The 120545-nt window shown below is 40.0% G+C and overlaps 4 protein-coding genes across 13 annotated transcripts; 2 read left to right on the forward strand and 2 right to left on the reverse strand.

Moving 5' to 3' along the window:
• Positions 1-2495: 2495 nt before the first annotated feature.
• LOC141760308 (RNA-binding protein 4.1-like) lies at positions 2496-10475 on the reverse strand. Of its 7 annotated transcripts, none has more exons than XR_012592323.1 (6): positions 10352-10475; positions 7193-7621; positions 6455-7090; positions 4395-4478; positions 4048-4171; positions 2496-3089 (listed from the first exon to the last, which is right to left on the reverse strand). XR_012592323.1 is itself a non-coding variant. In XM_074622981.1 (4 exons), exons 2-3 carry the CDS (start codon positions 7599-7601, stop codon positions 6477-6479), a joined length of 1023 nt encoding a protein of 340 aa, XP_074479082.1. In that variant the 5' UTR covers positions 7602-7621; positions 10352-10474; the 3' UTR covers positions 5447-6155; positions 6455-6476. The 7 variants fall into 7 exon arrangements, 2 of the variants coding, with proteins under 2 accessions (XP_074479082.1, XP_074479081.1); XR_012592322.1 differs by lacking the exon at positions 10352-10475 and adding an exon at positions 9734-10248; XR_012592325.1 differs by lacking the exons at positions 6455-7090; positions 10352-10475 and adding an exon at positions 9734-10265.
• Positions 10476-11396: 921 nt separating this feature from the next.
• fxr2 (FMR1 autosomal homolog 2) lies at positions 11397-30472 on the reverse strand. Its single transcript, XM_074624583.1, has 17 exons — positions 29755-30472; positions 25875-25927; positions 24214-24307; positions 22996-23067; positions 21028-21176; positions 20689-20782; positions 20292-20408; positions 19996-20166; positions 19818-19896; positions 18754-18911; positions 18221-18307; positions 15689-15908; positions 15416-15595; positions 15096-15284; positions 14822-14929; positions 14550-14638; positions 11397-13961 (listed from the first exon to the last, which is right to left on the reverse strand). The coding sequence occupies exons 1-17, from the start codon at positions 29803-29805 to the stop codon at positions 13851-13853; spliced, it is 2022 nt and encodes a 673-aa protein (XP_074480684.1). The 5' UTR covers positions 29806-30472; the 3' UTR covers positions 11397-13850.
• A 4114-nt stretch (positions 30473-34586) lies between these two features.
• On the forward strand, positions 34587-38048 carry haus4 (HAUS augmin-like complex, subunit 4). Its single transcript, XM_074623910.1, has 9 exons — positions 34587-34804; positions 34885-35024; positions 35842-35973; positions 36156-36296; positions 36463-36559; positions 36673-36818; positions 37009-37139; positions 37295-37363; positions 37627-38048. Exons 1-9 carry the CDS (start codon positions 34738-34740, stop codon positions 37811-37813), a joined length of 1110 nt encoding a protein of 369 aa, XP_074480011.1. The 5' UTR covers positions 34587-34737; the 3' UTR covers positions 37814-38048.
• Positions 38049-39834: 1786 nt separating this feature from the next.
• On the forward strand, positions 39835-117136 carry dock11 (dedicator of cytokinesis 11). 4 transcript variants are annotated; one of them, XM_074622783.1, is made up of 54 exons: positions 39835-40176; positions 48154-48270; positions 49966-50055; positions 50786-50868; positions 51949-52015; positions 54992-55087; positions 55442-55576; positions 57405-57588; positions 58450-58529; positions 60224-60307; positions 60590-60730; positions 62799-63086; positions 66529-66651; positions 67498-67580; positions 67780-67902; positions 68080-68156; positions 69011-69195; positions 69299-69364; positions 73428-73520; positions 76004-76127; positions 76312-76424; positions 76600-76683; positions 76884-76973; positions 77754-77875; positions 77966-78035; positions 78124-78249; positions 78493-78564; positions 78997-79143; positions 79284-79367; positions 80541-80652; positions 81076-81114; positions 83315-83496; positions 84828-84941; positions 85800-85875; positions 87274-87371; positions 90358-90478; positions 90768-90834; positions 92346-92393; positions 92614-92759; positions 93979-94094; positions 94773-94910; positions 96791-96973; positions 97374-97487; positions 98856-99071; positions 103000-103057; positions 103867-103973; positions 104339-104461; positions 105649-105762; positions 107852-107998; positions 108279-108489; positions 110048-110238; positions 111024-111124; positions 111274-111412; positions 114805-117136. In XM_074622783.1, the coding sequence occupies exons 1-54, from the start codon at positions 40072-40074 to the stop codon at positions 114892-114894; spliced, it is 6303 nt and encodes a 2100-aa protein (XP_074478884.1). In that variant the 5' UTR covers positions 39835-40071; the 3' UTR covers positions 114895-117136. The 4 variants fall into 4 exon arrangements, with proteins under 4 accessions (XP_074478884.1, XP_074478885.1, XP_074478886.1 ...); XM_074622784.1 differs by having other exon boundaries at positions 87283-87371; XM_074622785.1 differs by lacking the exon at positions 81076-81114.
• The last annotated feature ends 3409 nt before the right edge of the window (positions 117137-120545 follow it).

The following is a 120545-nucleotide window of genomic DNA, read 5'->3' on the forward strand; positions in this document are numbered from 1 at the left end:
TATATATATACTGTAAATGATAGTTTCTCCCCCCCACCGCCTAGAAAAAATAACATATAATAACATATCTACAGAGGGATTGATGGTTCATAATTGAGTAGTAAGATAAAAATAAATATAAAAATAAATAGATAAATAAAAAAATGTAAATAACGTTTTAAAAAAAAATTAAATAAACAAAAAATTAAAAATTCAGCAAACACAAAATGAATAAAATAAAACATTCATACAGATTAGTTCATTTAACATTTCGCATAGGAAAAGATACATATACATGCTTTGAAATATAAACAAATTTGTGGATGTTCAAGTAAGTTATTAACAATACATAATAATTGGTGTATTAAAATATTAACTATATACATTATATAGTATACACTTACAGTATACACACACACCTTTTCAATACATACAAACATAATGGCCCACAAAACCAGCTGCTACAGTAGATTAATGATTAAAGCAAATGGAAAAAAATAAAATAAAATAAATTTGGGCACACTAAATTAGCTACGGTAAACGGTAAGATGTGGAGAGAAAGTAAAAACAAAACTTGTGCACTCGGTGGTGGAAGATGTGTTAAAGTATTCCAAGTATCCAAGTAAAAGTTCTACATTCAAAAGTTCAATTACAAACAAATGCATTATACAAAAAATATACTTAAAGTAGTTATGCATTTGGCCTCTGTGTTATATTATTGTAGAATATATAATGTAGGCTTATTATTACAGGCACTTTCATCTGTACGCAGTATTATATTATATAGCTTTCAAATAAATGTGATTTTCCCTCTGAAATGTAGTGGAATAAAGTATAAAGTCGCATGGAAATACTAAAAGTACAAGTACGTTAACATTGTATTTAAGTAAATGCACCACCACAAAAAACAACGAACACAGATACAAAGGGGAGGAGTGTCAGTGTCGGGAATCCTGTTTGGGTCGAGTCCGGTAACTGGTGCTATTTATTAAGAACAAAGTCCAGCCTGAATGGAAAATCCTTATCTTATATTGAATTTACAAGCATGAAACGAAGCAGAAGAGCGGTGCTATTGTTAACAGCAGACTTCAGGAATGACAGGTGCAAATCTTTAAATGGGATGGTTGTCATGTAGGCGGCAGTTGGACCAGTCCAACAAACCCTATGAAACCACCTCCCTCGAAATGCCACCCACGATTACTCGAAACTCAAGTTCAGCGAGAAGGGAGTGTGTGATGTGTCGACCTTGAACTCAAATAACTTCAGCGAGCAAAAAAAAAAAAAAAACTTCCAAAAAAGGGAAGAGATATGACACTTCTCATTCTTTGGCAGATCTCGGAGGATTTCATCACAATTTCACATCTTGTTTTCTTTCCCCAAGAAGAGCTACTATGCTACCTATCCATCTATGGCTGGTTACTAAGGACGCACCGATCCGACTTTTTCAGTCCCGATAGCGATACCTGGGCTTTGGGTATCGGATCGATACAGAGTATCGATCTGATACCAGAGTTTAATCAATAAGCTGTACGTCTCACTGTGTGGAACTGACTGGGATCATTCTTTTATGTGCAAGGAAACATCAGGCATCACTTAAATACATAGATATACAGTAAATGTATTGAATTGTTATTTATAATTAAAATAAATCGTACGCTACAAACTTGGTAAAAAAAAAATCTAAAAAATTAACAGGAATTATTTACATTAATTACAATTTAAGTGTAAAAGGCTGGCAGCAACAAATTGATCAAACCGTATATAATGTATATAGTATATAAACATTAAATTTAATTGAAAAGATCGACCCCATTGTCACCGATACTTGTTCTTTTGCATACAAAGAAACCTAAAAACCTGATATTAATATAAAATAAGCCAGTATAGACACAGGAAAAACATATTATATAAAAAAAATAAAAAGAATATACATAAGTAAAAAAATTTAAAATAAATAATAAAAAACAATTGTCCAGGATGTATCCTGCTTCTCACCCAACACATGCTGGGATAAGGTCCAGCCCCACTGCAACCACTAAAATAAATATTGAAAGCATATTTTTAAAAGATATCCAATTTCATCAAGCAAAAGGACACTGGCCAATTGTGATAAAAACACTGTGAAAACCTCTGCAGATACATCTGCTGACAAGTCTGCTGACAAGGATAATAGGCATCCACTCCCTTTAATTACTTTTTTTCTATTGGTAAGACTGTTGGTAAGGCAATACTCTTCTGTGAACTGTAAATTTGCATTATATGACAGAATGTATAATTCTTATACCTTGTAGGACCTCTCATGTGGAGAGTTGTGTTTTGCAAGTTGTTAAAAGCACAATAAAAACAGTGTTAAGACTGATTCTGTAGGATATGACAGCTGAATTGAGTTATGTAATATCACTTTGTCTGTCTGTAAATGCCACACCTGTACATCAAGGGAAAGTGTAACCTCATTATTCTATATTTTAAAAAAAAGGCATAGCAAGATTGTTTGAATAAGACGAGCACGACATCAATTCAGACTTTGATAAAAAGAACGTTTATTTACTCAGATTTATCATGTTTAAACTTTTCATACAGATAAAAACACCAATGCAAACAATTTATAAAATACATTTGATCAAAACAGCAGTGATTCTCAAATTGGGGTCTTTGACACGCATCCAGGGGATCCGCAAAATAATTTGCTGTCAATTATAAAATTGTGCTGCATCATTAAAAAAGTGCATATCTACAGATGGGGACCATTTGCACCAATAAAACAACGGTTTTGCGTGACCACCTTACATTGTAGGTGTGAACAGGGCCACAGACATGAATATAAAGATAATAGCAAAACAGTTAGGTAGAGAGGGCTGGTTAGAGGACTGGTTAGAGGACTCCTGTCAGTGGGGCAGATGGGGGTCTTTGTCAAGTTTCAGATGTCTTGAGTCAATAAGAATCAATCCAAAATGTGGCCTCTAGGATTGGTCTGAATTCATTTCCATTATTTCGGTGTCATCTACTGAAGAGAATAAAGATGCAACAGTGCAGGTTTCCCGAGGATTGGATATTCCTTACAGCTCGCCAACCAGTGGACCAAATGTTCACTGACGGACAACATCCACTTCCTGTAAAAAAAATAAAAAAAATAGTACACCTTCACTCAAAAGCTCACAAAACAGACAGGTCTGTTGTGGACTTATAAGGCTGCGTTCACACTGCAAGCATATGTGGCCCAAATCTGATGTTTTTTTGCTCTTGTGTGACACAGATATGATTATTTCATAGTGTGGACACAGAAACAAGATCCTCAGTAGAACTCCGATTTAATTAATCAGCAGTTACAAAAATATGTAGCCGTTAAGGCAGACGAGCTTTATCTTAGAAACCTCAGATTTATATGGAGCCAAAATGTTAAAACACGTTCGCCAAATGAGTTAGTGTCTGTTTATGAGTCGTAAGAAATCATAAACTATCTTTTAGAAGGAGTAGATGTCTACTGGTGAGCTCGGCTCCATTAAATTTAACAATATGTGAACGGAGGTTTTGCACCGACAGTAGGAAACACTTGTCAGTCATTTAAAATATAATTTAAATTATCTATTATATCTAACCTTGTCACGTTCCACAAAGCAGAACTTTGATATAATGAAATCACGTTATAAAAATGCATGGACGTGCTGACTGGCGGTGTTTCAGGATGACCAACAGTAACGTTAAAACATCTTACTTTAGTTTATTTAACTTAGTTCACAGAAGAGCTGTTAAAGTTAAATATCAGCCAAAATCAAAAGCCTTTCTTTAGGAGTCGATTTAGGAGTAACATCTGTGTAACGGCAAACCCAGATCTGTTAAATTGAGCAATATGTTAATGGAGTCTGGCAGTCACCGGACTACGGAAACTCCAGTGTGTATTTTCGGATCAATGGGCCATCGTGACGTTATTAGTTGCATGTGAGGCGTTTCTGTGCAGAATTCCATTCACACTGATGTCATATGGGTTACTTCAAACATGATCTGGGCAAAAAAACAGAGCATTAAGCCCTGCAGTGTGAACGCAGCACTAGTAAACTCATACTGCTTTACCTTTAACTACAGGTTAAGGTCGTGTGATCCCATCTTTTCCCGGCTCGTAATGTTCGGAGACCACAGAGCTACTCCTGTGAATTCACTCCCAAGACCCGTTACAGCTGGCAGAGCAGAAACAGGCCTGTAGACAAAGAAACAGGGTCAGCAATCACACTCATACCTAGGATCATTAATAATTAAAAAAATATGAAAATAAAAATACTTTGTATTAATTTAAAAATATTTGGCAAGATGCAAAACTGGAGGGCATTAAAAAAATATCACGGCTTCCAGATTTTGAAAATACATTGTATTTATTACAGTATTGTATTTGTAAGTGGTGTTTTGCAGTCAACGAAACCTACCTACTTCTTTTTCTCCTGGATGCTGCACATCGTCTGGGGAGAACTTACCATGAGCTGGCATCTCCTGCATAGAAGTCTAACAACCTACAAAGAGCACAGATACTAAGAATACCAAGACTGCATGCAATTTGTGGTATAAAGTCAGAAATCTTGAGTGTCATAATAATAATAATAATAATGGAAAGTGTGACTAATATCTAGTGTGAATTTAATGAAATGAAGAATGCAAATCAAGAACAATTGTCGCAAAATGACAGACATGGGCCGTCGCAAAGCTCAGTTTATTCTCCTTCTAGGAAAACCACTGATTGGCTCGACACACGGTAGGCAATGGACGATGCTTACGGAGGAAAGATGCAGCTCCGCGTGTGCCAGGGACAACGCGCAGCAGCAGGTGGCTGCAGCGTTAAAAACTTTGCAGGATGCCACTTTTTTTAGATCACTCCTGGGTTTGTGGACAGCAACAGATTTCATTAGCGGTATTAACTTTGATGGTCTTGAGCCTCGGTCATACTTTCCGCAAGGACGGTGGTACAGACATGAGCGGACGTGGAAGCGTTTGGATCTTTTATATGTTCCTCCTCGCGACAAACCGACCTTCTCAAAGTTCTCCATTTTCTCCGCTCATCCGCGTAGTAGGAAACATTTGGATGGGCACGGAGAGTCGAAAACGCGTGGAACCCCCCAGAAGGGCCGTGTTTGATGGTGTGACGCCGCAAGTCGAAGTTTGCATTTTTTACATCAGCAATGACTTCGTCACGCCGTCAATGTCGGGGAACAGCTGCTCAAAACATTTTTTTTTTCTTCTCACTTCGCATCACAAGATTTCAACGGAAACTAAAACCTAAAGCCTCGTGTTTTCCAGCATTTTCGCTGGAACTGAACAGGGCTGACAAAACATCACCTACCATGTGTCAAGCGGATAACTCTCAAGGGTGTGAAGAATGAAACTGAAGCGTGTTAGAGAGTTAAACGCCCGGGTATCACCAAGTACATCTGGTCTGGTGAGTAGTGGCTGGCCACGAGGAAGAATTTCACAGTTAAAACGGGAGTTTTTGGTTTGATTCGTTTATTAAAAAGCCTTCAAATGAAAAGCAACTTGTAAAGTAAATAAAATCATACATAATGGTGCTAGAGATTCTATTTTTCGCAAGAAAAGGTAACACAAAGTGTAAAAAGAACAAAACCACACTGGAACTTTTGATTTGTCATGCTAACATGTGTCGCAAATCTTAGAGCTATATACTATACAACCTGCCACACCATGTATTGTAATAAAGCACCTCTACGCTGAGTATTTTATAACTTATTTTGAGTTTGTGATCAACCGCCAACCTTGATCTGAGCACAATAATTTTGTTTACAAAGACTATATACTTTTTCATTTAATTAACTTCCCTTGTTATGAACTGAGGCCATATCCATTTAGAAAGACTGAAGAGCAGAGGGATTCTGGCCGTTAAAACAGTACTGCGTCACACTGAAATACACTGAGCACTTAAGCCAGCATCCTATTCTGCAAAACATTTGAAGGATTTGAACAGTGAAACAAGCAGAGGAACAGAAAAAAAATGCAAAAACAGCTCAGAAGAATACGTGAACTGTGGACATGGAATCATATGTTTTTAAAGTATGGGGCTGTCTGCAATACATGTCTTCCAACAAGTCTCAGGCGAACGCAACGCAATCCGCCAAAGACGAGGGGGGATGTAAAGCGCCACGTACATCAGCAGACGACGACGATCTTGTCATATTCTAAACCTGGGAAGAGAGCACACCACACATGTCAAGGAGCGCGTTTTACTCAGGATTCGCGCAAGACTGATCTTTGATGTTAAAGCAGCAATATTTTAGGATTATATCAGTAGTTGTTGTACATTAATCTCTCGGCTGGACTAGAGCTGCAGGAATTACGGCTGATGGTGATGGTTTAAAACGTACCTCAATTTTACGAATTCAGCTCTCAAATTAATTTCGGTACACATTTATTTAAGGTTTTCTCAGTCATGCTTACTTTTTATCAATGTGATTTACACGAACCATCCACTCTCTGTTCTCACCTTGGATTACACTCGAGTGTGCCTAATAGCCTGCATATCGAGGTGGTGGTGGTGGCGGCGGCGCTCTCTCAGCGTAGGGGTCCCTTGGGCGAGGAGCTGCATACATCGGCGGTGCATACATCGGAGGCCTGGCCTGCGGGGGGACCCGGGACCGCTCATAGGAGTACCCGTTACCAGATGGCGGAGGGGGAGCTCGTCTGATGGGGCTTCGGTCCCTGGATGCATAGGAGGGCGGTGGAGGAGGGGGGAGCTGACGGCGATCGTATGGGTCAGGGGCACCCATTCCGAGACGCTCTCTAACCATCGCCGAGGGAGGCGGCGGAGGAGGGGGGTTGCCGCCACGCCTGTCGTCGTAGCCTGCCGTGGCATAAGGGCGGGCTCTGTATTTCTCATAGTAATCGACCATCCCATAGGCGTCTTGCTCGCCATAGCCACGGTCGGGATAGGGTGCTCGTCTCGGCGGAGGGGGTGGTGGAGGCGGAGGACCGTAAGCGGACATGCGCTCCCTGTAGGGAGGCTCGTGCCGCTCCATTGGGTAGCGAGGAGGATAATAGCCTCCTCTGCCTGGCGGAGGTGGATAGTCCTCCTCCTCCTCTCTGGGTCTCCTTTTTGATATCTGAACATGTATGCGCTTTCCTGAGAGAGAGAAAATCATTGTCCCTCAAATCTAAAAAGGCAGAATAGTATGGACACCCCAAAAACTTCTCATTCGTGGAGTAGAATATCAAATTGACTTACCTTGAAAGTCTGTGTTATCCAGTCCCTTCATGGCATCCATGGCCTCATCAGAATTGTCCATGTGTACAAAGGCAAAGTTCTTGACAATGGCGCACTCCCTGACCGTACCGTACTCTTCAAACAGCTCACGCAGCTCATCGTCGAAGCCCTTTTCTACGTTGGCTATGTGGAGCTTCACGGGGCCCTGGTTCTTCCCTCTGCTGGGCTCCACGTTGATGGGTCTGCCGTCCAGCTTGTAGAGATGGAGCTCACGGATGGCTTTGGTGGCTGACTTGCGGTCGTCCATGTGGACGAACGCGTAGTTTTTGTACTTGGCGCATTCTGTCACGGTGCCATACGGGGTGAACAGAGCCTCGACGTCATCCTTCTCAGAGTTTTGAGACAGGTTCCCAATGAAAATCTTCACCATTGTTGCTCCAGTGTATTTCTCTAAATGGGATAGAGACGAGATGAGACGACACGGGTCACCATGTGACGTTAGTAACAGAAAGTAACCAGTGAGAGTACGGCAAGCCTCAAACGTCATTATGACGAGTCAGAAGGCTTCCCATTGGATATTGGCCCAACAAAGCATCTGAACAGTGCTAGCAGAAGCTTTTGCTAACTTAGATAGTACGGTAGGCTAAATTTGACTTCTAAACTTCCCGGGTCAATAACTCATAAGCGAAACATTGTTAAAAGACAAATGACGGCTCTTTCTAACCGTAGTAAGCCGAATAAAGTCGTAATATTATAAAGTAAAAAAAAGTATGGTTTTATTCTCTTAATATTACGACTTTATTCTCTTAATATTACGACTTTATTTCTCGTTAAGTTATGACTTTTTTATCGTAAAATTATGACTTTATTCTGTAAATCTCACATGTTTTTTCCCTCAATGTTACCCTAATTCTCCGTAGTACATTGGGTCCTCACTGCATTAGACTTATATACTATATACTTAGACTATAAACTGTGTTACCTTCATCACAATGCTCAAATGTTTTGTGGCTCCAGACAGATTTTTTTTGTGCCTAAAACTGCTCTTTTGATAGTAAAGGTTGCTGACCCCTGAGCTATTAGATGATAAAACATCATGCCATAGTTTTTTTTTCTTTTTTTAAATGACATATACCTTTATTATTTTTGGTAGACAAAAAAAATATCCTGCCCACAGGAGTGTCCGCTGGATTAGGAATCTGTGTTACAAATCCCTGTTCAGTTGTACCTTTCGATAACATAATGACTCAAGAGGGGACAGCGTCCATGACAACAGCGTACTCCTTTGGAGTTACAGGTATACCATATTTAATGAGAAATTCTGTATAGCTCAGTAAAAGCCCATTATCATTAAACAACTATGTCACCAAAATAATATTATTTGGGAACCATTTCTCATAAAATAATGTTTTATTCTTATACAATATAAATCTATTGTTCCAAATAAAGTATTTGTGAGGCGAGAAGTTATGCTTATAAATAAGGGATCAAGATAGTAACATCTGTTGATGAAAATTTGACAATTTTAGGGGGATCTTATCAATCTTAAAATAAATTTGAGGCCACGTAATTTGGAGAATATGTAATGGGGTATAAAGTTCCAAATTGATGTGGGGTTATTTATAAATTATTTAATCCAATTGATTTTGAATGTATTGTTAAGGGTGGTTAAGTCCTGATTCATATGTATTCATAATAACAGATTTCTTAACATAGTGAGTTATATTTTTCCAAATGAAGTTGCAGAGCATGCTATTGATTGTCTTAGAGGTCTTATTGACATAAAATCAGAATCAGAATTGTGTTTATTGCCAGGTGTAAGAGATTTACACTAGGAATTTGCTTTGGTTATGTTGGTGCAAGTCAAACAGTATAATAACAAAATAGATAAAAACGTTAGAATAAAATAGAATTAACGCTCTGAAGTTGGTGAGGAAAATCTGGCATGGCCATTTTCAAAAGGGGTCCCTTGACCTCTGACCTCCAAGATATATGAATGAAAATGGGTTCTATGGGTACCCACGAGTCTCCCCTTTACAGACATGCCCACTTTATGATAATCACATGCAGTTTTGGGCATAAACCGTTCCATTTTGCCTTTTGAATGCAGTATAAATGTGTTATTTTTGCCTATTCTAAAATGATGTTTGAATATTTATTTGAATATATATATATATAAATATATATATATATATATATATACATTTTGCCTTTTGAATGCAGTATAAATGTGTTATTTTTGCCTATTCTAAAATGATGTTTGAATATTTATTTGAATATATATATATATATTTATTTGAATATATATATATATATATATATATATATATAATAAAAAAAACATCAGAATCAGAATTGTGTTTATTGCCAGGTGTAAGATATTTACACTAGGAATTTGCTTTGGTTATGTTAGTGCAAGTCAAACAGTATAATAACAAAAGAATAGATACAAACGTTAGAATAAAATAGAATTAAAAAAATTTAAATTTTAAGAATATACAATATACAAAATAAGCTTGTAAAAAAAAATGAAATGTAAAACACAAGTGAGACCTGAAATACCCTCTGCCTTGGTTAGCAAAACACTTCCTTTCATCGGTCCCTCTGTAACCAAAGATTCATCTTGTTCTGAGTTTTATCTATTATTGGGTTAAAGTATAGGTTACATCTGTAATCTTTATTCTAGACAACTGTAATACCTAAACATGCAACATGTTGCCATGGTGAGAGAGCGCGAATGGTGAATACATGACGTCATCATGAGGAAATAGACCGTTGGTAATGGAGACTGAAGGCGAAGGACAAACCAGAGCTAAACAGTAAAAAAACATTACCTTAGTCCTTTTTAACGTTTACATTTAGTCTAAAAACGGTACCGCTTCAAATGGAGTTCACTTAAAACATAAAAAGCTAACGTAAAGTCGAAGAAATTACCGTTTTTTTGGACTTCCTGGTCATGCTAACAGGGGCCATTCAAAATGTTAGCATGCTAAGCTAACACTAGCATGCTAACATTAGCTTCCACGCGTTAGCTATTTTGTGCAATTTCATGTGACTCGCCTAATAAAACCCAGATAAACCCTCTGATATTGTATGCTACTACGTTCGTAAACGTGTAAACCTGTAGATATAATAATAAAAGAAGCAAATAGAGTACAATATGAAGAGGAAACTACTCACAGCTGTCGATCGGCGCCACAAACGAAGTGGGAACTGCTCAGCTAGCTGGGAGTCAATGGGATTACTACTGTCGGGCGGGGCGGGTCTGCGCGCAAGTAGGAATCTTATTGGTGGATAGACGTGTCACTCAAACAAAGCACGGGCTGTGATTGGGTGAGAGTGGAATGACGGAGCATTTTAGGCAGAAGTGGTTTTTCAAGTATGGTTCTTGTTTGTGACGAGTTTCCTGTTAAGTTATTCAAACTTTAATTTATACATTTGTGTTTTTTCTCTTTCGTTTATTTGTTATGTTTGTTTCTGCTCTCACATCATATATGTTTTTTTAATTATATTTATATTTATATATATATATATTTATATATATATATATTTATATTTTTATATATATATTTATATATAAATATATATATTTATTTATATATATATATAAATATATATATTTATATTTATATATATATATTTATTTATATATATATATATATATATATATTCAAATAAATATTCAAACATAATTTTAGAATAGGCGAAAATAACACATTTATACTGCATTCAAAACACAAAATGGAACGGTTTATGCCCAAAACTGCATGTGATTATCATAAAGTGGGCATGTCTGTAAAGGGGAGACTCGTGGGTACCCATAGAACCCATTTTCATTCACATATCTTGAGGTCAGAGGTCAAGGGACTCCTTTTGAAAATGGCCATGCCAGATTTTCCTCACCAACTTCAGAGCGTTATTTAGCCTCCTTCCCAAAAAGCTAGTATGAAATGGTTGGTACTGATGGATTGCTTAGGTTTTTATAGTTTCATATGATTTTGGTTCCTTCTAGCTCTAAAACTGAACCTGTTACAGCCTCTGAAAGACAGTAACGTCGGTCAGGCTCGCAGGTCTCAGAAGGTTAAAATAGCTTGAGACAAATTTAACACTAGTGACTAGTTAAATGACTCCAGTATAATATTTATTAGCGAGTCCCTTAATTTTATTAATTTCTGCGTCAGAGTACGGGCCTATATTAAAAAGAACGAACCGTTCAGAAGAGATGTATACCAAACAATGAAAAGTCCTTTATTGCCATCAGAACATGAGTGAGAAAACCAGAGACAAAATCTGACAGAGTAAGGAGTCGACTGTACAACCAGCATCCACACACACACACACACACACACCAACACACACACACTCACACAGAGCAGCCAGCAGTCTTTCAACAGGACGGTAGGGGGGGTACAGATACATGAGGATATACAGTACTCACACAATGAGGTATAAAGGTAAACACAAACCTCCACTCGCACTCATGCAAACTGAACCAAAGTACAAATACTCAAGTGCTCGTTCATCCTTTAATAAAAACACAACATACAGGTGAGCAGAAATGTATGACAGCAGCATCTGGGTCAGCTCAACCACACTCCCATTCATCTGTCTCTCAAAACCTTTGGTCATGTGGACGCTTGCTTGTCATGCACAATGTTGCCCTTTGTAATTTAATACTTTTGTGAGACTCTGAAAACTTGTGAGCGAAGGAATGGGTCCCTTCCTGGCTCGTATCCACCGATAGAAACTTGGGCAGATGAGCGAGGGTGAGGAGGTGGGGGGGGGTTAAATGTTTCTGAAGTCACAAATAGTTTCCCTCTCTGTTCCAGGCAGAGTTTCTACGTTAGTTGGACATTCAATGTGTACATTAGCAGCAATTCTAGTGAATGAAACAATGGCTTTGTAAGTCAGATTAATAACACCCTTTCCTCATGCACGGGACAGGCACCACCTACTACTCGTTAACTAAACGCCATGCAAGTTAGAAAAATAGAACTCACAAGACAGAGAAATCAAAGTTCGTCTCCAGAGAAGAGGTTGATTTCACTTCAATTTTTTATTTCATATTTTCTAAAGATGTGGAAATAGCAACAAAAAAAACGTGAGAGCGGTAACCAAGACAACAGTAACAACATGAGCAGAGAGCCACTGAGGGTTTTTTCGAGTCCCTCTCGTACTCCATTTGCCGACCCAAACCGCCAGGTACAAGACAGACACCTCGCTTTATTTTGTTTCCTCTACTTCGCGCCATGCGGGGCGACCTTACGCGCACCTGGTGTGTATGTTGTATGTATCCTGTGGGGGGCTGTGTGTCATGTGGCTCTCATGTCATTTGAAGCTGTCCCAATCCCCACAGTCTGCAGTGTCCAGGGCCCTCCCCCACTTAGCAGCACCTGTCCCAGAAAGGTGGTCGCCCATCGTGTGCATCCGGAAGCTGTGCGCTGCAGTGGTTTATCAAGACACTAGTGTGACTGGAAGCTAGCACCGCCGCCCCCTCCGACACAGAGAAAGAGGCACGGTATAGTTCTCTTTAAGTCTAAATCTATAGTTCAAGTCTGCTGTCTGTCTGGTCTCAGCCTGTCCTGTTTACCAGGCCACCCTGGACCCTCAAAAGACCTCTAATAGGTAAGAGGAAGACCCCCCTCAGGCCTGTTGATAAATAGAGACGCCTCACCGTGCGACCCGCCCAGGGCTGCGTTACGTTACCTCACCCCTCCCAGTTTAGTTTTGTGGTTGCCAAATATCTCAACTGTGCACACACAAACACACACGTGTACGTACACGCACGCACTGACCCCCTACGCTGTCCATTCGACTCGGAATGAGGACTAGCGCCTTGAATTTTGTGTTTGGCACCGGACTTGTTTTCCCTCGCGTTGGCCAGCCACTCCCTCCGTTTCTGTGTTCACTCATTTTGCTCATCACTCCCTCACAGGTCTGTTCTCTTCTTGGAACCCCTCAAAAAAACCTGGAAGAACGCCTCTTCCTCTTTTCTTCCTCTTGGGAAACAAAAACAAACTTAATGGAAAAAACTTTTTTTTATTCTTTTTTTTTTCTTTTTTCAAATTCAAGGCACAATGTCTATCAATATTCCAATCTGTCTGTCTGTCTGTCTGTCTGTCTCCACTCCCGGGTTCAGTGTGCGAACATCGCGTCACATAAGCTATTGGACTGTCTGCTTGTACGCCACTCCCTACAGCTTACATCTCTCTAGTCGGTACTTTTACGCTGTTAAGAGACGCGTCTGTTTGGTTGAGAGAGCGACCGCCGAGTCCAAACCAGTGATAAACAATGAACAAAATTAACATAACAAAAAAAAAAGACACAAATAAAGACAACCGTTTCAAAAACAAACAAAAAAAGTCTCGTCCTGTTTCTCGTATTTCAGTATTTTTAAAAATCAAGTCATTTCCACCAGCTCTTTTTTGGCAAGCTAGTTGTTTTTTTTTAAATAAGCACTAAGTACTGATAGATAGGATAGCATACACCGTTAACGTGTGTTTTTAAGTAGATGCGTTTGTCGTTTTTTTGTACTTTTTCACTCTCATAGTATGAATTCAGGTATTTTGTCAGGTACTTTTCACTCATCTGTTTAAGGTTTAAGTTAATGCAAGCAGGGACAGAGTTTGCCATGGAGTCTTGCTCTAGACTTGGGTTCGCGAGGGGCACGGCCGTCTCTTTACGACACCCCGTTGACCAAGGTCAGGGTCTCGCTGGCCGAGGTCATGCCTTTGCTGGGGGAACCCTTGGAGGGTGCTCGCTCATCCTTCGTGGCGCTGGTCCCGTTCTCCTGCGGGGACAAAAGGGTGGGAAAAGGTGAGAATGGACCAACAATGTGATTTATATCAATACAACTAAGGATGAGATCAATGGGCCTCATTCACCAACCGTTTTTAAATTAGAAATTTCTTCTTAAATCCCACTTCAATCTATTCACACTCAAGAGCACACTTCCACACATTTGAGTGCCAACATGTGCCATTCTACAGTTGTATAACATAGGATTCAAATTACAATAATATTTTTATAATTTTTAATAATTATTTTCATTATTTTACAAAGCATTATGGTTTTCACCACTGAATATGTAATAGCATCTCATGTATCTTTTTTGTGTTATTTTATATCCACTACTGACGCTATTAAATATTATAGCTCATCGTCATTCACTTCAAAACTATCGTAAAAATGTTTTTTTTACGTTTGGAATAGGGCTGTCAAAGCTAATGCCTAGTGTTTTAAAGCTAGACTGAAGATAGTGGTATCATATGAAACTAGAAAAAACCTAAGGAATCCATTGGTACTAAACATGTCACACTAGCTTGTTGTGAAGGAGGCTAAATAACGCTCTGAACTTATGCTATATTTTGGCGAGTACCTTGGGTTCGGGGCCAGCGTGGTTTTCCTTCTGGGGCAGGTTCTGTCTGCTCTGGGACTCAGCACGGGATATGTAGTCAGCAACAGTCACTGGAAACATTAAATCTGTCAGCTACAACTCTTGCTGAGAGCTACATTGTACATACAGTACATATATAGATTAAAAAATACCCTGGTCCAATAGAGAGCAGCTTCAAAGCAAATGATCAATGACGATTATATCCTGTTCGTTCTGTAGAGTAAACTGTTAACTAGTAAAACATGGTGACTCACCACTTTCAGCTGGCTGTCTGTCACGGCTGGCTGAACCTCCCTCTGGGCGGTTGCCACGGTTACGACGGCGGCGGCTTCGGTTGCGGCGCTGGGGTCGTGCTTCTTCATCTGACAGTCGAATGAGAAAAAATCTGGGTTACTATCGCAGTTCAGAATTTCTGCTTCTGTTTATTTGACACTGTGCTGGTGGCCGGTGCATTCCTACTAAACATTTCTGTTTTCACTAAATTATTATGCAACAGAGATGAGAACACAACACTAAAGTTCTCCTCACCCAGTCCGTTCTCACTGTGGCCGGCCTGGCTGTCCGACTCTCCAGCAGCGTCCATCACGCTGGGCTCCTGGTCGTTGCGGCGGCGTCGGGAGCGTCTGCGGCGGTCTCCGCCATCATTGATGTCGGCGTCGGCCAGCTCTCCCTCACCCTCCAGCAGGGAGTATGGGTTACTGTCTGGGTCCCTCAGCACTGGACATGCCACAGAAAATTAATATTGAGACTTTAATTGTAAGATCATATTAAATCTCCTTCCTCAGTGGACTAAAGGTTGAAAGGGACGGCCCTTGTTTGTTGGTAACCTGAACGTGGGCTTTAACTACCTGAGCTGATGGAGTTGGAGGGCTTGGACCCCGGTCCTCCACGGCCTCGTCCTGAGTTAGTGCCTCGGCCCCTGCCACCCCGTCGGGAGCCTCTCTCATCGCCGCCTAAGCCACGGGGCCGCTGCTCTCGCTCGCCTACTTCCTCCGACTCAGAAGCATTGGACTGTTCAGAGTTTGTGCCTGGATCAAGCAGAGACAAGTAAAAGCAAACATAAGCGTAAGACTTTTTAAATGACAAAAGTGTCTTCTATTCACTTTCAAACTCGTTCTCACCATATCCAGAGTACTGGCTGTTGGAGGCTCTGCGTCCTCGGCCGCGGCCTCCATACGTGCGAGAGGTGTGGAGTGAGTTGCTGCTCTCGTCTGTCGTGTAGCCTTTCTCCCGTTCAACACCAGGGCCTCCAGTTCGACTGGGAGGTGCGCGGTACCCGACCCCGATCTGACGGAGCTGCTCGTCAATCTGGAGACGCTCTAGGCGCAGCTGCTCCACCTCCTACAGGACAGGGACCATGAGACAGTTGTAGGGCACATGGTTTAGTGAAATGTTTCTACAAAACTATTCTACTGTACACCTTGACATCCGCCTGTTATCAAACACAAATGGTTGGGAAATAATGGTTGTAGAAGAATATATGTAAAAACTAAGTAAACTAAAAAGTACCTACCGCCTTAAAAAATAGTCATCAAAGTGAGTCATTAATGGCACCAAACTATGGAGGATATATTGCATCTTCCCCAATATTAAGCAACTTAGAATGACATGGTGACCAACAGGGATTACCAGGTTTAACTACAAAGGATGCATGCTGCTATTTAAATCAGGTGATTATTAAAATATAATTTATTTTCCTTTATTATGATTTATTATTATTATTTTAATGAATAATTTCTTTTATTTACTTATTTACTTATTATTATATTTTTTTCCCTCATTTAAAAATACTGGTATAAGATCTATATATGATGCTTACGATATGGCATGTTCTTTGTCCTGTTTTAGTTATACTATATGAATAAATAAAAAGTAATACAAAAAATAAATAAAAGTTAAAAAATAATAATGTGTTTGGACAAAATCAATCAATCAAACAAGGATGAAAAAAACATGATTTTAGATTATCATGGTTGCCAGAATTATTATTAAATCTACAAAAAGTCTACTGCAGAATTACAGTGATTTCTACTCGCAGCAATAACAGATTTTGTTGCTGACTTTTAATGTGGTTGACTGTGATCGCCTGCATCTTTGTTCTGCCTATAAAATACCACACACACAACTGGGATCAAGCCATGGTCTTAAAAACATCTGCTGTGGGCCTGGGCTGGTGGTGTGCTTCTTATTGAGTGTTTCACTCGACCACTGTGTGGCAGTAATGCGTAAAAGTTCAGTGTTCCAACCAGATAAGACTGAGGGCACATTCAACTCCCCAAAATCCTGAAACATTTGACACAAATTCCCCCCTCACTTTTTAATCTCTCTGGACAGAGACAAAATGAATACCACATTGTGTAGCTGAAAGCGCTTCTGTGTGTTTGCTGGCTCAGATGTTCTCAGCCCCTATGATTCACAAAACCCCAAATTGATTAGACGGATTAGCCCATTTGGTTGCTACAATTTGTCTCAGGAAACCTAAAAATGGGAAAAGCTATCAAGAGAAACTAATAATGATGAATTGGGCTGTGTATTGGCAAGAATCTGGCGATACGATACATATCATGACACAGGGGTAAGGATTCAATATACTGTGATACTGTAAGCAAGACGATGTATTGCGATTTCTAAAATAGAATTTTAGGAACACTGTCATAGTAAAAAGACACTAGAAATATTAGAATAGGCAAAAATAAGACATTTATAATATTGATTATCATAAAGTGGGCATGTCTGTAAAGGGGAGACTCGTGGGTACCCATAGAACCCATTTTCATTCACATATCTTGATGTCAGAGGTCAAGGGACCCCTTTGAAAATGCCATGACATTTTCCCTTGCCAAAATTAAGCGTACATTTGGGGCTTTATTTAGCAATATGACGTGGTTCATATCAATGGATTCCTCAGGTATTTTAGTTTCATATGATACCAGTACCTTCACTCTAGTTTTAAAATAGCAGCCGAGTCAGTCGGATTTTAAGAGGATAATTAAAAACCAATAGTGTTTTGGAGAAGCATTGGCGTCTAATGGCAGCAGTGCAATGACAGCAGTTTCTATGGGGGTTTAGTGGTGGTTGATTCGGAGGAGGAGTGGGGTCTCACTTCACAGTGTGACAGCTGCCTCCACCAACGACAGCTGAACCTCAAAGGGGGGGGCGTGAAGGAAGTGAGGCCGGGCAGGAGGGGGGGGTTGTCTGGTGTTATTTTTGGAAGCTGAGGGTCCAGATAGTTGGTAATCTAAACTCATGTGTACCCTTCACCCCATCCCAGAGAGGGGCTATTTATAAAAGCACATGAGGTAAGTACAAAACGAGGAGCGCTCAGCAGCTTTCCTCATGTGGAGCTCGACAGGAGGGGAAACAGGTGAGTGGCCAATATGAAAGGACCCTGCACATACGCCCACATCTTCCAACAAGCACCCTGTCCTAACTCTACATGTCATAGAAAGGACATGTGCTTCTAAGAAATAGGATTCCTCGACTAGACTAAGCGTCCAGATACTCTGAGCAGAAACACATTTATGGAAATCAAAGTCTGCAATGTACAGAAAATAGCAATGCTGTAAACATACAGGTCTTAAGTTTTCTGAGTGACAGGAACAGAGAAAAGGCTAGTGCTGCCATCTACTGGTGAACATGGAGGATTAACTGACCTGGAGGTAGGACACATGGTACTCCAACAGAGCCTGAGCATTGCTGATGTTCTCTTTAGTTCCCACAAACACGAAGGGAACCAAGCCCTGATAAAACACAGAAGAAGAGTTGAGTGTCTTTTTAAAAAAAAAAAAAAAAGATAATCATCACATTAAATACCATTATAGGGGAGATAAATAACATTTTAAGTGGTGAAATCATACAAACCATTTCTGGAACGATTAGTATACTCATAAATCACATGAAGCAACAGAAACATATCAATCCATCAGAGACAACAGACAGCTCCGTGCCCACACACAGCCAACATAACTGACATATGCTGTGAAGTGGGCTGTGTGCATTGAAAGCAATGAAAACATAAGTGCCAGTGACAAAACAAGAGAGACAAAGCAGCAGAATGGAACAGTGTCAAAGCAGACAGCACATGGGACTTCTACACTCTGCTGCAGTTAATAAGCTTTGCTTTTTGGAGAGCAAAGGGGGGTAGGGTTATAGGGGGACTGGGAGGCAAGCCGCACGGCCCATTCACCTCTTTGCCGCTGGCAGTGTCGTCCCTGCTTGCCGCCTGCCTGGCTCCCTCCTCCCGGGGAAGCTTTTTGTCGTTGTCTCCCTCAATCCTGACACGGACCACGCCCGACTTGTCCACAATCTCCTGAATGACTTTGCCGTTCTTGCCGATGACTTTGCCTGCGCAACAGAGAAAGAAGGAAAGGGGTTTAAAAAGAATGTAGTAAATAAGAGTGTATAAGTGTAGTGATGAGGAGTATGCAACGTGGGTATAGTAGGGCTGTCAATCAATACAAATATTTAAATCACAATTAATCGCATGATTGTCCATAGTTAATCGCACATTTTTTATCTGTTCAAAATGCACCTTAAAAGGGAGATTTGTCAAGTATTTAATCCTCTTATCAACATGGGAGTGGACAAATATTCTGCTTTATGCAAATATATGTATATAATTATTATTGGAAATCAATTAACACAAAACAATGACAGATATTGTCCAGAAACCCTCACAGGTACTGCAATTAGCATAACAAATATGCTCAAATAATAACATGGCAAACTGCAGCCCAACAGGCAACAACAGCTGTCAGTGTGTCAGTGTGCTGACTTGACTATGACTTGCCCCAAACTGCATGTGATTATCATAAAGTGGGCATGTCTGTAAAGGGGAGACTCGTGGGTACCCATAGAACCCATTTTCATTCACATATCTTGAGGTCAGAGGTCAAGGGACCCCTTTGAAAATGGCCATGACAGTTATTCCTCACCAGTTTGGAGCGGTATTTAGCCTCCTTCACGACAAGCTAGTATGACATGGTTGGTACCAATGGATTCATTAGGTTTTCTAGTTTCATATGATGCCAGTAGCCTGCTACAATCTCCGAAAAATCGAATAGGGGCCGGCCCCGACGGCGGCCCGTCAGATTTTTAAGAGATTAATTAAAAATCGCAATTTTGCGTTAATGCGTTAAAGAAATTAGTGGCGTTAAAACCAATTTTTCGCTAATGCGTTTTTATTGCGTCAACTTTGACAGCCCTAGAAGTGGGACAAAATGAGCTCCCTCAGGAATGTAGCTCACTCACCTACGAGGTTCCTGGGTACCTGAAAGTAGTCTTCTTTGAATTCTAGAAATTCTCTAGCCTTCTTTACCGCCTCTGGGGTCTGTAACACAACACAAACATTAGACACTACATTATATCTATTCATATATTGGGACAAGAACTGACATGCAATGGCCCACAAGCACATTCAGCAGCGTACCTCTCCGTAGATTCTGAATGTGCAGCTTTCCTCCTCCAACTCGATAGCTGTGACACCAGCCACCTTCCTTGCCTGCTGGATGTTGGCACCGTGGGAGCCGATGGCTAGGCCCATCAGGTCCTCCCTGACCTTCACCTCCTCCTGGTATGCTGACGCTAACTGCTTACTTGTCTGGGAGGAGAGACACACAGGTGGTTTGTGTGAAAATGTGTAAACTAAGCTAAAATGTTGGGCTAGGGCTTCCAATTTTTTTTTTTTTCAAACGAAGTGTGCATGTGTAAAAAGAGTGTGTTTACCTCCAAATGTTTGGTGGCTTCTTCGTTGCGGGACATTAGCATGAGCTTGGTACGGATGCTGCGGAAATGCATGTCGCTCAGAAGAGTTGCACGCTTTACTGTGGTTTCATTCGTAGTCTGAAGATTACAAAAAAAGGGATAAAGTTACAATTTATTAATCAGTGTTTGTGTCTTTAATAAGCACTGAGAAAGTTGTCAAAAATGACAACAAGAGAGGCAGGAAGAGGAAGCAAGATATGTGGCATAACAGTAAGAATACCCATAAAAAGATAAGATGTTTTTATGTGAGAGTTACTCCAGCGCCTTTGTATTATTTACTCCTATATGGGTGTGCAACAAGGCCATTCACTTGTTCATGAAGTGAGACACAGCTGAAGTGTGTATTCCGAGTACTGACCAGCACACTGAGCTCGTGCGTTTGAGGACTGTAGCAGATGCAGTTGGCTCCGATAGCTTTCCTGAACTCTTTGTGAATGATTTCATTTTCACAGCTGTCGATAAGAAAACAATCCACAGGAGAGTCAGCCTTGTTATTCATTTGGCAGCAGCATATCATGAACAGCACTGCTCACCGAGACAACTTAATGTGATGTAAAAACTTAACATTCAAAGAATCTCAATTCATCATTTACTTTTTTTTTTTTTTACTGCAATTTCTCACTTGGTGCAATGCTGAAGTTAATTCAAATCAATCAGTCTTCAGGATGTAAATTTCACAGTTTAAAAAGACACTCACATGTCCCGCAGGTCTTCTGGGACGGGGATGAGGACCTTGTGGAAGGAGTTTCGAGAGGAAGGGCTGTTGGGGTTGAGGGGCCTGATGCGGTCTGCTGTGACAATCTCGTTGTATGTGGCGTCGCACGCTGCGTATTCGATCACATAGAACTGAAAACAGAGAACACAAAAGAGAAAGATTTTTAATAATGGAGCCAGAAATGTAAAAATACTGAATCAGCTCTCAAATAAAACAAAATCATTGATGTCCGCTCTCAAAAATACATTAATTCTATTGCTCCTTTCATCTTTTTAATGAAGCTTCGCCTTTCCCAGTTTCTTGTTTTTGAGAAAACATAAGAAGAAACAAAGAAGTGCGATGCAGAGAAAAGATGTAGAGAAAGGAAAAAGCGGAACCCAGAGAGCGAGTGAGGCAGCGACATGAACATTGCACACTCCATGCTCAAAAGGACAGAATTAAAGCCATCAGTCAATGCTAGACATTCCTGCAGGCTCTTATCAGACCACTCCAAATAACAGCGTTACACCAGCAGCAGCTCCCCCAGGCACAGTAGCTCTACAACGCTGTCCTTTCCATATCCCACTGACCCACTATTCAACCTGCGGCTCGTGCTGGGGGTGACATAAGAGCCGCTTCTGGTTCTTGGTTATTAGAAACTTAAAAAAAAAAAAAAAAAACGTCAAAATAAGAGCTTGGAGCAAATCCATTTTGTCACAAGAAGTCGGTGTGAAGTAAAAGCACAGGGTGTATGGGAAATATAATTTGAAGGTACAGTGTCAAACCGCATCAGGACATACTGGCTCTTTGAGCTCATTACCCAGCAGTTACTACAGGCCTGTATTCACTCTACATACAGCAGTACTCAGGACTCAATAACAGTTACTGGCAATAGGACAAAACACTGATGGCAAAGTGAAAGATAATAGCTGCTTAGCCTCTATTACTAATGATTAAATACTGAGATATAGAGGAGGCTAAGTCTAGCTAGATCTTATCACTGACGATATTATTTTTTTTTTTTCTTCTACTAAACAGCTCCAGGAATTTTTTAAGCCCCAGGAACAAAAACTCAGGAACGAACAGTTCCTCTAGCGCCTTAGTGTTTCCACCGCAGTCAAGTTTCACTGTGAAGATTAGGCGGATTAAAAAAAACAACTGCTCTGCTGTGGTTTAAGACAAGACAACAAAACAGCATCACGATGTGTGACTACAGTATTAATGGAGACATGCAGCGGTGGAAAAAGGATTTGAATACAACATGAAGACAAATTACATGTCTCCAAAGTAGAGAGGATATGCTCAGTTTTTTTTTCTCTTCTGCTTTAGTGACATTTGTAAATATAGTTTCAGTTTTTTGGCTGGACCCGCAGAGTGCTAGCACTACAAATGCAAAAGATTGGTCGGCCAAGTGTTGGAGTTTCCTCATTGGCCGTCGCTCTTTCAAAATGAAAGGGCGGGGACAGTCCTTTATGCAAATGAGCCCGTCCAACTTGGACCAAGCTGTCAAACTATGCGATCTAGTTCTAAAATGAAACCAGTTTCAGCAGTGGCAAAGCCTGTTTCTTGCTTAAAATGTTTTCAGAAGTAGATTTTGGTGGATTGTTTAGACGGAATAGCAGAAAGTTTACGAGCAGGCCGCCGTGTTGTTTTACTGTTTGAAACAGCGAGCAGAAAACCAGGGACTAATCAGGGACAGTCAACGCTAGGGAGCGTCACCGCTTGAACGGCCAGTTGAGTGGAGCAGCGTGTCACCTAGTGTCCTCGCCAGACCTGGTGGACATGTACTGCTGGATTTAACATTATAGACATGACCACTGACTATTTTTGTAACAATTTAGCCTCAAATTCACAGACTGACGGTACACGCTCCAGCCATGTACTCGGTTTTGACCGAGTCTTGTTTTCCATCATTTACCCCTTTTAATTATCTTTATAAGATATGGTTCCTTGGTTCTTGGGACATCTTACCTCGCCCTTCATCATTCTGACCCGGGCCAGCCACCAGCCACATGGCTCCTGTTCGTTGGCCCTAGAGTAAACCTGCAAGGAGATACATAGTGAATGAGACAAACAAAAAATACAACTATTACACCCATTAACTGTGCTTCAAACTGTTTGTAGCAGAAAGCAACATAGTGAACGAGGCCATGGCTGCAAAAGCAGACCGGATGCATACTGTACAACCAACTAGTGTTGTGTGCTGTGGAGAAAATGCTAAATATGTGAGGTAAACTTGTTGGATATTGTAAAGACAATATGAGATGTTGTAAATCAAAGACTCAAGTGCGTTTATGGTTACAATTTTTGACTGATTGTACAAAATGCAAGTAATACATTCTTTAGCTTTCACACCAGATGATAACATTTATATGTTCAATATAGGGATGCACCGATACCGGGTCAGATATCTGGCCGATACTGACTCAAATAGCTGGATCGGATATCGGTGACAATGGGGCCGATCTATTAAATTAGATTTTATATTTACAGTGTATACATTATATAATGGAATTTTAATTCCTGTTTAAGTTTGAACTAATTTGTTGTTGCATTAAAAAGGTTTAGACTCGAATTGTAATTCCTGTTCATTTTGAAGTTTTTTTACTAGGATTCTGGTGTACGATTTATTATTTTAACAATAAAGAACAATAAAATAAATATATATATATCTATGTATTTATTGGTTACATTTTGTTTTACAAAGTTAGAAAAGCAATGTTTAAGTCAAGCCTGATGTGGCCTTATACATAATAGAATGATCCCAGTCACTTCCACACAGTGAGGCATACAGAGTATTAATTAAACACCGATATCGGATCGGTAGTCAGTATCGGACGATACCCGAAGCCCAGGTATCGCTATCGGGATTGAAAAAGTCCGATCAGCGTATCCTTAGTTCAGTATGCATACAATCATAATTTATCATACTCTAATCTGCTGCCCCAAAAGCACCAAAAATATACAAATCCAGATTTAAACAGATTTTAAGCAGACATGTGCCAGAAGATGTTTTACAGTCAGACAAATACGTGAAGGGACATAATAATAGATTTGATTGTTCATAATTTAGCCATATGGATGTCCTGGAAATGTCAGTCAAAAGTCAATAGTGCAAAGGTTGCATGAGGTTAGTGAAAACTCAGGTGGATGAGCTGAGTCAGAGAGACGCAAAGTGGCAGGCCTTACCTCCACCTCCTCTCCTTCACCAATATCCTTGTTGTATTCGGCTGGAGAAGGCAACCGCACGTCGCTGAAGGGCAACTGTCTCTCTGGCTGCCAGCTGTGGCAAGACGACACAGAGACAAAACAAAATCAGCTGTCAGCTTATGAACAAACCACAGGTAACAAAATGGAATACTGTTACATGCTGTAGCTCAAGCAGTCTAGCTCAAGCTCTTTTTGCCCTCATGTCATATTGGGAATGACATCACTCACCGCGGTGCAACACATTAACAGACATAATAAAAACTAAAATAGGGTTGTTCCGTTTAATGAGTGAGTTGAATGACTATGTTCATTGTATGATGTCCTTTTTACATTGCACAAGAGTGCCTTAAAGTTCAGTAAATGATCGGCCCATGTAGTATTGATATTATGGCTGTCGATAATAGCATATTTCGCAAATTTGTTTTAACGCCACTTCTTTAACACGTGAATGTAACTTGTGATTTTTAGGTTGTAGCGAGCTTTAAAGCTAGAGTGAAGATACTGGCATCATATGAAGCTAGAAAACCTAAAGAATCCATTGGTACTAACCAGGTCATACTAGTTAAATAACGCTCCAAACTTACATTACATTTTGGAGAGGAAACACTGGCATGGCCATTTTCAAAAGGGGTCCCTTGACCTCTGACCTCAAGATATGTGAATGAAAATGGGTTCTATGGGTACCCACGAGTCTCCCCTTTACAGACAAGCCCACTTTATGATAAACACATGCAGTTTGGGGCAAGTCATAGTCAAGTCAGCACACTGACACACTGACAGCTGTTGTTGCCCGAGCATATATTTTTATGCTAAATGCTCCTGTGAGGGTTTCTAGACAGTATTTGTCATCGTTTTGTGTTGTTAATTGATTTTCTAATAATAAATATATACATACATTTGCATAAAGCAAGCATGTTTGCCCACTCCCATGCTGATAAGAGTATTAAATACTTGACAAATCTCCCTTTAAGGTACATTTTGGACAGATACAAAATATTGATTATCGCAAGTAACTATGGACCATCGTGCTATTAAATATTTTAATCGATTGACAGCACTAATTGATATCTTAAAAAACTCAAATCTCAAATGAATCTCAAATATAAAAATAATTTTCATTAAGAGCCTTATTACTATCGTTTAAGACCAAAAAAGGCATTCACTATCTCATGTAACCAGCTATTCCAACAACTCCATGTGCTCAGAGAAAGTAAAAGGAGAAGGGGGGTTAGGCACCATCCCAAAAACGACACAAGCCACCATACTGCCACCCCCTCCCACACTGCATACCGTGGGCCACTATTTTTAGGGGCACCCTGTTCAACTCTGAGATAAAGAGGGACCAGGGGGATGGGTGGATAGTGGAAAGAGACAGTAGGTGGGGCTAGGAGTGCATGCTATCAGGACGGCAAGGGCAGGGGGGGATCAGAGCAGGAGGTAAAAAAACTGTTAGAGACGTGTATGGACAGCTGCATGCCGAGCACAGGTGCTGAAGAGGACAGTTTTGAGCGCGTGGGTAAAGCACCAGCCACGAGTAGTCGTCGTAACTCTCAATTACTACAGTTCAAGCTCCATTTCCCCCAATGTACGGACTATTTATAATAATGTAGACATACAGGAGAGGTTAAGAGGAAACTTACTTGTTTTCAAAAACAATTGTGAGCGAGTCTTCGTGGACATCTTTGATGTAACCCTAAAAGAAAAGCAGAGAGACAGAATTTTTATTCCCATGATCGCACAAGCCAGACAGCATTGAGATGAGGGGTGGGGCTGTGAGCGTTTTGATTCTGCATGTAAACAGCAACTGTGACTGTTGCTGAAAAAGAGCATCTAGGGCTTTTTGGAAGCCGAGACATCAGAACACTGACACAATTCTCTGGCTGTGAATTCAGTGCTGGATAAAGTGACGACGAACACTGACTTCTCCTGACAGCACAGACAGCATGGACATTTCTCCCACACGCTCACACACACACACACAAACATAATTAAAATGCTTTCTCTTTGGGTGTAAGTTGGAATACTATAGTTTTACAAGGGCACATGTATGCACATGCCTATATGGACATATCATGCGACAGCCCAGAGGCAACTACTACGAGAAAGATCGCTTAAACATGTTACATGTCCATCATGGCCGTCCACAAATCTGTCATAGCATGCCATAAACTTTGACCCACAGCCCCCCCACCGCCAAGTAATGACGAGACGGGAGGAAAGTGGTGGGTGTGGCATGTCTCTCAGTGTGACACTACCGTATATGGGACAGAGAGGTCAGGCAGACTCTTGAAAGCATGCTTGGGGGAGTGGATTCACCTGCTGGGAAGGTGCTGCCTTTGCATTGCAAGAGCTAGCTAGGGTTTCAGCGCGCTCTCGTTTACACCTTTGTAGCAGTCCGCTCTGACTATTAATCCCCACTTATTGCTGTTCTGAGATGGTCCTACTTTATGGTCAAAACATGCCTCTGTATCTACATGAACGGCTAGCATCTGCCTCTCATTATGCAGGATCCCAGTGGCGCTAGAACTGGCTAGCTTCTTGAGCAGCTAATGGCAACAGTAGCGAAAAAGTGCACATCCTCCAATTTCCACAGGTCACATTAGGAGGCAGCTGCATGTGCATGTTATGTCAGGTTGAGTATTGCTTCCACTAAGTACTACCAGGTCAAAGGGCAGGCAAGCCCCCTTTCTTAACACGACATAACTGGTGGAGAGGTGGGGGCAGAGAGGGGTCCCAGGCAGCTTCGTAATGACGCCCCTTCATCACCAGGCCTGCAGCCACATGCAGGTCCATGTGGTGAGCAAGACCTGTCCGACGGAGGAGGCAGGTTTGCAAAATTCCTCTCTCACGAAAAAAGGATTAGATGGGATATTTGTATCTTTTCCACACAAGACACCATTTAGATATACTAATTTGATTGGTCTTCTTATGATAAAATATAAATAAACGTGCAAAAACTGAGCTCTGTATTGATGCAAGATATCCAGCCAAAAAATAAATAAAACTAATGTGGAAAATTACTCCCAAATAACATAATAAAACAACTGTTTTGAATCCTTAATTAGGCTTTTATCAGCTTGCCTGGTATGTGATTGCTGCTACTATACACAAGACAAAGTGCCAGTTTGCTGACAAGAGCTGCATTGCCATGGCAGGTTCATAAATATGATCCTGATTCATAGTTAGAAAGAAGAACTGACTCACTCTGACACCAACGTGAATGAAGTGCAAAATCATTTCACCCCATGTGTCAATCACAACAGGGAAAATAAAGCAGTAAAGATTTTTTGCCCCTCTCTCCCTCTCCCATCGAGGACAACATATCTACTGGAATGGGACATTTTGAATGTCACAAAACACAGTTAAGTGTCCATCTCATCCGCAAAATGAGAGCACGGTGAGATAATGGACGTAATAGAGGAGTGGGAAGTGTTCATTCACGCCAGAGCCAAACTGTCACCCTGTAAAACAGAACGACAGGTGAAGGCACCATGAGGAGAGTATATATAGGCTCATCTCTTAAACCACCATGTGCTCGCTTGACCATCTGAACACCCAAAGGCAGAAGAAGAGCACATGGAGAAATAAACGTGTTTCAACTGAGAGGAATAAAAAAAATAGGGAGTGACTTACATGTTTTTTTACCTAAAATTCAATGAAATCCCAAGACCCAAATCGGTGTGACTGTCTAATAAAAACGTGTATGTAAGCTGTCTTTAAATAAATTAATGTATAGAATTCAATTTGAAGTCGTTTGAGTTGCCATCTGATGTTTTAAAAACAAGCTGTGACACAGCAGCAACAAAGAAGTCATGCGTATGGATGTGAAACTAACTACACTTTCTTCAGAAAGATGAGGCAGAATTGAAACAGAAACCGGGGACTCTAGTTCTTCCTTGTCAGAGAGCAATACACATGAGGTTCAATAGTGTAGGGTATAAAACAAATATGTGAGCTTTGAATGCATCTCATCATACTTGTATAAGCAGGAACTGCACAACAGCTGTCCGAGTTGTTTTTTAAATGCTTGCATCCCACATTTAAAGACAAAGCAATGTGCTATGAGAAGTACTGTATGGCATGTCAAAAGTATGGGAAGCTGGTGTCCAATACTGTGGCTTGTATTTATATTGACATGTATTAAAAAACGACCAAAATATAGAGGCCATACATGGGTGATGACAAGTGTGCCTAGCTTAACAGCTGTCTGAGTTGGGTTTTAAATGCTTGCATCCCACATTTAAAGACAGAAGCAATATGCTATTAAAAGTGCTGTATGGCATGTCAAACTGTATGGGAAGCTGGTGTCCAATACTACGGTTTGTATTTATATTAACATGCATTAAAAAGGAGAAAAATATAGAGGCCATACATGGTGATGACAAGTGTGCCTGTGTAGTTTAAGGTATAAAACAAAATATGTGAGCTTTTAATGCATCTCATCATACTTGTAAGCAGGAATTGCACATAACAGCTGTCTGAGTTGGGTTTTAGATGCTTGCATCCCACATTTAAAGACTATGAGAAGCTGGTGTCCAATACTATGCCCTTTATTTATATTGACATGTATTAAAAAACGACTAAATATAGGCCATGCATGGTGATGATGCCAAGCTTAACAGCTGACTCTAGTTCTTCCTTGTCAGAGAGCAATACACATTAAGTGTAGCTTAAGGTATAAAAAACAAAATATGTGAGCTTTTAATGCATCTCATCATACTAGCTGTCTGAGTTGGGTTTTAAATGCTTGCATCCCACATTTAAAGACAAAGCAATGAGAAGTATGGCATGTCAAAAGTATGAGAAGCTGGTGTCCAATACTATGGCTTGTATGTATATTGACATGTATTAAAAAACGACAAAATATAGGCCATACATGGTAATGACAAGTGTGCAATACACATGAGGTTCAATAGTGTAAAGCTGGGACGTTACGGCATAAAACAAGATATGTGAGCTTTTGATGCATCTCCTCCTACTTGTATTATGTCTGAGTTGGGTTTTAAATGCGTGCATCTCACATTTAAAGACAAAAGCAATATGCTATGAGAAGTACAATAGTATGGGAAGCTGGTTCCAATACTAAAGCTTGTATTTATATTGACATGCATTAAAAAAGGAGCAAAATATAGAGGCCATACATGGGTGATGACAAGTGTGCCTGTGTAGCTTAAGGTGTAAAACACAATATGTGAGCTTTTAATGCACATTTAAAGACTATGAGAAGTACTGTATGGCATGTCAAATGTATGGGAAGCTGGGATCCAATATTGTGGCTTGTATTTATATTTAAATGTATTAAAAACGACCAAAACATAGGCCATACATGGTGATGATGCCTAGCTTAACACAGCTAGCTGGAGCTAAGCTACCCACCCTTACAATGGCCAACCCTTAATGGAAACCATCCCCGTTTGTCAGAACTGGACCTAAGCTGGATAGCTAGCTAGGGGCTGAGCTCAGGAGAACTTTAAACTGTGTAGAAATAAAGAAACTACGACTTAAAAAACAGGTTTTTACCTTGTAGAAGGCCCCATTGGAGCCTCGTACTTCCACGGCCAGCCCGTCCATACTCGTCGTCGTCGGTGGTGGTGGTAGCTCCGCACCACTACAGCTGAGCTTGTTTTCTGTTGTTGTAGCCGCCGTTCCGACTCCGACTCCGACTCCGACGCCGACTCCTCCCGGCGGCGGAGAGTCCGGTAACGTTAGCACCCCCAGTTTCCCCGGCAACGGCCCGGGCTCCGGCCCTTCGCCGCCGCCGCTATCCGGCCGCTTGTGGATGTCCAGTGTGTCGGGTGGTTGGAGGAAGAGGGCAGGAGGTGAATGGGGAGATGGGGTGGCAACTAACCTAAACGCAGACGCTGTCTCCAGCAAGCTAGCTGGTTCTGGAGCTCTTCTGTCGGGTGTTTTTTGTCTGATTAACGGCTAAGCTGGATGGATGAATTAGCTTTTGGGAGGCTAGTTGCTAAGCTATCAACACCTTGATCCAACCGTCACCGTCAGTCTGCGTTGTGTTTTGTTGGTGTGTCGCAGTCAAATAATTACACAGAAAGTCGTCACTTGGGGGGGTCGTTTCTTCAGTTTGTGTCGTTTCTTTTCCCCCACAAAAAAAAAAGCTTTTTAGATTTTCTTTTAGAGATGCACTGCACTGCCGCCCGGCGCGACGACTCCTACTCCCCAAACTACACCGTCCTCCACAAACACACACACGCCGATAGAGTGAATCAAGAGTGGGACTGAATGACCTCGAACACCCCACCCCTTCCATGACTAAAGTCCCGCCCACTTGGAAATCCAGCATTCTGATTGGTTAAAGACCTCAGCAATCAACTTTAGTGTTCACTGATTGGTTCATCAAAAAAGGGCTGGTCGGTAAATCTGACCAATCAAATCTAAGGAGCTGCATCCTAACACATTCCATTGGTGGTCCTCCCTGTCAATTATAATTTTATTTAAATTGACTGGCTCCCATATCTAATTTTGCCCACTCATTGATGAGTGAGGACCACCAGCCATTGTGTAAACAGCATTTCAGTGAAGTTCCTATACAATATTATATTAGGGTGTTGTCTGTGTTTTATTTTTTAATTTTTAAATTATTTTATTTTATTTTATTTATTATTTTTTATTTTTTTTCTTCCTTTAACTACTTCTGTTCTTTGTATTTGCTTGTCTCCATTTTTGTTTGCCCTTAGTTCCTAGTATTGTCTGTTTTTAGTGATATATATCAGAAAGGAGGCATGATACAGCATTACAGTGAAGTTACTATACAATATTATATTAGGGTGTTGTCTGTGTTTTATTTATTTCATTTTATTTTTATTTAATTAATTTTTTTCCTTTAACTACTTATGTTCTTTGTATTTGCTTGCCTCCATTTTTTGTTTGCCCTTAGTTCCTAGTATTCTCTGTTTTTGTTGATATATATCAAAAATGAGGCATGATACACAGCCCACAGAAGTCTGTATCACTGACATGCACATGCTTCCTAATAAAAATATTTGAAACTATACAATATTATAGATCAAGCAAGAGTTACAGTCGTGGGTTCAAATCCCACCAGAGCTGTTTGTTTTGATCCAATACAGGAAATGTTCCTGCCTAAAGCAATAACCCTCTACAACACCTCACTCTAACTCTAAGCTTTATAGTTTCTGTCACAACCATACTCCATTCTGCTGTAATGTTCTTGCACATGTTGAATTTTGCACATCTACATTTGCACATTTACTACCTCAATTATTATGGGTTGTTTTTTATTAAAGAACAAAACATTGTAACTTGCACACTTTTCTAATGTATATAGTATGTTATTGCACACTTGCTAATGTATATAGTGGGTTATTCTATATTTATAATTTAGATTTGTTGTATGCTAGTTGTTGTAGTCAGGTATATTTATAATGTATTCCAATATTCTTTGTATTTTGTATTCTATGGATATATTTATTTAGTGTGACATGCACATTTTATGTACTGTTCCTGTGCATTGCTTGGATAACCTGCTGCTGTAACACAATCATTTCCCAGTTTGGGATCAATAAAGTACATCTATCTATCTATCTATCTATCTATCTATCTATCTATCTATCTATCTATCTATCTATCTATCTATCTATCTATCTATCTATCATTACATGCCCAAAACACCTATATCCATACTGGAAAAGGGAAAACCCTCACACCGAGTTTTTATGCTTATTGGCACATCCTATCATCTTATCATCTTATCATCTTATCATCTTATCATCTTATCATCTTATCATCTTATCATCTTATCTAGACCCACAAAATTGTGACCGGTCACACCTTATTGAAGCAGAATAATGAGTAAATGAGTATAGAACTGTGTGGGCAAAGTTAGGTAAGGGTGGTTCCAAAGCACCAGGAATGCAGTACCAATGAGACCAGACATGGGCAAGGCCGGCTGCAAAGAAACAGCTGTGAGAAGCAGACAGGAGAGGTCAGAGGTCATGGGGGAAAGCCCCACTGTACAGGAATACTCACAGCTGTGGAACCCCAGATTCAATACGGCTATAGGACAGAATGTGACGCCCCTGCTCAATTAATTGTTTTATATCTAACCAGGCTTATAGACAGTCTTGAGCTGTTAAAATTGTGAATAACAAATAATTTAGAATAAAAAAGGTTCAGGAATAGATATTATTGACAATAGCAGGAAGGTGACTGTCTTTGGACGCAGCAGCCCCCAAAAAAACAACAAGGTGTGTCATGTAATCTCTACTAATCAACTTTCAAGCACTGATAATAAGAAGTCATTATATTCATTATTTTAATTGTGAGCCCTAGTCATCCCCCTCACTAGTCATTCCCCTATTCATTTTCTTTGCCACTGCAGCAAGGGCGGAGAAAAGTGAAACAAATCTGGTACGTCAAAACCAAAAAGAGAGGAATATTCTAACTTTATTGAGCTTTTATTTAAGCAAAACAAGACTTCTGCTTGAAATATTGCCTCTGCCTGGAAGTTCAACAAGTTCTAGTAAATAAAGCAAGTTATTTTACTGCCAACACCAAGAGCAACAACTGGCCATCCTGTTGCCAGTTGATAGTCAGAGCCAGCATCAAAACATGATTAGAGACACCTTATCCATGCAGCAAATACTCATAAAAGACTGAAGAAGTGGGATGTAAGGAGCATGTTTCTTTTTCCCTTTTATCACAAAGTCCAGCCCACATTATTGATGTTCCTAAACATCTACATCCAGTTTGTTTTTAGGAAATACATTTGACTTATTTTGGATCAGTAATAAGCTACACATCATGGCCCAGATGTGGTTGTATAGGGTAGTTTGGGTTAATTATCATTTATTATCATTAATGTCAATGAAGATTATATATACCTTTATTATTGACAATAGCAGGAAGGTGACTGTCTTTGGACACAGCAGCCCCCCCCCAAAAAAAACAAGTTGCGTCATGTAATCTCTTCTAATCAACTTTCAAACACTGATAATAAGAAGTCATTATAATAATTATTTTAATTGTGAGTCCATCCCCCTTCCTCACTAACCAACTGCTAGTCAAGCTCTTGACTTTGAATTGATTTTCTTTGCCACTGCAGCAAGGGCAGAGAAAAGTGGAACAAATCTGGCACGTCAAAACCAAAAAGAAAGGAACTTTATTGACCTTTATTAAAGCAAAACAAGACTTCTGCTTGCAATATCGCCTCTGCCTCGGAGAATCTGACATACAGGTCTTAACCATACATTATATAGAATAGGCAAGCACCCAACTGGGAAAAACACAGATATTGTAATCAACCAGAAACTGTCGAACATGTACTGATACACTGCAGGAATTACAGTATCCAGAGGAATCACCTTTTACAGTCACTAAGGAAGGCAAAACACCAGGACTTTTCATTGTCAGGTCTATTGGGGAATGCGGCAGATAACATATACTGTGAAATTATTCAGTTTTTAAAGGGACTATTTGTAACTTTCAGAAATGCTTCTTAACAGCGACACCTGTGGCCGTGAAATCAACGAAAGTCAGCGTCGGGCTCGCGCTTGCTCGCTCTCAATATACCTGAACGAGCATCGCTCAAAACAGTGAGGCGACACACGTCAGCTAAAACCACAATATCACTCTATATTTCAGCTGCTTGGCAGTAATGTTAGCTGACCAGACGAAGGTCTCTCCATGAACATGATTTAGATCTGATCCTAGTGTTGGCTTTTCCTGCCTAAGTGCAGGCTGAGGCAGCGGGGCTCTGCAGCGTGTCTCCTCTGCTCTCTCCGCCCGCAGCCGGAGAGAGCAGAGGAGACACCGGCACCCGGTCGGTAACGAGAAGACAACGTAAATCTCTGTAGAGCTCTGTCACTTCACAAGACACGGAAAACCTCTGTTGGTCTGGAGGAGCTGCAGCAGTTATTTCTGCACAAACGTCCCCTGTGCATTCACTAGATATTCTCAGAGCTAAACTAACTCTTCTGCAGTGTGGAGTGAGCGCGCGTTCACGTCTAGAGGTGGAGCGAGCTGAGCTGTCTGAGTGAAGGAGAGCAGGCAGAGGAGGAGGGTACAGCGGCTACACGCGAACGCGCATATGCGAGCACGCATGTGTGACGACCCGCTACATTTATGCGCGTACAAAGTTACAAACAGTCCCTTTAAGAGAAACTGATTTAGTTAAACGAATCTAGAGTTTTCCTCATTATTATTATTATTATTATTATTAATAATAATAATTTTATTTATTTATGTATTTATTTATTTTTATTTTGTTTCTGCACAATCTCCTGTTCCACACTCACGTCCAGATGGTGGCAGTAATGCACCTCTATGATGGTTTGCCAAAAGCCAATAAACGCCAAAGAAGAAGAAGTGAGCAAATAGGAACGCTTTCTTCAAGCGCGCGCAGCTTGATTCCGGAAGTACGCATTTCATTTTCATGTTGCTGTTCGAGTTAGAGAGAAAAGTCTAAAGAAATCAACAACAACTGATCAGTTTCTCGGTTAATAAGGAAGATAATTCAGCTGAAACATGTCCACTGGCTCTGAGATCACTCATGTATCCTCTCTTGGGAAGGGAGACAGTTTACATCAACAGGGTAAGAACATAAATACACTAACTAGTTAGTTAGAGCTGTAACTGTTGTGAATCTCCTGACAGTGTTTACTGTGTTTACAGTTCTCGCCTCCTTCCCTCTGTGTGACCTGACGGAGGAGGATCTGACCCAGAACCCTCAGTTCTGTAAGCTCCTGGCCACCCTGACACAACATGTGGACCCAAATGGACTCACTGTCCCACTGAAGACAGAGCTGGAAAAGGTATCATCAGGCACTGGGACAAAACCTTCAGCAATGTTACCTTCCACGTTTGCTAACATACAAGCTCCTTGCTTTGCAAAGATGCACTATTACATGATGCAGCTAAACTTAAAGGTCCCATATTATAAAAAAGTGAGATTTTCATGCTTTTTTATTATAAAGCAGGCTTAAGTGCTATATGAATACTGTGAAAGTTTCAAAACACTCAATCCACACAGCCCGTATTCAGAAACTCTGCATTTGAAACAAGCTGTCATGATTTCTGCCCATTCGTGATGTCACGAATATACAATATTTAGACCCTTGACACAATTTTAGACGTAAACATTCTAAATGTGTCCCAGTTTATTCCTGGTTGCAGTGTATGTGAATGTCATCAGCTGACAGGAAGTACACATGGACACAAGCTGTTGCCTAGCAACGTAATTCTGTTGCATTCCGTCAAAATGCGCTAAAACGGAGCGTTTCAGACAGAGGGTAAATACAAGCATATTCAGGCTGAACGTATGAGGAAAATAAAGTTTTTTTTTTAACATTACAGCATGTTAACATGTTCTAGTAGAAACACAAAATACAAGTATGAACCTGAAAATGAGCATGATATGGGACCTTTAAGTTAGACCAAACAGCTATGTATTTGCCACTTTATGAAGAGAAGTTATTCTTATTCATATATATTTAATAACACAGTAAGAGGTCTATAACTTAATGACCTCTACTGGTAACCAGTAAGAATTGCAATCGCAGAGATGGAACCGGGTCTGAGTTTGTTAGGTTTTGTGTATCTGTGAGCGCTTACAGAGATGCTTTATTCCAGGCTGAGCAGAAGCTGCAGAGCCAGAGGCGTCTCTGGCTTCGCTCCGAGGGCCTCCACAAAGGGCTGCAGGAGATGATCCAGGACCACTGTATCAGGAAGCACCATGCCACTGTACCCCCTGACCAAAACATGGTACGTTTCACATGCTTATTTGCCCAGTCCAGGGCAACTCACTTTGCACATTGCATCTCCAAATTGCACCTAAAGTTCTCAGTTTGAAACATTAAAATTTTAGTACTTGTAAAGCTGCATATTTGTGTTTACAAAAGTGACAAAAGATCACTCACTGTTTGTATGTGTGTGTGTGTGTGTAGTTTTATGACACGATGGAGAAGTGTCTGCTGGTGGCTCAGTGCATCAGACAGCTGGATCCCAGTAGCAATACCAACCAGGACCAGCCCTCTGTTCTGGGTCTGGACCCCCAACAGATGATGGAGCTCATGCCAGCAGAGAAGGTGAGTCATACAAATACAGAATAGATGAAATGATGGATAGATGGATGACATACTGTGGTACCAAAGCAGACATTTTTTTCGGAAAAGAAAGTTGACTGTCAGTAGAGAGATACTTCAGTTACAGATGTAGCTTGTTTACCAACTATGCTGCATTTATCTTCACCAGAATGTTCAAAGAATGAAACAGGGTCTTCCCAGAGAGCTGGAGAAACATCTGAAGAAAAAGTGTTTGAGCCTCCTCTCTTACTATCAGCCTGAATGGGGTACAGTATCTAGACACTTGCTTATCTGTTCCTACCAGTAAATATTCTCATTCGCTTTGACTACCTTATTGTTCTGCATTGACATGAGGATGTTGTTCTGTAATCTCCCCTAGAGAATGAGAGTGAGGGTCTGAAGAACATCAAGTTGTCTCATCTGTCAACCCAGCTGGACAAAGAGAAGAAAGGAGCAGAGAGTCTGAAGGAGACTTGCCGGGGAAACATAGTTCTCCTGCAAAGACGGACTCAACTTTACCTCTCTGTAAGTGCTCTTTCAAGTGCATGTAGTTAACTGAAACAAGCTAATACATTTCCTCCGTTTTTGGAAGATTATCACATATATATGTGTGTGTTTTTTTGCACGTTTTGCAGGTTCACTCACTGGAAATTGTTTAAAAAATAAAATATATTTTGCGTTAAGTTTCTTTTCCTTCTTATTGACTTGTGTCCAGGAACTGATTAAGTGTATTCAGCTTCTCCAGTCTCTCATCTTGGACCACAGGCTGAGGATCCAGACAGAATTGGACCGGAAGAAGTTGGACTACTTTGAGGGAAAATGTGAAATAGTCTTACAGAAGATCAAGTAAGGAGTTTTCAGCTAAATGTGTCAGGGCTGTTTTGGCACAAACATTCTGATCTGCCCATCCCTACTCGGAGAATAAACACCAATTCTGTGATCATCAGTACGACATTCATTTAATTTTTTTTAACATATGTTTTTCTCTTCTTCCTTCAAAGGACTGAGATGGTGGAAATTCAGCTGGACACGTACACAGTGGACTCAATATCTGCTCATAGAAAAATAAGGCAAGAGGCTTTTTGTGCATGTCTTTCTTACCTTTATCATGCGATTCCTATGTTATTATTCATGTCCCCCCACTGCACTTCACTCTCAAAGGCAACACAGTGATAGTAGTTGAGGGAATGCATACTATTTCTCTAAGCTCATTGAATTTGAACTGTAACGTCCGGATATCAAGTCTTCAGAAAAGTTATTACAGAAACTACATTCTGGCTGATGCTTCTCTAAAAACCCTAACAATCTTTTTGTTGTTGTGTCTAAATTTCAGAGAGAAGCTGGAGTCTGAGCTGAAGACATGTCAGGTGGAGAAGCAGTCCGTTGAGTCAAACCTGGCCTCCTTTGAGATCTTGGGCAAAGAGTTTGAGGCCTTGGCTGAGGAGTACTGCAACCTACGGCAGGAGATAGAAATTAATAAGTGGGCTCTGAAGGAGATCACTCAGTGCAACGACAAGTGAAGATCACATCAGTCAGACATTCCCTTTTCATTTTCACTCTCTGGCTTTTGGAAGCTTGACACAGACATTGTTTGGACTTTTGGCCTACAGGAACTATGTAGCATGTACAGTAGTGAGTGGGCTAACTGAAGGGTCCGCCAAATTTTTTAAATGATTAATTCACAATTCTAATATTTTTTTTTTCCAGGGAAAGCAATACTTTTATTCGGCACCTTTCTAAAAGCTCTGTGGATGTTTTTTTAGTTTTTTTAAATATTCATCTAATCACTATATCCATACTGATAATTCAAAGTACCATTGCCCCAAAATTGGCTTCCTAATTGGCAGCAGCATCTGTTCAGTGACTCGATCTAACTTCAGCTGAAATAAAAGTATAGAGGTATATTTTTGTAAAAGTTTGATTCACATTTAACACCTTGCCTCAGGTATCAATACACACTAAGATGTGCCAAAAGTTGTGTGAGCATTCCTGCAGTATGTATATTGTGATATAAACCTGGGAATAAACTAAAATAATGCATTTCAGGAGGGATTCTGGATAGGATTAATGTCCTATATTCATATAACATGATTCTCTGAGCTGACATCTGTTTGTGCATGTGTGTATTTCGGGCCTGTGTGTAATGTGTGTGTAAAAATAACAGAGTAAAAAAATTGAATTTCCCCTCTGGGGATCAATAAAGTATCATTCTTCGCCTTCTTCTTCTTCAGTTGTGTAGTGGGAATAATCTGTATACATGTAAGCAGCATCCTTTCAGATATGATGGGAGTCATGCAAGAGCATAACACTCCTACCCTATCCTTTTTTCAGTGTGCCTTGGCACACACTTTATAGCCTAAATTGAGTAGGTAATGATGCTGCTAATATGTTGTCCTTTATAAAACACAATGCTATATAAATAATCCATATAGAAGGTGAATATAACCATCAGTCGTGTCGTGTCCATGTCGCCCCCAGTGTTCTGTCTACTTCTGTGGGAGTTTCATTGTTTTCATTAAATACACTTCTGTGAGGATTTTTTTTCTTGTAAAACCCTCACATTAAACCCGCTGTCTTGTAGAAGTTTTGTTGAGAGAAATGCTCAGTTTACTGCCATTTGTGCTGCAGTTTGCCATTTAAGCCTCCAGATGGCAGTATACTTTCATTTAGTCATAGGTCTTGCTTTTCTAGTCTTTTACGTCATACAACAGCATACAGCTTTAAAATATATATATATATATGTATATATATATATATATATATATATATATATATATATATATATATATATATATATATATTACTGTTCACAGAATGAAACAACTGAGACACAGTAAAATGTGTTTGTTATTTAGAATAGTTTGTTATTTGTTATTTAGACAGAAATCTGTCTTTGGTTGGCATGTGCAAAAGCTACAATTAAAAGGGTACATTAAACAACATATTACATCCAGACAGGACACATTAAAACACATTCACATAAAAACACAATACACCAATAGAAGCTACATTTAAAAGGAGCACCAGGAACCAGGATTAAATCAAGGTTAAATAAAAAAATAAGAAAATAAAAATATTTACAGGTATATATATGGTATATGGTATATGTATATATATACCATATATATATATATATACTATATATATATATATATATACCATATATATATATATATATATATAGGACTGACTTCACATGACACAACAGTTGAGAAGGGACTCTAATAAGTTTCTTAATTTTTAAATTTTTTTGTCACTGGCATATTGTTTTTAACTTTATCACAGCTGGCAGAAAGTTGTCAAATGTCCCCATACGTTTTATTTTTTTACTTAATCATAATCATAATAATTCTGTGTGCATTATAATGTTCATTATGTTAATAATATTGAATCATAATAATTCAATATTATTTATGGAATATTGTTTAATATTTCTATATTGTTATTAAAGATAGTGTGTGATGTTGTCAGGTTAACGCCCACTCAACACTCATCATAGACGATCTTTGGGTATAACTTCTGACTCTGGCTGAGGAGAAACCGGAAGTGAGTAGGAGTGAAGCATCTCTCTGTGTTCCCTCCTCTCTGCTCTCCTCCCATCATCATCATCATCAGCAACAGCAGCCTCACCTCGCTACTGAACCGCTGGCGGCTTCACCTCCAACACAACACACAACCTACACATCTGGAATAGCTGTCACACAACAACGGTGCTGCTGCTGCGGGCATGCTCTCATTCATACCGGGATAGTGGATTATTGAACCAGGTTTCTGCAGGATGTCTGAGGTGCGCAAATTCACAAAGAGGTTGAGCAAACCCGGGACGGCTGCGGAAGTCAGGCAGAGCGTGTCTGAGGCTGTGAAGAGCTCCGTGGACCTGGTGGTGAGCAGCTTTTAATGTTGTCTGGGGACCGGTGGCGGTCATTTTAGATAACTAACCCTCTTCCATCTGCTCTCCCTAGGGGGAATAAAGATTTTTAACATTTTTACATCCTCTCACTCTTCTCAATCTTTTATTGCCCCTTTATTATAACCTTTATTATAACACCAATCTTTATTATAGCTATAATGTGAAGCTCTGGCATGCCTCTGACTGGATCCACTGAAACAATTTTTTACTGGTGTAAAAAGACATTATGGTCATTATGGAGCATTATTATAACCCACCAATTTTAACTCCCCACGTTGTTCATTTTGGTTTATTCTCACTCTTTATTCCCTCACTATCAACCTTCTACCATTAACCTATATAGCTATGACATGAAGCTCTGGCATGCCTCTGACTGAATGCACTGAAACAATTTTTTACTGGTGTAAAAAGACACAGGTCATTATGGAGCAATTATACTCCCATATGTTGGTTTGGCTTTTCTGAAAATGCCTAAAATGCATTTACACAATAGTGTGACATTGCCTTCAGAAGACACATGGTTTCTCAGTCATGTGCGGCTCCTTTTGTGTGCTGGCAGGATGAGGAGTAGTGCCAGTTGGACAGCTGCAGCATGGCTTCCCCTGTCCTTGCCTTGGAGCAGTGTGTGTATCTGTGAGTGTGTGTGTGTGTTTGAGGCTCTTTATTCCTGCTGGAAATGGCCACATTGTGCAAAAGATGCATGCCTCATAATTGATGTATATTTCTAAAAATGGGGAAAGTGCTTTTGCATATTCTGCACCCTCAGCCTGGAATTTGCTCCAAAATGACCTAAAAATCTCAAATGAAGGCTTTAGAAGAAGACTCTATGGCATGCCGATGTTTTTAGCCCCCTTGTTGTACAGCTGACTCCCAGAAAAGTTCCTTTTTGTCCCCCCATTTGTCTTTGGATAGTTCTCTTTCAATGCAAATTTGAGTGCTTTTAGTGTTTGTGAATTGTATTTTGTCTCTATTTGTGTCTGCAACTTTGTGTTCTTGCTGCTGACCGTCTTGGCCAGGTCTCCCTTGGGAAAGAGGTTCTTAAGCTCAATGGGACTAACCTGGTTAAATAAAATAACATTTCTTAATGGCTCTTTTTTTCTCCTTTTGAGTCAATAGCAGTGCTGGTGGCTTGGAACGTATACTGCAATAATGAGGGATTGTAGGCGCAGTGGTTAGAGATGAATAGCAGTGAGGATCCTGCTGATGCAGCATTTGCATGTGTTTGCACCCCATATGTGTGTGGGAATTTATTTTCATGTTTGTTTGGAAACTTCCAGTGATGTCAGTGCAGATTGATGCTCGCCTGCTGATAACTTGGTTGGTTTGTTATAACTGAAACCATCTCTCCACTTTTGTCATTATGGTACAACAGCAAACCTCAACCCAGTCCTACTCATGCTGTTTTCAAATGCAAAATCTAAGTGACTGAAACTCCCACCTATCACCACATTTCAGGGCTCTGTGATTGAGTCTGTGTCTTAAGACGGAGTATTAGGGCCACATTGAGGGAAAAAAAAATTAAATCTGAGATTTTGAGAATAACGTCATAAGTTTACGAGAAAAAAGTCTTAATATTGTGAGAATAAAATCATAAATTTATGAGAAAAAACTCGTAATATTATGAGAATAAAGTCATAAGTTTAATAGAAAAAACTCGTAATATTATGAGAATAAAGTCATAAGTTTAATAGAAAAAAGTCGTAATATTGTGAGAATAAAGTCATAAATTTACGAGAAAAAAAGTCCTAATATTATGAGATAAAAATCATTAATTTACTAGAAAAAAGGCGTCATATGATGAGAATAAAGTCATAAGTTTAAGAGAAACAAAATCGTAATATTATGAGAATAAAGTCATAAGTTTACGAGAAAAAAAGTCGTAGTATTGTGAGAATAAAGTCACAAATAACCAAATACTTCATCTTTTGGCACATCAGCACCACATTATCAGAAGTATCGGGACCTTAAAAAGATTGTGCAAGAAACTGCGTTTATTCCAAAGAAAGAAACACACAGACCTGATGGGGAAACTGCTTATTTTGTGGAGGAGGAAATAACTCCTTTTCTCGTAAAGTTATGACTTTATTCTAAATAAAAATAAAAATAAACAAAACATGTTTGGCTGAGTAGAGAGTGGAGCTGGATGAGAGATAAACTCTTGTTCCTTTGGGATTACAGGCTTCAGTCTTATGATGATCATCTTTGAGGAGAGTGTGACGCAAAGAGGTTACCAGCGTAATAATCATGTGATAAGGTTTTGATTTCCACAACAGAAGTGTGTCTTGTTTAGCCACGTGTGATATGTGTGTTTTTGAGAGTAGCAGGTTTTGGCTGCTCATTTCATGGAATAGATCGTTGGCTTGGTAACTGAGAACAAGCGTTGTTTTGTGGAGGATACATGGGGATTCCCTCAGGCATGCTGTGAGCAGGCTTCCTTTGTGACTGTGTTCATTCTGAACATCTCTATCGACTGAGTCCTATTCTCCAAGTTAGATTTCCCAGAGAGCAAACCGGTTTTAGCTGCATGTTTACAAGCAGGAAGTCAAATACAACTTTGATTTGTTTTTTTACATTCTGCGTTCTTCCTGGAGTTCATAAGTCCTGTTGAAAACTTGTTATCAAGTCCATATCTGTGTCTGGATTTAGTGGTCTTTTACATACAAAATGTTTGGCAACCAGTAGGATGTGTATTGGCAAGAATCTGGCGATACGATACGTATCACGATACATGGGCTACGATTCAATATATTGCGATATATTGCGGCACTGTAAGAGAGGCGATATATTGCGACACTGTAAGAGAGGCGATATATTGCGATAAAAAAAAAAAAAGTACTTTTAGGAAAACTGTGTCATAGTATAAAGAACACGCCACCATATGCATAAAATCGGAGTAAAATGTCAGAACAGTGGGATCTGTATTTATATTTATCACAGTCGCTGTAACATCCAACATCGTAGCACTACTTTGAGATGGCTCATACACTGAGAGGGAGCATATATCTTTGCAAATGAAATAAACTATTGACTGAGTTAATCTTTATATTTAAACTATTAATTAAAAATCGATAGTGTTTTTGAGAATCGATACAGTATCACAAAACGTAATATCGCAATATTTGCTTACACCCCTACAGTAATTGTCAGCCTGATAATTGCAATTTCAATTCCAATAGATTACTTAAAACTAAAAAGTGAAACCCTTGATAGATGATAATGAAAAATGAAAACTGTTATTAGTTGTCGCCCTATAAGTGGTTCCCAGGCTTGGAGGGTGGGCACCTTTAGCAGGACGCAGAGTAGACCCATTGCATTTCTCCCCAGACTATCAAACACAGGTGTAACTAATACCATCTCGTCTTGATGGCCAGCGTTGCATTGCAGTAATTGCTGGAACAGAGCCATCGTTAATGTCATTAGTTCCACATGGGCTGTTTCTTCTCTGACAAGTTCAAATACCTGCTGTGAAATCTTTTGGCTTCCTATTGAAGTGGGGGGGAAATGACCAAAAAAAAAAGTTCAGGAGCCACTCTAGAGGGATTCACTGTTGCCATATAGGGAGGAGTAGAGGACACAGACACATCGTCCTCCATGTGATTGTATACACCCAACTATGCAGTCTGGCATGTCTATAGTCAGTAGAAATGTCCCCCTCTGTGGATTAAATAATGTCAAAGTATTCCACTGAGTCTGGTTGACATTATGTCTCCGATATGTGAGCCTCACTGCCACATCTCTATATGCAGTAAACATATAGCTCTATATTTGGTATGGATTCTGTTGGTTTTAAATAAACTGAAAGATTAAATGCTATATATAAGTCCCTTTTGTTTTAGGCTAACAGAAATCCATTATAATGATGTAAAAAACTGGACAGCAACACACTTATAGTCAATCAGTAACTACATAATATGAATGTGAAGTTAAAGCAGGGAAATCCCACTGTATTCTCATGTAAGAGATGTGTTAGATAACTGAAACCTAAACTCCAAATATTGTGCTTTGAGTTTGGCCAACTACATACCCAATATGTGTACTATTGTTAAACACACTTTTGTGTGAATAAACAGTACTATTTATCTTTTCGGACACACTGAGCTGTAATTTACGTCGTCACTTCCTGAGAGCCTCTTTTCCGGCTGGAGATGTGTAACCACGGTAACCTATACCAACCTCATGTGACCCAAACGACAATTTGTGAGAATCATAAAGTCTGGACTAATTAAAAATATATATAACGCTTAGCAAAGTGAAATCTTTACTTACAGTTAAATTGAAGCGTTATTGATGTTACAGAGCTGTCCGTCAACGTCTGTTATGAACGTTGTCATCACTTCTGCATTGCACTGTGGGATATTTACGCCGCCTTAGTGTCCAGCATTGCATACTTTAATTTTTCACTGGAAACAGTATGCATTTCGCGTACTATTGGTTTCATACTAAGGTTTCAGACATGCTAAAAAACTTCACATATTGTTTTAGCGTACTATATAGCATGTTAGTCTGGAATTTCGTGTTTAAATCCTGCATCTGTCTGTACTTTAAATCTGAATGTAACAAGAATCTGTATTCATATATTCATACGTTTTTTTTGGGAATAGACAGGGACAGTACTATGAGGATAAAAGAGTCTCTTTTCTTCCCTCCAATGAGCCGCTGTGTGTCTCATATATACAGTACACACAGATTGGAGCACTTAGTGGGGTCAGCTGTGGGACAGAGGAGCTGCTTCATACTGTATGGGACTTTCATGTCAGCGTGTGTGTGCGCTCATCTATTGTGTTTAAGTGTAAAGCTAATTCCCTCAGCCAACGTGATAAAATCCACCTGGTCATGTTGGAGCGCCTTACAGTACATCTGCTGGACTGTAATGGGACGCAGACATCTGGAAATGCATCCTTGCCAACAACACCATCATCATCATGATGATCATAGTCCCCTGGAGGCTCACTGGGAGTTGTACTTTGGTGTTTGAGTGTTCCCCGGCTTGGTTGGTAGCTCAGAGGAGAAAGTGCTTGCGTTACACAGTTACGCCCAAACGTTAGGCCACGTCCTTTCGTGTTTTAGCATCTCTCTGTTACTCAATCAGTGAGGCTGTGGCTTCATAGCTGCCTGCTTGTGATTCTTCAGCTTCTTCTTCTTCTTGCTTCCTCTCTTTCTCTCTCTCTCTGTAACATGATCAGAGTTGCAGTCGAGCCACCGCGCGCTGCCTCTGACTTATAGCGCTGCGGTTCAGCTTGTTGCACATGACAGGAAGCAGGGCTGCTGCTTCGGGTGCAGGGGCGGCACAGTCGTGTGTAATGCTTTCAACAGACTCGTGGGTTTTGTGTTTTACTGCTGCTTCAGGTTGCTGCTTGTCCTTGTGGAAAAAAAGATAACAGTGATGCTACAGAGAAATCTGCAAACACTAAATAGTACTGGGAAGTTTTTATTTAGATTAGTGGTTCAAAAAGAAGAAGCTAATCGCAGGTTTCGTGTGGACAACCGAGAAAGTCGGGGTCTGGTGGAAAAATCTGCAGAGAACACGTACTCGTTGTAACCAGCTTATTTCACGGGCCAAATTATTGGTTAGAGAACACTGAAAGGGAGAACTTTCTTTCCTTCATTGGCTCGTGCACAGATACCAGGGTATTAAACCTCACTCAACTCGTACTGTATAGCCAAACAGTGTTCAAAACCACGGAGCTTTATTTTCAAATTCTAGTGGAGATCCAACATTTCCAAAGATACCAAATATGTCAGGCTTAATTCTGTGGAAAGTTTTGGGTTGGAATATTTGACTCAGTGTGTAAACATCATATAGCTTCATTGAGGAGCTGGAACAAGCTGATATACAACGTGTAATAGTGCCAGACGGTGTGGAATTCAATTGTTTTTCCAGCTTTAAAAGCTCCTTAAAGTCTCTGAAACAAACCCAGACAAACTCAGAAAGTTGTGTGTTCATGTAGGTCCCTGTTGCTCGTAGTGAGAGGGAAAATATGTCGTCAAGGCCTTTTAAGCTGCAGTCGGTAACAAAGATGATAAAAAGTTATTTTTATGGAACGGTCACCATTTCCTTATGGAACCTGCCAAAATGAAAATGAGGGGGAGCAACTTCAGGCCCACTCATTTGCATAATAAGGCAGAAATGCATAAACAATTTAAAATGAAATATGTAAAGAAAATTCATAAATAAATAAGTTTAGGTAAATAAATAAGAGGTGAGATGCAAAGGGAAAATCGTGCAAAGATAAATAAATATATACATAAATAAATACATACATTTAAAAATAAATATAAAATAAATAAAAAACATGCAAAAATCAATCATAAATAAGAAATAATAGCAAAAATAAATCAATACATTTAAAATGTAATAAAAATAAATACATAAATAAATAAATAGGAAAATTAAACAGAAGAGTAAATAAATAAGGGGATGAATTCAAAGATAAATAAATAAATACATACATACATTTAAAAATAAATATAAAATAAATAAAAATGTGCAAAAATTAATTAATGAATAAGAAATAATAGCAAAAATAAATAGATACATTTAAAATGTAATAGAAATAAATACATAAATAAATAAAAAGGGAAATTGAACAGAAGAGTAAATAAATAAGGGAATTTATACAAAGATAAATAAATATATGCATAAATACAGAAATAAATAAATACATTTAAAAATAAATAAAAAACATGCAAAAATAAATAAATGAATAAGAAATAATAGTAAAAAATAAATAAATACATTTAAAATGTAATAAAAATAAATACATAAATAAATAAAGCGGAAAATTAAACAGAAGAGTAAATAAACAAGGGAAATAATACAAAGATAAATAAATAAAGGAGGGCTGCATATCTCAAAAAGACCTCAACCTATGTGAGAGTTCAGAATGACTGGATAACTGCACACAAACATGCCCAGTAAGGGCAGTTGATGGGAGGGGAGACCGACAAGCAGAGGGAAAAAAGCAGCAGCTAAGCAACTGCATAATAACTTTATTACTGTCTCGCTCACTCTGCCCACTCCAACAGTGGTACAGCAGCAAAACAAATCTCTGCGTCTCAGCTGCAGGGCTCTTAAATGGAAATATGACAAGGTGGAAAATGACTCAATCATACTCCCCCAGCTGTAGCGCATTGTCAGGCTTTTTAAAGTCCTCCTCCCCACTGTGCTTGTTCACTAAAGCAGCGCGTCAGCTGCCATGCACGTTTCGCCCACAGCCTCTGGGGCAGTGTGGCTCAGCGATGTGGCACAGGAGCTGATCAAATCCATACAGTCTGATTTCCTTCGCTCAGCCAAGGCTTATTGGCTAAGCTATTCATCACAACAACCCTCACTGCTTAGCTTGAGCTTATGGCACTTTCTTGGAATTAATTCTGAATCTTTCCAACTGGTTTATTTTACTTGTGATCACATCTTGACCTAGATGTGGAAGGCTGGGTTTGAAGCCTGTAGGCCTCTTTATTAAGACATAATTCAGGAGAGGCTGATTTCATATCTTCCACTTCTCTATGAAACTCAAAACAGGAAGTTATGATGTTTAGCTAGAACTGACATGTGGCATTGGGCATGTGATATACTTCTTTAGTTTCATTATTACACATGCCTCTGTTGACAGCTCAAATATCATAATTTGTCCACTGCTGCTCACCTCTTTTGCCCCTTTTGTCTATGTATTTGTTGTCTTTCCTCCACCCCACAACTCTCTGAGCAACTGTTTCCCTGCACCGTGACAGCCCTCTGAACCGTGTGGTTGTTTCTCTGATCTCTCGTGGCTCTGGTTGTGCGTGGGTGGTGGTGGTGAAAAGTTCCTGGGGGTGAGCCCTTGTTAACTGCTCTCAAGTAGCAAGGGCATGTGGAGCTCGCCGGAGCTGCAGTAAAAGACAAACCTATCTGAAAATGAGATCAAAAAGTGTATTTGACGTTGCATGTGTTTGTGTTCTGTCCTCTCTCAGGAGCAGCCAAAGATTATTGAACCACTGGACTATGAAGCTGTGGTGTTTCAGAGAAAGGCTCAGATCCACAGCGACCCCCACCGAGACCTGCTGCTCTGCCCCGTCGACGATGTCTCGGTGAGTTTCCCTGCTCATCTTCCTCCCCAGGATGAAATCATAACCCTTATACTCAATACGCCTGTGCGGACATCTCCACAGCAAAGCGCCAAATCAGCAGATTTTTTTCTCTCTAAACGGGAACAAAGAGCTGTAAAATATCACTTCCTAAAGAAAGGTTTCCCATCATGAATCACTGTTCATCCTCAACGCACCTGGCTCAATTATTTACGGGTCTAGCACAATCCAGCCAGGTGCCTCTGTCTGCTCTGCATTTATTGGTGCTGCTTCGAACATGTGGTTTTGTTTACAGGCACATCTCGATCCAGGTCTAGTTTTTTGGTCGTGTCTAGAAGGGAGCCAGCAAATTGCGAAAACTGATCTGCAAAAACTTGCAAAAACTCTCGCTAGACTCGCTGCCCGACAACCTATCCTAACCTTAACTGTTCGAGATCAATGCCTAACCTTAATCATCTTGCGAGAGTTTCCCCAGTTTGCTGGCTCCCTCCTAGCCACTACCTAGTTTTTTTTGGCTGGACCGCAGGGCTATAAACGCAGAAGTCTGTCCCTGAGGGATGAAGTTACACGATTGGTCGGCCGAGTGCTAGAGTTTCCACATTGACCGTTGCTCTTTCAAAATGAAAAGGCGGGATAGTTTTTTGTTAATGTTTTCAGTAGGGCCGTCCCGGATACCATTTTTTGGGCTTCGAAGCTTTGGTGAGGAATATTCGAAGGTATTCAAAGCTTGGGGACAGTGCCGCTACCACACTACTGTACACATACGCACCTCTACACATAACAAAGAGCAATATCTGTCTGAAAATGACTAATAATAATCAATGTTGAATATGAATAATGAATAATGTTGTGGGAATATTCCTTATTTAATGGGTCTGTATTTGTATAAAGTTGAAAAATCTCAACTTTATACAAAATGAGTGTCCAACTCATGAAACTTGGACCAAGCTGTCAAACTAGGCGATCTAGTTCTAAAATGAAACCAGATTCAATAGTGGCATAGCCTATTTATCGCTTAAAATGTTTTCAGAGGTAGATTTCGGTGGATTGTTTAGACGGAATAACACAAAGTTTACGAGCAGGTTGCCATGTTGTTTCATGTTTGAAACGGCGAGCAGAAAACCAGGAACCAATCAGGTGCATTCCACGATCGGGTATGTCACCGCTTGAACGACCAGTTGAGTGGAGCAGCGCGTCCCCTATAGTGTCCTCGCCGGACCGGGTGGACATGTACCGCTGGATTTAACATTATAGACATGACCACTGACTATTTGTGTAAGAATTTAGCCACAAATTCACAGACTGGCCGTACACGGGGTCCAGACATATATTCGGTTTTGATCGAGTCTTATTTCTTGTAAAACTGTCCGAGTCAAACGGGAACAAAGAGCTGTAAAACATTGCTTCCTAAAGAAAGCTTTCCCATCATGAATCACTGTTCATCCCCAACGCAGCCAGGTACTGCTGCTCTGCATTTATTAGTGCTGCTTCAAAGTAACATGTGGTTTTGTCTAGAGGCACGTCTCGCTCCCTGTCTGTTGACACTCATCTGTTTCGTTTTATCTGTGCCTTCTGTTTTCTCTCATTCACTTTCTCTTTTTCTCTCGTCGTTTGTGGCTTCCTGTTGTGTTACTATTTGATTGGAAAGAACCTGTCATTACAACGTCGTTTGTTTTTGCTATGTGTGTGTGCACGCAGGAGTCCCAGATCTCCCGGCAGAGGAGGACCGTCGTTCCCTCGGTGCCTCAGAACGCCGAGCGGGAGGCCAGGAGTCTGTTTGCCAAAGAGGTACTATAACCCAGCAGCAGTCCCATGTGGAGGATGAGTCCACACTTGGTCTCAAACAGCAGCATTTGTAACAGTTTCTAAAAATAAAAAAGAGGGTGGTATTCACAGTTGACGTTAAATCTTCTCAGTAATATAACATTAAATGTGATGGATTCTTAACAAACATATAAAAGATGATTTCTTGATGACATTAAGCCTAAAGTAGTCACTCAAAGCTCATAAAGAAACACAGGCCAGCAGTAAACACACGCTGCACTGATGATATATTGTATTAGCAATGAAAAGCAGACTCTTCTGGCATGATGTGTGTAGATATATACTCCGCTGCTCTGCCAGGCTCTAAATCTGTGTTCCTCGGCCAGCTCTCATGACTATGATATAAGCATGGAAACAACTGTCATAGGGATTGTTAAAACAGATCCAGGCTAACTCAGCGTCTACTGAACAAAGATCCTTTTCAGCTGACTTGATTGAGAATTCCTGCTTGAAAAGTACAATGAAAAATCATGTTGAGGAATAATAAGTAGAAGTCACGGCAGAGGTGAAGAGTTCCTCTGCTAGTTTGCAGATTTATTTTGAGTTCATAATAAATGCTACGGAGCTGGAATCGTCCTCCTCCGTGAGTCACAGTTGGAGGAAAGAAACTGTGTGTGCTCGGTTAGGTCACTTTGCTGCTATGGCATGTATCTGCTGTCCCTAATCCAGCTCTCCGTGTTGATCTTTCTGGCAGTGCATCAAGATGTACAACACCGACTGGCACGTCATCAACTACAAATACGAGGCTTACTCTGGTGACTTCCGCATGCTGCCAAGGTAAGGAAGATGTGTGGAAAACAACATCGGAGTTCTTTACTGCCAAATATATAACATGTAAAAGAGATTTAGGCTCAACGTGGGTCTGCTGGATGACGACATGCAACAAGTTACTGTTTCTGTATATTAATGTAGCGCTGGTGCTTCAGCAGAGTAGAGGAAATACTGCATACAAATAGAAATAACTGAGCCAGATTTTCCTCTTCAGCAGTGATTCTCAAAGTGGGGTCTGTGGCACTCTGTCAGAGGTCCGTGAAATGATCTGCCAAAAATTATAAAATTGTGCTGTATCATTAAAAAGTGCCGATGGGGACAATTTAAAGCAATAAAACAAGCCTATTGTTTCCATTACTTCCACCCATGTTAGAACCCAATAGAAACTCTGATATGACTGTGACACACAGCAATAAGTTCGTTATTTATGAGTTGAAACACTTGCTGAAAGTCAGCTTTAGACTGGTAATATTCTTCAAATTTGGCACAAACGTCCACTTTGACTCGAGGATGAACTGATTAGATTTTGGTGATCAAAGGTCACTGTGACCTCACGTCAATCCCACTCTTGTGAAAGCGATATCTCAATAAATGCCTGGAGGGAATTTTATTACATCTGGCAGAAACGTCCACTTGGACTTGAGGATGAATTGATTGGTAGTCAAAGGTCACTGTGACCTCACAAAACCCGTTTTTACCCGCCATAACTCATGAATTCATATGTTAATTATGACAATTTCACACAAATGTCTAATAAGATAAAATGATGAAGTGATGACACAGGCGGAGGCATATAACCGTGAGGCGGTAACCTGCACTCAAACCATAAGTTGTTATAAAAGAGACATACAAAATGTACAAAAATATACTAAAAATAGCTATGATGCAATAATAGACAAGGTGGCACAACATTTGCTGACCAACACAGGACAAACAGAGCAAAGCAGACAGCGCAAGCAGCGCTTGGTTGCATGCTGTACACAGACGTAGAGAGATAGCAGACCTCACCACAGGGGACGTACAGTAGGGAGGGGGGGGTGCTGATTTATCGAAGCCTGCTGACGCTCACTCGCTTTCTTTTCAAAGCAAAGGCCTGAAGACAGACAAGCTGCCAGCTCACACGTTTGAGATCGACGAAGACGCCAAAGACGAGGTGAGTAGACGGGGGTCTGAGCGCCGTTAGATCACAGACATTGATCGCTGCAGCGGCGAGGATGAGTGGTCTGCTATTGACTCACTGGGCAGATTGCACCAATGCATATACGTGCACAGCTTTTAGTGATGCGCAATAAACCCTGCTCGGAAATTAAAATGACCCCCTTTAATCGTTTTGAATGATGGAGATGAGACACAAATTTGGCTGCTGAGAATATGAGCAGCGTTCACATGCACTGAGCTGGTAATTGTGCTGGAAGACTCTCTGTGACTTATGGTCTGTCAGTCCTTCAGTCCGCCCGGCAGTGTGACCCCTCAGAGACTGAGCACAGGGCAGTGAAACCAGTAGCATATATACGTCCTATAAATAGCCCTCATCGATCCTCCTCCTCCTGCCCGGCCTCGGGCCGGATGTGGATGAACTTAGACGGAGAGCGGGTTTAATTGAAGGAAAATAAATGCTGCTGCTGCTGCCAAGGCGGAGAGGGCAGGGAGGAAATGGCTCCATTACTTCTCCAAACGGGCCACGCTACTGTTACATTATCTCTGCATTAGCATGTCTGGCTGTGATGGCTAGGGCTGCACAATTCATTTAGGGATGCACCGATACTGATACCCCATCAGATATCGGGCCAATACTGACTCAAACAGCTGGATCAGGTATCGGTGACAATGGGGCCGATCTATTCAATTCAATTCTATGTTTATATACTTTATACATTATATACTGGAATTTGAATTCCTGTTTATATTTTGACCAACTTGTTGCTGCATTAAAAGGGTTTACACCTGAATTGTAATTTCTGATAATTTTGAAGATTTTACCAAGTTGCTGATGTATGATTTATTATTTTAATAATAAATAAAAATTCTGTTAGTTTTGAAGATTTTTTACCAAGTTAGTGGTGTACGATTTATTATTTGGATAATAAATAAAAATTCGGTTAATTTTAAAGATTTTTTTAACAAAGTTGCTGATGTATGATTTATAATTTTAATAATAAATAAAAATTAAATTTGTATAAATAAAATTAATATATAATAATTAAAATGATCAGATCCTCTAATGTCACAAATCATATAGCAATTGCAATATCAGTCATTTTGACTCGCAATTAGATATTTTTTTCAAAATCATGCAGCCCTAGTGATGGTGGGCTCGTAGCAAGACTATTTAAGAACAAAAAGAGAAAATGCAAACAATCATTATATATATAGAGAGAGAATTGTTTGCTGTTCGATGTCTTTTATATAACATTTTATATCCATCCACAGAGCCATAACAATAAATCAGTAATAAATCAGACAGTAGGCTTTAGATGATGACAATGCTAAGTACACTACCATTGTTGATGTGATGTAGGGTGGGGCGAGGTGTGTATGCATGGTGGTCGGCCACTCAGTTGCTGTATGTCTGTGGAGAAGGATGGACGTGAGCGAGCTGTGGGAGGAGAACAGACAGCCTATTAGATTACAGGACAAAGCTGGAGAGAGAGAGAGAAAGAGGGAGGTGTGACGCTCGGTTGGAGGACAAAATGCCACTTCAGTGTGATTAGGCTCATCTCAATTGCGCACATACACACCTCAACCCTTCTCACTCAATGTCATGATGTGCGTGTGTCACTACCAGGCTGACATTAAGTTAATTAGCTCCCCCTTGTATTGTGCATTCCTCCAAGTGGCTGAGTGCATTTGCTCCAGAGAATGTGTGTGTTTGTATATGAGAGGGACCATTCCCTTGTGATGGATGTTTATGTTAGCTATGCTGCTGATGATGAACTATCCCACGATAGCTATGGGATGGAAAGGCTGCAGTGACGGGACTGAGGCTGAGTTATGATGAACCCTTCTATGGAAAACCGATGAAATTCTCCTGATTAATTGGTTTGGCTGGACAGTGTGTGATTAGAATTAATGGCATTTTCACAACTATGTTAATATACTGCAGCTGTGATCAGTGAAAGACATCTCTTGCAACCAGATACTTGTCAGAAAAGACAAGATGTTGAGATAAGCACAGTGACTATTGTGATGCTTAAAGGGATAGTTTTGATGTTTTAAAGTGGGGTTGTATGAGGTACTTATCCATAGTCAGTGTATTACCTATAGTAGATGGTGGCGCCCCCAGTTAGGAGAAACAGACAGGAGTACCAGCACGGGAGCAAAGCGATGTACTGCTGTGGACGGAGGCAGTAGCAAAACGAATTTTAGCCACCTAAAAAATAATCATTATCAGTTTATATCTACGCTATGTTTAGAGTATTTTCACCGCTTTACCTTGCTATCAGACTGCCCTTTCCGACGGGGAACTGAAGCCGTTATCTATGCTCTCTTCAAAGCCACCAGACTTCATTGACAAAAACAGTAATTTTACCTCAGAGAACACAGGAGTTGCTGGTCTACCACTGCCTCGATCGGTTAGTTTGTTTGTGTTATTGTGTCAGTTTGGTGTTTTAAAGGGTTAGTTCGGATTCACCATAGTCACACAATAACACAAACAAACTTACCAATCGAGGGGGCAGTAGAGCAGCAACTTCTGTGTTCGGCGAGATAAAATTACTGTTTTTATTAATGGAGTCTGGTGGCTTTGAAGCATAGATAACGGCTTAAGTTCCCCGGTTGGAAAGGGCTGAGTGACGGCAAGGTTAAGCGGTGAAAATACTCGTAATATAGCGTACACTCAAACTGATATTGATTTTTTTAGGTGTCTAAAATTTGTATTACTGCTGCCTCCGTCCACAGCAGCACATTGCTTTGCTCCCGTGATGGTACTCCTGTCTGTTTCTCCTAACTGGGGGGCGTATCGACCGTCATTTACTGTAGGTAATACACTGACTATGGATAAGTACCTCATACAACCCCACTTTAAAAAGAAAATCCAAACTATCCCTTCAATATGTTAGAACCATTAACCTGACTTCACCTGCATGATAAAGTCTGTCTATAATTGATTTCCCGTGCTTGTGTCTGTCAGGACACAGCATCGCTGTGCTCCCAGAGGGGAGGCATCATGAAGCAGGGCTGGCTTCAGAAAGCCAACATCAACAGCAGCCTGTCTGTCTCCATGAGGGTGAGTCACCGCCAGACGTGCTGTCTGTTATTCATACAACATAAACAGCAACAAATGAAACAACAAATGAAACAACAACAGCAACACGTAGGGTTCACCACAGTGAGATGCCGGCTCTTCGTTCTCCTTTGTGGCTTATAAACTGTTGAAACTAAACAAATCTCTATCATCTTTTGCATTGTTCTATCCCATCATGTGCTGTACATCTATACTAACGTGTTTAAATCATGTTAGCAACTTAAATGTAGGCAAAAACAGAAGAAGCCACGTTTTCTACTGCATTTCTCTGTTTTAAGTTGTTTACAATCTGCTAGATATTCCTCTGATTTGCTCTCTGCTGCTGTGAATTTGCAGGTGTTCAAAAGGAGGTTCTTCTACTTGTCTCAGCTCCCCGACGGCTCCTACATCCTCAACTCCTACAAGGATGAGAAGAACTGCAAGGATACCAAAGGATCCATCTACCTTGACTCCTGCATAGACGTTGTTCAGGTATACAGGGCTGGGAACAAAAAATCCAAGAAGCATCAAATGCACAGTTGAGAATACGGCAACAGTTGCAGCACTAGCCTTTTTTTTTCAGTTTGACCAACATGTGGGCAGCAGCAAAACGTATTTTATCCACCTAAAAGAAAGGCCCACCTAAAAAATCAATATCAGTTTAAGTGTACGCTATATTTAGAATATTTTCACTGCTTACCTTTTCGTCAGACAGCCCTTTCCAAAAGGGGAACTGATTATCTATGCTCTTTTTAAAGCCACCACACTGCATTGACATTGTTTGTGTTATTGTGTGACTTTGGTGAATCTGAACTAACCCTTTAAAACACCAAAAGCAACACAATCACACAAACAAACTAACCGATCAAGGCAGCGGTAGACCAGCAACTCCTGTGTTCTGCAAGGTAAAATGACTGTTTTTATCAATGGAGTCTGGTGGCTTTGAAGAGAGCATAGATAACGGCTTCAGATCCCCGTCAGAAAGGGCAGTCTGACGGCGAGGTAAAGTGGTGAAAATATTCTAAATATAGCGTGATTTTTTTTAGGTGTCTAAAATCTGTTTAGCTGCTGCCCTCGTCCACAGCAGCACATTGCTTTGCTCCCGTGCTGGTACTCCTGTCTGTTTCTCCAAACTGCGGGCGTGCCGACCGCTATCTACAACCCCACTTCAAAATATCCAAACTATCCCTTCAAGCTTTCAATATACCATGCTGCTTCTTAAGTCAAACTCTTTTTTGGTGTATCTCCCTCTGTGAGTTTTCAGTTTTTGGCAAAAGCTCTCACCCTCGTGAATCTCAGTGTGTTTCCTTGTCTCGCTCCAGAGGCTTTTCGTCGCTTTGATTGGATAAATTTACTGCATTCCATTCACTTGGACAGAAAGTCCCGTTCAAGCAGATTATGAGATGCTGATGCTGTTGGCTCATGGCACAGGCTGGTACCTCATTCAGGTCTGTACTGACCGGACAGGCTACTGGGAAGCTTTCAGCTTGATGAGAACGCATTCAGAAGATGAATGGGAAGAGTGAGGAGACTCATTCTGGCTCGTGGGTTTAATGCGGAAGCTTGTGGTGTATAATGTTGTTTGACAAGTAAAGCATGTTTTGCACCCGAAATACAGCAGTTTTAACGTTACTTTCACAGAAAAATGTCCTAATGTAAGGACAAAACAATCTTTAGTGAGAACATTGTCTGTTTGAATCAATCAGAAGCACTTTGCAAGCATAAAGCTCATTACAGAGGTACTTGCAACAAAATGTTTTGGTCAGAAAAATACAATAAATTGGCTAAATTATATTAAAGAGGACCTATTATGCTTTTGTGCTTTTTCCCTTTCCTTTAGTGTGCTATATAGTTTTTTGTGCATGCAAAGTTACAAAGCCCAAAGTCCACACCAAAGGGAGTTACTGCTCCTGAACTGCCTGAAACTCCTTGATTGAAGTCCCGCCTCTTCTTCCATAACGTGGTGATGTCACCAAGTAACACAGAGCTGTCTATCTGAAACAGAGCGTTTCAGACAGAGGGTGATAAGAGATGCCTGCAGCACAGCCTGTATGAGAAAAGTAAAGCGTTTTTTGAAAATTAAAGCATGTAAACATGATCTAGTAGAAACCCAAATAGAAGTATTTACCTCAAAATGAGCATAATAGGTCCTCTTTAACCTCCAGGGGAAATCCTCTTGCGTTGTCTTTAACTGTAGCACTCGTTTTATTACCAGAATATAGGATGATCTTTTATCCATTGTTAGTGTTTTGTTTGAAGAAGAACAAAAATTCAAAGTACTAAAAAAATACTATAATTCCCCCCCCCCCCCTCTTCCCAGAGCCCTAAGATGCGCCGCAACGGCTTCGAGCTGAAGATGCAAGACCGCTACAGCCACTTCCTGGCTGCAGACAGCGAAGCGGAGATGGAGGAGTGGGTGTTCACGCTGAAACAGGCTCTGCAGAGCACCACCGAGCTCAGCCAGGACAGGAGGAACGGGGCGGAGACACTGGACTGTTCCCTGGGTCAGTTATGCTCGAGACATATACACATGTCCAGATCGTCTTTCAGTTTATTTACAGTCTTATTGAAAGGTTGCTGTATTGCCATGGTCCGTTTAGCTATGATAATAATAATAGCATGTTTGAACAGAACCTCTGAGCCAGGATTAAAGTAATCCCGCTCCCTGGTAGTGGATTGAGTCCAAAACTCCCTTGAAACTAAGAAGTCTGAGCCCTGTGTTATGACTTTTTGATGACTACCATTTTGCAATGGTACATAGGCAATAAATAGGCTTAATAATATACCTATAGTTGCTGCCAGTGGAGAGATAGAAGCTTCCACATCAGCTGTAAATTCTTCTAAAGTTTATTCAGCTCTGCAGGTACCAGTAAATCAAAGCTTTCAGCTGTTCTCTTTAGTTTCACTCCCAAAGTGTGTGTTTCTTTAGGGTGCAGTTTATGGTGAGTTGTTGAACTCGTTGCTCGTCCTGAGCTGTGGAAGAGTGCCAGCAGTTTTATGCAGTTTGCCTACGTCTTGCCAACATCCTTTTTTTCCTTATATAATAATATACTCTCTCTGCAGAGTGTTCTAGTGTAACTCAATAGCTTGGTCAGAGATGCTGATGAGGGACTGGGAGGCCGTCCAGAAAGATGGAGGAGCTTTTAGGGTTCATTCGGTCCATCATCTGTCACCTGGGAGGCAGCAGAATAATGAAAAGCCTCTTTTTAATTTGGCCAGTAAGATATTAGTTGTCCATCTGGGGAACACAAATCAGCCACATAGGAAAACCATTAGGGAAACATTGAGTGATTTGATCTTAGACTGGGTTTCTGTGCATTCTGATGACTCTTATTCATGCAATGTTCACTGTCCTGTTCGATCAGATGACGACACCACCAGCCAAGGTAAAGGTGAGAGCCTGCTGGAGAGCCTGGGGAGGAGCTTACACCCTGAACTCATAAAGGTATGAAGGATGGATGGAGAATTAATGAATTCAGATATGTGATATATGGAAATACAGAAATATTTAAGATATCACATTTCAAGTGTATCATTTTTTTTAGGTCTGTATCAAATATTTTTTTTTTTTTTGCATATCTATTCACTGTATTTAAATCCGTTATTTCTGCACAGTTGCAGATAAAGATTAGGCTACACTAATATTATTAGTATCATACTAGATTCCAGTGGTCGCTGCGTAGGATTGTTTCCGACTTGTGTGAGCCAAACATTTCCAATAACTCCAGAGCGTTGTAAAGTCCAAAAGTCAAGATTTATTGAAAAAGAGACAGATGCAATCATTTCATTTTCATCATCATAACATGTTTCTATGTTTAACAAAATAATCTGCTTCAAACCATATTTGTTGGCGTTTAGCCTTTCAAAAACGCTCATTCAGTTCAGCCCTACATTTTTTTTAATTTGACAAGGTAGTTGTCTACATCCCCTGTAGGCATTTAATTAATGTAATTATTAGGGCTGTCGATTCAAATATTTAATCCCCATTAATTGCATGTTTGTCCATAGTTAATCACGATTAATCGGAAATTGATCACACATTTTTTATCTGTTCAAAATGTACCTTAAAGGGAGATTTGTCAGGTATTCAAAACTCTTATCAACATGGGAGTGGACAAATATGCTGCTTTATGCAAATGTATGTATATATTTATTATTTGAAATCAATTAACAACACAAAACAATGACAGATATTGTCCAGAAGCCCTCTCAGGATTCTTTAGGTTTTCTAGTTTCATATGATGCCAGTATCTTCACTTTAGCTTTAAAACTGAGCCCACTACAACCTAGAAATCACAAGTTGTGTTAATGCGTTAAATAAATGAGTGGCATTAAAACAAATTTGCGTTATTATCGTGTTCAATTTGACAGCCCTAGTAATTATGTTTTATCTGTAAAAAAAAAAAAAAAAGCTGTCTCCTTTAATGGCAGCAAAAGAAGACATATCTCATCTCAAAAATTAGTCTGAGCCTTTGTACCAGATGACATTCATAATGTATTGTTTATAAATGTCTTCATAATGGAGGAGCCGTAGCAGAGCAGCTCTTTTGTTTGACTCTCTTGTGTTTGAGTCGGTTTTCTAAGCCTGAGCACAGCAGTGTTTATTCTACAGAGACGGTGCTCTTTTAATATGTCTATAAACCCAGAGCTACACACAGACAACAAAGCCCTCTGTGCTGCTGTGCTGCTGTTTCACCGCTGTTTGCTCTGGGCCGCTCCAACGCTGCTTTTCCCGTCTCCACGAACTTGAGTTTGTCTGCAGGCGGGTCACAGTGAGAACAGGAAAAACAGAAAGGGGGAGGAGATGGATCAGGGCTTTTACCTTGACCTGAGGGGTTTGATATGTTTGTCTCCATCAGATACCCTTCTTCTCCTTTCGTCTGGGTCTGCTTGGCGTCTTCTCTGTCTTACTCTGTGTCTGTATTTGTGTTGGTTTACTAGCAACAGTCTACTGTGTAGGGCCCATTATTTTGTAAGATATTAGTTTTGTTTTGAAGCCAGTTTCTATTTTTTCAATGGACAAGAATAGCGAAAATTGCCATATAATAATAATAAGAAACCACATGGCCTTATATTTCTACAATGAGCTTACATTAATTTACTGTCACTTCTGTTCTTCCCCTCTCTGTGTGTCTGCAGTACGCCAGGGAGACCGACCAGCTCAATAAGATGAACAGGAATGAAGGCAGACAAAAGCTTTTCTCTCTGGATCCTGAGACACAGGTATACAAGACGCTCCTGTTAACGCTTGGTTATCTTATGATTTATTTATTTCACTATTGATTCAGACCGTTTGATCTCTCCTCCCCTTTCCACCATGTCCACTGTGTCCTCTTCTTTGTTTCACTGCTTGCATCCTCTCTTATCCTCTCTCCTCTCCACTGGATCAATCTTTCTCTCTTCTTGTCGTTTTATCTCCTGTCTTCATGCTTCCCTCCTCCTCCTCCTCCTCCTCCTCCTCCTCCTCCTCCTCCTCCTCCTCCTCCTCTCCTGTCTGATATCCAGAGGCTGGACTTCTCAGGCATCGAGCCGGACGTGAAGCCGTTCGAGGAGCGTTTTGGCCGCCGTATCGTGGTCAGCTGCCACGACCTGACCTTCAGTCTCCAGGGCTGCGTTAGTGAGAAGGGGGACGGCGTCCTCACCAATGTACGTTACCATCTTACTTCCACAGGAAAGATTCATTCTATATTCTGCTTTATATGACTCTACTAATACCTTTACTACTTCCTATGGTCCACCATGTACTACTACTAATGATAAACTCAAATAGATGACCATGATTTATGGAGGACGAAACCTGCCAAAATAAAAAATAATCAAAATTACAAAATAAATATATAAATAAAAAATAAATGCTAAAATATATTAATTAATTAAAAAATAAATAAAGATAAATACATAAGTAAATAAAAGGGAATATTAAACAGAAGAGTAAATATAATTAATACAAAGATAAATAAATAAAGAAGCAATTTATAACAGAAATATCAATTTATGTCACCTTTTCACAATTAGTTAATGGCTACATTTATTATATTTTTTATATATTTAATGACATATTTATTTATTTATTTATTGAGTCATTTTTATTTCTTTATTCATTTCTTTATTTTTGATTTTGGAAGGTTTCGTCCTCCATAATAATACTTTATATTCATACAGTAGAATAAATAATAATAAAAAAAAAAATGTAAATAAATAAAATAAATAAAAGGACACGTTGAAGCCAGACCAAGAAGACCTAACTCCTTAAAAAATGATCTCAAAACTTTAAAAATCCATTGTGAAAATATCTCTCTAGTGATTTTATATGCACTTACTCACTCGTATATTCACAACACACAGACTTCCTTTTAACACAACCTCCACCATCCTCACCCTCTACAGTGCTGCCCCACATAATACACCTTCATAATTCATGTGGGCCTGTCTGGAAGAAATGGAAGTAACCAGGCCAACAGATAACAAAACTAGATATTGTTGTAATGAGGGCTGTCAATCGATTAAATGATTTAATCACGATTAATCACATGAATGTTAATTGCGATTAATCGCAAATTAATCACACATTTTTTTAATCTGTTCAAAATGTACCTTAAAGGGAGATTTGTCAAGTATTTAATACTCTTATCAACATGGGGGTGGGCAAATATGCTAGCTTTATGCAAATGTATGTATATATTTATTATTGGAAATCAATTAACAACACAAAACAATGACAAATATTGTCCAGAAACCCTCACAGGTACTGCATTTAGCATAAAACAGATGCTATCTTTCACATAGCTTGAGGTCAGAGGTCAAGGGACCCCTTTGAAAATGGCCATGCCAGTTTTTCCTCTCCAAAATTTAGCGTGAGTTTGGAGAGTTATTTAACCTCCTTCATGACAAGCTAGTATGACATGGTAGATTATAGATTATATAGATTTTCTAGTTTCATATGATGCCAGTATCTTCACTCTTGCTTTAAAACTGATCCCGCTACAACTTCGTTGCGTTAATGCGTTTAAGAAATTAGTGGCGTTAAAATAAATGTTGACAGCCCTAGTTGTATCAAGCAATTCCACACACTGATGTTGCCTCATTATTTTCCTTTTTTGTTCCTCTAAGCTATAAACTTTGTTGCTCCAGATAAACAGAGTCTGATGAATGGTGGGAATGTCTTCAGTGTGTTAGAGCTTCTGGCAGCATGAGACAGCAGTTTAGAGCGTGTGTGAGCACCACCATTGTCATAGCAGATTGCTGTAGTCATAAAACATTGAGTGTCTTAGCTGGTGCATTAGAGGGGCTGGTAGGAGGATAGAACCGACTCATATTTGTGGTTTGGAAGCAGCACGCTCTCTCCTTCCCTCCCCCCTTCGTCCTTCCCTCCTTTCCATCCACAGTCTCTGATAGTTTTAAAGTTTATTGGATGGAGTTAAGCTTGTCCATCATGCAGGAACCAACCATGCAGGAACCAACCATCCTGGCATATAAATGCATTCAAAATGTGTGGGTGGCACTACTGTAGAGAACTGCCAAACTAGGGATGAACTATTTGTTTTTAGAGATTTTTTTATAATGTTTATATACTATATATTCTTAATATATAAGAATATATATAATATTCTGAATAATGCTAGTGTGAAATATGATGTGCAGTAAATGAATTATACATATTATAAACCCTGGCTGATGTATTTAAGCCCTTAACCGTCTCTGCTGGGTTCCTCAGGTGGAGCCGTTCTTCATCAGCCTCGCTCTCTTTGACGTCTCCAAGAGCTGTAAAATCTCGGCCGACTTCCACGTCGACCTCAACCCGCCCTGCGTCAGGGAGATGCTGACCGACGCCTCGGGCCAGCTCTCTCCTTCGTCGGACTCGGAGGGAGGAGGAGGAGGAGGTGTCAGGGAAGGAGGAGGAGGAGGAGGAGGTGGATTCATGGTGAACGGAGACTCGGCGAAAGGGAACGGCCTGCCGGTTCTTCAGAGGGTGTCGGAGGCTCTGCTGCGCTTCCCCACACAGGTATGAACTTGGCTGTGATTAAACAGCTGTTTTATTGAGGAAATGACTCACTGATGATGAAGAGCCAGTCAGCCTGAATCATTGTTGTATCACTCATACAGATCAAGGTGTGAATAACACAATGTTCCTTCCTCTTTGTGAAACATATTTTGACATCTTTGTCTTCTGAAAAAAAAAGAAAGAAACACAACATCATTGACTTTAAAGGTCCCATATTGTAAAAAGTAAGATTTTCATGTCTTTTATATTATAAAGTAGGTTTAAGTGCTTTCTAAATACTGTTAAACTATAAAAACGCTCAATGTACGGAGAAATACACACAGCCCGTATTCAGAAATTGTGCGTTTGAAACAAGCCGGATTTCTGTCCATTTGTGATGTCACAAATATACAATATATAGCTCATCACACGGTTTTCAACATAAACTTTCTAAATGTGTCCCAGTTTATTTCCTGTTGCAGTGTATGTAAATAACATCAGCTGACAGGAAGTAAACATGGACCCAAACTGTTGCTTAGCAACGCAATTCCGTTGAAATGCACTAAAACGGAGAGCTTCAGACAGAGCATGAATACAGGTATATTCAGGAAGACAGTATGAGGAAAATAAAGTGTTTTGTTAACATAACAGCATGTAAACATGTTCTAGTAGAAACATAAAGTACAAGTATGAACCTGAAAATGAGCACGATATGGGACCTTTAAATGTTCAAATAAGACTGTGGTAAATACATAAATAAATAAAAAATAAATGCAAAAAATAAATAAATAAATTTAAAAATTAACAAAACAAACCAAACAGAAGAGTAAATAAATAAGGGAATTAATACAAAGATTAGCAAATTAAAACAATAATATTATTTTGCAACATTTAATGACATTTATTTATTTATTGCTTGATTTATTTTTTATTTTGGCAGGTTCCGTCCTCCATACAGCTAAAGGTACTTTACAACATAAAAAAATAGACGAAACGGTTACAGTCGAAGACATACAAAAGGGAAAATTAATCTAAAGCAAGCAGTGTAAAAGAATATGATTTTTTACCTCTTTGTCCATCCAAAGACACCAATAAATAGACTACTTGAAACACCAGAACGAACCTCTATGTACTGTAGTTCAAGGGGTTCATATTTACAGAGAAACCTTTCTGTGTGATGTGTCCTCAGAAGACCTTTCACTACCTTAAAGTCTGCTGAAACAGAAACTTTTCACACAGGTTGTGGTTGTATGCTGTGGCTGTATAATGTCGTTACAAAGCTCAGTGAGGTGACAAACGGCTGAACATCTGTAACACTGCTCAGCATTGCCACGCTGACAGCAGCTGACCTGGTTGGGACAAATGATTTGTGACCAGCTGATTGATTCTCCTCTTACGTCTAGAGGACTGACACTGTGATGACGGAGCTCTTCATCTATCAATACCCAATGATAGTATTTCATATTGAATTCTCTCACCGTTGTAGTATTTCCAGATGTTGAATGTGTCTCTGGACAACGCTCGGTCCACGTCCAGTCTTTAAAAACACTGAAAGGATCCAGGAGTCCTCAGTTTAGCTCATTCAGCTAACATTTGCAAGTGATTTCAGAATACCATATGGTTGTCAGTTTTATATCAGTGCTTGGTGATGTAAGCTTTATGTCTCGTCACTTCTCTTTGCTGTATTTTTAGTCGAGAGTTTATTTAGGGAATAATAATGCTGCCCATGTGTGAGAGAGTGTGTTACTGTTGGCTCAGGCAAACTCCTGCAGGTGCTGTGAGATCAGCACACACACCACTTCCTCACCTCTTGGCCCATTAATATGGTTAAGTCACTCAGCGAGACTTGTGTGCCTGTTGTAAATTAGCAGCAGTTAGGTTGTAAAACGCACTCAGATAACTCGCTTTCTATTTCCGTGATAAGAGACATGACCGGGCTATCACGGCAGCGATTTAAAAACAGGAACAACTTAAAGGTTTGAAAGATGAATAAGGGGAGAGTCAAACTAGTAGTAGTAGTAAATTCTTTGTGAAATCCATTTAGCCTATTTTTGTCTTGACTTTGTTTAGTTTAGTCAGTGATTCTTCTAAATTACTGCAACTTCAGAAGGTAATGTTAACACTCATTCGGCGGTTGCCTTGCAACAATATATAAAAAGACTCAGCAAAAAACGCTCTGTCTTCCTAAACCTCTCCTGTTTCCAAACAGTATTCATAATAGAGAATGCAGCTACCAGTAGCGGGCCAGACAGTTCGAAAGCTGCAGACATAAAATAAAAGACTTGTCTAATTTATGGACTTAATGTTTCACTCTGCCAAACGACATCTGTGAAAGTCCTACACCAGCAGAACACACACACACACAAACACATGCATCCAAACAGAGCCGGCTCTACCTCTGTGATTAGCGTGCTGTTATAGCTCGGCAGACCGCAGTTTAATTTAGGTGCATTGGGTGTGGTCCAAGGACAGAGGAGAACCTCCACTCCTTATATCTCTCCGCTGCATCAGCAGCTCTCTGGAGGCCGCAGCCTCTCTGTTCCACTTCATTACATACACTCACAGATCCAATACATTTGCCTAATGTTAAAGGAGTTTCTCCCAGCTACAAACCAGCAGGTGGTGAGCTGTGACACTGCTATTCGAGGAAGTACGATGGCAAAATGCTGAGCTTCCCCCCACGTTGTGCAAAATGTACGGCAACAAATCATAATGTCAAAGATGGGAACCAGAAGCAGCTGTGTGTGGTTGTGTTCAAACTACGAACGAGGGCAGACGGGCGAGGATGGACATGCTTGGAGTGGAACCATGGAGCGTGCACCATGCAAGCCTCTTTGGAAGACGTGTATTATTAATGTGCAGCTTGTGATGTCTACATCTATTTTGATTTAAAGCTGCATTAGTCGCTAAGATGGTGCATCCGCTCCCTCGGTGGTTCCACTTCTGTGTTTTATACTGAAACTTTTATGATTTCCAAAAATGACTTCCTGCTGCTTCTGTCTAGATTTTTTTTTCCGTGGAGGTTAATCATACTAAATATGAGCTCATATATTAATCAGTATATTAATATGAGCTGCACGGTTTTGTCCGAATGTAATTTCTGTCCCCTCGAGATTGTTTGTGTGAAGTGACACTACAGTACAAGCTTTATAGACGGCCCCATCTCACCACACCAGAAATAGATGAGAGCCCCGTGTGGTTTTCCTGTATAACCTCAGCGAACAGCAGCCACTTCCCCTGCACTTGCCTTGTAGAGAAGCAGTGCATTTAAGACTGAAAAGACATTTGCTGATGATGATTGCTTATTTATTTGAGTACCCCAGCAGTTTGGATGAAGTGGTTTCCAGAAGGAGGGCTGTATTGGAAGACGCTCACAGTCTGTTAATACGCATACGACCACACTGTATCATCAAGTCCCTGCTCTAATCAGCCTCCTCACTCCGTGTCTCCCTCTCTCCTCCAGGGCATCTTTTCAGTGACCAACCCTCATGCAGATATCTTCCTGGTGGCCCGCGTAGAGAAGGTGTTACAGAACGGCATCACGCACTGCGCCGAGCCCTACATCAAGACCTCTGACATCACCAAGGTCCACTGACCCCCGTAGCTTTTACCCTCATGTAAAGGGATAGTTCAGGTGTTTTGAAGTGGAGTTGTATGAGGTACTTATCCGTAGTCAGTGTATTACCTACAGTAGATGACAAGCAGCAGGCAGAAGTACCAGCACGGGAGCAAAGCAATGTACTGCTGTGGACGGAGGCAGCAGCAAAACAGATTTTAGACACCTAAAAAAATCAATATCAGTTTAAGTGTACGCTATATTTAGAATATTTTCACTACTTTACCTTGCCGTCAGAGAGCCCTTTCCGATAGGGAACTGAAGCTGTTGTATCCATCTATGCTTTTGCCAATTCCACCAGACTCCATTGAAAAAAACTAATTTTATCGTGCAAAACACAGGAGTTGCTGGTCTACTGCCTCAATTGGTTAGTTTGTCTGCGTTATTATGTGACTTTGGTGAATCCGAACTAATCCTTTAAAACACCAAAGTCACACTATAACACAAACAAACTAACCGATCGAGGCAGCGGTAAGCCAGCAACTCCCGTGTTCTGAGACGTAAAGTTACTGTTTTTTTCTATGGAGTTTGGTAGCTTTGGCGAGAGCAAAGATAACGCAGCAGCAGTGCATTGCTTTGCTCCCGTGCTGGTACTCCTGTCTGTTTCTCCAAACTGGGGGCGTGCCGACCGCCATCTACTGCAGGTAATACACTGACTATGGATAAGCACCTCATACAACCCCTCTTTAAAAACACATGAACTATTCATTTTAAAGACATAAACGTGACGAAAGCAGCAGTAAGCTTTCCAGTTTAACATTCTGTCTTTGCTTTTTCCTTTTCCGTTTTGTTTGTCTTCTCACTATGTCTCCGCAGACCGCTCAGAAAGTGCTCAAAGCTGCCAAGCAGACATGCCAACGCCTGGGCCAGTACAGGATGCCGTTTGCCTGGGCTGCCAAGTAAGACAGGAATAACTCATGAGTCCAAAATATTACACAGTAATGGAATCTATTTGGATTCATCTTTGGAACGGCCTGATACGAATGCATAAAAGATATCATTATGATAAGATAATGCATTGGATTTTAAAACCTTAAAACCATTTATTTACTGTGTATATGTAAAAATGTCACACATCCTCTGATAATGTGTTTTCAGGCAGGTGTTCAAAGACGCCCAGGGCAGCCTGGACATGGATGGGAAGTTCTCTCCTCTCTACCGCCAGGACAGCAGCAAAGTCTCCACTGACGACATCATCAAGCTGCTGGCCGACATCAGGAAGTGAGTCATCATCAGCACTCTTCTGCTATATTAGCTGGTGCTTAGCTACTGTAGATCAAAACACTCATCCCCCTTGCACATTTTATTTCAAATGGCATTGCGTAGGAGAAAGCACTTTGTAAAGGTAGAAAGGTTCTTTATTTAGACTTGATTGCATCTTGTTTTTATCCTCGTCAGACCTGAGAAGAGCAAACTTCCGACCATCCCAGGACAGCTGAATGTCACCATTGAGTGTGTCCCACCTGACTTCTCAAGTATGTTGTCATTTCTAAACACTCCCCTTGTCCTAACATTTGTCTAGTTGAGTGCAGATCTTGAAAACACAGTAACAACTCCACAATGAACAGTAGATACAGTATGAGGGATGCTGCTGCTGATCATATCTGGATTGTGGTATGTCAAAGACAAAAATAGAATGAGCTTCAATGTCTTGATCACCGAGATCACGATGAAAACAATAAGTGAAAAGAGCTAATCTATGGTTCCCTTACCACAAACAAAACATTCCTGTTCCTAGAAGGCAAACAATACAACAGAGAAGTAGAAAGAAATCATTACAAAGGAATGGAGGATAAAGAAAAGGAAACGAAAGGAGGAAGCATTTTGGGTGATTGAGTTTACCCACATGGAGGAAAGAGCATGATGTGGTAGAATTTTAGGAGGTATAATAAAGGATGACCCATGCATCCTGCATTAATCACTGCAGTGGAAGAAAGTACTCAGAAGCCTTGTCAGGAGCTAGTTAACGCTTGTGCCTCACTAGGGACATCATTTTGGCTTTTTAACTTTAACATTTTTGATCATTTTTGCCATGTTAATGCATGTGGAATACATTTTTACAAGGGTTTGTTTTTTTGGAAGTTCAACCTCAGCTCCTATAATAAGTATATAATAAACTTTGTAGCCAAAACACAGACACTCAGACCCTTAAGGACAAAAATGTCCCCATTAAAACCACCACAATAGTTGATCCCACGGTCATTACAGCATAAAAGCATGCATTCTATTATATCTATTATTCTTTCAGTCTAGAGCTTCAATATTGTACAAGACCCAGGAACACAGCGGTGGAGGTTTGGTCACCTGACTCCTGCGCTCTCTCCTCCAGATACGGTGACTTCCTCTTACGTTCCCGTCAAGCCCTTCGAGGACGGCTGTGAGCGGGTGTCGGTGGAGGTCGAGGAGTTTCTCCCCGAGGAGGCCAAGTACAACTACCCCTTCACCACCTACAAGAACCAGCTGTACATCTGCCCCCTGCAGCTCAAATACGACAACCAGAAGAGCTTCACCAAGGTGAGTGTCTGTGGTTTTGCTGCCTATGATTTGACACTGATTATTTGCTTTGCTGTGTACATTGACTGACTGACTGACCGATGTCGTGTTTCCTCCACACCAGGCTAGAAACATCGCAGTCTTCATCCAGTTCAGAGATTCAGATGAAGAAGGTGCAACCTCTTTAAAGGTGAGCTGTATGAACAGTATATATTGTAATAAGTACGGTATATGTTAGTGATAAGTTGGATATGTCAGAAATAATAATAATAATAAATGAATGAGGGAATACATGTATAAAAATATAAATAAATCTAAATATTAAATATGTAAATGAGTCGATGTAGTTAAATAAATAAATAAACATGCCTATGAAATAAATCCTGAAATAAATGAATGAGGCAATACATGTTTAAATATATAAATAAATGTAAATATCAATCTATAAGTTAGTCAGTGTAGCTCAATAAAAAATAAATAAATAAATAGATTTAAAAAAAAACAAAAACAGATTATTTCAGGGGACTTTTACTTTCATATTTATTTAGGTAAATATTTATTTATTTATTTTAAAATGACTTAAATGGCATTCCATAGGTTCTCACAGGATTTTGAGGTATCTCGTTAATTTATTTATTTATTTTTTTCCCCATGAAAACTTTTCTCAGATTTCTGAGATAATAATCTCGTTATTTCACAAAAACAGTGGAATTTTTTTTGTTCTCAAGTGAGTGCATTATGTTTCTATAGGGGTCTGTCAAATGTCAGAGAACTTAACAAAGAACCTGAAAGCTTTTATAACTACAAACCCTTTAAGTGACATCAGTGAATCAACTGTATCACATAATGTAATAATATAATGTGGGCTGCTGAAGTTGTTCTCATACAAAGAAGATAGTAGAATAGATAGATGGATAGATGGATGGGGGGATGAAACAAGCACATATTGTCAACAGACTAGCAGGAGCCCGGTGCAAAGGTCTCAAGTGAGATTTGATCGATAGCAGAGCCCTCCAACATGATAAACCTTTCTTTTTATTGCTCTTCACAAAGTGGAAGTCAGAGAGCAGCTGAGGGGCCAGAAGAGGAGAAAGGAAACGCTTACAGAAGCTGGTTATTATAGCTGGCAGGAGAAGATAATGAATGGTCACTCTTTTTTCTCTCTCCTCTTCCTCGCTATTCCTCCCTGGCCACACATGTCAAATATCTGTGGGTGGAAACAGTCATCAAAGCGCCGCGGATTGTTTTTCTTTTCACTTTTTACAGCGGGAAGGGAGGAAAACAGAAAAATTCTTTTGACTTCAGCCGCCAAAACATTTGCACTTGATGCCCTCGATTAAGTCGGTACAGACGGGGCAGATCAGCATCCAGTCATGCGTGTTATACCTCAGATACTGTACAGTCTGGTTTCTAACAATGAGCAGGAACCAGCAGCCAGCACACCTCTCGGGAGATTTTAATCATCAAAGACACAAATGTGACTGAGAGGAGGAAATGCTTTCGGAGCTCTGGGGAGCAGGAACGTGAAGATGGGATGTCCCAGAGGCTGTGAATTGAAAATACATTCAATATCTGCTGCCTCTGAACTGTTATCATTGTCATAAATAACCGCCTACAGTCACAATCTCAGGGTTGAGTCATTTGTGGGCTTAGGGCCACATTGAGGGGAAAAAAATCTGAGATTTTGAGAATAAAGTCATAATATTATGAGAAAAAAGTCGTAATTTAATGAGAATAAAGTCATAACTTTACGGAAAAATTGTTTTAATATTATGAGAATAAAGTCATAAATTTACGAGAAAAAAAGTAATTTCCTCCCCCACAAAAGAGGCAGTTTCCCCATCAGGTCCGTGTGGTTCTTGCTTTGGAAACAATCTTTTCAAGGACCTGATAATGATGATAATGTGGTGCTGATGTGCCGAAAGATGAAGTATTTGGTTATTTGTGAAACCTAAATTTAAGTATAACTTCACAAGATGCTCCACGTTCCTCATTTTCACACACGCTGCTCTATTTCCCATCTAAAATAACACGTAAAATTACTACTTTATAATAAACTATTATGACTTTATTCTCATAATATTACGACTTTTTTCTCTTAGACTTATGACTTTATTCTCATAATATTACAACTTTTTTCTCGTAAACTTATGACTTTAATCTCATAATATTACAATTTAATTTTCTCATAAATTTATGACTTTAATCTCATAATATTACAACTTAATTTTCTCATAAACTTATGACTTTATTCTCATAATACTACGACTTTTTTCTCGTTAAATTATGACTTTATTCTCGTAATATTACAACTTTTTTCTCGTAAATTTATGACTTTAATCTCATAATATTACAATTTAATTCTCATAAATTTATGACTTTAATCTCATAATATTACAATTTAATTTTCTCATAAACTTATGACTTTATTCTCATAATAGTACAACTTTTTTTCTCGTAAAGTTATGACTTTATTCTCGTAATATTACGACTTTTTTTCTTGAAGTAGTATGACTTCATTCTCATTAAATTATGACTTCATTCTCATAATATTACAATTTTATTCTCAAAATCTCAAATATATTATTTTTCCTCAATGTGGCCCTAATACTCCGTCGTATCTATCAGTGCAGCCAGTAGAAAATGTTTGTTTTCTGCTCCTGTGTGGTACAATACATGTAAGAACAGGACAGCATCTCTGACAGATTAGATGCACGGCTGCACCTTCATCCTGTTTCACGTAATCGGGACTCCCATCCGCCTGCTGTAAGGGCCCCTGTTCCATCGCCTGCAGTCCTACCGCACCTTGTGACCGCAACAACAGATCTTTGCTGAAATCTGTGTAATCCCCCTCCCTCCCTCTTCCACCTCCAGCTTCTTCCCAGACTGAGCTGAGAATTTGAACCCTGTCCTCTCTCTCTCTCTCTTTGAGCCTCTCCCATCCTCCTGCAGAGACTTTCTGATCCCGCCTCCAATCAGTCTCAATTTTAATCAGCTGGCTCCAGATCTCTGTCCGTCCTCTGGCTCAGCACTGCTCATTATTGTTCATTAGAGATGACTACAACTGTTAGCGTCCTAATTACAGCATCAATCCAGCCATCAAAACAGGTCTGAAGTCTCCCCTTTTTGTCACCCCTCGTTAGAAATATCCGGACGCGGTCGAGCGTGACCTCGCTTCACAGGTTTAAATTTGGCACAGAACTTCAGAGCTTTGGTTATGCAACGTCTCTCCCAGAGTTAGAGGGTGCATTCATAAAACAAATCACACATTTACATCTGCTAATGGCTCTAGTTTCCATTTAGAGAGAGAAATTAATGAATCAAACATGTTTTTATCTGTTTAAAATGTACCTTAAAGGGAGATTAGTCGAGTATTTAATACTCTTATCAACATGGGAGCGGGCAAATATGCTGCTTTATGCAAATATATGCATATATTTGTAATTGGAAATCAATTAACAACACAAAACAATGACAAATATTGTCCAGAAACCCTCACAGGTACTGCATTTAGCATAAAAATGTGCTCAAATCATAACATGGCAAACTGCAGCCCAACAGGCAACAACAGCTGTCAGTGTGTCAGTGTGCTGACTTGACTATGACTTGCCCCAAACTGCATGTGATTATCATAAAGTGGGCATGTCTGTAAAGGAGAGACTCGTGGGTACCCATAGAACCCGTTTTCATTCACATATCTGGAGATCAGAGGTCAAGGGACCCCTTTGAAAATGGACATGCCGGTTTTTCCTATCGCAAGTTGTATTAATACGTTGAAGAAATTAGTGGCGTTAAAAACGACTTTGCGTTAACGCGTTATTATCACGTTAACTGTGACAGCCCTAGTATATTTATGCCATCACATGTGGAGTCAAAGTGCTGTAATTGTTCTGTGTTTGTTGGTTTTCTGTCATCATCATCCAGCAGAGGAGGCAGGGCACTGTCGCTTAATTAAGATAAAGTAAACAGGATTGAAAGTGTGTATAGTTTGTCATGATGAGGCCCCTCTTCTTCTCGTCAGAGGCCATGCTTTTGATAATTTCAGGTTCCCCCTCTCTGGTTTCTGTGTTTAATCTAGTCGATGATTAAAAGATGCATACGATGAAGGGCTCGCACACTCGCCCCGTCTCTTCTCCAAATATTGTCAGTAATCACAGATTTCTGAGCATTTAACTCACCGCCGTGGCCCCCGACATGAAAGGGCATCAAAGAGTTTTGATTGTGACTGATTTGTGCTTTGCTTGTCCTTCCAGTGCATCTACGGCAAGCCGGGAGACTCACTGTTCACCAGCAGCACCTACGCAGCCGTGCTGCACCACAATCAGAGCCCGGAGTTCTACGACGAGGTGAGAGGATTTACCTCATCATCCTGACATTTAGAGACATTGAGCAGCAGCTTTAAAGGCATGGGTTGAATACAACTTTTAACAGAAACACTTATTCATCAGGTTATTGATACTGAATTAGATATACAGAGGAAACACTGAAGAAACTCTGATTATTGTTCTTGAACGCCCTAGAACCAGATTTTTGTTCAGAGGCAGTCATCTGTGTTCGGTACTCAAATTCCTCAGCCGGCACTGAGATAATCCCATAAACCAGTCACAGGGCAGAGCTGTGATCTCACACACGACTGCTCAAACAGTCACAGACCCCACCCACTATTTATATGTATAGTAATAATCTATCATGTAGCATGAACACAATTAGAAGAAAGTTGCTAGATTTGAAGAAAAATGGTCGACAGATATATCGTTAAAACCAAAATTACAAACATATATTCAAATCAAACACAATTGTGGCGCTGAATCTTATGTTATAGTAAACTTATCGAGGATTCAGAGGTCTTTAGTTGCACAGATAAGAACAGGAATCCTTCCTCTGGCTCTTGAAGAAACAGGTTGAACAGGTTGTGCGAAGTATGCAAGTTATGAGAAAATTAATCACATTTCCTTCTGTATTGTCCATTCTATGATGAGTTACGAACTTCTATTATAAATGAAACGTCTGTTCAAAATTCCGAAATGTTTCGGTGCTCGGATGATGACAAAATGGAACGACTATTTCATTTTAATGCTTATAAATCGGCTACTTTTGTTTCTCAAGCTTGGAGAAAACTTCATGATGGTTTTATATGTCGAGTGTTATTTGTAATTTATACGGCTACTCTGGTTTCTGCCTTTATCTTGTCTTTATTTTCTAAATAATGTTGTCTTGTAAGCCCAGAAAGAGGTCCGGTCAGGATGTTGGTAACGAGGTAGAGATATCAAACGGATTTGGATCTTAAGAGACCCCCACATACACCCGCATGCACACACAGAGGCACGCTCACTGAGGTTTACCTTCACACGCTTGAGCTTCCTGTCACATCATGGAGAGAAAACACAATCATGTTTATCTTTTTACATGTTTTACCTTGATCTTTTTATCCTCCAAAGCGTCTTTGAATACACTGAAAATGTGTTATAATTATTATTATTAATGCACCATGGATTCTGACATTTTAGGAAATCTTACGTCAGGACACTGACTGACCTCTTACGGAGGTCCCTGACTTTCCCAAGAGAGACATGTGAACTGAATGATTCATACTCGTGTCATACATGTCATAACATTCTTCAGCAGTTTGTCGGTTACTATCTGTATTAGTGGAAACACAGTTAAGTGGTTCAGCGTGTGTCACTTCCTGTGAAAAAATCAGCACGTGCAACACACAGGGAAAATACATTTCCATGCTGTTGCTGCCCTCTGGTGGATAAGGTGAAGGATGTTTTAAAGGGATTCACAAACACTGTATCACGTGTGTACGACAGCGTATTAGGGCCATTGTAGGAAAATGTTTTTATTATGGAGCCGTGGGAAGGGATAGGCTAATATTGTGAGAAAAAACTCAGAATTTCTGAGATTAAAGTGGTAAATGTACGAGAAAAAACCCTCAAATCAGTATGTTGTATTCTTGTGAATAGGCCCAATTCACGGCAATGTCTCTTTAAAGTCTTGATGCTTATGATAATGTGGTGACTCTGGGCTAAAATCACGTGTATTTCCTTATAGCTAAATCTGAATGTAAAGTATAATTTGATTAGGTCATCCACTGCAGACATGATACACGGCAAGCGGCGGCGTCCATGGTGGGATGAGGTTGATCCAACTAAGCAAAGCGAAGCGATGTGGTTCGTTGACAGAAACAACGCACACAATTTTTCAGAGTTTTTTTTCTCTCGTGAATTTGTGACTTTTAACCTCAGAGAATTTCTGAATTTTTTTCTTGTGAATTTATGATTTTATAATCTCAGACAATATTCTAGTTTTTTTTCTTGTAAATTTGTGATATTTTTCCTCATAAATTTACTACTTTAATCTTAGAGAATATTCAAAATTATTTCTCGTAAATTTACCACTTTAGCCCATTTTTTATCTCTAAATATTACCCTCCTCCGGCTCTGCAATTTATTTATTTTTACCTATAATGGCCTTAATAAGCTGTTGTACATGTGTCCCCTGGGTCTAACTGCTAAATATCACTTTAATTTACTATGCTGACGAACATTTTTAATTTCATACCAGTTTGTTTTGGCAAAAAATAAATAAACAAAAAAATTCTGAAAGAGTGTGAAATAATAAGTTTCACTTTTCTAAACCATCAAGGCACTGTATGTGAGTTTGTTATTGTTGCAATAATGGATTTAATATAGTTATGACACAGAGTAGTTACTCTGTGTCATAACTATATTAAATCCATTATTGGTGTCAGTATATTCCTATTCTGATGTCAGTGAGAAGTGATGAAATGATGCTGACATATGAAGCTGTTCCACTGTGTGTACAGGTGAAGATTGAGCTGCCGGTCCACGTTCATGAGAAACACCACATCCTCTTCACCTTTTACCATATCAGCTGTGAGTCCAGCAGCAAAGCCAGCAGCAAGAAGAGAGAGGGGGTGGAGTCACTGGGTGAGTGTGACTGGATTTATATGTGTCCTTGAATGCAACATTATTAAAAAAAGAAGGGAAAACCACAAAGCTGGCTATAGTTTTCACATTGTAAGTGGATTTCAGTTATTTATTTAAATGATAGTATGTTTGGCTGTGTGATGTTATGTTATGTAACCAACACTGCTACTTCCATGTGTTCCAGTGGGTTACTCCTGGATGCCGTTGCTAAAAGACGGGAGGATGCAGTCAGTAGAGCTCCAGCTGCCTGTAGCAGCCACCTTGCCTCCTGGATACCTGTGTCAGGACACCAGGAAGGTACAGTCCTATTCCCAAATAATAAAATACTTTTGTTAGGTATGCTCATTTAAAGTTGTAACTTGAAAGCTAAATGTCTTCACATATGTTTTCTTCATATGTTACGTCTCAATCAAGGTACTTTCCTGAAGATAAAAAATCTTAAATGCTTCATATTTTGTGTGTACTTCAACAGTCCCAACCAGATATCAAGTGGGTGGAAAATGCCAAGACACTGTTCAAAGTGAAGACCCATGTAGCATCAACAATATATGCTCAGGTAAAACACTTTATTTATTCTTTGAATACCCACATACATGTATGTTATGCATTAAAGGGATAGTATGGATTTATTGAAGTGGGGTTGTATGAGGTACTTATCCATTACCGACAGTAGATGGCGGTCAGTACGCCCCCTTAAGGTAGCTGGTATAAAGACAATGTGTGTATGATAGTAATAGTGTTCTGTTTCCTCCACAGGACCTGCATCTACACAAATTCTTCCAGCACTGCCAGCTGATGAGGACGACATCAGAGGGCAGCCCAGCAGAACTCATCAAATACCTGAAGGTGAGAAGAGTGTGAGGTAGCGCACAGTCAGTCGTTTTAGAGGAGGGATCAGTTTACAGGCTCCATAAGATCATGTAGTGGTTGAGCTTTCTTTACTATCTCTCAGTCATCTTTGCATGGCACTAACAGTCTCACCATCTGCCGTAAAGCTTGACGTTTTTGTTGCCATTTTGAGGTTTCACAGAAAGATTTATTATATAATTAATTATGAATCAATGTTTTTGTCTGTGTCCGTCAAAGTTCAGGTTCAGTACAACTAGATACAAATATAAATCTGGGGAATTCATTTGCTCCTGGTGCATGGTGCAGGGTTGCTTTCTTAAAACTGATATTCTGGAGGCTAAATTACATGATTGAAAATATACTACAACTTGCTCATGTATGCGTATATTGCGAGGGCACGCCGGGAAACCACAAGGTGGCAGCGTCAACACAGTAAACAGCAACTGCCTGTCAGTGGCAATTTGAATGGATTGGTGCATATTTGCAATATAAATAAACATGCTGTCACTTTCTAAATCTATTTTATGCTAACAATAAACACTTCTAAGACAGGGAAACTGAGTCATACCTTTCTGACTTCTTTTGTTTTTTCCAGTAGTAGAGACAGTAGTAGAAACGGAGAGATCCATGACAGGATTTCAGCGGTCTTCCCGCGTCTAGCGACCATGGTAGCCAAGTAAAGCACGAGTTTAAAAGTTTTGACATAGTTGCTCACTAAAATCAATGTTTAACTTACTCTACATGACTCCTGTATTTCTATTCCTCCCTCTCCTGTAGTGCCTGCATGCCATGGAGACTCATGTCATCATCAACTTCCTGCCAACGGTGCTGATGCAGCTGTTTGGGGTGCTCACAGCAGCAACCAAAGAAACCCACGAGATCGCTGTCAACTCTCTGCGGTCAGTTCTTCACTCAGTTTGTGCTATTTATTACTACTGATAATAAATTCTCACAGTATATATAACGCTGCCTTGCTTCTGTGCCTTCAGTGTGATCATACATATAGTCTCCAGATGTCACGAGGAGGGCCTGGAGCACTACCTGCGCTCTTTTGTTAAGGTAACCTACCGACACAAACAAACGCTGCTTCGGGGGAGTTATAAAATCAAAAGACGTGCGCAATTGTGTGTTTTTTTCTTCTTCTTAGTACGTGTTTGTGACCAACAACCATGCGTCAGGGAACTCATCAACCACCCACGAGGTGCTGGCCACCGCTGTGACAGCCACCCTCAAGCAAACTGCGGATTTCAACACCAGCAACAAACTGCTCAAGGTGTGCTAATACAGTTCCTTCATCAGTACCAATACTGATCAGCAGGGAGCGTACTTGCCTATAAATGGCTCATCGTGTCCTCAAAACAGAAAGTACTTAATCTAGAGTGACTTGAAAGGATATCCTAAAGCATGTAGCTGCTTGTTCTGAGAGGTTATGTTTCTTTCCTGGAAAGTTCATTAGCATATTGACAAAATACCCATATTAGTCTAACACCAGTCATCTTTTTATCCCTGTCTGTAGTACTCCTGGTTCTTCTTTGAAACCATGGCCAAATCCATGGCCCAGTACCTGCAAGAGGGCAGCCGCATAAAGGTTAGTATAAAGTGATTTCTTCCTCCTTTACACAATTAAGACTAAGCAGCTTTGTGTGTTTTTAACAATGTGAGTCTTGGCTTGTGACACTGCCCCCCTAACACGTCTACATCTTGCACAAGCAAATTTAAACCATGTGATGTTACACCTCACACACGCACACACAAAGAAATAACAGGAGCCTCGTCGTGAGTCATTACGCCCCTGTACATATTCCACATTCTGATGCCATGGGTCTGCGTCTCGTCTGGGTCGCTGTAACCAGCGGTGCCAGATGTTCAGCAGTAAGCAAAGTGAAGGCTGTAGCTGTGTGCTGCTGTTAAGAAGACTGCAATCTGTTTAGAGAAAATGTATACCTCCCAAGTTTACGTACATACTGGTCATCTGTCATCGTAATGTCTCCGACTGTTTGAATATCTACCATGTCATTAGATGCCGCGGGCCCAGCGCTTCCCAGACAGTTTCCACCAGGCGCTCCAGTCGCTGGTATTGTCCATCATGCCGCACATCACCATCCGCCACATGGAGATCTTGGAGGAGGCTCGCTGCATCAACCTGAGCCTGGCCAACTTCATTAAGGTCTGAACCAGCTTAATTTAGCTTTCTAAAAGCTGTTTAATGGGGACTTACTTACTTAGGCGTGTTTTTAAGTGTTAATCTCAGTCTTAAAATGTGTGTTGTTTTGTCTGTTGTCACACCTGCATGCTTTCTCCCCTCAGAGGTGCCTGACCGTCATGAACAGGGGCTTTGCCTTCGGCTTGGTCAACCACTACATGTGTCATTTCGGTCTCAAAGATCCCAAGGTAACTCGCTCTGACTCAACTCACAACAACAACTGCACACTTCAAGGTCCGCTGATCATTTAGCAGTGCCGCTGCAGCGCCGCTTGAATGCAAATAGTGTAGGGGAAACACCGTTGGTAGAATCAGACAACGTTCTGTACAGCTGATCCCAAATCAGCAGCCAGGAACAGCTTTACCAGTTCTCAACAGCCGAGCCCGAGACAAGTGCAAGACTTCAAAAAAAGTGGTCTCGAGTACAACAGCCCTCGCCCAAGGCCACTGAAAAGTTAAAAGCACTCATAAATATTCATAATGCTTTATAATAATAATAATCATAACACCCCATAAAGCTTTTATAAAGTCCCTTATAAGATCAAGTATCATAATACTTCATAATTGCTGGTTACTCAATGAATTTCTGGCAAGGATCATAATGTATTATATTTCCCGTAGTTGTAATACATTATAATCTTTTTGCATTATAATGTGATTGTAAGATACTCTAAGTGGTCATTGTTTGTTTTAAAGGAAAAGTTTGTAATATTTAGGGGGATCTATTGGCAAAAATGGAATATAACATTAATTAAAGTATGTTTTCTTTAGTGTCTAATCACCTTAAAAATGAGAATTGTGTTTTCGTACCTTAAAATAAGACGTTTATGCACCTTTAAGTAAAGTAAAAACAATTATTTTACAAAATTTTGTGTGTTCTTAATAGATTTAATGATATTTTTTACTTTACTTCTTATTCTCAGGTGATTATACACTAAAGAAAACATACTTATTAATATTATATTCAACTTCTACCACTATAATAACCAATAATTGTTACACACTGTTCCTTTAAAATAAACAACGACCACTTATAGTGACTTATAATCACATTATGATGCATTATAACAGTGATTACAGTGGTTAAAGACATGGGCGTCATAGAAACTGTATTTTTTTTGCTGGTAACAAAACAACGTGTTGTGTATTTAATGTGGACATAACGGACAAACGTGCTGTTTCTAGCGCTGTTCTGCTCAGCAGCACATTTGACTAACAAATCAAACCACCGCAGACAGCCTGCCGGCTTTGTTTGAGAAGCCCGGTCAGCTGCGTCGATGATTATATTTGAACAATGAGGAGAGTTACATTTATGCACTGAGGCGGTTGCTAGAAATTTGTGTACTCTTGTTTTTGCCTCAGGTGCTGACCGAAATGAAGTTTGATTTCCTGATGACAATGTGTAACCACGAACACTTCATCCCGCTCAACCTGCCCATGGCTTTCGGGCGCACCAAGATGCAGAGGGTGCAAGGTGAGAGTCAGATACCACATCCTGCCTTCCCACTGAATGCATTATGCTTCCTACCACACATGTAACCACTGACTAGCTCTCACATGACCCCCTCACCGACCTCGTTCTGACCCGCATCCACCCACACCGATCCCCTCTATTAACCTGCCTGATTGTTTGGCCCCATGCATACACACAGGTTTATAATTGAGCAGGTGGCAAGTCGCACCTTTCACTTTGGAATACGCCTGTTTAACAGGTTTATCCGGCACTAGTTGACACATGTTTTACACGATACACAAGTGAAAAGAAAACATCTGTGTGCTGTGGAAATGCTGCATGGATTGTTTACAGTTTCACCCCCGATTTCTTTATTTTTACTCCCCCCCTTCCCTTCCCCTTCCCCTTCTCCTCTCTGTTTTTTGTGTTTTTGCTTGTGGTCAGATTTTATTCCGTATGCGACGGAGCTTTTTGGCCCTGTAGGTAGGTGATGCTCACCGCACCATACCGCACATCAACGCCACCATGTTTGCTGCCGTATGCAAACGACCTGCACCTCCCTTGTTCTGACTTACACTAACACCCGCCATCCTGTCAGCAGCTTCCCCTTTTACCTCATATGACACCCATTCACTCTAACTTACTCACTCACTCACTCACTCACTCAGCACAAAGCTAATAAGCTAATAACGCCTTTCACACGCCTGAGCCTGTGTGTTGTAGACAAGGAGGAGCTTGGCTGTTGTGGAAATCAAGTGACTTGATACTTGTAAACACTAGACATCTTTTCACGAAGCTGCGGTTCTCTCTCTCTCTCTCTTGCTGTTTGTGTCTGTTCTCTCTTTCTCTGCCTCTCTTTCTCTCTCTGTCTATCATCAGAGGAGATAATTGCTGCAGATGGGCGCTCATTTCCCAGGCTACATTTGCCTGTTTTGAAATTAACACAGCATTATTGTGAAACTGTACGTCATTGTTTGTGTTGAAACAGGCAACTTCTCATTTCCAGTGGCACGTCTCTGATTCCTCGTTTTGCTCGTTTCTGAGTATACAGAATGCAAAATTACATTATTTCCTAATGTAGGCATTGAGTAATAAATGATCTTAAAGGGACAGTTCACCCCAAAATCAAAAACACATATTTGTCCTCTTACCTGTAGTGCTATTTATCAATCTAGATAGTTTTGGTGTGAGTTGCTGAGTGTTGGAGATATTGGCAGTAGAGATGTCTGCTTTCTCTCCGATATAATAGTGGTGCTTTGCTTGTGGTGCTCAAAAAATGCAATTGAAAAACTCAACAACAATGTCTTTTACCAGAAGTCATGACCCGATTACTCAAGATTATCCACAGACCCTGAACTATTTTCTTTCTACCAAACTACACCCGCCGACCGTATCACCGCGCAGAAGGATGTACATCTACACTGGATACTGCTAGCTCACCTACTGTAGCACCAGTGCTTGAAGTGGGAAAAAAAGAAGTGCCAGTACTCGTCGTATCGGCCGGTAGCTTAAACAACACATCCAACACCAATACACCTTAAAATGAGATAAAATCGAATAGAATAAAGTAAATAAAAAATAAAAATAAGATAACATAAGTACAGCAGTGAAGTGACATTGTGCCAATGGTAGTGCAAATAGTGCAAGAGCACTGAATATAGTAGTGCATATTATAGTGTATGATACAGTAGTGTAATGTAATAGTATAATAGTAGTATAGCTGTATAATATGATAATACAAGAAGATGTAAGAAATGATATGAGAAGATATAATAATAATAATATATAGGTGTAGTATAGGTTAATAAAACAATAATAATAATAATAATAGTAATACTAATGATGGCAATATATATATATATATATATATATATATATATATATATATATATATATTTATATATTTATAATATGAATGAAAGATAAAGATAAACTTTCATTAATTATATTTTTTCACAAATAAAAAAAGTCATAACGAACAGTTAATTTTACAAAAGTGACGTGAACATTGAACACGAGTAGAGGCGCGCTTCCACCTGCGCGGTGATACGGTTGGCGGGTGTAGTTTGGTAGAAAGAAAATAGTTCATACATGAAACTGCTCACAACAAGGTCTGTAGATTATCTCGAGTAACCGGGTCTTGACTTATGGAAAGAGACATTGCTGTTTTTCAATTGCAATTTTTTTTAGCCCTTTGAGCACCGCAAGCCGAGCGCCATCTGGTTCAGTTATATTAAAGAGAAGGCAGACAACTCTACGGCCGATATCTCCAACACTCGGCAACTCACACCAAAACAATCGGAATAGCACTACAGGTGAGAGGAACATTTTGTATTTTTGATTATGGGGTTGAACTGTCCCTTTAATTCCTCCCTTTATGGTGTGGAAACATTAATGTCTGAATGATTGTGTTACGTGGTTTTGTTGAAACTGTGTTGCATATTGCGATGTTGCACTTTGGATGGTTGAATGCTTGCCACAGTTTGTATTACACGACAACTTACTGAACGATATTGACAAAAACAGGTTTCACAAGACTGCTTATCAGATTTTAGTGTTAGGACATTTCCCACAGTCAGAACCTCAATCTTAGCCAACAGCGTGTCCCAATTAGTCGTATTGTTATCAGCATCAGTCCAGCCCGTACTCGTGTACTGACACTTCTTGTTTTGCCCAACCACAGAGCAGAGTCTGGAGTTCAGCCTGACGGAAGATTACTGCCGTAACCACTTCCTGGTGGGCCTGTTGCTGAGAGAAGTGGCCGAGGCCTTGCAGCAAGGGCCCGAGGTCCGACAGCTGGCCGTGAGCGTTCTCAAGAACCTCCTCATTAAACACGCCATGGATGACCGCTACACAGCATTCAAGGTGAGGGAGGGCGGGGCGCTTGGCGATGATGGGTGGGGGCGGAGGACGAGACAAACGGGGACAATGGAAGAAGGAAGCAGAAGACCAAAGTCATCGTTCGGAATAATTCTATTTGGGGAATACAATAGTAACACAAGCAAATGAATCATAACAATGGACTTGACGTTTTGTGTCTGGTGACGTACACAAAAATCTTAACAAGACTTTTTGTCTATTATTATTTTATTTCCTATTTTCATTTCCTTTTTCTGAAAATTCTTTATTGTTACATCCCACCCTTGGGCATCCCCATTTAGGGCGAACAACACGGACCCAAAGCAACCAGAAAACACATACAGCCGTAACAAATACAAAACATACACCAGGACAAAAGCAGGTTTACTTCCTCTGTCGTCCACAGATGTTTTAAAAATTTAAAGGGACTGTTTGTAAGAATCAGAAATTGCTCGTTAACAGCGACACCTGTGGCCGTTAAGTCAACGAAGGCCAACACTGTTTTTCAAGACGGGCTTCACTAGATATAACTTTGCGGTTTTGGTGCTTCCGTGTAGTTTGTGTTGGAGTCTGAGTCTCAACAGCGTAGTCACACGCGATCGCGCATGGGACACCGACCCACAATGATTTATATATATCTGTGGAAGATATCAGACGTTCAGTTCTCATTTCTAAGTCGTGAGCCAATAGTATAACAACGTTATATATGTATCACACGGTATCTTTGTGTCATCAGTGATCAAGTTCCCTTTTTTATTTTGCACCTTTCTACACGCTCTGTGGGGGTATTATTTTTTAAGAATTATTCGTCTACATAAAAATGTTATCAATATGACCTTTAAGATATCCCTAAAAAAAATTATTTACCATCAAACTTGGTCAGATGTTGACCTGATTAAGTAAAAGTCCAAATGCCACTGAAGTATTGTCTCCTCTCCCTTCAGCGCAACTTATTTAAACCAGAACCTCATTGTTTGCACGCAAAAAAGTTAATGTTTGATGTGACGCAAATCTGACACAGGTCACCCTCCGTGCATACGATGAACTGCCGTTTAACGGTGTGTTCAACCCCCCAACGAGATACCAATGTCTGTTATGCAAATAAGCCAGTGTTTAGAGTGCAAGGATCACTGATAGAGGCTGGGTACAGTTGGGCTTTGAGTATTGTTTTAAGGTCACGCTATTCTAACTGTGTTTAACCTCTAATCTCTCATTACAGGTGTGTGTCATTCTGCCTCTATAACTTCATGTAATGTTACTCATACTTGTGTTTTGACGGATTCGTCAGTGCATTTATTATTAAGAAAAAGCTCATGTAGTCATATTTAATGTTTCAGAACCAGCAGGCCAGGATCTGTTTGCTCTACCTGCCACTCTTTGAGCTGCTCTACCAGAACTTGAAGCAGCTGTCTGCCCAGCCGTACACCTCCAGCCCCGGGCTTGGCCTCAATGTGAGTCCCCCTCAGTATACCCTGGATGTCCACAGTAGGGTTACATACTGCTCTGGTTACTGCTTTCTAATGCAAACTTGCAACAATTTCTTGTTTATTACATTAAGATATAAAGATTCAAGCCTAAATCGGCTCTTCGTCAGGTGAAGTGGACGACGAAACTTTGCACTGTTCGTAATGTAATAAAGAAGTCATTTTAACAGGAGACAGTGTTACAAGTCCTTTTGGGAGGATTCGCAGTTCCAGTTTCTTGGATTCTGCATCTGGAAAACACAGATTTGTGTGTGTTTTCACTCAGACTGTTGAGTTATAATACAAATGGTATCTGTCAGAAGGTGTAATTGTGCAGTCTGTACCTTGCAGTCATACAGCCCTTTTCCGACGGGGAACTATATAACTCCGTTACATCTATACTCTCTTCAAAGCAACCAGACTCCATTGACAAAAACAGTAATTTTACCTCGCAGAAAACGGGAGTTGCTGGTCTATCGCTGCCTCGACCAAAGTCACATAATAACACAAACAAACTAAGCGATCGACGCAGCGGTAGACCAGCAACTCCTTTGTTCTGTGAGGTAAAATTACTGTTTTTGTCAATGGAGTCTGGTGGGTTTGAAGAGAGCATCGATAATGGCTTCAGTTCCCAGTCGGAAAGGGCTGTATGGCGGCAAGGTAAAGTGGGGAAAATATTCTCCATACAGTATAGTGTACACTTAAATGGATATCGATTTTTTTTAATGTGTAAAATCCGTTACACTGACTATGGATAAGTACCTCATACAACCCCACTTCAAAACATCCAAACTATTCCTTTAACAGTAACCCAGACTTCTCTTCTTCCATGTTGTGGTTGTGCAGGGCTCCAGAGATGACCTGATATCAACCGGTTCCACAGACAGCAGGAGAATCAGCACTGCAATTGACAGAGACCATGGTGAGTTCAGAGCAGCACATACAGTATCTGGCTTCCTCCTCTTTACAGATCATCCATTATCACCACCACCACAGAGGCATTATTTATGTTACACACAACTTTAGTCCATTAGCAGCACTCTCTCGCTGTCTGAAAGCAGCAGACATGTGCCACTCAGACTGTTGTTTATTTCATACTTGGGATTTGATCACCACATATATCATAGCACTTACCCGGGTCTGGCTTCTTCCGTGAGGATGGAGACAGTTTGGTTTGCACAGCAACAACACTGACAAAAAGCAGACAGAAATACACATTCACTGCAACTGATGTGCATGTTTTAATCTTTTTGAATTTCAGATGTTCACTACCAGCGTCCCATTGTACTTTAAAATGGTTGTGAAAAGGGTCATTGTCACATGTTTGAAAGAGTTCTGCAGCAATTTAGTATTGTATTTCCATAAAGTAACAAGAGACAGATTAAAGATTACAATATCCTGACCTTTAGTCTCTCGTATGAGTCATTCACACACTTCCCAAAATGCGATTCAATAACTTCTTTTCCCGGGTGACATAATAGAGTTATGCAATGATCTCTTTTTCACAGGCTGCCGCTCTACAAGTGCGAACGCCGCGACATGACGGCTCCCCAAAAGTGAAGCGAAAACATCTCAATCATCGAATGGTGGCTGGCTGTTAGTTTAGGAAGCGCTTGATTTGATACGCAGCTGAGTTTTCTATGAATGGAGCACGCAATTTACATTTCAATATTGCAGTTGATCACGTTCATTAAGTTGCGGGAAGCCAAAATTTTGATCGCGATTGATATTCGATTAATTGTGCAGCCCTAATAGGAGGGTAAATATACAGTACTTACGGGTGGGGGTGAGAATCACCAGAGTTCCCACGATACGATATTATCACGATGCTGAAGTCACGATACAATCTTATTGCGATTTTAAACATTTAATATTGTGATAAGATATATTGCGATTTATTACCTTTTTTCAACTGCAAATTACGCATTTTGTCAACATCTGTTTTATCCAATAAGATCCTGTTTTCCCTCTGTTTGTGTCAGAGTTTTTCATTCACATATCTTGAGGTCAGAGGTCAAGGGACCCTTTTGAAAATGGCCATGCCAGTTTTTTCCTTGCCAAAATTTAGCGTAAGTTTGGAGCGTTATTTAGCCTCTTTCCCGACAAGCTGGTATGACATAGATCGATATTTCACGTCTGTGCATTGATACAATATTGCCACGCAAAATATCAAGATACTGCCTGAGAGAGTGTCAGTATCTCCCCTAAATTTACAAATGTCAATGCCAGTGAGCTTATACGAATTGAGTCGTTGCGTACAGTATACGCAATCGTGCTGCTTTCAGTTGGCATTAACAATACTGCACTGTGTCGGCTGCAGGTCTGCCAGCTCAGCCAGCTCAGAACGGCCACGTTGTGAGGAGAGAGGACTCCCGATACTCTCTGTTCATGGACCCAGGAACACTAGACAGCATTGAGGTAAGAACATTTCACACCATGAACTGTTTTATATCAAAACACGGATGGATTTAAACTTTCCCGGTCTGACCTGACCTACTGGATGACTGTTGATAGTCTCGGCCCTTCAGCTACTCACAGTCGACCTTTTGTTAAGAATCTTGGCGGGATTTCTGATAGCTCCTTCTCTTCTCTCCCAAAGATCGCTTGAGAGTTACTCATACTTTTATTACCTCCCAGTTAGACTATTATAATTCTTTGTATGTGGGTGTTGAACAGTCGGCACTTTGGCATCTACAGTTATTACAAAATACAACTGCTTGTCTTCTTCCCGTTGGAAAAAGAGAACAGGATCATATACCACCAGTTTTGGCCTCCCTCCACTTGCTTCTTGTCCATTTTAGGAATGATTTTAGGATTTTATAGCCTGTTTTTAAGGTTTTATATGCAACTTTATCTAGCAGAGCTCTTGCATCTTCATACTGCATGCTCTATGCATACTCATTCGAGCGCCAAAAGCATCATATTAAAGTGCGACAACTAGGGATGCTAATTTTGGATTTTTTTTTAACTGATAACTGACCCTCGTTAACCAATTTTTAACCATTTAAGCATGCAGTGGTGCGCCAGTTGCAGTGTATGAGCAAAACATTTTGCCAGCTCGGGGTCCGTTTTGATACCCAAACCCAAACGAAAGTCCCTCCACGAATCCAAGACTTTGCTGATGTTGATCACAATAGATGGTCAACTTCCTATTTTGCAAGACGGGCTTCACTAGACTTTGTTTTTGTTTGTGCTTCCGTAGAGATTATGTTGGGGGTTGGTCGTTTGTTGGTGTTAGTGGACTCCATTTCTAACCGAATGTTAGGTCTGGTTGCACACTGTAAGCAAAGCTGAAAATAAAGGCACTCGCGAGCACGCATGATTTCACATCTGTTGGATTTTCCCGGAAAATACAAGCCTGCATTCTTCACATTAAAAGCAGTGTACAGGCTGATAGAGGAAACCTAGAAGGTTGCGGAAGGTCTACTTTTTTTGGTTAGGTTACAACCTGTTCACACACTGGCAATAAAAAAACGATTAAACACATTTATAGGTGTAAAAACTTACATACAGCGATGAGCCATAACATGACAACTGACAGGTGAAGTGAATAACATTGATTATCTCGTTACAATGGCACCTGGCAGTAGGTGGGATATATTAGACAGCATGTGAACAGTTTGAACTTTGAACTTTGTGTTGACCGGTCAGTGTGCCCGTGCTGATCTAATGTTATGGCTGATCGGTGTATAGTCCATTTAATAACCAACAGGCTAAGGCCCATGCTAAGTTCACACACTGTTTTGGATCCAAATCTGAAGTCTCCACGGTGCATTTTCTCATAACAAACTGAAAATAATGTGAAAGAAAACATCTCCATATTGCTTTTGAAAGGCGTCCTCTCAGTGTCTCTGAACACACGGTCAACATAACAAGCCCTCGCTGTTCCTGCTGTGCAACTGTGGCGCATTAAATGTCACTGGAAACATTGCATCAATTTTCATTTAACACATGTCAAACCATTTAGTTAAATGTTAAAGTTCTTTTGATCTGAACCCCTGACGGGGAGACACCACATGTTATATACACATGTTAATGATTTTTTACAGGAAAACAAAATTCATGTTCCCTGGTCTGCTGCCAGAGCTGAGTGTGGTCATCCGCTGACTTGTCATGAACCCAGATGTTGAATATAGACACACTGGAGTGGATTATTTATCATCTGTGTAAATACATACTTGTAGTGCTTTAAAGTACACCATCTTTGGTTGATCGCAGCTGGTTGTTTGTAACGCAACAGTCTAATCGTTAAAACTTGCTCTCACGGATGCAACTTTATGTCACTTCTTGGCCACAGCCTGGTTCCCTAAACTTTACCCATTACATAAACTAATGTGCAGATGTCCTCACTTGTCTGCTCGCAAACTCCAGATAACTTCATGATGAAAACAGTTTAACGCATCAGTGTAACAGTATAACTTTCATCTAAAATGAGTTTTAGATGAAAGTTAATTGCATTAATGTGGGTTGAAGGTAAACTTTTTTTTTTTTTTAAGATTTATTTTTATTAGCAAAAGGCTTATTTTACTCAATTCCAATGTGTTTCAACATTTCTTTTGTTATTAAAACATTATTAAAAACCAGAGAAATAAAATAAAATAACATAAGAAATTAATAATTATAGAAAAAAATGTGGTAATGATATATTATTGATAATGAACCTATTCTTGTATCAAATATACTTTAACTACATAATAATAATAATAATAATAATCATAATAATAATAATAAAATAATGAGTAAATGAAAATATAAAAAAAATATAAGACACATTCAAAGTAATGATTGAAATAATAAAAAAATAATTAGATAATAAAAAAACAACATAAAAACATGTAAAAGAAAAAAAACATATTGATAAGTAAACTTTTTTAACTCAGATTTTATGGATATGCTACAAATTGATATTTATGCAATCAGTTATTTTATTTCTCCTCTTTTTCATTGATTATTATTATTTTATTATTATATTATTATTATTATTATTATCTTTTTTTTCATATGCTCTGTAACTATATAATGTCTTAAAAAAAAAGACGTAAAAAAAATCACATTATATCACCTTGCTAACCCGGCCGGTATCACGATACGTAGCGTACCTTCAGATACTTAGGGTAGACTACAGGTGGACACGAGAATCTATAGAAATCTTTACATGGACTTTCTCTCTTGCTGGAATAGTTGAATCTATAGTAACATCCTCAACGACTCTCTTTGTTAAAGGATAAGGCCTTAGTCAACAAATCCCATGTGCAGAGCAGACCCAAACCAACAATGAACTGTTCCTATTCTGTTAAACCTCTAACTAAAAAAAAACATATGTTACCAAATACAAAAGATTTTGTTTGGCTGAATCAGCTTTTTTTTTCCCATACCAAGAATTTGAATGTTTGTGTTGTTCCAGCTGCAGCGACGTGGCTCCACCATGAGCAGCAGCCCCATGCCTCCCATCGGCAGACTGGGACACTACGAGATCAAGGGCCTCCTGCTCTCCTTTCTGCACATCGTCAAGACCTTGTCAGAGGGTCAGTGGTGATCTGCAACCGCACCGCACAATCAGGCCTTCATTCACCAAAGACAAGGATGTGACATAACAGCCATGTCTGCTATTTTGGGATAGAGTCTGCACAGAAACTTGGCTGTTACATGAACATAATGACTGTCAGCCAGGAATCTCCCCAGTCTAGGATGTTTAGTTGATTTAGCTACATGAATCCTGTAAAATCAGCTGGAGCTATTTATTCAACTTTGACAGCTCATTGATTTATGTTGGTTAAATAAGACATGCATCAAAGACTTTCTTTTTGTCCACAGACAATCTCATGGCCTACTGGAACAAAGTCAGCCCTCAAGACATCATGAACTTCCTCAGTTTGCTAGAGTGAGTAGTGAACCATGGCCAACAACAATGGCCCGTTGTGATGCAGTAACACCAAATGTTCTGTCATGTCTAATGTGAAAGTCAAGTCATTGGAGGCGTGTTGCATTCTTGGTGATATGGAAAAAATTAAAAATACGCAGCTATCTGGAACTAAATCAGTTAAAGTTTCCAAGAGGTGTTATTGTTGGCACCACTGTCGCAAAGATAATTTTCGGTTTTCCTCAGAGCCTACTACTAGACACAGGTTAGGGACTTATTCAGACGGCACTCATTTCTTTAATGCATTAACGCAACTTGTGATTTTAAGCTTGTAGTGAGCTCGGTAAAGCTAGAGTGAAGATACTGGTATCATATGAAACTATAAAATCTAAAGAATCCATCGGTACCAACCATGTCATACTAGCTTGTCAGGAAGGTGGTTAAATAACGCTCCAAACTTGCGCTAAATTTCGGCGAGGAAAAACCGGCATATCCATTTTCAAAGGGGTCCCTTGACCTCTGACCTCAAGATATGTGAATGAAAATGGGTTCTATGGGTACCCACGAGTCTCCCCTTTACAGACATGCCCACTTTATGATAATCACATGCAGTTTTGGAGGCAAGTCATAGTCAAGTCAGCACACTGACACACTGACAGCTGTTGTTGCCTGTTGGGCTGCAGTTTGCCATGTTATGATTTGAGCATATTGGTTTATGCTAAATGCAGTACCTGTGAGGGTTTCTGGACACTATCTGTCATTGTTTTGTGTTGTTAATTGATTTATACATATACATAAATATATACATTTGCATTAAGCAAGCACATTTGTCCACTCCCATATTGATAAGAGTGTTAAATACTTGTCAAATCTCCCTTTAAGGTACATTTTGAACAGATAAAAAATGTGTGATTAATATGCGATTAATCGATTGACAGCCCTAACTCTCATATATGTTATTGTAAAACATTCCCATGCATGCTGAGAACATGAGTAATCACAGCCCATGGCTCTTCTGCCAACAGCGTAGGCATTCTCTGACATGCAAATGAGCGTATGAGTAAAAGAGTTGGCGACCCTGCCAGGACACGCCGCATTTCTTTTTCTCCAGGGCTTTGTGCCATATATGGAGCCTTCATTTTCCCGGGAGATTGTAACCGTTGGCAGACAGAATTGCATAGTGAATGCAGGGCTTATAGGGCACCAATCTATGGTGTCATATTGTAGAGCCATTACACTGTGCAATCAACATTTACTTAATAATGATAAGTTAAAGCAAAAAAGAGAAAGAAAAATAAAGGAATTTACTTTTTACTTTACTTTTAATACTGCACAAAAAACACAATAATGTTGTATCCAGACAACTGGATAGTATTTCTCAGACACTGTAGTGCTACCTTAACCGAAACCAAATACAACAAAGGTTAAAAAGTTCTTGAAAAAAATACCAGTATTGAAAAATGAAAGTAAATTAAGCAGGACTTTCCCCTTCTCCTGCTAACGTTTTCTATTGTTCTCACGCTCTACTGCAGGATCTGTCTGCTTCAGCTACGTTACATTGGAAAAAGGAGCATTGGCCGGTAAGGCTGGAAAAACCAGCAGCATTGTTGTTACCTGTCATACCTGTGGAACATCTGAAATTTGAGCTTCCAGGAGGCGTAATTCCAAGTTGTCTTGGTTGATATCATGGAACTGTTGGCGTGGTTTAATTAGTCATTACATGATGTAAATATTTGCAGGGTTTCATTTCCAAACTAAATAAATGCACTCTCTCTCTCTGTGGATGTGTTATCCATGCAGGAGTCAGGACATGTGTGTGTCGAAGCTGTTCTCCTCAGACAGGAAGTCTCAGACGATGCCGGCTATGCGCTGCAACAGAGCCAGCCTCATGCAGACTAAGTTACACCAGTTTGGCACCATGGAAGCCTCCTTCACTCTCAATATAGGTAACCACACACACACCAGTTCACATGCAAAACGTATAAATATAGAACAATAATTGAATGAAGGCAGACCTTTTTGTATCAACTTAATTCATATTTTCTTTTAATAAACGTACTGCACAGTCAAAAGATGCTTAGGAAATGGCAGCTTCATGGCAGAGCACCAGTTTCCAAACCACTTTTTTTCCCACAAATTAAACAAGTCTAACAAGGAGCCCGCACCAAACAGAATCTCAGTGTTGAAACTTGGAAGAAATCCTTGTCTAAACATGAAACGAAATCTGCACTTGACATTTGGATTTGGAGAGGCTAAGTGAGGAGACGGCCACACGAGTTGTTAATCTCACAAAGCCTGACTTTAACTGAGGTCTGGAGAAAATCAAATGTTGTTAGAAGCACACACGGTGAGCCGTTGTTATTCCCAGAACAAACAAACCAACGGCAAGTTTCACTACCATGTTTGTACCTGGATGGAAACCAGCCAATAGGCAGCTCCTGAACACACTAGACTCACGTCCGGTTGAGCCTCAGGCTTTCCTCGATTTATCCTTAATCTATTATTTGTCACTCACCACATCATGTCAAGCTCAAAGGCCTCTGTGAGCGTGATGTAATGGATATCTGAACATGCCAGATTAATGCAACCATGCGTACAATCCACACTGAAACTTGATGAGAATTGTGTGGTTTATTGCAGAGAAGAATGAGCAGGATCAACACACACCATAATCATCCATGCGTCCCCTATTGATTGCAGTATTACGTGTTTTTTTCCACCTTGCTAGACACAACAAGTTGTTCATGTCCCTGACAAGCTACATGCTAATGATGGCAAACTTGAATAAGAAGTTGAATTGTACAAGATGTTCCTTAAACATTTTCCTTGGGTAAAGCTTGATACCGGCAGTCATAGCCGCCTTAAACAACAGGCGTCGCTGAATAGGCCTGAGTGTGTATTGCTGTCCGTCATTTTCTGTTGTTGTCGCTGTTGTATTGCTGTTACTGTATTATTGTGTGCTGCTGTATGTATTGGTGTCTGACAAGACAAGTACAGTGAGAATTCCCCCTCGTGGGAAAATAAAGTCTAAAGTCTGAAGAAGTTCAGACATCAACAAGATCAGTACTGGTACTTAAACACAATGTGGTAATCATCAGAGTAACTGATGTGTTCTTCATTGCAATGAACCATTACCATGTGTGTGTGTGTGTGTGTGTGTTTTAGGCACGGGGCCATCAGAAGCAGAGATCCACCATCAGGCTCTTCTGGAGGGCAACATCTCCACCGAGGTCTGCCTGAGTGTCCTGGATGTCCTCTCTCTTTTCACTCAGTGTTTCAAGGTCAGTGCACACACACACACACGTATATGCACGCACACACGCACACACACGCAACCAAACCTACCTCCTTCAATTTAAAATACATGCACCAGTAAATATATGTAATAAAAAAAATCAAATATATATATATATATATATAATAAATTATACGTATTTTTTTATAAATATAAAATAAAATAATGTAATTTTATATATATACTGTATATAATTATATATAATTTTTTATATATATATAATAAAAAATTATATGTAATTCTTTTATGTATATATATAATAAAAATTATATGTAATTTCTATGTATATATGTATAATAAAATTATATGTAATTGTATAAATATAATAACATGTGATGTAATTTTATATATATATATATAATAAAATTATATTTTATTTATATTTTAGTAAAATTGTATATAATTATTATTATTTATTTATTTTTTTATATTTTTATTATTTTATTATATCATTTTAATTGTACCAGCTGTTTTCTGTTTTTAGTCTTTATTTATTAAGTTATTATTATTATTTTTTATATATATACAGTATATATATATATATATATGATATCATCATCGTGTGTGTACTTGTGTTACTCTGAATAAGTTAAGGTTGGTGTTAGGCATGTACAGTAGTGTCTAAAGGGAATAATGCAAGTCAATGTGTGTGTGTGTGTGTTAGACCCAGCTGCTGGACAGCGACGGTCACAACCCCCTGATGAAGAAGGTGTTTGACGTTTACCTGACCTTCCTTAAAGTCGGCCAATCAGAAGCTGCCCTCAGACACGTGTTTGCCGCGCTCAGGGCTTTCATCAACAAGGTATGTCGGCACACTGCGGTATTATCTCAGATAGTGACTGTCGAAGAAAAGATGCTTTTTATTGTTTGGAAACTGCCTACAACATTTTCCACCACTTAGTAAACAAACAGAAATGATGTATGTTGTCACTTGTCCAGCCTACGTGTCGTTGCCACGGTCATTCTCTCTCAGTGTACTATTTATAACATCCAAAACAAGGACACACTGCGCTGAAAAAAAGAGCGGATGCGTAGAATAAATATTGTTTCCTGTGTTTGTCGTTGTTCCCACATTCACATGTTGCCTTATTGCTCTTGATCTAATTTAAGACTCATTTGATGAGTTGAAGTGAGCTCTAACACGACTCAATCTCAGGCTTGTGAGGGAACATGTCATGCAGTTCCCAAGGGAGGAGACCACCCGCTTCCCCCGTGGCATCCTCTGATAGCATCGGCAGTATCACTGTTGGCTGCTTGTGTGATGAATCAGAGGAGAGCAGCAGGGGAGACTCTGTTCTGGCATGTTGTTATTTCTGTTACTGTAAGAGTGGGAGAGGCTGGTTTCTGCGAAGTCACAGACCGTAAATGTCGCTCTCTTTATTTATTTAGCTTTTATTTATTTAAGTCATTAAGAATGCATTCTTATTCACAGTGGCGTCCTGACAAAGGCCTTTTGAGGAAATGGAAGGGTTGTGAACATGACCGTTAACAAATGCAAAACAATCCCGCTCTGCAAAATACCACACAGAATATCAAAAAACACGAAGAAATGCACAATGTGTACACTGAAGTACTTTGATTCCTTGCAAAAAAAAATCCTTCCTTCCTTATTCATCTCGTTTCGTAATTTTAGTGGATCATAACAAATTGGGCATGGAATTAATCTGCAGATGCTCCGGTTCAAAATGAGACCAAACTTTTCTATGGATGCCAGTTTTTGAACCACGACAAACGGCAAAATGTGCCATGCAACAGACTAAGTAAGGCTTGTTTTTAGCCTAGCCGATTGCCGGAAATGCCTTTTGCTACTGAAACAGTGGTCAGCAGTCAATGACGGTATAAATCAGTCAATAAAAACTGTGAATCTCCGCAAACCACAAGAGGTCCTTTAGCACACAGTCATAGATCAATGCAGAAAATATTAGGCTGATGGGTCCAGGAGTTACGAGATTAGCTGTGGACAGACAGACAGATACACACACACAGGAACGCGCGCATGATCCCCTCTGGGGTTACGCATGGCGGAGATAAAAATAAACAAATAAGATTTGAACATGTAAATGGGAAACAAGGAAGTGGAAAAGTCTTGAGAGAAGTACTAACGTATTGGTTTAGGTATGCTGATGTTGGTCTTTTGATGTTATTTGTTAACAAACTTTTGGTTTTACACCAAAACTTTTGCAATAAGTAATATGTGCCCACATCTAGACTGAAAAAACCTCAAGATGTTGCTGTAATTCATTGCATTGGCATGTTTTGAAACTGTGAAGGAAGCCTCACACATGCTATGATAAGATATATGATAATCTTTAAGAAAAGGAAACTCTGTTATTCAGGTTCAAGTTTGTTTTTCATGCCAATTGTAAAATAAAGGGCTGAAATCTACTTTTGTTTGTTCAAGACTAGAATGTTAAAACTGATCTTCCAAAATGTAAAACTTCTAAAGTGCATTGATGCAGCAAAAGCTCCATGTTTGTTCAAATAAAAGTACATACACATACTCATTCTACTTGGTAACAAAACTCATATTACAGTCTTTTCAGGAGTGTTTTTTGGGATGCACAGCTCCTGTTCCTGTTCTACTGTCTCACTGCCACTTTCCTGCTGTCCTCCCCACATACTTACAGTACTTTCCTAATCCCGTCCCTGCCCTTTAATACACTAACACGTTGTCCCCGTCAGTTCCCGTCGGTGCTGTTCAAGGGCCGCGTGACGCTGTGCGAGGCCCTGTGCTGCGAGGTGCTCAAGTGCTGCGTCTCCAAGCTGGGATGTCTGCGGGCCGAGGTGTCTGCGCTGCTCTACCTGCTGATGAGGAACAACTACGAGTACACCAAGAGGAAGACCTTCCTGCGCACGCACCTGCAGGTAAAGTGGAGCGTTGTTTTTTTGAAGTAGAGGAAGAAACGGAGGAAATCCCTCTTAAGGGTCTGGCCTTCAAAACTCTGTGAGCAATAGCCGTACTGTCAACATTCAACACACTCGGTGGTCTGTAATACCCTGATATTCACCCTTGACCTTTAGCCGATTGTTCACACACACTCCTCCGAGTACTTTGGATGCTTTCATAAGACGGAGAGAATGTTTAGAGGGTGTTTAAACACAGACTGCCTGCTGAGTCTCTGCAGAAGGCCGTCCAGCTTTCCATTAGCTCTCACTGGACTCTGTCAATATACAGTATGTACCATTTGGTGTGGATCTGTGTTTACCCTCCGTTCATTTATCTTCTTCCATCTCGATCGCTTTGCTCCCTTTTTTCTCCGTCCAGATCATCATCGCCGTAAGCCAGCTGATCTCCGACGTGGCGCTGACCGGCAGCTCACGCTTCCAGGAGTCTCTCTCCATCATCAACAACTTTGCGAACAGCGACAAGGCCATGAAGGTATAGTAGAAATCAACAAGACTACGGGGTTCCCTACGCAGTATGAAGAAGTATGGAATCTGATTTTAGTCATTTCCAGGTCTGGATAAGTATGGAAAAAAAGAAAAGGGAGTATGGAAATAGCTTTGTTTCCAGACCCCTATTTTGTTTTCTAAAATATCATTTGGAGCAGCCAGCGCAGCCTAAATGCTTACCGCTGTGTGAGGCCTGGTCACAGCCTGCAAAACAGCTTTAACCCAAGTACACAATGTTTAACAGTGGAAAGAAAAGTCCAACTTTCTGTGTTGGGGACGTTTTTTGAGGGCTGTCTTGACAATCCCAAATGCAAAGCTCTGGTTGGTTAACAACTCCAAATGGGCAAAAACAAAAAACTGGATGCAAACTTTGTGTTAAATCTTGTCACAGCATCCTCCCCAAGTCACAAAGTCATTTAATGGTCTGAAAAATCTACCGAAAAGCCTGGAAAAGTATGGAAGTTTTACCAAAAAACAGAAAGTCTTACCAATCACAGCTCTGAATTCAATCTGATAGAATGGTTTGTAATCTTTCCATATAAGCCTGCGCTGCACTACTCAACCCAAAAACGCTATCTGTTATCCAACTCTGTGTTTATTTTCATCTTTAGATAAGCTACTGTGGCCCCACTTCTAAAAAACCTCTGTTCCCAATGTGAGATTATTACGACCGATGTGGTTTATTTAGACTGTAAATACGTAGGAGGTGAAGATAATGGATGACAGATTCTTTCACACGGAGTCATGTAGAGCTTCAGGTTTTTTTTAATCTAACCCTTTAAATCACCATAGTCACACAATAACACAAACAATCTAACCGATCGAGGCAGCGGTAGATCAGAAACTCCTCTGTTATGCAAACTAAAATTACTGTTTTTTTTAATGGAGTCTGGTGGCTTTGGCAGGAGCCTAGATAACCGCTTCAGTTCCCTGACGGAAAGGGCTGGCAATGTTAAGTGGCCAAAATATTCTAAATATAGCGTACACTTAAACTAATATTGATTTTTTTTTAAGTGGCTAAAATACATTTTGCTGCTGTCCCTGTCCACAGCAGTACAATGGTTAGCTTCTGTGCCATAACTCCTGTTGGCCGTGTGCATGCTGGGAGGCTTCCTTACACGCCTACCTCATGTAACTGCAATCATTTGATCAGCACAGCAATGATACGAGTGCTGATTATGGTTTTTATTCTCTCTTCATGTTGTCCTTATTTCAAAATAAGAGCGCACTGTACAATAACATGTTAGCTCATATTAGTTAAGCCGCTTGAAGAACAGGGTCCTGCTCGTATTTTTCCAGTAGATTCAATCATGTTTTCATAAGTCTGTGTGTGTCTCCTCTCTGCATGATTCAGTCCACGGCATTCCCCTCTGAAGTGAAGGGTCTGACCAAGCGGATCCGCACGGTGCTGATGGCCACGGCCCAGATGAGGGAGCACGAGAAAGACCCGGAGATGCTGCTGGACCTCCAGTACAGTCTGGCCCGGTCCTACGCCAGCACCCCCGAGCTGAGACGAACCTGGCTGGACAGCATGGCCCGAGCTCACCTCAAGAACGGAGATCTCTCTGAGGTATCAACAGGAAGACTTTGAATGTTCACTTTCTGTGTCCAGATGAAAATGATGTGCTTAAACAGGACCAGGTTTTCCTCCGTCTGTTTGACCTTTCTCTATCACTTACGATAAGAGATAATAATCTGTCTGATGGCTTGCGTAGGAAAGAGTATGTTTTTACTTTGGTGACACACCGTCATGCTCATAGGGCAGCACCAAAGCAAACACAGAGTCACACGGTACAGCAGTAGTACACACAGTGAGTCAGTGCTTCGGTCTCAGGTTTCAAACCCACGCGATTTCAAGGAAGTATTACTCACCGTATATCACTCCTGGTGTCCCTCCAGGATAAAAACAAGCATAAATGCTTTAATGAGTTTAACCTTTGTCCCTCACTAGGGATATTTGTGGCTGTGTTGATGCAAATGGAATACATTTTGGCAAGGGTTTGTTTCATTTTGGAAGTTCAACCTCAGCTCCTATAATAAGTCTACATCATAATATAATAAACTATACTATACCTATAATAAACAACCTTATTTGCAGTTCGAGGTGTCCCGTCAACAGTTTTACAGACGTACTTTTTACAGTGGTGGTCTATCGGGACATGTTTTTTGGGCCGCAGGGGGATTTTTTGCTGCAATACTGCGAGTGGCCACTGAAAAAAAATTGGATGCAAGGCTGAGTGGCGGCATCGTATCCAGGTCTTATTCAATTCAATACTTTTATTGCCATGTCAACCCACAGTTGATTGGAATTTGTTTCGGTGCAGTGGTCATTAAAAACAGACAAAAACACACACATTTGAATGAATGAATGAATGAATGAAAGACTTTATTTCGAACATATAATAAATAAAAACAGATACAAAATAATAACAAACAAAACAAGAGTTATAGTGTCCGAAAAGGAGTAGGTAGAAGAAAAACTTATATTACCCTACCCCTTTCTCACTTCTCCTCTATTAACTCATATATCATAGAATGATAATATAATATAATATAAAAACTATCTCAGATTTATTTACATCCCAAATTGAATATATGAACAGCATCCCAAATTTATTTACAACCCACAAATACATCCGCAGTTAAAAAGTATATAACCAACCTTTAACACAACTCTTCTTCAACCATGTACCTCCCAAAAATATCTTTCTTGTATAGCTTTTTAAATTGATTTATATTTGTGCTCCCCTTCAACCCATCACCTAACCCATTCCACAAATCCACCCCACAGACTGAAATACACATACTCTTCTTTTTTGTACGAACACAATGCTTTTTAAAATTAAATTTTCCTCTTAAATTATAACCCCCCTCCCTGTCACAAAACATTTTTTGAATATTGCCCGGAAGTGAATTATGTCTTGCTTTAAACATAATTATTGCGGTTTTAAATTTGACTAAATCCATAAATTTCAATGCATGTGACTTCAAAAACAGTGTGTTCGTGTGTTCCCTATATCCCACATTATTTACTATCCTGATTGCTCTCTTCTGTAGTATGCATAATGGTTGTAAGTTGCTTTTATAAGTGTTACCCCAAACTTCTACACAGTAATTCAGATATGGTGATACAAGTGAAGAATACAGAATGTGCAGTGATTTATGATCCAGTGTGTGTCTTGTTTTCCCTAAGACTGCTATGCTCTTTGCCAGCTTTGTTCTTACATAATTTATCTGAGGTTTCCAGCAGATTTTGTGGTCCAGTATTACACCCAGAAATGTATTTACATATACTCTTTCAATAGTCACATCATCTATTATCATTTGTACTGGTATGTCTATTTTTTGGTTTCCAAATAACATAAATTTAGTTTTGTCCAAATTTAATGACAATTTATTTCTGTCAAACCACCGTTGCAATTTTCTGATTTCTGTTGTGGCCACCTCCAAAAGCTGCTGCAGATTTTCCCCAGAACAACAAAAAAACATAGTGTACGTAGGAGACAACCACGAACATTTATGCAATCATTCAAACCAATAGCATCCTAAAATACTGTGAAGAGCCTTCCGCTATTGCAACTTCCCTTAAAGTGTCTAGTGCACAGCATTCCTAAAGTGCGTGTCGGCTGGAGCTTAATTTCCTCCTGCAAACGGTACGTGCTGTTCCTGTGGCGGGATGTCACACACACCTCAGACTCTGAAATCTCCTTCCAGAAGGAAGTTGTTATATCACAGTTACAAACTCAATGTTGTTGCTAATCATTGACATATCCCAGACTGTGAAAATCCCCCTAATATTTAGTATACAGAAAATATTTTTATTTTTAATTTTTAATAATTTTTTTAAGAGGGGCATTATGTAAACAAACTGGCATTTAAAGGGTTAAAATTCTGAAGATTAATTAATATTCGGTAGTTATTATCAGGACTGATGTTCACTCAGGGAAAGTGGAAAATTATATTAGTATAACAGTTTTAGGAAGGGGACATTTTGTCCTCTAAGGATATAAGAGCAGTTTTTTTAAAGTGAGGCACAAAGGTTAAAGTTTGATATTGTAAAAACATTTTATTAACGCAACAAAACACTCCCGCTTGTTATCACACTGTATTGTGGTCAGCTGTTACAGAGTTGTATTCAGCCTGTGGCACGCACACAGTAGGTCCTACGCTAGCAGTGCAAATATGTAAACTACGTAGGTAAATATTCATTGATGTGTTAAATAGAGAGGTCAGGTCAAGGTCCGACATTTTAGTTTGGTGAAGACACAATAAAAGTTTTATTTCTAGTTAATAAGAAATAAACATTGATTATTTCATCCTCTTTCAGTATAAACAAGAGACTGATACTGACTGGAAAGCAGAAGTTTTTAGTCCCGTCACAAAAGAAATGTTGGGAAACTACCCTTCTACTACGTTACTTTAATTGTGTTGTCATAACAACGTGATGTTTTATTGGAGGAAGATGCATTTGTTCCTCTCCAGAGGAAGGTCAAAGGTCAGAGTTGACACACAGCTTGAGCCTGGGTGGTTCAGTGGACGTACTGTCAGCTTCAGTTCAAGTGCATTTATTTATTTAACCCTTTTTATTACAAGCAAGAATAAGATAAGACAGTAAATCAAGACTACATTTTTTTATTTTATTTTATTTTCTATTCAGTTTTATCTTTATTTGTTTTGTTTTTTATTGTTTGATCAGTTTTATTATATTTTGTTTTTGTTTTGATTCATTTTTATTTTATTTTATATTCAGTTGTTTTTGTTTTTATTTTATTTATTTTTTTCATTTTCTTTCTTTTTATTTTATGTTTTATTTTTTCTTTTGTTTTATTTATTTATTTTATTCAGTTTGTGTTTGTTTCATTTTATTTTGTCTTATTTTTTTATTTTGTTTTATATTTATATTTTTCTATCTGATTTTATTCATTTATCTTTTTTAATTCTGTTTGTTTTATTTTTTATTTTGTTTACATTTTTTGCACACTTCTATAACAATGCTTGTACACGAAAAGATCATCTCACTATCACTTATTATAAGTAGAGATAGTAAGTAAGTAAGAAAGGAAAGTAAATAAAAAAGTTAAACATGCCTCAGTATGGGATAAGAGACATTTGAGAATGACTGCATGAATAAGATCAGAAGAACTTTTCACCTTTCAGATGCATGTTGTTGTTTCACAGGTGACAAACTACCAGTTAAGATGGTACTGCAGGTGTGTCTGGTTGTGTTAAATTTACAGGTGCAAGTAATTAGCCATTGCATAACAGTCGCAATAAATCAGTCAGCGTATAATGTATAACGACATTACACTTGCAGCAATATGAAATATTACTATTAGAGTTGCTGATTGCAATCTCACCTTTGTCTCACTGACTCTGTGGTGAGGTTTTCCCTTTCAGTTTCATATAGAACTGCATGTTTTCAACTCTTGGTCTTGTGTTTCTACTATTACTTCTACTACTACTACCACTAAATCTGCTGCTGTTTGTTGTCTCTACAGGCCGCCATGTGCTACGTTCACGTAGCTGCTCTGGTTGCAGAGTACCTGTACAGGAAAAGTAAGGCCCTCCGCACATCTACTGCACACAAAACTGTAAACAAACTCCATGTCTGGCTCAAATGTATCCTGTAATTGAACACTAAGCTGTGTGTGCAGCATTAATTAAACACGGTTGATTGAACCAACAAGCAAAATGACAGTTTGCTGATGATGGTATAAAGAAAGTATTTGCCAACGTCAAACCGCCACCACAATTAAGGCATGGCATCACATTATTAACCGACACTATGACGATGTGACTAAAGACAGTACAGTACACAGAACAGTACAGTACAATGCACGTAATCCTTCACCAGTAAACACTCTTTATGGAGCGTTGTGGTCCTCCAGGATGATTTGCCTGCCCTGGTGATAAAAGACAAGCCAGTTTGACTGTTGTTAGATACAGCATGCAAACACTCTGCACTCTCTAGTAAAAACAAAGCCTCACAATGCTACATGATCCTGCAGTCAAATATTAATCAAAACAAATGGTGTTTATCTTTGAGGCATGTCAGCGCGAGGTGCAACAGTTGGTCAACAGCTTACCGCTTATCTCACTAAAAATGTGTTGGCGCCTAGACGAGAGGCAGATACACTGTCTCTGCTTTTATTATGTGGGTTATTACGAGGTATGCCACGGAGGGATATTTATCTTTATCTGTAACACATCTCTACACGACGTTCCTCAAAAATACGTTCGGAAATCCATTTGGATTGTCACTGTTTTTAGAGCCACCAACTTCAAAACTCATGAAATAGTTAGTAGATAATTTCCTTTTGCACATCTAACCAGTTTTTTTTCACCTTGTCTTTGCTGCTCATCAGAGTTGTTCCCCACCGGCCTCGCAGCTTTTAAGAAGATTACCTTGAATATCGAAGAGGAAGCTGCGATGAGGGAAGACACCGGAATGCAAGACGTCTATTACACGGAGGTGAGGCCGTCTGCACAAGATCGGCTTTCTTGCATGTGACATTGTGAAGTGACTTTGGCAATAGTTAGTCAATACAGATACCTTGAAGCCGGGGAGCCCAAAATGGCTCGACTGCAGAGTGATAAATTACCCGGATCATCCGGCGATCTTCTGCATTCAGTACGGCTGCTTGTGTTTAGACAATAGTTAACATTTGAGAACATTTCTTTTCTTTCTATTTCTCAAATTAAGGTATCAGAAATAGTATTGTTTTGGTATCGGTACTGTAACTTGTGTATTGCATCAGCACTAGTGTTGAAAACTTTACATTAGGTTTAAATCCTAACAAAAAGACACCTTTTATTCCCTTTTCTGCCCCTTTTTAGGAAGTCCTGGTGGAACACCTCGAGGTCTGCGTGGAGGCGCTGTGGAAAGCCGAACGCTATGAGCTCATCACGCACATCGCCAAGCTCATTATCCCCATCTACGAGAAGCGTCACGAGTACGAGGTGCCGTAGCAACATCCCCACACACTCAAACAGATATCGTAAACACGCAGCCACTGTTTCTCGCCTTTCACTTGCAAAGTGATCCATCCATGTCCTCATTCTTTTGAAGGCCAAGTAATCACACCTATGTAAGGACTTTGGTTTGTGGTTGTTCTTTCTTGAGATAAATACTTACTCACCCTGTTCATTTCCCACTCCTCCTTCTTAGACTTGTTGACCTGCACTCACTGGGTTGTTAGCGCCTCTTCATCACATTTTGTATTGTTTGCCAGTAGGGTTGCTTGAGGCCACAGAAATGCAGCCACTTAACAACATACCAGTTCGACCTTTCTAACTACTAATTACTTGCAACCTGGTGGTTATCTAATGCTTTTAAAAGCTCTTCCTTGTTGCTCTTGAAAACAACATCAGGGCTAAGTTGTTGCAGCAATTTTTACCACTCGAGAATTGATAAAAATGATCAATAATCCCTCCAAAATACCACATTAAGACACCAAGACCTTGAGGAACACCATAGAAAAAGTCATGCTGTGATTTTGTATCAAAAACTGTTGACATTTGAAGATTTCTGCAAGAATTGCATTTTATCCCAGCATGCAGAAACCATTTTTACCATTTATACTGCATTGAAAAATCTGCTTTGTTTTGGCCCCAAACTGCATGTGATTATCATAAAGTGGGCATGTCTGTAAAGGGGAGACTCGTGGGTACACATAGAACCCATTTCATTCACATATCTTGAGGTCAGAGGTCAAGGGACTCCTTTGAAAATGGCCATGCCCGTTTTTCCTCGCTAAAATTTTGCCTAACTTTGGAGCGTTATTTAGCTTCCTTCCCAACAAGCTAAGCCCGCTACAGCCTCTGAAAGACAGAATAGTGGCCAAGCACCAAATATAATTTTGGCACAAATTGCTCTGTGTGATATCCTCAAGCCATACTCCTTCCTTTGTGTGCATGCTCATCCCTCAAAACGCAAATTGATACCTTCACCACAAGAGTAAAGACCATACAATTATCCAATGTAAACAAAGAAAAATGAGTTTGATTAATGTGTTTTACGTGTTTATTGGGGATATTACATTACTGAAATGCTTTTGCTCGTTCCTGCACGCACTGCTCAGTTGCTCCAATAAACAAACACTCAGAAAATAGACCAACTTTGATGCCATCTGTCTTATTTTTTCCAGAAACTAAGCCGGCTGTACGACACTCTGCACAGAGCCTACAACAAGATCATGGAGGTGATACAGTCAGGCCGCAGGCTGCTCGGGACATACTTCAGAGTGGCTTTTTACGGACAGGTGAGGACGACAAGCAGCTTCAAGGAGGTCTTTTATTTAAAGTGCAATTACAATGAGCAGCATCCAGTGCACCTGAGACACACAGCGCTATGCTGCATGCAAAAGAGGTTGGGTAGATAAACCAAACAGGTGTGGTGATGAATCATTCTCCTCTTTGTTTAAAGGATTACAGTGAAAGTGAAAGTGAATTCCAACCCTTGCCAGACAGCTTTAAAATAAGGAGATTGTTTATAAAGTCTTAATGACTGACGTGTGTATGTCCATGGCGAGGATGACATTTTTATACAGTATAACGCCCGGAACTCACTGGATGCATTAGCAGTGTTTGACAGCTACCTCTCTCTCGCACGCGTGTGACGTCCACTCCGACAGCGTTTCTGCTGCTGCTGCTGCTGAACTGCTACTGCCAGCCGTTTCTTTCTACATAGAGTTTGCCTTTCATAATGTCCATTTCATTTCATTATAAATGTCTTTTACATTTATTTTAGACAGAAAAAAGGTTAAGAAGCATGTGCTCATTTGTAAATAATAGTAATAATCCACAATTAAAACCCCGTACTTTATTCAATCATGGAGCCGAGCAAGTCACTAAAGCAGCTGCAGCAGAGGAGACGCTGCCGGTGTCGACCCCACAGGCGTGAGAGACGCAGCAGTCCATGCAGGCAGTCTGGTCCGGGCGTTATGCTACGTTCACACTACCAGCGCCAAAAGCAATAAAACGGCCATCGTGGTCAGCTACATTGCCAGCGAGTCGCCGTTGAAGTGTTGCTCAAGCGCTTGTTGACGTAGTTATGTCGTTAAATAGCACTGGGGACTAGATAACGGTGTGTTTTGTTGAGACCATCTCAACTTTATTTTTAGCGTGTCACGCCCGACACGTTGCGTGACAGTCTGTAGCTTCATGCCACTGACTTCCATTGAAAAAGACTTGTATAATGTTGCTGTGTAGTTCGCAGTGTGAACGTAGAGTTACGTGAAGTGGAGTGCAGTGCATGAGGAATTCAGCTTTTCAAATTGTGAGGAAGCAGGGAAACAATTTAAATACATGGGTATTATTAGTGTTTGGGACTTCTGTTAAAAAGGTTTTACAGTTAGAAGTGAAAATGGACATTATGTGTCTCTGTATTGTTTTGTTTTGGTGGACTGAGGACTGAGAGAATCCCCTGTCATCATGACACATAAATAATGTCTGTCCTAACGTGACTCAATCCATTTGTTGGGGATCGCGTAGGCGTGTATCACATCCCTCTTCAATGTTGAATATATAATGGAAATGTGCCAAATGTTGAAAATCTGGAAGTGAAATTACAGTCATTACAAATATGATTTGTAAGAGCAGCTGAGTGCAACACAGTAACTCTTCTCGCCATGCAAGGGTTACAATTACAGCTTTGTGATAGCACTCCAACAACAAGCAGGTTCAAGTCCGCGGACGCAATAAACTGGCTCAAATAGCTGCAGTGACGTTAGTCAAGCAGAACACTTTCAGGAAATGTTGTGTCATGCAAATGCGTTGTGCCAGTAAAGCGAAATGTGGTGTAAGTGTTGCATATTACTTACAACAAGGCTATAAAATACATTGAGAGGATTTCCTGTTTCTGTGCTATACAATTTCTCCATCATTTGTTAATGTGCATTGGGCCCATCTTTATGGAGGACGGAACCTGCCAAAATCAAAAACAAATCAATAAATATGTCATTAAATGTAGCAATAATAATATAAAAAAATAAATGTAGCCATTAATGAATTGATAAAATGTGACATGAATTGATATTTCTGTTTTAATTTGCTTCTTTATTTCTTTATTTCTTTATTTCTTTATTTCTTTATGTTTGCATTAATTCCCTTATTTATTTACTCGTCTGTTTAATTTCCCTGGTCCCTGTAACCTTCCACTTGAATTCCCTCCACGTGTTTGAGCGGGTTACCAAGTGTGATTCAGAGCATGATTCACGCCACTGTTGGCATTGTTGGCACTTGAAGTTGATTATAAGTTGTAAGTTGTATTGAAAACACTGAAGGAAAAATAACATTTTAAGACCCGTTACTGAACTAAAAATGGACTGTCTCTCGTTGTGTTTTGTGCAGGGTTTCTTCGAGGAGGAGGACGGAAAGGAGTACATTTACAAAGAGCCCAAGCTCACCGGCCTGTCCGAAATCTCTCAGCGGCTGATGACACTCTACGGGGAAAAGTTTGGGCCGGAAAACGTCAAGATAATTCATGACTCAAACAAGGTGCGGTAGATAAATGGAGGAAGAACATAATGAACATAATGTTGGAAATGTTTCCTCTCCATGGAGTCATTGGGAAGTCTCGATTGACAAGATAAAATCGGACTTCTTTGGCTGCTCTTATTGTGAATCAGTGGAGGTTGAGGGGGCAGCTTGTGTTGAAGCAGTCAAGAGGGATGTTGAGGGATTCTCAACAAGTCATCCGAGCCTCAATTATCTTCCCCAACTCTCTGTAGTGCTTTTTGCAATTCTATTTTATTTAAAGGTGATTGCTTTCCCTCAGGTAAACGCCAAAGACCTGGACGTCAAGTTCGCCTATTTCCAGGTGACGTTTGTCAAGGCGTACTTTGAGGAGAAGGAGGCGCCGGAGAAGAAGACCGACTTTGAGAAGTGCCACAACATCAACCGCTTTGTGTTCGAGACGCCGTACACGCTGACGGGCAAAAAGCACGGCGGGGTGGAGGAGCAGTGCAAGAGGAGGAGCGTGCTAACAAGTACGTGAAACACACTCGTGCACAAAACACCTCATCATTTAAAATGCAACATGTTTAACACCACATTAATAATGCATTCATCTGTGTTATCATGATGACACATCGTACAGAGACAAAGCAAAGACCTCAGCATTACATCTCATCCATTTGAAGTCATAGTTAAAGGGATAGTTTGTAGTGGGGGTTGTATGAGGCAACTATCCATAGACTACCTACAGTAGATGGCGGTCGGCACGTATCTTAGGGCGCTTTCACAAGACATAGTCAGAGTGAAATTGATACTTTCGGTTTGTTTTGTATTTAGTTTGGTTAGCTTTTCACAGTGCACACATTAAAACCTCCAAATAAAAAAATTAAAAATAGCTGAGGGGCGCGTACGAAGGAGCAAATTTATCTTTTTCATCTCGAGAGCTGCCACATCTGTGCAGGGAATCGCAGACTTTGATATACTGCTGTTGAAGTGTTTTCACTTTGACTTGGCACTGCTCTACTGTTTGCACAAAATCCCTTCACCTCTAGTTTATCTCCAATGACTTTATAAATGTCACTATTTTTATGGACTTTATTTAGCATGTTCTGCAGCCTAGATGTCCATCTCAACAAATGCTCACACAGGCAGCTTGCGTTTTGGTTTCGCTTAGAAACAGTCTGAGACCATCTCTCGCAAGCAATCTTGAACCGGTTGTTTTGGTCAGCACCAGAGTTCGATGTTGTCTTGTGAAAGCGCCCTTAGACACCTAAAAAAATCAATATCAGTTGAAGTGTACGCTATATTTATAATATTTTCACCACCTTATTTTGCCGTCAGACAGCCCTTTCCAACGGGGAACTGATTATCTTTGCTCTCTTCAAAGCCAAACTAACCGATCGAGGCAGCGGTAGACCAGCGACTCCTGTGTTCTGAGAGGTAAAAATTACTGTTTTTGTCAATGGAGTCTGGTGGCTTTGAAGAGAGCGTAGATAACGGCTTCAGTTCCCCGTAATGAAGTACTCCTGTCTGTTTCTTCAAACTGGGGGCGTGCCGACCGCCATGTACAGTAGGTACTACACTGACTATGGATAAGTACCTCATACAACCCCACTTTCAAAAATCCGAACTATCTCTTTAATGTTATGTACAAAAACTAGAATCTTTTCTTACAGAGCAGATGTGCGTTGTTTTATTTTTTATATAACTTTTGACTGCCCACCGTGTGACCTCCTTAATGGCAGTAAACATCAAAACAGCTGGTTACTGTAGCGAGGGGCAGCTGGATATCAGGATCCCTCCAGCCACACTCTATTCAAGTATCTCTGGCTTATCTCATGTCATTGAGCCTTACTGTAATAACAGCAGAACAAAACAACAGATGCTTTTCTTTCTGTGAATCAAAACAAATATAGTGTTGCTACAGTAAGCCGTCAAACTTGTCATCGCATTTGATCCCTTTGCACATGACAAGCAACTGAGGGCTCACCTGAAGATGACCCTTTAAAGAAGCACATCCGGCTCATGTTCATTTTGTTCTATTTGAAAGCATGACCCAACCAGTTTTCTCCTTGCCCTCTTCGTCTCCAGCCGCCAACACCTTCCCGTATGTGAAGAAGCGCGTGGAGGTGTTGGGGGAGAAGCAGGTGGAGCTCAAGCCGGTGGATGTGGCCATAGATGAGATGAAGGCGCGGACGGCAGAGCTGACCAAACTCTGCGCCAACCAGGAGGTGGACATGATCCAGCTGCAGCTCAAACTGCAGGGCTGCGTCTCTGTGCAGGTAAAGGTCTCAGACACTCAGGCACACAGCTGAGGGAAAAATAAAATACCATAATAAACAAGAAATATTTTTTTTATTACTTTTTATTTTGTTTCATCCAAACAAATTAAATCAAGGGGTCACTGACGCACCATGGGTCTGTGGTTTACAAAAGAGTCCATTGTCCGTGCAAAATGTATGTGATTCTGATGATTCCAATTGATGACCTCAACATTTTGTCATTTTTTTTTCATAAGCATTGGAGCTTTATTTAGGGAGAATTTGCAGTAGCTGTGTAGTCAGTCTTATTCACAGTCTGAAGATGCAGCGGAGCAAGTTTGGTGTCAATTGAGCAAAACAATTGTGGGCGGAGATATAATAAGTTTTAGTGATGGGCGTTATAATTCCTGCCAGGTGGAAGCATCTGAACATTTCTGCTCACTTGGGCTACATGTTGGCGGAAGTTGCAAAGTTGTAACACGTACGGCTAAAGCCAGTTGAAGAAGTTTAGCATAGGACTGGACCTATATGTGCAAAGTTTGGTTTATTTTCATGCATGAAGATTGACAAAAACAAGATAATAATAACTGCTGCATGGCAAATCACCCACTTTAATAACAGTTTATATATCTAATATTTGTATAAAGAACAAACATGAACTGCTGTTATTGCGCAAAACTGGCCTGTTGTCGGTATGAGTGTTATGAAAAGGACAAATGGTGCGTGCGTGCGTGCTGATTATTATCTGTTTGCGTGCTGAACAGAGAATAGGAATGCTTAACACTTTGAGGCATGTCTTGCTGCAGGTGAACGCAGGTCCCATGGCATACGCCAGAGCATTCTTGGATGACAGTAAATCCAACCAGTCTGGCAACAAGAAATTAAAAGATCTCAAGGACATTTTCAGGTACTCTTTGTCCTTATAATTAGCTGCTTGTTGATTCTCATTTTAATCTGTTCTGTTCCTTATTGTCCCTTCTTCCTCATTTCTATTATTAAATTAATGGTTGATTATTAGTTATTAAGTTTGTCGTTTTATTTTTTTTATAATTGCAGGCGTTTTGTCGAGGCTTGCAGTATAGCTCTTGACATCAACGAGCGTCTTATCAAAGAGGACCAGTTTGAGTACCACGAGGGGCTGAAGGCCAACTTCAAAGAGATGGTAAAGGAGCTATCTGACATCATCCACGAGCAGGTAATAAACTTCTGCGTACGTTTACACCCCTATGACACAGACATTTATACTGCTTTGATGTGAGAGGTTGCTGCAGTGGATTGGAAAATCATCAAACATGTGCACACAGGAGTGAGGCAAATCAATATGTATTAAATTATTTACTTATCTACAATATGCCATCATAAGAGCCAGTAACATAAAGAAAATGGAAACTGAGACAAATCAAACTGCACATCCATATGAATCATTATTAACATGTGCCATGTGCCATGTTTTCTCTATCCACAAGTGAGTCACTATAATTTTTATTGCACCCATAATTACCTTGAGCAGCAGCAAAAGTTGAAGTCCACTTCGCCGTGGTTTATTTTAGTGAATAGCTTAAAGTGCAAATAACCAGAACGTGGGCGGCGTGGCTATAAAAATCAACAAACAGTAAACCTGAGTGATCTTACTGGCACAGAAAGAGCCATTATCAACACATTATCCCTGCTGGTTACGTTGCATAAACGAAGGCCTGATTTCATTAAGACTTTGGGCCTAATGTTTCGAGAAGTTTTCAGGAGCCGCTATAATGTCCCTGATGCTTAATGTTTAACATTGGTGATGAATGTTCGGACTTGGGAGTGAGTCATAATGAGTTGCGGAAGCTGTGTTAATTTAACATCCAGAAATAATTGAGAACTGATTTCCTCTTGTACATTTCCTGGATAAATATTCAGTAGAATCGAGCTGATTCTCCCGACTCGTCTCTACATGCTGTAATATCACGTTGCACATCATTGCACTGTTGCTCAATAATATTGTGTACTTTACCCTCTTCCCATCAGTGGAATGTGACATCTCTGTGTTGCAGCATTGTTATTGTGCCAGCTGACATTTGATATAACTTTAGCTGCTCTGATTTCACTGAACTAACTGGTCTGCCTCTTTCTCTCCATTGTGCTGGCCTTTAGCTTTAAGGAAAAACAGGTAAAGTGATCATGAAGTGTGTTAAAGCTCCGTTTTGTCCTTTTTGATACCCATCAATTTTCAATTTGCACCCATTTTATGGTTGAATGGGTAATCTAAATAACATCAATTCATCCAGATACAATGCAACAATCAAAATGGAAAGACTCTAAAAAAAAATGGGTGATTAAAGGGACTGTTTGTAGCTTCTTACACGTCTAAATCAATCCGGGTCGGTGTCCCATGCGCGCTCGCGTGTGGCTACACTGTTCAGATTCAGAGTCCAACACAAACTATACGGAAGCACCAAAACCGCAAAGTTTTATCTAGTGAAGCCCGTCTTGCAAAACAGTGTTGGCCGCGGTCGGAGGATGCGGGGGAAACCGTAACTTTGGTCTCCAGGACCGGAGTCTCTGCTGTACTCTGCTCCTCTGCCTGCTTGCCTTCACTCACAGCCTGCTCCACCTCTACACGTGCATGCACGCACACTACACACTGCAGAAGAGTTAGTTTAGCTCTGAGAATATCTAGTGAATGCAGAGTGGACGTTTGTGCAGAAATAACTGCTGCAGCTCCTCCAGAACAACATTATAACATCGCTGTTACAACCAATTTCTAATTCTTACAAACAGTTCCTTTATTTACCACAAGTGAGAATAAAAGAAGACGAATCAGGCAAATGCATTCAAACAGAAAAGATTTTAAGCATCCGAAAGGCATTCAGAGGATGAAAGTGTTTCTGGCGGACGTGCCAGCCGTTGAATCCGCCTTCGACAAACTTGCCAGATCACGCTAAGGTATTTACATTGCAGATTGTGGTCAACGCCGGCGCGGCAGATGGTGTTGAAAACATTGCAAATGAGAGATGCCACTAATCAAATGATGTTTGCTTACACAGTAGCGTCCTGGTTAAGGTTGAAATATTTGCATGTCTAGACATGTAAAACACAACATCCTGGTCACAGATCATACTGCTACCTCAGTTCCAAAACAAACCAGGATGACCGGCAAAATGAACATCCAGGTTTCTGTTCTGTTGTTGTCATTGTTGTTGTCAAACCTGTCTCCTCTGGAGCAGAGAAGAAGAAGAAGAATTCTGTCCTCTAGAAATGAAAGAGCTAAATGTTTTGTATAGATCGGATCGGAGAATGTATTGATCTGTTTAACAGATTAATTGCAGGATGTTGCCGTCTCATCACAAGTCAGCCATAAACTGAACTGGGCGTATCAACCTCTGACGGAGAAGTGATGATAACTTACAGTAGATGTTGAAATTGCACTAGAATAACGGCTGATGCAGAAGTTGAGTTTGAGGGCTTGGCCGGATTTTGACGTGAGGCAAGTTGTAACAGACATTGCATGGATGAATGCCTGTTGGAGATAGATGCAATGTGATTTGTCAGGTTATTGATAATCAGATGAGACAGTGTTCCTCTTCATAACTGATAACCTGCAGTGTAGCGGTTTCTGGCACAACTTGCAACACTTAGTAGTAGGGCTGTCAATCGAAAATATTTAATCGTGATTAATCACGTGATTGTCTATAGTTAATAGCGATTAATCACACATTTTTATCTGTTCAAAATGTACCTTAAAGGGAGATTTGTCAAGTATTTAATACTCTTATCAACATGGGAGTGGACAAATATGCTTGCTTTATGCAAATGTATGTATATATTTATTATTGGAAATCAATTAACAACACAAAACAATGACAAATATTGTACGGAAACCCTCACAGGTACTGCATTTAGCATAAAACCAGCTCACATCATAACATGGCAAACTGCAGCCCAACAGGCAACAACAGCTGTCAGTGTGTCAGTGTGCTGACTTGACTATGACTTGCCCCAAAACTGCATGTGATTATCATAAAGTGGGCATGTCTGTAAAGGGGAGACTCGTGGGTACCCATAGAATCCATTTTCATTCACATATCCTGAGGTCAGAGGTCAAGGGACCCCTTTGAAAATGGACGTGCCAGTTTTTCCTCGCCAAACACAGTGTCTAGTAGTACTTTCTATTTTGCTGCATGTAGTATTTGGTTTCTGCCGCAGCTGCTCCATCAGATCCCAATCCCAGATTTAATCAGCAATTCAAAAAAACATGCAAAGAAAGATCAGATCAGATGATGAGATATCAGAGAAATACCAACGAGTTTAGAAAATAAAAAAATATGTGTTGCAAGGATAACATGACTTTACATACAGCAACGGGGGAATGCTATGTGGACACTTTCACTTTCACTTTCATCGTTTGTTGCAACATTATTTATAAAACTACTTTAATAACTTTGTTTTATGTATTTCATTGTACAAAACACATCTCATAGTGTGTCGCATTGTATCAGCCCATTCAATTCAATGTGTGGGGGCAGAAATAGAGATGATTTGAGTACGAGTGTGCGTCTGACCTCTGCCTTTATGTGTGAACTGTCTGTGTTTTTGCTTTGACCCCAGATCTACCAGGAGGACATGATGCGCTCGCTGTTACAGAACTCCCTCCATGTGTTTCGTGCCATCAGCGGGACGTCCGCCAACCTGGTCTGAGCTCTGTCCCACCGGCCTCCCTCTGCCACCGCCGCCAACTGCCCTTATATAGAGGACGGAACCTGTCAAAATAAAAAATAAATAAATAAATGACTCAATAAATAAATATGTCTTTAAATATAGCAAAAGAATAATATTAAAAATAAGTGTAGCCATTATTTAATTGATGAAATGTGACATAAATGTATAATTCTGTTTTAACTTGCTTCTTTATTTTTGTATGTGTAAAGAAATATATAAAGAAAATGATACAGAAATAAGTTGGTAAGGTAAATAAGTTTGTGGAAATGAATAAGGGAAATAAATAAATACATTAATGCATAAATACATAAATACATTAATGCATAAATACATAAATACATTTTTATGTTTGAAAATAAATTAAAAGAAATGCAATGCAAAAATTAAATAAATAAAAAAAAACAAATGCAAAAATAAATAAAAAATTTAATGAAAATAAATACATCATGAGGCAAAAATGCATAAAGAAATATAAAAAGAAATGTATAAAGACAAGAATACAGAAATAAATAAGTTTGGGGAAATAAATAAGGGGTGAAATGCAAAGGGAAAATCATGCATAAATAAATAAATGCATAAGTAAATAAATACATTTAAAAATAAATGCAAATGAAAAAAAGAATTAATATAAATAAATACATAAATAAATAAAAGGGAAAATTAAACAAGAGTAAATAAATAAAGGAATTAATACAAAGATAAATAAATAAATAGGCAAATTAAAAAATATATAAATTTATGTCACATTTTATCAATTAATTAATGGCTATATTTATTTTTTATTTTATTTTTTGCTACATTTACTGACATATTTATTCATTTATCAAGTCATTTATTTTTTATTTTGGCATGTTCCGTCCTCTATGCCCTCATGTATACACTCTCACTTCTCCCTCAAGGACCTGAACTGGGTGAGGGTGTCTCTCAGTTTCACATCTGCCCAGCTACACTTGCCAACACACCCCACTGGTGAAAATGCCATTTGGCCATCATCAGCACCTCTACTGTACTTGTACGTGCAGAAGATGGTTGGGGTGACAGATCGCAGCGCAGAAAGTTGGATGTATTCAAACCACAGCAGCAGTATTTACAGAGAATGTATCGCAGCAGCAGCACCGACTAATGGTCAGCATGCCAGGTTCAGGTGTTATGCTGAGTCATGCTAGGTTGCACTTTTATTTCTGCCTTTGTGATGAACTGCAGGATTGACTGTTAGAGGCAGATACTGTACTAAAAGCAATTATTTTCCGTCCTCTCTCTCTCTCTCTGCAATGTTGCCCTTCAGATCTATGCAGGACACCACGCTCCCTCCACAATTCCTTTTTTACTACTCGAGTCGACTTTTTAGAAGCATCTCAGTGTTTTGTTTGGTCAGGCTTTTCTAGTCTGTCTCAGCAGGGTGAGCATTAAGATAGTCAAGCCGAGGGTTTATTGGCTAGCATTCCTGTGATAAACAGATAAGTCCCGTCTAAAGAGCAGCAGCTCCGAGTGAGCGCCGGGCAAAAGTTACTGCCCTGTTTGTTTAATGACAAATGCCTTCTCAGTGTGTTCCCTAAAAGTCAAAGAAAGGACAGACCTCAGGGTTGTATTAAAGCTGTGTGATAAAGCTGCTCTCAAGAAGGGTTGGCTTAGTTTAAAAGTAGCTCAATTACATTGTAAATGTAAAAAAAATATGTTGTATTAGAGGTATTTAATATGATTACAAATTCTATCAGAGCTTTAGAACAATCATGAAACAGTATTCTCTCTCTATGGGCTCCTTTTTAGACATTTGAAGTCAGAAACAGGACACACCGATTACAGCGGTGTGATAATATTTACTTCAGTACAGGAAGTGAAGAGAGTTCCTAACATCTGGGTTAAGATCCAGTGCCTTTGTGCTTCTGAAACGACTCCCTTATCTCAAGTAATAAGACCTTCATCACGGCGCTGGTTATTTACAGTATTTCACAAGTGCTACACTGTAATTAGCAGATAGATGAATAATATTTAAGCAGATGTACATAACTTTGTTGCCATGCTGTATGTAAAGTGAATTCTGTATCCTTGTATGTTTGTACGTACTGTATGTATGTATTTATATTTGTAATGTTTTGGACCTCAGTCCAAATCTGTCCTAGCAGAGAGATTTTTTTTCCATTTTTATTGCATTGTATACTGAAGTGCAGCTGCTTGTCAAACTTACTTTGTAAAGCCATTTTCCAATAAAACCTGGAAAAACTTATTGAGAGTTTGGAGACGATACATTTCACGTATAAGGCACCAAAAGGTGGCTAGAGCCGGCCCTGCGTTCATATGGACTGTCAGCTTGCTCCCATTCAGCCACAAGAATGTATGAAAATCGTTGAGTTGCATCATGGGAAGTGTAGGATCCAACGCTTTCGGAGCATGAGTCCTACTACTGGACCAAAAGCCAGGATATTTTGGCCTCTGCTGCATTGATTTTGACTTCTCTTTTCTTTAATCTGTCCCTTGTGAACCCTCCAACTTTGTGACTAACTTTATACAAAAATTGCTGGAGTAACCCCTTAAAGGGACTGTTTGTAAGAATCCGAAATTGATTGTAACAGCGACACCTGTGGCCGTTAAGTCAACAAAAGTCAGTGTCCTGTTGCTCGCGCTCGCCCGTGTGCACGCTCTACCTGAATGTGAGCGAGCATCCGTCAAAACAGTGAGGCGACACACGTCAGCTAAAACCACAATATCACTATATTTCACCTGCTTGGCAGTAATGTTAGCTGACCAGACAAAGGTCTCTCCATGAATCAGTGTTGATCCTAATGTTGGATTTTCCTGCCTCAGCCTCCCGACCGCGGCCAGAGGGAGACACTGACACCCAGTCGGAGACGATAACGTTTCTCGTTGCAGAACTCCGTCACATCACAAGACACGGGAAACCTCTGTTGGTCTGGAGGAGCTGCAGCATTTATCTCTGCACAAACGTCCACTGAACATTCACTAGATATTCTCAGAGCTACTAACTCTTCTGCAGTGTGTAGTGTGCACGCATGCACGTGAGGTGGAGCGAGCTGAGTGAAGGCAAGCAGGCAGGCAGAGGAGCAGAGTACAGCAGAGACTCCGGTCCTGGAGACCAAAGCTACGGTCTCCCCCGCGTCCTCCGACCGCGGCCAACACTGTTTTGCAAGACGGGGTTTACTAGATAGAACTTTGCGGTTTTGGTGCTTCCGTGTAGTTTGTGTTTAAGTCTGAGTCTGAACAGCGTAGCCACACGCGAGCGCGCTTGGGACACCGACCCGGATTGATTTATACGTGTAAGAAGATACAAACAATCCCTTTAAGATTTTTATTATGTGGAACTAAGGGGCCCAACCATGGATGTATTAAGAGAACTGGATACAGCGTTGGAGGCGGGGCGCATGATGCCAAAATGGCTCGACTTCCGATTGGAAAAGTACCCGGATCTTCCGGCGATCGGTCACATGCCTCGGTCACGGATTCGCAACCGTCACGCTGTCGTCACGTCTTGCTAACTTCTCCTCCCAGCCCTCGCTCCAGCCTCGGTCTGGGTCTCATTCACATGAACGGAGGAAGGAAAACGACCGGCGCTCTTCCTGGGGGGCTTGATTCAGCCACAAGATTGTATGAGTAGTTGAGTTGCATCATGGGTAGTGTAGGATCCAACACTTCTGAAGCATGACTCATACTACTGGGCTAAAAGCCAGGATATATTGACCATTATTTGTTCTTTAATCCGTCCCTTTGTGAGCCCGCCAACTTTATGACTATAAAACTTTATAAAAAAAATTGATGGAGTAACCCCTTTAAGATTACAATGAATGTCTTCATATAAGAGGTGTTGAAGTGAACACTTGCTCACTCACTTACAGATCAAGCTTGTCATAAAACAATGCAGCTGAGATCAAACGTACAGTATGTTTTGTACCATCAGTTTGTAGGCTGCTACTGTACACTGTGCTGTTTGTTGCTGCATGAAGCCATTAACCATAAAGTTAATCCGTTTATTGATTCACAGAGTCATCCAGAGCCTGACGACTTCCTGGAGGAATGGATGGATACTTGGTGGTTTGGAGCATATCGCACTTAAGATCCCAAGCATGCGCGTTGTGCCTTTCATTAAGAGAGAGAGTGAGAGAGCGCCTTTAACTCTTTACGCACAGTGTTTTAAGGGTTGGTGAAAAAAAGATTAAGTTAGATCATTGTTGCCTTGTTTGAAAGTATTAATGCTGGACCATTGAACTTCTAGCTGGGATGCACATTAAACACCAGGATCCAAGAGCCAGTTAACCATTTATTCAGAGAGGTTAATGGGTGGAGGTTGAAGGATGGATAAGGGATGAAGATATGGATGATTTTTCTGCACAATAAACAAATTAAATCAATATATTACCATGCTTACCACAATTTGTAATAAAAAATAAGAGGTACGTAGTCATCTTACGTTATTAATGCATCGGCTTCTTAAGGGTGTTCAACATTCTCCATCCGGTACCTAATTATAACAAGCATAAATTAATACAATTTAACAAAATATACAAACACTTCTTCTCAAAATTAACAGGTTGCCTTACTTACTCAATCTGACATTAGCTCACAGGTAAGTGGCCTATATTACACCGCTCCAAAACAGTACCAGGATCTATCAAGGGACTGTTTGTAACTTTTTACACGTATAAATCTACCCGGTCGGGATCCCATGCGCGCTCGCGTGTGGCCGGAGTCTCTGCCTGCTTACCTTCACTCACACAACGCACGTGTTCTCGCTGTCTAGCTCCACCTCTACACGTGCATGCACGCACACTATACACTGCAGGAGAGTTAGTAGCTCTGAGAATATCTAGTGAATGTTTGTGCAGAAATAAATGCTGCAGCTCCTCCAGACCAACAGAGGTTTTCCGTGTCTTGTGAAGTGACAGGGCTCCGCAGAGAGAAACGTTATCGTCTCCGACCGGGTGCCAGTGTCTCCCTGCGGGCACAGTCGGGAGACGATAACGTTTCTCTTCCTGCTTCAGCCCCAGAGGCTGAAGCAGGAAAAGCCAACACTAGGGTCAACAGTGATTCATGGAGAGACCTTCGTCTGGTGAAAATATGAAGTATGAAATATAAAGTGATATTGTGGTTTTAGCTGACGTGTGTCGCCTCACTGTTTTGAGCGATGCTCGTTCAGGTATATTTAGAGCGATCAAGCGCGAGCCCGACGCTGACTTTCGTTGATTTAACGGCCACAGGTGTCGCTGTTATCAAGCATTTCTGAAAGTTACAAATAGTCCCTTTAACTACTTACTCATTATTATTTTTTAATTTGTATATTTATATGTGTATATGCATGTATGTATATGTATGTATATACATATATATATATATATTTTTACTAACCTCTCCTCTCTCCATGTATCCACTCTATAGACCCCAACCCAAGGCACACACAGAAATGTGCTAACTGGCCTGTCTTCACTGTTCTTGTCGTCCTCTTGTTGTTGTGTTAATGTATTGTCTTTTGTCTTGCAATATATAAAATATATATATATATATATATATATTATGTATGTATATGTATATGTATATGTATATATATATATATATATATATTATGTATGTATATGTATATGTATATGTATATATATATATATATATATATATATATTATGTAT

The sequence above is a fragment of the Sebastes fasciatus genome, chromosome 22 (genome assembly GCF_043250625.1).
Source record: "Sebastes fasciatus isolate fSebFas1 chromosome 22, fSebFas1.pri, whole genome shotgun sequence".
NCBI classification, from domain to species: Eukaryota; Metazoa; Chordata; class Actinopteri; order Perciformes; family Sebastidae; genus Sebastes; species Sebastes fasciatus.

Excerpts from the sequence above, each read along its gene's own strand:
- LOC141760308 (XM_074622980.1), bottom strand. The coding sequence starts at position 9,767 with ATGAAAGGAAGTGTTTTGCTAACCAAGGCAGAGG. Across the intron at positions 7,622-9,733 it reads TTTGCTAACCAAGGCAGAGG|AGAAATACACTGGAGCAACA; the intron begins GTATTTCAGGTC and ends TATCCCATTTAG. Across the intron at positions 7,091-7,192 it reads GGATAACACAGACTTTCAAG|GAAAGCGCATACATGTTCAG; the intron begins GTAAGTCAATTT and ends TCTCTCTCTCAG.
- fxr2 (XM_074624583.1), bottom strand. The coding sequence starts at position 29,805 with ATGGACGGGCTGGCCGTGGAAGTACGAGGCTCCAATGGGGCCTTCTAC. Across the intron at positions 21,177-22,995 it reads TCAGAATGATGAAGGGCGAG|TTCTATGTGATCGAATACGC; the intron begins GTAAGATGTCCC and ends CTCTGTTTTCAG. Across the intron at positions 20,783-21,027 it reads CCAGAAGACCTGCGGGACAT|CTGTGAAAATGAAATCATTC; the intron begins GTGAGTGTCTTT and ends TCTTATCGACAG.
- haus4 (XM_074623910.1), top strand. The coding sequence starts at position 34,738 with ATGTCCACTGGCTCTGAGATCACTCATGTATCCTCTCTTGGGAAGGGA. Across the intron at positions 34,805-34,884 it reads AGACAGTTTACATCAACAGG|TTCTCGCCTCCTTCCCTCTG; the intron begins GTAAGAACATAA and ends CTGTGTTTACAG. Across the intron at positions 36,819-37,008 it reads GGACTCAACTTTACCTCTCT|GAACTGATTAAGTGTATTCA; the intron begins GTAAGTGCTCTT and ends ACTTGTGTCCAG.
- dock11 (XM_074622783.1), top strand. The coding sequence starts at position 40,072 with ATGTCTGAGGTGCGCAAATTCACAAAGAGGTTGAGCAAACCCGGGACG. Across the intron at positions 73,521-76,003 it reads GCCCGGAGTTCTACGACGAG|GTGAAGATTGAGCTGCCGGT; the intron begins GTGAGAGGATTT and ends CTGTGTGTACAG. Across the intron at positions 92,760-93,978 it reads CTCCTTCACTCTCAATATAG|GCACGGGGCCATCAGAAGCA; the intron begins GTAACCACACAC and ends TGTGTGTTTTAG.